This window comes from Mustela erminea, chromosome 3 (genome assembly GCF_009829155.1).
Source record: "Mustela erminea isolate mMusErm1 chromosome 3, mMusErm1.Pri, whole genome shotgun sequence".
NCBI classification, from domain to species: domain Eukaryota; kingdom Metazoa; phylum Chordata; class Mammalia; order Carnivora; family Mustelidae; genus Mustela; species Mustela erminea.
This window is the reverse complement of record NC_045616.1, coordinates 67,844,026-67,988,204: the sequence shown is the minus strand read 5'-3', so window position 1 is coordinate 67,988,204 and position 144,179 is coordinate 67,844,026.

The following is a 144,179-nucleotide window of genomic DNA, read 5'->3' as shown; positions in this document are numbered from 1 at the left end:
CTCAGACTGACTTCTATTTATGAACTAAATTATATGAACTGGCTTTCACTTTCATTATCTGTTTTACTGTTTTCTATACAGCTGAAAGTTTAATCTTCCCTAGTTGACATAATCCTTCTCTCCTCGGCCTATACAATTAAATGGAAGTGATTTTTTTCTGGGAACTTCTCTGATGAACCAATCTATGATCTCAAGATGATATCAGTGTGGAATGAAAACTTTTCTGTTATTACTACAGTGAGTTGGATATGACAATGTAAATGCAAAATTTTTTTTTTAAAAAAAGGTGATAGGGATATACGTAAGTACTTAAGTGTTTTTCACTAGAATAGATCTCAAGCAAGAAGGATTGTTGATTTGAAGAACTGGTGCCCTACGACTAACGTTATGGCAAGTTACAATCTGAAGAGACACTCAAACCTTAGGATGTAAGACGTATGGTAGAAGATTCATCATATGGCAGCCATAAACACGGAATTTAAGCTAATATAATTGCACAGAGCTATAGGCCCTAAGACGTTCCCCAGCACAATAGCTGAACGAAGTATCTCCTCTTTTGTTTCAGAAAGATGAGCTGAGAGTAAGCTTGAAGGATAAAAGTGGTCTGATAAACATGGTGAGCTTATAAATGTCAAACATGAGGGAAAATATTAAATAGTAAAGAGGGAAAAAAGTGAAAAGGTAGAATTCCCACTTTCACCCTCCTCTCCCTCTCTTTCTGTCATTTCCCATGCCCCCACCCCCAGGCCTCAATCCTACTTCCCAATGGTAAGTGGTTTTAGGAATTACTTGGATACCATTCCAGAAATTTCTATTTATATATTTATATGTTTATTATATGTTCTCAAGCCCCTCCACTGCCTTCTTAAGATAAACTTAAAAAAAAAACTTTTAGATTTATAGAAATTTTATTTATATATATATATTATAATATATATATTACAGAGAATTTCCATCCAAGTCCCCCATTGTTAATATTTTCCATAGTCATAATATATTTGTCAAAATTAACAAATTAACACTGATATACTCCTATTATCATTAACTGAACTATAGACCATATTCAGATTTCACTAGTTTTTTCATAAATGTCCCTTTTAATTCTTTATATCATATGGACTCATATATTTATTTCATACTTTATAATGCAATATTACACTGTTCTTTTTAACACACACGAAATCATTTTATGTGAAAAGTTCTGAAATTTTCAGATTCACCTAATCCACACTATTTTTTCAATATCAGCCTAAATAGATCTATTTCCTTTTAACTACTCTGTAATATAATATTGTAAAAATAATTCATAATTTACTTATTCAGTCCTATTTTCTGAGATATTTAAGTCATTTTCATCTTTATTCTTATTCAAACAATGTCCAATGAAATTCCTGTGTATGTCTTTAAGTATGGAAAGCTTATAACAATAAAATAAATTCCTAATGATGAAACTGTTGAGTCAAAAGTCATGTGCAATTTCCAATGTGACAGACATCATCTAATTGTTTTCCAAGAGAATTGCACCAATTAATACTGGTGATGGGTTTTTAATAGGTCACTCTAGCAGAGGACCTACTTTCTTTTTGTAATTGTGACCCAGAGTCTCCTTTCCTAAATACAATAGGATGTTATCTTTATATTTTGTGTGTAGACACACTAACCTATAGATGTGGGACTTAAGTTTTAGTCTTAGGTTGATGTGTTCTGAGAAATTGACAGAAGCCACAGAAATAACAGGAGAAACAACTTGAGGCTTGCTGTGACATGGAAGAAGAAAATAAAAACCAAGAGAAAAATGATCAGAAAGAGGAAAAAAAAAAGTGGGGACCCAAGTAGACTATAAATTCAACACCAGGACCTGACAAATTTGAGAAGCAGACCAAAGTGTGTTCTTAAGAAAGAGGCTGTTTTAAGAGCTCTTGACCAAAGATTCTAAGAAAATGGAATAACCACCTCAGGATATAAAACTAACCCTTGCAGTCATTCTTAACTATTTACCCAAAGAGGTCTAGCATACCAGCACTTGCTTGTTTTGTCAGGGACTAGCAACTGAAAGAGGTGATGATAAAAAGGAGAACATTAAAATCCAAAGCATGGCTTATTTTACACAAGAGATAGTTGAGCTCTATAAAGAAGTATTTTACTTTGTGTTGTTCCCCTCTGATGGGTCTATCCTTGGGACTTCTTTCACCACAAATCCTTCGGCAAACAGGATGCCAGGCTCCTGTGGCAGATGTTGTTCTGAGAAAGGCTTGAAGAGACCTCTACATCACACATGAGAGAGTAATGCCTTCTTTTTATTTCTTGGATGGTGCTGGTAAAGTGGGACTATAGACTTCTTCCCAAGACTCTGCCTAAAGGTTTTCCTATAATTTTTACTACAAGTAGAGCCTCCCAGAAAACCCAACCCCCATAGCACAATAAATATTAACACATTTCTAACAGAGAAGGTTGTCTATTTCCTATTCACCAATCTACTGACTGATTTGGGGTTAGCTAACATTGAGTCACTAAGAAGTCTATTAAATTTATAGCACTTGTCTTTTTAATAATGATACAGAATCCCCACACCTCTCAAATAGACATCAAGTTTAGGGGCCATTCATTTTTGTTATCCCCTCTCTCTGGGAAAAACCAAGAACACCCTGTTTCTGTATTGAAGTCAATTAGCTGAATCACTGCTGCTATTTAACATCTTACTTATTAGAAAATGTTCGTTCTTTGTCATTGTGCCTGAAGCCAATGTTACAAAGGAAACAATTATTTTAAAAATAGAAGACATAAATTAAATAATACTAACTAACAAATTTAAAATTGAAACAATCCCCTACATGTTCTTCTTGGACAGTGCTTCCTCTTCCCAAGAGATGAGTAGGTAAATAACATCCTATTTTCTCTGTTGCACAACATGAATCATGGGGGTAAGACAGAATACAATAGCATTCTTGCACCGGATAGCTTGGTCTCTCCAGTGTGTAGCTAATATATAGTGAGTTTGAAACCCATGGATTTTGCAGGCTGATTCTCTGTGACCTCAGGAGTCTCAGTGACACTTCCAAAGGCTACACTAACTCCTTTTTAAAATGAACAAGGGAGGGACTGTTAAGCATGCACATTAGGAACTTAGCTATTTCCATTATCCTATTTTAAGAAAAGCACTAGACAGATGGCCCAGGTACCAGCTTTTATTGACCCCTAATTTCAGAAACTCATTTGCAATGAGCTTTCCATACCTATTTGGATGGGAAATGTACTATCGCTTCTCTTCTCCACGAGGCTATCAAGAAACACACTTCAAAAAATTCCCAAGGGACATATAATCATTCTTTCAAAATAGCAATTTGGCTGTAGCAGCCTTCTTCACATTCAGCTAAGCAGGTCTGTGAATGGTAATGGAGATACCTAATGCCTTTTGGGCTTTCTGGGGCTAGGGGAAACTCACCACTATATGTTATTAGTAAGAAACAGCAAAAAAAAAAAAAAAAGACAACTGTAATGGACACCAAACTGAAAATACACTAACAAACTAGTATCAATAACATTTGCTGAGTCCCTTTGTGGGAAGGAGATGATTTTCTTTTTCTTTTTTTTTATTTTTTTATTTATTTATATATTTCTTTATTTGAGAGGAAAGGGGCAGAGAGGGAAGGAAAGGAAGAGAATCTCAAGCAGAGACCCCACTAAGCATGGAGCATGACATGGGGCTTGATCCCAGGACGCTGAGATCATGACTTGAACCAAAACCAAGAGCTGGACTCTTAACCTACTGAGCCACCCAGGTGCCCCAAAGGAGATGATTTTCTAATGTTAAGGCTTCCTAAGTCATAAGTGAGCAGAACTTTACAGGGGCCTATGGAAGGAGAAGGGAAGATCCATAAGAAAATCACAGATGCTGTTTTATTTCCATAATTTTTTTTTTTTTAGAATTTATTTATTTGACAGTGAGAAAAGGAGAGAAAGCACAAGTGGGGGGGAGAAGCAGAGGGAAAGGGAGAAGCAGGCTCCCTGCTCGGGAGCCTGATGCAGGACTCGATCCCAGGATCCTGAGATCACGACCTGAGCCGAAGGCAGAGGCTTAACCCACTGAGCCCCCAGGCGCCCTGATTTTTTTTTTTTTTTTTTTTTTTACCGGCCCACTTGTTTTTCTCAGTTAACATGTCTGGTATCTCCACTCCCCCCACAACAACAAAAGCAGCAACAAGATTCTCAATTATTAGTCGTGAGGTTACTTACAGTGGAGTAGGAGTTCTGTACCTGCTAAGTTGTGGCCAACAATGACTGTGTGAGAAATGTTCCAAAAGCCCACAGCCCAGATCTCCTCCAGCTGGGTGTCTGTCAGATGAGAGAAAGCAGACCAAGGCCAGTGGGGGCCATCTGGTCGAGGAAAGGGAGGCTTTCCTCTTGCCAAAATCTGCCTGCACCTCATCTCCCATGGCCCCCTCACAGGCCCTTCCAGTGAATTCTCCCGGAAAGCCCATCCATCGCTGCCTCTAGACCCTGGCTCTCCTGCCTGAGTGTGTCTCCTTACTCCAGCCTAGTCTAATTTGAACTCATTCTTCAAGGACCACTTCTTCCTGGTTTATAGGACTTTTCCTCTCATCTCAGCCTGCTGTGAGCTCCTCCTTCTCTGAAATTTATAGCTCTTATAATAATTAATAATAATAACAATAACAACAACAATAATACAGTAGTTTCCACTTAGTCACGATTTTGTTTTCCACAGTTTCAGTTACCTGCGATCCACCATGGTCCAGAAGAAAATGATGCTCTTCCTTACATATCATCAGAAGGTCAGCGGTAGCCTAATGCTATGTCAGCATGCTTACATCATTCACCTCACAGCACAGTAAGACATTGAGAGAGAGATCACATTCACATAACTTTTATGACAGTGTATTTTTATAATTGTTCTATTCTGTTATTAATTATTGTTGTCAGTCTCTTACTGTGCCTATTCATGAATTAAACTTTATCATAGGTATGTATATATAAGAAAAACAATCACACATACAGGCTTTGGTACTATCCACTGAGATTCTGGGACCATAACCCCACAGGTAAGGGGAGACTTCTGTAACAGTGGTCTTTACATAGGTATGTAGATATGTATTGAGTATTCACTACATATCAGGGCCTGTGATAAGCAGTTCATACATATTATTTAATTTTTGCAGCTATCCTCCTCTGTTTTACATTTGAGGACACTGTGGTATAGAGCCTAGTAAGTGGCAGGGATGAGAGTTTAACACACTTCTGTCATCAGTAATGTCCATCTTCTTCCCCATGTTCCATACTCTTTTCTCATGGCTACTGTACAATATACTTGCATTGAACGCTTTCTCTATCATTTTTTATCTTATTCTATGAGCTTATGCCTCATCTACATGATGGTATTTACTCCTTTGGTGAGTAGGGATTGTGTGTTACACGTGTGTATACTCACCATTTTGTCTGGCATGGAGCAAGACACTTAATAGGTGCCCAATATTTGTGAATGGATATAGAACAAGTGGATGTGCATATTTGTTCAAAGTTCTCAAAGGGCTTTATGGGAATGATCTTGCTAGACTGCAGGGCATGAAGGAAGGAGGGCAGGTGGTGACGATGTGTGAAAAGAGCTCCCAGACAATCAATCATCACGCTTGGGTTCACATGGTTCTCTCAACCCCTTAGTAGTAAGTGAGGCCATGTGAAACTTGGCACAGAAGCATCAGCCAGAGAAATCCCCAGCATGTACCCTCTCGGCCACAAAAGCAGTGTGGCTATGGCAGTCATTGCTCCTAACGTTTCTCTGAGGGGCTCAGGTCACCTCAGCCAATCAGCTCCAGGACAGAACTGAAGCATTTCTCCAGACTCCCATGTAAAGTTTTAAGTGGCTTAGTTAGATCATTGGGAAACAGTGCCAGAGGAAAGTCTTTCTGATTGACCTGCCATAAGGAGGCCACTGCATTATAAACCTTCAAAGACTCAGCCATAAAATAATTTCAAATGCAATGTCAAGAGAAGAATTTTAACATGTAATAAATAAAATCAAGGAATGCATAAATTAAAGGGCGGGTCAACAAATGTGAATGGCATACACGTTCATCAGCAGGGTTATTTGACCTTGCTGTGCCTCAGTCTCCCCACCTCCTTCATTCACCAGTTACCTTTGAGAGGTCACCTGAGATTCACTGATGGCCTGAGCTTCCTTTCCCAAGTGTCAGGTAAACATACCATATGTTCCTAAAAACCTCCCTGCACACATACCTCCATTACACATGTGTCTCATTCAGATGTTTCCAGGAGGACCACTAGCCACATTTTAAAGCAAAAAGAATGGGAAGAGAGAATTATTTTCTGAGTTACAAGAAGCAAAGCCAGAAACACTATAGGTTCTTGATACACAATCTGCTGTTCATTCATTGAGCCATGCTGCTTTCCTTTATGAGTACTTGGAAGAAAAAGGTTCCACCTTGTTTCTCATCAAGGACACCAATACCTTTGTAATGACTTATAAAGTGACTGGAGAAAATCCTTTACAATCACAAATTACCACAATTTTCATGTCAGTTATAAACTAATAATATACTAAATGCATTTTTTAAGTGGACAAAATGTAAGCAAAGAAGAATACAAGACTCACTGAACAGAGAAAAAGCCATAGGCCACACCAAATTTTCACCCCAGCCCTCTTGGCCAAAACTTCCTTACTTTTTAAATTCTCATATCTCCACTTTCCATGGGTCTCCTTTTCCCTATATGCTACCATCTGCACACTGGCTCTAGCCTTTACAGGCTACCTCTAGAAGCCAATACTTTCATCCCCTCTCCTTTCTCTGCTTCATTCTCTAACATTCCAGTTTGAGGAATGTTAGAAACAAGAAACAAGGAAACAGGAAATAAGACAACCAAGCCTTGAAAATCAGGAAGAAAGTTTCAGGGCTCAAGGGAACCTGGGCTGCCCTCTGGAGGAAAACATGTGGGCTTTTATCCTTTGCTAGTTGCTACGCCCCCAGCTGAGTCACAGACCGGTGAGGCTGTCCGATTCCTCTCTTTAAGACTAAAGAAGTTTTGCTCTGTCCGGAAGGCAACATCATTGAGGTTTCTGTCTGGGCTTTGAAAGAAGGGGACCCTCCTGATACCATACACTACTTCTTTCTTATTCTGTGGAAAATACACTCATGACACAATTAAAGCACAATACTCAAAACAGGGCATGAAGAGAGTCACCTTCCAGAGTGGCATCTCCACTGAGATCCTTCATTGTGCCAGACTGTGGCCTTGCCAAGAAGCAGTGACCGAGTTAGTCCTACATCTAGAAATAATAGGGGGTGGGGACAGGAATCCAAGCTTGGCAAAGTCGTAATCTAATATTTTGGGTTTTGATCATAAGCAAGATGAAGTCCCATAGAGACCATACTGGGTGTCATCTTCCTCAAGGAAACAACTAGAAAGGAAAGCTACCAAGCTATATCCTAAAAGGCTTTGGTCCTTTGGGACTAAATTAGAGTCATCAAAATCTCATTTTTCTGGAAATGAATCATTTATTATAATTATTACTCTAGGACTCTCTGTTGCATCTGTTGCTCCAACCTCACCCATGAGTTACACCCTCCAGGAAGCCTTCCATAAAGCCTCCCTACCTTGGGTTAGATGCTGCTCCTCTGCCCCCCAACACCCTGTCTTAGTACTGACTTACTTATTGTATACCCTGTGTTAAAATTGCATGCTTCACCTCATCTGGAGGTTCAGCTCCATGAAAACAAGGCTTATATCTTTGGCTCCTAACTTTAGTACCTAGAATTGTACACTGGGCATGATTCAGGTTTACTATATGTTTAAATGAATAAATAACTGAATGAAAGAATTTTTGCATTTTCTGTAATATAATCTCTTCTTCCACCAAAGAGCTGATCTTAGTGCATTCCCATAATGCTGCAGATGGTAGGGGCTGGTAACGTCACTCTAAGACAAGACAAAAGCACAGAGGTTGTACTAAGCAGAGTCCAAAGAGGCTATTGTCTACAGAGAGTGACAGAGGTTCCTCCTGCCCTTCCCTGAGAATGATTAAAGTAGGCTGCAACCATACTGGTATTTTCTCAGCTTCCATTGGGCTAGACTGACCCTGGACAGGTATATGACATATGACCTTGGAACCATGTCCTCCTTTTGTTACTGGGGTGCAAAAGAAACAGGGTTGTTCTGTGTGGTAGCCTGGTCTGCAAAGCCTGGAAGGATGAGATTGATGTTCTAGCCTCTAGGCTCCAAGGACAACATGAGCTGGTCTTGAGCACAGGGTGAGTGAGACCTCAGTAATGTGGCAATCCACCCAGGAATTCAAGGTCTACACTGTGAAGTTACCATATACCTTTCCTTAATTCAATCTTCAGTAAGGAAAAATAAACAAATAAAGGCTGACATTTTCCATTGAGAGCTCTGAGTAAAACCGGAAATACTTTGTGTCACTGTGTGGGGGGTAGGGGTAAGATGAGCTGCTGAACTGTAATGGGTCCTTAAATAGGCCGCACAGCCAAAGGAAAAACCGTTTAGAAGGTGTATTTTTATTAGTCCTTCTTTTAAAGACCTGCAAGATTTTAAAAGAACTACATGAATTCTGTTTTTAACCTGCATAAAAGCTGCAGTTAATTTTTATGAGAGATTTCAAATCCCTGAAAAACAGGTTTTGTAAAATCTCCCAGACTTGAACTGCAAAGTTAGGGAGACCTCAGAAGAAAAATCAAGATTTGGATTTCTTTTGTACCTTTTTCCTGAAAAACTGGGTCACTTTTTTGGTAAGTAATATTTAAAGGACAGCAAATCATGCTTAACAACTGAATTCCAATCCTCTCATGGAAAATGCCAACCATGAATGCCTTTCGACTGACCTTTGATGAGTAAGTGTAAACCATCAAGCTAGTTACTTTCAGATTAAGAGTTTTCTTAGTTTCTGATATGTGATGTTGAAAGAATACTGCATAAAAAACACCATAAATTCATGTCCTCCTCCCTCATTCCTAAAAGGCTTCACCCAATTGAGATTTTCTGTTTATACTCCTCACATTGGCAGACGGCATGAGATGGTCAACGGGAGTCTCTTGTCAGGCATCTGCCTGACTCCAGGCTTGATCTGTGTCTATACATTAAGGTCAAGTAAAACACACACATTAAAAAAAGCTTTTTTTTCTAATTTAGCCACTTTAGCGATTTGTCTCCTTAGAGTCAATTAGTTATTTAACCAATGCTAATTTCCCTGCAATGATCTCTGGTTCGATCGAAATTACTGGGGAAATCAAATGATACTCCCAACAGGATAGGGTATATAAACACATTATAAAAGGATAAGCATGGGAACTAAAGGCAGATTTTTTCTTTCTCTCACCATTTCCTTAGTGTGAACCCCAAAGAGTGGCAGGCCAAAATGTGGAGTCCTGGCTCCTTCTGAAGAGCCATTTCAGCGTATGTAATATCTCTGCATGTCCTTCACACCACCAGAAGAAACAGTGGCTTGGGAGGCCAGGACCAGCAGACTGCTATGTGGAAGAGGTGAACGCAGACTCAGAGCTAGGACACTGTGACTATGCCACAGCACTAGACCTCAGCAGCAGGTTGTCAGGAAATGAAATGCCCAGGACTTGGGTCCAGTCAGTTGAGGCTCAGAGTTCCCTCCATCACCTCCAGATTCTTCTATCCTCCATCTACTTCTTCCTACTTTTGCCCACCTTCTCTACCCTGGAAGACCAAGCCTCAAAACAAGCTGTATCTGGAAACTGTTTAGCTTGTGGCCAGGTTATGAAATATTTTAAACACTCTAACCCTGCAACAACAGTGATCAGTGGTTTTATTTTATGTCCACATTGAAGTGTGAGGACCAAATATAAATACATTTTTAATCACAACATTATTCCCAGAATGGCAGGAGAATATATTTTAGGATTTGGGAAGAAGGGGTCGTTGTGAAATGTCTCAGAGGAATCAAGGTTGGGAGCAGGAAATTAAGGTTGATCCAAAAAAAGGACAGTGCTAGGTTCTGCTAGACTGACCATGTACACTGTGGAAGGGCACATCTGGGTGACTGGACAGCTTACTCCATAGCAGAGTTTTGAAAGGAGAGCCGAAGGAGAGGGAATTAAGCCATTATGGGAAGTACAAAACCATTCCTCCTTCCAGCTTGACTGAAGGCGTGACCATGCAGAACTTGCCATACATTACATAGTCTCCTTTTCCAACATTTACAAAATCCATTTACACATTTTCTCAGCTGTTTCCCTTGACAACAACTGATTCTATTAGAATCCTGGAATCCTAAAATGTCTGATACAATCCATTACCAATGCTTTTCATTTGACAGATGGCAGACCCAAGGTCCAGAGAAAGTGACTTCTCCCAGATTATTACAGTTTTCTGTTCCTCTAAGAGTATAACAGCACAAAAAGCAATAATCTATGTGACTTAGGGCAGGGAGGCCAGAGTAATGTAGTGTGTCTGGATCCTGACCAACTGTGTGATCTGAAGCAATGTCACTCATTTCCTTGAACCTCAATTTCCTAATTTCTAATGACTGGGATAATAATAGCACCTACCTCAGAGGGTGATTACAAGAATTAAATGAGAAACTGAATTAAAAGCATTAAGTACAGTGCCTGGTACCTAGGAGGTATCAACAAAGTACCAATAGTTATTACTGTAGTTATTACCTCTGCTAATACCATAACTTATGGAATCATGAAGTGAGAAGTCAACATAAATAATAATAATAATATTACAACAATAATAAAACTAGAATTTGAGTATGAGTCTGGGAACTTTACTAATTGCTTTAAGTATAGTATCTAATTCCAATCCTCCCAATTCTATAGATAAGGTAACTGCTTATAGAGGAGCTTAAAAATTGGCTCAAAAGCTGGTGATGAATTTCCTAGGATATGAACCTGGCTATCTCAGACCCCAGAATGCACATGCTTGTTCTGAAGCACGACATTAATCATCTATAGATTAAGGAGAAATAAAGAAAAGGAAAATGTTTAATTTTACGGGTGATGTCCTTTACTCTTTTCCCAACTAAGGAAGGTGAAAGGCTACATTTTAGGGCAAAATGGGTGTATCAATCATTTCACTTAACCGTGTCAGACTTTTATAATAAATGTTTTGGCTAAGTGTAAGGTCACTCAATGTCAGTTCAATATCCTTTAACAGGGAGCTAAAAGTCAATCCTGCCATCTTGAGATTTATCTCTGATGTACACTAAAATTGCTTGGTTTTCTATTGATTGAGCATTTGAGATCCAAAAGCTTGAGAATTGGCTGCTATTTATTTGATGTGTCCCTATATCCAATAAACTTGGAGCAGTGTTATCAGCTGTTTTAATGTGTCTTGAAGCCTCCCAAATATGTCCTTCTTAATCGTGTGGAAAATGTCATTTGTTTGGGGAAAAAATGGTAATAAACTGAGGGCTACTCTTTTCCCACATGTGGATAGTCAGAGATTTTATTTCTGCAAGCTATTAACCAGGTAAATTTTACTTGCCCCATCCTTACAGATGATGTGGGAGATGGGGTATGGGTGAGGCATGCTTCTTAGAGGTGCTGCTCAAAGTCCTCTCAAAAGGAGGACTTCAGTCAAAAGGCCCACATGTTACAAAATATTGGAAGGAGGGTGCCTTAAATTGTGAAATCTGTGAGGGATCTCATTTTTCTGGAACTCCCTGACATCTGAGCCCTCATGCTGCTGGAAGGGTTCCAAGAGCACCATAAAATTAGGGCTGGCCCTGTCTGAACTGATTCCAGATCATTTCAAAGGGACTCAAGGCTGGGAAATAAATATTGAACCTAGTTAAATGTTGCCTGAGATTATGCTTGGCACTGGACGTCCAGTCACTGATTTACTCTTTGGTTACATGGGTTATTTTGAGCTCCAATGGATATGCCAGGGGAGATTCATTCAATGGCAGCAATTATTTGCAAGCACAGTTGCATTTCTGACACATTTAGCAGAATATAATGTAAAGATTTATGGGATGGTATTGGGAGGGTTCAGAAGACATAAAAGTCTGTGGTTTCGTGCTACTTTGCATTCAGCTTTCCTACTCCTTCTGTCCCATTACTTACCTTCCCTGAATAAACTTTCCTCCTTTCTTTTCTTTTATTCATTTGTTAATTCATTCTTTCTTTCTGCCTTTCTCTCTCTCTCTTTCTTCCTTTCCTTCTTTAGATATTAACTTATACATTATGAACAGTAAGAAGTCAGAATCAAAGAAGTCAAAAGAAGAGTTGTAATAATCTGTGTAGCTCACCCTGCCCCTTTAAACTGCCAAAAAAATGTGGGGGTACCTATTTTGAAAAGAAATGTTTTAAATGGCCAGTTACATGTTTAATAAATAGACTTTGAAGGAAAGGTACAGCCACACACCTGCTGAGTTGACCTGTGGCATTTTCAGACTGGGACTGATGTCAGCTTTGCTACATCATGACCACAAATGGAAGTCAAATGCAGTCCCAGCCCTCTGCCCTTCCTTCCTTTAGCAAGAGGAGGACACCCTTGCTAGAGCTGAGTTTGATCTTGTTATGTGATCTGAGGCTCTGGCTGCTAGGTCCAGCCCCAGGCCAGGTAGGCACTGGAGAAGCATTCTGCTAAGAGCAGCCTTTGGGGTCAGACAGACCCACGTGGGACTCCCGACTTGCACTACATTAACTGTTGACTTGGGACAGTTGACCAAAAACTCTCTAGGCTCAGTTTCCTTATCTCTAAAATGAGGATGCTAAGAGTTCCTGCTTCACAGCGCTATTGTGAAGATCTGATGGGTTAATGCATGTAAAGTGCTTAGTTCAGCACCTGGCATGCAGTAGACAGTAAGTGATAGAAATTATAATAATTCTCTAAATGTCAAACCACCTCTCTTTCTAAAAGGCCTGCGAATTCTCAGCACAGATGTGACCACAGCCCTCAGCCCCTACAGACTTTGGCCAACTGATGAGGCAGCTCAAAGGCCTGGCAGGGGTGGGATGTGGCGAGCAGAGAAAGGGGTCCACCGTGGCAGTCAGGCAGGAATACACACCTATTCCTTGGACTACACAGGATATTCTCTGGCTATGGTCAGTTTCTACATCAGCCACAACAAGGTGCAGGACCCTTCCCAGAACAATTTAAAGCACAGGTCTTTTCAACATGCTTATCTTTTGAAAAAATTAGACACAAGACAACAGAGTATAGATTAAATCCCGTTAGAGAAAAATCAATAAGGAGTATCTGTTCAACAAAGCTCCAGACTTAGACTGTCTTCTTTCAAGAACTATTTGATTCAACTCAAGTGCAGGAGCCACCCTTTGCCTGTGTGTACGATTTTCTAGCTCCCAATGCGCTTCCCCATACCTTTCCTTAACTTGAGCCTTCCCAAAGGTAGAGATTGTTATCTCCACAGTAAGAAGCTGACTCTCCGAGTTGTAAGTCAATTCACTCCGCTAATACTTGGTTGAGCTCTTTCTTGATCCCAGATCCTCCGACCCCAGTGTCCCTAGCACTACAACCCACTCAGTTTGTTCTCTGGACCTAACCCCTACCCACACTCGCCACCTAGCGCTTTTTAGAAATATGCCCAACGCCTAGGCTCTGAGGAAGGACACAAGTTGAATGGGCTATGAGAAGTCTCTGGTTTTAAAATCTAGTTGTGGGGGCGCCTGGGTGGCTCAGTGGGTTAAGCCGCTGCCTTTGGCTCAGGTCATGATCTCAGGGTCCTGGGATCGAGTCCCGCATCGGGCTCTCTGCTCAGCAGGGAGCCTGCTTCCCTCTCTCTCTCTCTGCCTGCCTCTCCATCTACTTGTGATTTCTCTCTGTCAAATAAATAAATAAAATCTTAAAAAAAAAAATTCTTTAAAAATAAATAAATAAATAAATAAAATCTAGTTGTGAATCTGTGCCAGATGTGAAAGGACTTTGTGGAAAGAAACAGGCCGAGAATTCCTGGAGGGCCCTTCACTGGTGAGCGTTAGGAAATGACTGCAGATGAGGGGTGATTTACTTTGTAAGCAAGGTAAATATACATACTGTGGCAATTTTAATGATAGCATGTCCCACAGACCTCAGAAATAAAACAGTAGTCTCACCAAAGGTATAAATGAATGGGAATTTTACAGAGGTAGATGAACTCCTCTTCTACCACCCACAATAAATTATTTCTACCCTTCCACATACAATACTTGCTGAATCCCTTTGTCTTGCTGCCCCTGTGCTTAGTGGGGAAGAGAGATTTGAGCTGGTCCAAAGAGCAGTACTACAAAGAGAGATAAAATGGATCCAGTGATGTTTGTTCCCTCTCTCCTTTCCCACCACCTGGAAAATGAAGACTAACGGAGATTAATGACTCTTGGTAACCATGTATGGACTATTTATCAGAGAAAGTATGATTTAAACCAGAGTTATGAAACGGTCCCACAGAGCCCTGTCCCAACTAGACCTGAATCTGTGGAGGCAGATGGTGGACATCAGGGTGAGCCAGAGCCTCCACACAGAGTTTCCAGAGAAGCCCAGCTCCTTGACTCTGTCACTGTAGGGAGCACAGGGAGACTATCTTTTTTAGGGCATGTTCCAAAGTGGTTTTCTTTCCTCATTTTTAGCCCAGAATAAAAGAGGTTCTTTCACAAGCAGAAAGTACATCCTGCCCTGCACATAGTGGGAAAATGCTCAATACAACTCCCTCCCTGAGCTAATATAACTGCTGGAGCTCTTTGTAAGCAACCATTGGACTACAGCTGAGGCCACCTAGAGCATGCCCAATGAATGCACAAGATCCCAGGATTTGATTCCATTAATGTCTATAGACAAATCAGCTGGGCAATGGCTGACAGTGTTTAACTTGCCATGGTGGGTCAGATTAGGAAGCTGCTACAAGTCCAAAGGCCACCCTGGGAGAGTTCCTGGCTTCTGCAACAGTAAGCTTCCCATGGCTGCTCTGGAGTTGACCCCACCAGCACAGATGGAGGACTCTGCTGGCAGGCCATGGGTTTTTCCAGATGGGGTATGGCCTCCTGCTATGAACATGACACACATGTCTCCTATAACCACAGACAACTAAGGTGCCATGGTCTAGACACAGGGCTGGATGACCACCATCTGAACCTCTTTCCCAGGAGTCTTAGTAGGCTTCTTCCCCACAGGTGTTCCTCCTCTTTCCAGTGTAGTGTGATGGTGAATGACAGGAGTTAAAGTTGGGCTGCTGAGGTTTGAATCTCAACTCGGTCCATGTGAGGTTGCTGTGGGGTTAAATGGCACAATTGGTGTAATGGCTTAGAACAGCACTTGAGTTGGATAACGTGGAGTCCTCTCATATTTGATTTCTGCCTTTTCAGGCACTGGGCCTACCCTCTCCCGCTCTCCCAGAAGCTCCAACCTGCCTGCCTTGCTGGGGTGGTGCTCCTGCTCTGGGCTGCTCTGCCCTTCACCCTTGTGAAACCTGCCTTCAGCTGCCATGTGGAAAATGGTTCACCATCCACAAATCCACCCCAGGATTTAAAGCACTGTCCAACAGGAGCATTTTTATTCCATAGGATGGCAAAACTTTAGCTACAAGGAACAAATACAAATTCCTAGGAAGGAATCTCAGATATTCTTGGTCTGTAGGTGAAAAGGATTTTATAATGTGCAGAAGGGTAGTAGAGAATAGAAAAAGAAGTAGACCAGGGCCTCATAACGTAACACTGATTTTAGGATAAGAAGAGCACATGTGACACGTTTTGTAGGTCAAGTCAGGAAGTGTGTGAGAGATGATACCCCAAAGTTCTTTCCAGAAAAAAAAAAAAAAAAACAGGGCTAACAGGGACCCAGTATTCACAGATGGGGACTAAGATATGGAGATCCTGCTGGCAGGACTCACTACCCCAGGGTTACCTGGCCACCAGCCTAGCCCACAAGTCTATGGGTTCTGGAGTCTTTGTTGAAGGATGATGAAGCTAAGCTTTCACTTCTGGGTGCTTTTCATGTATCCCAGGGCACAAGCAACGTAGAGACACTTTGATAGGTCTGTTCTCTGCAATTTCCTGGGGCCAGCACAGCCACATCAATCATCTCTCTCTCCTCCTTCACCTCCCCTCCATCTCCTCACACATTCATACATACTCCCACCCTTACCAGACTTGAGAAAAAGGAACTAGACAAAACACAAACTCTAGAGACCACAAGTGGCCAGGTGATGCTGGCCAGGAGCAAGCGATCATATGTGCCCACAGATATAGGCAAGATGCATCACCAAAGGCCGAGGGCTTGTGCTCTCTGCCATCTTTCAGGGGGACAGTGACAATCCCCTTCCTTTCCACCTCATACTCAGGTCACCCTAAGCCCGTCACTGGCCATATAGTGATGAAAAGGACTAGTCCAAAGGGACTAAAGTAGAATGAGGGAATCCAGACACTCCCGGCCCCCACCAGATGGAACGTTATCCTCTTGCAATCTTAATGGCCTCCCTGCGGCAAGGGGAGCCGCTGCCCCTGCTCTTCAACTAAGTAGCCCAACCAGGGCTCCAGCTTCTGGAAGGGAGAACTTAGTCTGTTCCAACTTCATACAGCAAAAGCCCAGCCCATTTCTGTGTAGCTTTGGGCATTTAACAAATGCTTCTAATGATGATGATGCAACCCTCTCCGCCTAGATCCGTCAGGGTCCCTAAGGCATGAAATGGTCCCCTGAGAAACATATATTATCTGTAGCTTTCCCTTTTGCTTAATTATATTGTACTAATGTTCTTTTCCACAGGATTTCTCCTCCCCCAACTCCTCCACCCCGAACCCAGCTTCACTGTGGGTTGGATTTACATAAAAGACCAGCACATTATAATTGTGATGATTGATCACCTAAGTTTCCTTGGGTTCAGATTGTTTCCTAATGTGGGTCATTTTTCATCATAAAGAGTCGGCTGATAATGATGTCATTTCCATTGCTTGAATTTCGAGGCAGTGGCCACATATCAGAGTTTAAATGACTGTCTATAGGGCAGCAAAATCGTGTCGTTATCAGTTTAAAGCAGTCGCTGAGTTACTCCTGGGGACAAAACAAGAATTGAGGCTTCCTAAAACTCATCAAATAAGAGCAGAATGCCAGGAATACAAATCTGTATCAGGAGCTGTGGGGGAGGGGAGGCAGTGAAGCAAATATGTTTTGTGTGAAGCTGTGTGGTGAGCATCAGATAAAAACAACAAAGTCACACTCGACAAAAAATAAGCCACATTGCTAATCATTGGAGATCTTAAATGTGCTCTCCCACAATCATTAAACTGTGATTCCAAGGCAAGATTAACAAGTCAGAATTGAAATCCCTCATGGTGGTGGTGGTGGGGGGGCTTTGGAATAAAACCAATGTACCAGATAATCCCATCAATGCACCCCACTAAGTGAGTGGGACTGGAACAGAGCTGGAATATGACCTCCGTTTTTGTGTGTCAAATATGGATGTAAAATGAAATGATGTTATATGTGTGTTTAAAACCAAGAGCAGGGGGCGCCTGGGTGGCTCAGTGGTTAAGCCTCTGCCCTTAGCTCAGGTCATGACCTCAGGGTCCTGGGATCAAGCCTGGCATCGGCATCGCTCTCTGCTCAGCGAGGAGCCTGCTTCCCTTCCTCTCTCTCTACCTGCCTCTCTGCCTAACTGTGATCTCTGTCAAATAAATAAAATCTTTAAAAATAAATAAATAAGGGACACCTGGGTGGCTCAGTTGGTTAAGCGGCTGCCTTCGGCTCAGGTCATGATCCCAGCGTTCTGGGATCGAGTCCCACATCGGGCTCCTTGCTCGGCAGGGAGCCTGCTTCTCCCTCTGCCTCTGCCTGCCATTCTGTCTGCCTGTGCTCGCTCGCTCTCCCTCCCTCTCTCTCTGACAAATAAATAAATAAAATCTTTAAAAAATATATAAATAATAAATAAATAAATAAATAAATATAAATAAATAAATAAAACCAAGAGTGGCACCATTAAAATCCAACAGCTTGCACATGCTAAATCAATGCTGCCCCCAGATGTTCTGTTTTCTGCCATTTGTTTCTAACCACTCTCCTGTGCACCTCTGCCTTCTGGATCCCCTCCAGGATGTCTTGAAGATGCGGAAAGTTGTCAGCTCAACCCCAGTCCTACTTTCCATGGCCTTTCTTATTCAATCCAACATGTTTTTCTCTCCTCCACAACTCTTTATTTTGAAACATTTCTAACTGAAGAAAAATTATAAATAAAATGAACACTGCTTCACCTAGATTCACCACTTTGTTTCCATTGTCTCAAATTTGCTTTACCTCTCTGTAACATACTGACACATATTATCATTTCACCATTTGAGAACGAGGTGCTTTACCTATGCAACTTCATGACACTGCCATCCCCGTACCCGCCAGGGTGTATCTCAAAAGTACTAAAAGATTCCCTTGGAGGGGAGGAGTCAAGATGGCGGAGAAGTAGCAGGCTGAGACTGCTTCAGCTAGCCGGAGATCAGCTAGATAGCTTATCTAAAGATTGCAAACACCTGAAAATCCATCGGCAGATCGAAGAGAAGAAGAACAGCAATTCTGGAAACAGAAAAACAACCATTTTCTGAAAGGTAGGACCGGCGGAAAAGTGAATCCAAAGCGACGGGAAGATAGACCCCGGGGGGAGGGGCCGGCTCCCGGCAAGCGGCGGAGCAACGGAGCACAAAATCAGGACTTTTAAAAGTCTGTTCCGCTGAGGGACATCGCTCCAGAGGCTAAACCGGGGCGAAGCCCACGCGGGTTCAGCGTGGCCTCAGGTCCCGCAGGGTCACAGAAGGAGCAGGGGTGTCTGAGTGTCGCAGACCTTGTGGGTATTGGAACGGGAAAGCCGGCTACAGAGACAGAGCCGACAGTAAGCTCACAGCTCGGTGTTACCTTGAACTGGTCGCAGGCACGGAGAGCTCGGAGCGCGGCCGGAGGTCAGGCGGACGGGAGTAACTGGGCGCTGTTCTCTGAGGGCGCACTGAGGAGTGCGGCCCTGGGCTTTCGGCTCCTCCGGGCCGGAGACCAGGAGGCCGCCATTTGTATTCCCGTCCTCCAGAACTCTACGGAAAGCGCTCAGGGAACAAAAGCTCCTGAAAGCAAACCCGAGCGGATTACTCACCCCGGCCCCGGGTAAGGGCGGTGTAATTCCGCCTGGGGCAAAGACACTTGAGAATCACTACAACAGGCCCCTCCCCCAGAAGATCAACAAGAAATCCAGCCGAGACCAAGTTCACCTACCAAGGAGTGCGGTTTCAATACCAAGGAGAGCAGCAGAATTCCAGAGGAGGAGAAAGCCAAGCACGGAACTCATGGCTTTTTCCCTGTGATTTTTTTTTAGTCTTGCAGTTAATTTAATTTTTTTCTTTTTCATTTTTTTTTTTTTCTCGCCTTCGGGTAAAATTTCTTTTTTTTTAACTGTTACCTTTTTCTTTTTTAACGCTTTTTTACTAGTTTATCTAATATATATATTTTTTCTTTTTTACATTTTTCTTAGGTGTTTTCCCTTTGTTTTTTAAATTCTTTCCTTTTTTCTTTTTTTTTTTTTTTCTTTCTTCCTTTTTGAACCTCTTTTTATCCCCTTTCTCCCCCCTCACGATTTTGGATCTCTTCTAATTTGGTTAAAGCATTTTTTCCTGGGGTTGTTGCCACCCTTTTAGTATTTTACTTGCCCCTTCATATACTCTTATCTGGACAAAATGACAAGACGGAAAAATTCAACACAAAAAAAAGAACAAGAGGCAGTACCGAAGGCTAGGGACCTAATCAATACAGACATTGGTAATATGTCAGATCTAGAGTTCAGAATGACAATTCTCAAGGTTCTAGCCGGGCTCGAAAAAGGCATGGAAGATATTAGAGAAACCCTATCGAGAGATATAAAAGCCCTTTCTGGAGAAATAAAAGAACTAAAATCTAACCAAGTTGAAATAAAAAAAGCTATTAATGAAGTGCAGTCAAAAATGGAGGCTCTCACTGCTAGGATAAATGAGGCAGAAGAAAGAATTAGTGATATAGAAGACCAAATGACAGAGAATAAAGAAGCTGAGCAAAAGAGGGACAAACAGCTACTGGAACACGAGGGGAGAATTCGAGAGATAAGTGACACCATAAGATGAAACAACATTAGAATAATTGGGATTCCAGAAGAAGGAGAAAGAGAGAGGGGAGCAGAAGCTATACTGGAGAGAATTATTGGGGAGAATTTCCCCAATATGGCAAAGGGAACGAGCATCAAAATTCAGGAGGTTCAGAGAACGCCCCTCAAAATCAATAGGAATAGGCCCACACCCCGTCACCTAATAGTAAAATTTACAAGTCTCAGTGACAAAGAGAAAATCCTGAAAGCAGCCCGGGAAAAGAAGTCTGTAACATACAATGGTAAAAATATTAGATTGGCAGCTGACTTATCGACAGAGACCTGGCAGGCCAGAAAGAGCTGGCATGATATTTTCAGAGCACTAAACGAGAAAAACATGCAGCCAAGAATACTATATCCAGCTAGGCTATCATTGAAAATAGAAGGAGAGATTAAAAGCTTCCAGGACAAACAAAAACTGAAAGAATTTGCAAATACCAAACCAGCTCTACAGGAAATATTGAAAGGGGTCCTCTAAGCAAAGAGAGAGCCTACAAGTGGTAGATCAGAAAGGAACAGAGACCATATACAGTAACAGTCACCTTACAGGCAATACAATGGCACTAAATTCATATCTCTCAATAGTTACCCTGAATGTTAATGGGCTAAATGCCCCTGTCAAAAGACACAAGGTATCAGAATGGATAAAAAAACAAAACCCATCTATATGTTGCCTCCAAGAAACTCATTTTAAGCCCGAAGACACCTCCAGATTTAAAGTGAGGGGGTGGAAAAGAATTTACCATGCTAATGGACATCAGAAGAAAGCAGGAGTGGCAATCCTTATATCAGATCAATTAGATTTTAAGCCAAAGACTATAATAAGAGATGAGGAAGGACACTATATCATACTCAAAGGGTCTGTCCAACAAGAAGATTTAACAATTTTAAATATCTATGCCCCCAACGTGGGAGCAGCCAACTATATAAACCAATTAATAACAAAATCAAAGAAACACATCAACAATAATACAATAATAGTAGGGGACTTTAACACTCCCCTCACTGAAATGGACAGATCATCCAAGCAAAAGATCAGCAAGGAAATAAAGGCCTTAAACAACACACTGGACCAGATGGACATCACAGATATATTCAGAACATTTCATCCCAAAGCAACAGAATACACATTCTTCTCTAGTGCACATGGAACATTCTCCAGAATAGATCACATCCTCGGTCCTAAATCAGGACTCAACCGGTATCAAAAGATTGGGATCATTCCCTGCATATTTTCAGACCACAATGCTCTAAAGCTAGAACTCAACCACAAAAGGAAGTTTGGAAAGAACCCAAATACATGGAGACTAAACAGCATCCTTCTAAAGAATGAATGGGTCAACCGGGAAATTAAAGAAGAATTGAAAAAAATCATGGAAACAAATGATAATGAAAATACAACGGTTCAAAATCTGTGGGACACAACAAAGGCAGTCCTGAGAGGAAAATATATAGCGGTACAAGCCTTTCTCAAGAAACAAGAAAGGTCTCAGGTACACAACCTAACCCTACACCTAAAGGAGCTGGAGAAAGAACAAGAAAGAAACCCTAAGCCCAGCAGGAGAAGAGAAATCATAAATATCAGAGCAGAAATCAATGAAATAGAAACCAAAAAAACAATAGAACAAATCAACGAAACTAGGAGCTGGTTCTTTGAAAGAATTAATAAAATTGATAAACCCCTGGCCCGACTTATCAAAAAGAAAAGAGAAAGGACCCAAATAAATAAAATCATGAATGAAAGAGGAGAGATCACAACTAACACCAAAGAAATACAAACTATTATAAGAACATACTATGAGCAACTCTACGCCAATAAATTTGACAATCTGGAAGAAATGGATGCATTCCTTGAAACATATAAACTACCACAACTGAACCAGGAAGAAATAGAAAGCCTGAACAGACCCATAACCAGTAAGGAGATTGAAACAGTCATTAAAAATCTCCAAACAAACAAAAGCCCAGGGCCAGACGGCTTCCCGGGGGAATTCTACCAAACATTTAAAGAAGAACTAATTCCTATTCTCCTGAAACTGTTCCAAAAAATAGAAATGGAAGGAAAACTTCCAAACTCATTTTATGAGGCCAGCATCACCTTGATCCTAAAACCAGACAAGGATCCCACCAAAAAAGAGAGCTATAGACCGATATCCTTGATGAACACAGATGCGAAAATACTCAACAAAATACTAGCCAATAGGATTCAACAGTACATTAAAAAGATTATTCACCATGACCAAGTGGGATTTATTCCAGGGCTGCAAGGTTGGTTCAACATCCGCAAATCAGTCAATGTGATACAACACATCAATAAAAGAAAGAACAAGAACCATATGATACTCTCAATAGATGCTGAAAAAGCATTTGACAAAGTACAGCATCCCTTCCTGATCAAAACTCTTCAAAGTGTAGGGATAGAGGGCACATACCTCAATATCATCAAAGCCATCTATGAAAAACCCACCGCAAATATCATTCTCAATGGAGAAAAACTGAAAGCTTTTCCGCTAAGGTCAGGAACACGGCAGGGATGTCCATTATCACCACTGCTATTCAACATAGTACTAGAGGTCCTAGCCTCAGCAATCAGACAACAAAAGGAAATTAAAGGCATCCAAATCGGCAAAGAAGAAGTCAAATTATCACTCTTCGCAGATGATATGATACTATATGTGGAAAACCCAAAAGATTCCACTCCAAAACTGCTAGAACTTATACAGGAATTCAGTAAAGTGTCAGGATATAAAATCAATGCACAGAAATCAGTTGCATTTCTCTACACCAACAGCAAGACAGAAGAAAGAGAAATTAAGGAGTCAATCCCATTTACAATTGCACCCAAAACCATAAGATACCTCGGAATAAACCTAACCAAAGAGACACAGAATCTATACTCAGAAAACTATAAAGTACTCATGAAAGAAATTGAGGAAGACACAAAGAAATGGAAAAATGTTCCATGCTCCTGGATTGGAAGAATAAATATTGTGAAAATGTCTATGCTACCTAAAGCAATCTACACATTTAATGCAATTCCTATCAAAGTACCATCCATCTTTTTCAAAGAAATGGAACAAATAATGCTAAAATTTATATGGAACCAGAAAAGACCTCGAATAGCCAAAGGGATATTGAAAAAGAAAGCCAACGTTGGTGGCATCACAATTCCGGACTTCAAGCTCTATTACAAAGCTGTCGTCATCAAGACAGCATGGTACTGGCACAAAAACAGACACATAGATCAATGGAACAGAATAGAGAGCCCAGAAATAGACCCTCAACTCTATGGTCAACTAATCTTCGACAAAGCAGGAAAGAATGTCCAATGGCAAAAAGACAGCCTCTTCAATAAATGGTGCTGGGAAAATTGGACAGCCACATGCAGAAAAATGAAATTGGACCATTTCCTTACACCACACACAAAAATAGACTCAAAATGGATGAAGGACCTCAATGTGCGAAAGGAATCCATCAAAATCCTTGAGGAGAACACAGGCAGCAACCTCTTTGACCTCAACCGCAGCAACATCTTCCTAGGAACAACGCAAAAGGCAAGGGAAGCAAGGGCAAAAATGAACTATTGGGATTTCATCAAGATCAAAAGCTTTTGCACAGCAAAGGAAACAGTTAACAAAATCAAAAGACAACTGACAGAATGGGAGAAGATATTTGCAAACGACATATCAGATAAAGGTCTAGTGTCCAGAATCTATAAAGAACTTAGCAAACTCAACACCCAAAGAACAAATAATCCAATCAAGAAATGGGCAGAGGACATGAACAGACATTTCTGCAAAGAAGACATCCAGATGGCCAACAGACACATGAAAAAGTGCTCCATATCACTCGGCATTAGGGAAATACAAATCAAAACCACAATGAGATATCACCTCACACCAGTCAGAATGGCTAAAATAAACAAGTCAGGAAATGACAGATGCTGGCGAGGATGCGGAGAAAGGGGAACCCTCCTACACTGTTGGTGGGAATGCAAGCTGGTGCAGCCACTCTGGAAAACAGCATGGAGGTTCCTCAAAATGTTGAAAATAGAACTGCCCTATGACCCAGCAATTGCACTATTGGGTATTTACCCTAAGGATACAAACGTAGTGATCCAAAGGGGCACATGCACCCGAATGTTTATAGCAGCAATGTCCACAATAGCCAAACTATGGAAAGAACTTAGATGTCCATCAACAGATGAATGGATCAAGAAGATGTGGTATATATACACAATGGAATACTATGCAGCCATCAAAAGAAATGAAATCTTGCCATTTGCGACAACATGGATGGAACTAGAGCGTATCATGCTTAGCGAAATAAGTCAAGCAGAGAAAGACAACTATCATATGATCTCCTTGATATGAGGAAGTGGTGATGCAACATGGGGGCTTAAGTGGGTAGGAGAAGAATAAAGGAAACAAGATGGGATTGGGAGAGAGACAAACCATAAGTGACTTTTAATCTCACAAAACAAACTCAGGGTTGCTGGGGGGAGGGGGTTTGGGAGAAGGGGGTGGGATTATGGACATTGGGGAGGGTATGTGCTTTGGTGAGTGCTGTGAAGTGTGTAAACCTGGTGATTCACAGACCTGTACCCCTGGGGATAGAGTATTATGCCTCCATCAGAAAGGATGAATACCCAACTTTTGTAGCAACATGGACGGGACTGGAAGAGATTATGCTGAGTGAAATAAGTCAAGCAGAGAGAGTCAATTATCATATGGTTTCACTTATTTGTGGAGCATAACAAATAGCATGGAGGACATGGGGACTTAGAGTGGAGAAGGGAGTTGGGGGAAATTGGAAGGGGAGGTGAACCATGAGAGACTATGGACTCTGAAAAACAATCTGAGGGTTTTGAAGGGACGGGGGGTGGGAGGTTGGGGTACCAGGTGGTGGGTATTATAGAGGGCACGGATTGCATGGAGCTCGGGGTGTGGTGCAAAAATAATGAATACTGTTATGCTGGAAATAAAAAAAAAAAAAAAAAAAAAAAAAAAAGATTCCCTTGGGGCACCTGGGTGCCTCAGTTGATTAAGCATCTGCCTTCAGCTCAGGTCATGATTCCAGGGTCTGGGAATCGAGTCCCACATCAGGCTCCTTGCTCGGCCGGGAACCTGCTTCTCCCTCTCCCTCAGCCTGCTTGCAGCTCCCTCTGCTTGTGCTCTCTCTCGCTTACTATCTCTCTCAGTCAAATAAATAAATAAATAAAATCTTTAAAAAAAAAAAAAAAAAGATTCTTTTCATTTCCACAGTACAGTTACCTTATTCAACATTGAAGGGCTCCTGGGTGGCTCAGTTTGTTAAGCATCTGACTTTAGCTCAGGTCATGATTCCAGGGTCTGGGAATCAAACCCAGCATTGGGCTCCCTGCTCAGCAGGGAGTCTGCTTGTCTCTCTCCCTCTATCCATCCCCACCTCTCCAACCCCGGGCTTGTGTTCTCTCTCTCTCAAATAAACAAAATCTTAAAAAAAATAAAGAAAAGAAATTTAACATTGATACAGTGCTATTATCTAGTACATAGTCCTTCACTTAGCTCTCCAATTGTCCCTATAAAGTCTTATGTAGCTGATTTAAATGGGTATGTATGTATATATATAAACACTTGTTATATTTAATATAATCTAAATTATATAAAGATTTAATATAATCTAAATTATATATATATCTGTATATATATAGAGAGAAAGAGAATATGAAATACAGAAATTGATAGCTGTATCTCCAGGATTTAATCAAGGCTCTCACACTGCATTTAGTTGACCTGTCTCTTTACTTTGGTCTCCTTTTTGCTTTGTTTTGGTTTTGCTTTGTTTTGTTTTGATTTTGTGGAACTGATTGGATCTTCACAGTATCAGTATCGACTCATTTTTTTTTTAAATGTATTTGTTGATATAATGAAGAGATGTCAAGAGAACACTGGATCTAGCTTGAAGGAATTCCCACTAGGAAAACAGACATATGGCTAATGAGAGAAATGGCTATGGGGAGAAAAAGAATACATCCTGATATGAAAAAAATAAAAGTGACAAGAAGGAGATAGGGAAGCTCTTACAGAAGAATAAGTGAGGAAGGAAATTATCAAAGTACCATTTTATAACCATCATGGTAATAATTCAGACAAGAACCATCACGTCCAGTCCATATATTTTTTTTTCAGTCCATATTTAAATCTCCTTTCTCCCACACTGAGAACCCAAGTTCCCAGCAAACCTGTACTTTTACTGTTTGTTCAGTCCTGCAATACAACATTTTCAATACTGCTACATCATTGCCATTACCAACAGCTTAGGTAAAGTTCAAGATTTCTTTGCAATTTTTGTTCTTAGAAAATGTCATGCTGGGAATACACAGAATACTATGCTTAGAAGTGACGAATATTTTTTTCTAAAGTGTGATTTTCATCCACTTGATATAAAGGTACAGTCTTCTTTTTCTGGTTGAATTCAGTATCTATCTTTTTTCCATCTTTTATTTTTATTTAATTTAATTTTTTAGACATGTAAACCTTTCACGGCTTACAAGTCAAAACCAAATCAAGAGGTATACTCGAGAAAAGTCCTACTACCCCTTGCATTCTGTTCCATTCACCCCATAGATAACTAATTTCATTAGTTTCTGGCTTATTTTTCTTGTGTTTTTTTCTTTTGGTAAAAATAAGCAGGTTCAACAAAGGTGTAAAAGATTTTATGTATTTATTTGACAGAGCCAGAGAGCACAAGTGGGGGAGCAGCAGAGGGAGAGGGAGAAGAAGTTTCCCTGCTGAGCAGGGAGCGGGATGCAGGACCCCATCACAGGACCCTGAGATCATGACCTCAGCTGAAGGCAGATGCTTAACTGACTGAGCCACCCAGGTGCCCCTCATCAAAGGAGTTTAAAGCCATTAACAGGAGCCCTGGGTAGCTCAGTTGCTTGAGCAACTGACTCTTAATTTCCACTCAAGTCGTGATCTCAGGGTTGTGGGATGGAGCCCCTGGTTGGATCAAGCCCTCATTGGATCTGAGACCCCTTCAGAACAAGCCCCCACCACTTGCATGCTCTCTCTCAAGTAAATAAATAAATGAAATCCTTAAATTTTAAAAAATGCCATTAACATTTGCATTCCTTTCATAATAATTGTTCTCAAATTTTCAAAGTCTACATGAGAAAATTCCAAAAACGTGTATCTATTCCAAGAACATTCTTTCCTTTTTCCTACTTGGAATTAGAGGAAGTATCTTTCTTTCCTTTATAAAAGATATCATAAAAGGCGAACAGTAGGGAATAGAGAGAATGAGGGAAGCCAAATCCAGCCATGTGATTTAGGGGGCTAAGCACCATCAAATTCCTCAAAATATGTATTTTTTCCTCTGAACAGCAAGTCAGAGAGCAAGTACTTGCCCCACTATGGAGTCTCTTGTCACTGGTATGATCAAAATAGCCTACCAAGCTACAGTACTTCGTAGGCTAAAAACAAATCTGACCTATTCCTCTCCAGCTGAAAACCCTCCCATGCCTCCCCACTGCCTTCAAAATAATCCCCAAACTTACGCAGTCTTCAGTAGGCTGCCCTTTCTGCACATTGCAGGCTCACATAAGTTCACATGCACACACACACACTAGTGATTTTCAACAGCTTGGTTCTTTTCTCGCCTTGTTATTTGCTTTGCTCACACCGATCCTGCTCCTTGTAATGATCCTCCCCACGTAAGCCAGGATGTCAGGTGGTTGGGTTTCACCTTGATCAGCTCCATGAAGCGAGTCTGTTCTATGAGCCCTGAGGAGGCCTCTGATACTCATGGCTTTCCATGTCTGAAAGTTGGGAACAACTACTCGCCTAACACAAAAAAGAGGTGTGATGGGAAATGGGATTTGCCAGTTTAATCTTCAAGGAGGACAGATAGGCTCATTGAGATGACAATAGAGCACTTAGCCCCAGCTTACAGGTTCTGCACCTTGATGCATCTCTGAACCCTCCTGATGGTAAGGTCCACTGTTCCCCACCAAGTGCCTTTCCTGCCTGAGGCCTCTCAAGGTCCCAATCCTGCAAACTCATGGCTCCAATCTGCCTCAACCTTACTTTGCTTTTTTGTATTCCCATCTAGACTAGCAAATTAACAGTCTCTTGAGGGGTTTCTTCATCTGAATGCTCTTCGTGCACTCCTATTTCTTAGATCCTACATCAGACCCTACATGGCACTATAATAAGCCCATAAATCCTGATATTTAATCCTGGTCTGGTTCTTTCTATGGCCTTCCACTCCACCCTTCCATTTGAACAGATACTAATAGAATAATGATTTTCATACTTCACTGTGAAAAGGAATCCCTTGAGGAATTTCTGACTCAGTACACCATGGATGGGTCCCTGGAATTTGTGTCTCCAGCCTATACCTGGAAAGGTGGTCCTAAGACCACTTTAAGAAACACAATAAGTGTTGCTTTCTGTCACCATGCACCCAAACTGGGCCCTCTGAGTGCTAGAGATATTCTTTCTCCTAATTGCTCAAAATGACCATTCCCCAGACATCAGGAGTGTAATCTAGGCAATCATTCGCCCCAGAAATACTGCCATCAGCTGGTCCTGGTAGGAACTACAGCTCCAAGACACAGTTCTTTACCCCAATTATATTCTTACCTTCAAATAAATTTCTTTGAACTATAAATAATAATATTTTCCACTCAAGTAATGGATATCATTCTTTTTATTTTGATTGGAATAGAATAATAATGCTTAACTGTGTATTTCGTTTGAAAGATATTTAGATGATATATATATTTAGAATTCAACACCCAACTTGCAGGAAACAATTCTACTAACATCCAGCTAATCATATATTTCCTTCCTCAAAAACATAATAGGGACGCCTGGGTGGCTCAATTAGTTGGACGACTGCCTTCGGCTCAGGTCATGATCCTGGAGTCCCGGGATCGAGTCCCGCATCGGACTCCCAGCTCCATGGGGAGTCTGCTTCTCTCTCTGACCTTCTCCTCGTTCATGCTCTCTCTCACTGTCTCTCTCTCAAGTAAATAAATAAAATCTTTATAAAAAAAACATAATAAAATCAAATTGGGCTTGACATCTATGGAGCTGTTGCAAATTAGAATTTCTACCACCTGACAGATGAGTGGCAAATAGGAGGGGTGGAAAGTCTGGGAGCCATTTATAAGCGAGTATGAAGGAGGCAACAAAGCCAAGTCCAGACAAAACATAGGATGGCTGAAGATCGGGGGCTGTTTTCCTTCGGTCTTCCAGGCATGAGCATCCTTATCCTTTCTTCTGAGAGCATCAGAGGCTATTTTGGCCAAAAATGCATGTGGTTTTACATGTAAAGATTTTTTTTTTTAAGATTTGTATTTATTTATTTGACAGAGATCACAAGTAGGCAGAGAGGCAAGCAGAGAGAGAGGAGGAGGCAGGCTCCCCATTGAGCAGAGAACCTGATGCGGGGCTCGATCCCAGAACCCTGGGATCATGACCTGAGCCCAAGGCAGAGGCTTTAACCCACTGAGCCACCCAGGCGCCCCTACATGTAAAGATTTAAGTCTCCAAAAAATCAGAAGAGATTCTCAAGAGGTAGATAAGGAATCCCAGACTATAGTATGAATTGGGAAAGAGGAAATGGAGTACATAGCATAGACAAGCAAATGAAGCCTTAGCACCACAGGACCACAGCAAGACCCTGACATGGCACTTCTCACAAGATCAGTAGTAAGTGTAGTGGTTAAGTGTGAGGCTCTGAGGTCTTTCCACCGGAGTTGTACTCTCACTTTGCCACCTACCAGTTGTGATCTTTGGTGAGTTACTTAGTCTCTCCAATCCACTTGAGGAAGGATCCTTTTAACTCATATAATTGTGATGATTGACTAAGGACTTGTTTTCTGCAAGATGGGTGATGGAAAGAGAACTCTTTGTATACTATCCAAAGACCTTCAAGTAAATACGACTATTATTTTTATTGTGGTAAAATATACATACTATAAAATCTACCATTTTAACCATTTCTAAGAATAACTCAGTGGTATTAAGTACATTCTCAACATTGTGCAACTATCACCAGCACCCATCTTCAGAACTTTGTCATCATCCCAAACTGGAACTCTTATTTTTTTTTTTATCCATTATCTGGTTTTGGTCCTGTTCATGAATATCTTGGCATGGTATCTAACACATGTTAACTGTAGGAATAACATCAGGGATCAAGGGGCTCCATTTCAGCTCTTGAATTTCATTTTTGAGCAGTTCTATTTGGAGGGATTAATATTTCATTGCTTGCTTTTTTTCTGTCTCAGAACTCTTCCAAAGAACAAGGAGAAATTTTGCTTTAAAAAAATAGAATAAAACTCATTCTACCTTGAATTTTTATAAATTTAAAATATATAATGGAATCTCTGCAATTTCATTTTTCCTGTATCTTAAAATATTTGTAGTTCATCACCTTAGGCATAATCGAAGATTACTCACCAATTATTCTCAACTGCTTTAAAAGTGCTAAAATTATGTGAAATAAAAAAAAAAACAATGGAATTGCCTAAAAGGTGATACAGTAATGATACCATCATGTTTACATCACCCCTCAGTCTTCCTGAGTTACAGTAGTAACTCAAGTATTGCAGTGTCTTTCAAGGATTAAGAAAAACAAGAGATACCCCCTTTGTAGTTATTTTTTTAATTTTTTATTTTTTTATAAACATATATTTTTATCCCCAGGGGTACAGGTCTGTGAATCACCAGGTTTACACACTTCACAGCACTCACCAAAGCACATACCCTCCCCAATGTCCATAATTCCACCCCTTTCTCCCAATCCCCCTCCCCCCAGCAACCCTCAGTTTGTTTTGTGAGTCACGTATGGTTTGTCTCCCTCCCAATTCCATCTTGTTTCATTGATTCTTCTTCTACCCACCTAAGCCCCCATGTTGCATCACCACTCCCTCATATCAGGGAGATCATATGATAGTTGTCTTTCTCTGCTTGACTTATTTCGCTAAGCATGATACGCTCTAGTTCCATCCATGTTGTCACAAATGGCAAGATTTCATTTCTTTTGATGGCTGCATAGTATTCCATTGTGTATATATACCACATCTTCTTGATCCATTCATCTGTTGATGGACATCTAGGTTCTTTCCATAGTTTGGCTATTGTGGACATTGCTGCTATAAACATTTGGGTGCACGTGCCCCTTTGGATCACTACGTTTGTATCTTTAGGGTAAATACCCAGTAGTGCAATTGCTGGGTCATAGGGCAGTTCTATTTTCAACATTTTGAGGAACCTCCATGCTGTTTTCCAGAGTGGCTGCACCAGCTTGCATTTCCACTAACAGTGTAGGAGGGTTCCCCTTTCTCCGCATCCTCTCCAGCATCTGTCATTTCCTGTCTTGTTGATTTTAGCCATTCTGACTGGTGTGAGGTGATATCTCATTGTGGTTTTGATTTGTATTTCCCTGATGCCGACTGATATGGCGCACTTTTTCACGTGTCTGTTGGCCATCTGGATGTCTTCTTTGCAGAAATGTCTGTTCATGTCCTCTGCCCATTTCTTGATTGGATTATTTGTTCTTTGGGTGTTGAGTTTGCTAAGTTCTTTATAGATTCTGGACACTAGTCCTTTCTCTGATATGTCGTTTGCAAATATCTTCTCCCATTCTGTCAGTTGTCTTTTGATTTTGTTAACTGTTATCTTTGCTGTGCAAAAGCTTTTGATCTTGATGAAATCCCAGTAGTTCATTTTTGCCCTTGCTTCCCTTGCCTTTGGCGTTGTTCCTAGGAAGATGTTGCTGCGGCTGAGGTCGAAGAGGTTGCTGCCTGTGTTCTCCTCAAGGATTTTGATGGATTCCTTTCGCACATTGAGGTCCTTCATCCATTTTCTTTCTTTTTTTTTTTTTTTAAAGATTTTATTGATTTATTTGACAGAGAGAGATCACAAGTAGGCAGAGAGGCAGGCAGAGAGAGAGAGAGAGGAGGAAGCAGGCTCCCCGCCGAGCAGCGAGCCTGATGCGGGACTCGATCCCGGGACCCCGAGATCACGAACCGAGCCAAAGGCAGCGGCTCAACCCACTGAGCCACCCAGGTGCCCCAGGTCCTTCATCCATTTTGAGTCTATTTTCGTGTGTGGTGTAAGGAAATGGTCCAATTTCATTTTTCTGCATGTGGCTGTCCAATTTTCCCAGCACCATTTATTGAAGAGGCTGTCTTTTTGCCATTGGACATTCTTTCCTGCTTTGTCGAAGATTAGTTGACCATAGAGTTGAGGGTCTATTTCTGGGCTCTCTATTCTGTTCCATTGATCTATGTGTCTGTTTTTGTGCCAGTACCATGCTGTCTTGATGATGACAGCTTTGTAATAGAGCTTGAAGTCCGGAATTGTGATGCCACCAACTCTGGCTTTCTTTTTCAATATCCCTTTGGCTATTCGAGGTCTTTTCTGGTTCCATATAAATTTTAGAATTATTTGTTCCATTTCTTTGAAAAAGATGGATGGTACTTTGATAGGAATTGCATTAAATGTGTAGATTGCTTTAGGTAGCATAGACATTTTCACAATATTTATTCTTCCAATCCAGGAGCATGGAACATTTTTTCATTTCTTTGTGTCTTCCTCAATTTCTTTCATGAGTACTTTATAGTTTTCTGAGTATAGATTCTGTGCCTCTTTGGTTAGGTTTATTCCTAGGTATCTTATGGTTTTGGGTGCAATTGTAAATGGGATTGACTCCTTAATTTCTCTTTCTTCTGTCTTGTTGTTGGTGTAGAGAAATGCAACTGATTTCTGTGCATTGATTTTATATCCTGACACTTTACTGAATTCCTGTACAAGTTCTAGCAGTTTTGGAGTGGAATCTTTTGGGTTTTCCACATATAGTATCATATCATCTGCGAAGAGTGATAATTTGACTTCTTCTTTGCCGATTTGGATGCCTTTAATTTCCTTTTGTTGTCTGATTGCTGAGGCTAGGACCTCTAGTACTATGTTGAATAGCAGTGGTGATAATGGACATCCCTGCCGTGTTCCTGACCTTAGCGGAAAAGCTTTCAGTTTTTCTCCATTGAGAATGATATTTGCGGTGGGTTTTTCATAGATGGCTTTGATGATATTGAGGTATGTGCCCTCTATCCCTACACTTTGAAGAGTTTTGATCAGGAAGGGATGCTGTACTTTGTCAAATGCTTTTTCAGCATCTATTGAGAGTATCATATGGTTCTTGTTCTTTCTTTTATTGATGTGTTGTATCACATTGACTGATTTGCGGATGTTGAACCAAACTTGCAGCCCTGGAATAAATCCCACTTGGTCGTGGTGAATAATCCTTTTAATGTACTGTTGAATCCTATTGGCCAGTATTTTGTTGAGAATTTTCGCATCTGTGTTCATCAAGGATATTGGTCTATAGCTCTCTTTTTTGATGGGATCCTTGTCTGGTTTTAGGATCAAGGTGATGCTGGCCTCATAAAATGAGTTTGGAAGTTTTCCTTCCATTTCTATTTTTTGGAACAGTTTCAGGAGAATAGGAATTAGTTCTTCTTTAAATGTTTGGTAGAATTCCCCCGGGAAGCCGTCTGGCCCTGGGCTTTTGTTTGTTTGGAGATTTTTAATGACTGTTTCAATCTCCTTACTGGTTATGGGTCTGTTCAGGCTTTCTATTTCTTCCTGGTTCAGTTGTGGTAGTTTATATGTTTCTAGGAACGCATCCATTTCTTCCAGATTGTCAAATTTGTTGGCGTAGAGTTGCTCATAGTATGTTCTTATAATAGTTTGTATTTCTTTGGTGTTAGTTGTGATCTCTCCTCTTTCATTCATGATTTTATTTATTTGGGTCCTTTCTCTTTTCTTTTTGATAAGTCGGGCCAGGGGTTTATCAATTTTATTAATTCTTTCAAAGAACCAGCTCCTAGTTTCGTTGATTTGTTCTATTGTTTTTTTGGTTTCTATTTCATTGATTTCTGCTCTGATCTTTATGATTTCTCTTCTCCTGCTGGGCTTAGGGTTTCTTTCTTGTTCTTTCTCCAGCTCCTTTAGGTGTAGGGTTAGGTTGTGTACCTGAGACCTTTCTTGTTTCTTGAGAAAGGCTTGTACCGCTATATATTTTCCTCTCAGGACTGCCTTTGTTGTGTCCCACAGATTTTGAACCATTGTATTTTCGTTATCATTTGTTTCCATGATTTTTTTCAATTCTTCTTTAATTTCCCGGTTGACCCATTCATTCTTTAGAAGGATGCTGTTTAGTCTCCATGTATTTGGGTTCTTTCCAAACTTCCTTTTGTGGTTGAGTTCTAGCTTCAGAGCATTGTGGTCTGAAAATATGCAGGGAATGATCCCAATCTTTTGATACCAGTTGAGTCCTGATTTAGGACCGAGGATGTGATCTATTCTGGAGAATGTTCCATGTGCACTAGAGAAGAATGTGTATTCTGTTGCTTTGGGATGAAATGTTCTGAATATATCTGTGATGTCCATGTGGTCCAGTGTGTCGTTTAAGGCCTTTATTTCCTTGCTGATCTTTTGCTTGGATGATCTGTCCATTTCAGTGAGGGGAGTGTTAAAGTCCCCTACTATTATTGTATTATTGTTGATGTGTTTCTTTGATTTTGTTATTAATTGGTTTATATAGTTGGCTGCTCCCATGTTGGGGGCATAGACATTTAAAATTGTTAGATCTTCTTGTTGGACAGACCCTTTGAGTATGATATAGTGTCCTTCCTCATCTCTTATTATAGTCTTTGGCTTAAAATCTAATTGATCTGATATAAGGATTGCCACTCCTGCTTTCTTCTGATGTCCATTAGCATGGTAAATTCTTTTCCACCCCCTCACTTTAAATCTGGAGGTGTCTTCGGGCTTAAAATGAGTTTCTTGGAGGCAACATATAGATGGGTTTTGTTTTTTTATCCATTCTGATACCCTGTGTCTTTTGACAGGGGCATTTAGCCCATTAACATTCAGGGTAACTATTGAGAGATATGAATTTAGTGCCATTGTATTGCCTGTAAGGTGACTGTTACTGTATATGGTCTCTGTTCCTTTCTGATCTACCACTTGTAGGCTCTCTCTTTGCTTAGAGGACCCCTTTCAATATTTCCTGTAGAGCTGGTTTGGTGTTTGCAAATTCTTTCAGTTTTTGTTTGTCCTGGAAGCTTTTAATCTCTCCTTCTATTTTCAATGATAGCCTAGCTAGATATAGTATTCTTGGCTGCATGTTTTTCTCGTTTAGTGCTCTGAAAATATCATGCCAGCTCTTTCTGGCCTGCCAGGTCTCTGTCGATAAGTCAGCTGCCAATCTAATATTTTTACCATTGTATGTTACAGACTTCTTTTCCCGGGCTGCTTTCAGGATTTTCTCTTTGTCACTGAGACTTGTAAATTTTACTATTAGGTGACGGGGTGTGGGCCTATTCTTATTGATTTTGAGGGGCGTTCTCTGAACCTCCTGAATTTTGATGCTCGTTCCCTTTGCCATATTGGGGAAATTCTCCCCAATAATTCTCTCCAGTATACCTTCTGCTCCCCTCTCTCTTTCTCCTTCTTCTGGAATCCCAATTATTCTAATGTTGTTTCGTCTTATGGTGTCACTTATCTCTCAAATTCTCCCCTCATGTTCCAGTAGCTGTTTGTCCCTCTTTTGCTCAGCTTCTTTATTCTCTGTCATTTGGTCTTCTATATCACTAATTCTTTCTTCTGCCTCATTTATCCTAGCAGTGAGAGCCTCCATTTTTTATTGCACCTCATTGATAGCTTTTTTGATTTCAACTTGGTTAGATTTTATTTCTTTTATTTCTCCAGAAAGGGCTTTTATATCTCCCGAGAGGGTTTCTCTAATATCTTCCATGCCTTTTTTGAGCCCAGCTAGAACCTTGAGAATTGTCATTCTGAACTCTAGATCTGACATATTACCAATGTCTGTATTGATTAGGTCCCTAGCCTTTGGTACTGCCTCTTGTTCTTTTTTTTGTGGTGAATTTTTCCGTCTTGTCATTTTGTCCAGATAAGAGTATATGAAGTAGCAAGTAAAATACTAAAAGGGTGGCAACAACTCCAGGAAAATATGCTTTAACCAAATCAGAAGAGATCCCAAATCGTGAGGGGGGAGAAAGGGGATAAAAAGAGATTCAAAAAGGAAGAAAGAAAAGAAAAGAATTTAAAAAAAAAGAAAATGAATAAAGAAAAATATAAAAAAAATATATATATATATATATATATATATATATTAGATAAACTAGTTAAAAAACGTTAAAAAAGAAAAGGGTAAAAGTTAAAAAAAAATTTTACCAGAAGGTGAGAAAAAAGACAAAAAATGAAAAAGAAAAAAATTAAATTAACTGCAAGACTAAAAAAAATCACAGGGAGAAAGCCATGAGTTCCGTGCTTTGCTTTCTCCTCCTCTGGAATTCTGCTGCTCTCCTTGGTATTGAAACTGCACTCCTTGGTAGGTGAACTTGGCTTTGGCTGGATTTCTTGTTGATCTTCTGGGGGAGGGGCCTGGTGTAGTGATTCTCAAGTGTCTTTGCCCCAGGCGGAATTGCACGGCCCTTACCAGGGGCCGGGCTGAGTAATCCGCTCGGCTTTGCTTTCAGGAGCTTTTGTTCCCTGAGCGCTTTCCATAGAGTTCCGGAGGTCGGGAATACAAATGGCGGCCTCCTGGTCTCCGGCCCGGAGGAGCCGAGAGCTTGGGGCCCCACTCCTCAGCGCGCCCTCAGAGAACAGAGCCCAGTTACTCCCGTCTGCCTGACTTCCAGCCACGCTCCAAGCTCACCGAGCCTGCGACCGGTTCAAGGTAACACCGAGCTGTGAGCTTACTGTCCGCTCTGTCTCTGTAGCCAGCTTTCCTGTTCCAATACCCACAAGCTCCGTGACACTCAGACACCCCCGTTCCTTCTGTGACCCTGCGGGACCTGAGGCCACGCTGACCCCGCGTGGGCTTCGCCCCGGTTTAGCCTCTGGAGCGATGTCCCTCAGCGGAACAGACTTTTAGAAGTCCTGATTTTGTGCTCCGTTGCTCCGCCGCTTGCCGGCCCCTCCCCCCAGGGTCTATCTTCCCGTCGCTTTGGATTCACGTCTCCGTCAGTCCTACCTTTCAGAAAGTGGTTGTTTTTCTGTTTCCAGAATTGCTGTTCTTCTTCTCTTTGATCTGCCGATGGATTTACAGGTGTTTGCAATCTTTAGATAAGCTATTTAGGTGATCTCCTGCTAGCTGAAGTAGTCTCAGCCTGCTACTTCTTCACCATCTTGACTCCTCCCCCTGTAGTTTTTTTTTAATTTTAGATTTATTTATTTATTTAATTGAGAGAGAGAGAGCACGAGAGCAGGGGGAGGGGCAAAGGGAGAAGGAGAGAAATTCTCAAGCAGACTCCTCACTGAGCATGGTGCCTGACACAGGGCTCAATCCCAGGACCCCAAGATCATGACCTGAGCGGAAATGAAGAGTCAGATGCTCAACCTACTAAGCGACCCAGGCACACTGCCCCTTTGTAGTTTCTTTAACCCTTCAGTGAACACCAATGAGAATTCATAATTGTTATTTTCTACTCACAATAGTAGAAATAAGGAAGCTGACAGAGGGCAATGTTTCACAATTACTAAACAAATCAGAAGCTTAATGCAAAGAGATTTCACGTAACTAAAATCTCAGATTCTGAGCCTTCAGATGATTTCCTAGATTAATTTCCTCGAACTCGAGAATCAATGAGTAGATACTTATTTCCAAGGACAAAAAGGAGATATGGTGATCTCAATGAGTTAGTTCCTCAACAAGAATTTTATCATGCAGTATTTTATGATCAGAACCTAGACCATCTTATTTTGCTAAAAAGATGTGTGACAATGTTGTTTTTAATCTTTTATAATGATTGTACACCAAAGTATGTTTAGTAGGGGTCAAAGGCAGAAAAGACAGGTATATATAAAAAGGTGGATGAAAGAAAATACATAATGTAAAAAACCAAAATTCTATTGAGTGGTCATTCTAACTGATGTTTATAAATCTGAAAGGTTTTGCAATTATGGAGCAATGATGGCTGTCCTCTCAAACAAAATGATGAGCCATTAAAGTTTTCAAAAGTACTATATTTTAGGGCACCTGGGTGGCTCAGTCAGTTGACCGTCTGACTCTTGATTTTGGCTCAGGTCATGATCTCCAGGTCGTGTCATCAAGCCCCACTGTGGAGTCTGCTTGTCTCTTTCTCCCTCTCCCTCTGCCCCTTCCAGCTTTCATGCTCTTTCTCTAAAATAAATAAATAAATCTTTTTTTTTTTAAAGGTACTATATTTTGATGATGTGACTTCAAGAAGATAAAATCAGAAGTCATGATAAGCTAACACTTTTAGAGGTGTATGTGAAATCCGGAATCCATATTCACAAGATGGATATGTTCCAGAATCAAACATGACAGTTGATGACCAGTTAGTGACTTTCAGAGGAACTTGCCCATTTTAGTTATACATACCTTATAAAGCAGTAAAACATAGAATTAAAAAATGGGATTTTCTATGTTTAAATTTTTGTTAAAATTGCTAATAAAGTTTTATTATAATATTTCTGATTTTATTTCTACAAATTACTCATGAAAATGATTTAAAATATAAAAACATTTTTAAAAAGGGTTCATTGGACTCAAATGGCAAATGTTAAGAACTATTTCTAGCATACTAAGAATTAAGCACATAAAACAGTTTTGTTATCACTATCATCATCAGGGTGCACAGAGTGCCATCCAGTCCTGGATTTATTCTCAAAAAGAAACCACGTCCTATGTTCCATGGTACAATACAAGAACTCATGAGCACAGCAGGTCTGGTGTCTTGTCACCACATCCAGAATAGGAGGGTTCCTGGCATGCCTTCCCACTATGGCATGCAAAGGCTGATCTGTAAGCCAATGTGGCCATTCACAAGGTGCGCCTTCATCCTAGAGTGTGTGAGACACAACACAAACCTTCCCAAGACACAGCACTTCATTGGTGACAACCCACTTCACTGATTCACATGGCACTGAGCAGCTGCAAACGACTTAGTAATACACCTTCCAGTACTTTTAAGAGTCCAGTCTTTTAAAAGAAGAAAAATGAACACAAACTTGTACCCTGAATTCCTTCTGATAAAAGGTTGTGACTTTGAATGACAAAGAAGGCTATGGGAAGTAACCATCATACAAAAGGACTCCAAGTGGGTGCAAAAAGGAAAATAGACACAGAGAAACCTTTCTAGTAACTCTGAAAAGAGAAACATAAAGTGGGTAAAGAAAACTCAGAGCTTCAGATGTCTATCTATCTATCTTTGATTTTTTTTTAAATTAGCATATGTGACCTCTTGGTTTGGTCCAATCTAAAGTAGAACTTTCTAGTCACAAGAGGGATCCTTCAGTGAAAAGGAAAATGACCACAAGACTGTGGTTGGTCCCCATGTTTAAGTGGCAACCAAGAACCACCTGAAATGTCAGCTGCAGGAGACTGCAGGAAGGGAGAAGCATGAGGGTAAGGTGTTGATGTCATGGGCTCACTTCCTGTGGGATCCTATTTGATTGGCTGTGTCCTTCAACTAAAGGTCAGTGCTGCTGTCCAGGCATCCCTAAACACGAAAGTCTGTCCTTCTGGATTCTGGAAACTCAACCGTCCAGGCCCAGAGGTGGTAACAGCTCCTTGGTTACCAGCCTGAGGATAACACACTGTCTCTCATGGATCCCTATGCCTGCTCTCACTTTGGAAATAGTGTATTTATTACCCTCTTCTAATTATCTTAATCTGAGTGGGCATCTGTGCTTTGCTGGGACCCTGACTCTACCTTAAGGGCTGCTGAGAGGATTAAATGTGCCTGGCACTTAGTAAACAATTATTATATAGGTATTTGTACCCTTCTCTCTCTTTTCTCACCCTTCTATTCAGCCATGGTGAAGCCGTCTAGCCAGTTCCTCTACTGATTCTTCAGCAGAAGAATCAGCAAACTTTCTCTACGGAGGTCTATAGAGTCAATATTTTGAGCTTCGTGGGCTATACAGCCTCTGTCACCACTGCTCAACTCTGCCATTATAGAAAAAAGTAGCCAGAGGCAATCCATAAAAGAATAAGCATGGCTATATTCCAATTCCATTTTATTTATGAACACTGATATTTGAATTTCATATCATTTTCATGGCTGATGAAATATTATTCTTTTTTTATTATTTTCCAAACATATGAAAATATAAAACCATTCTTTGCTCATAAGTCATACAAAAACAGGCAGTAGGCAGAATTTGGACTATTGGCCATAGTTTGCCAAACCCCTATTTTAATAGAGATTTAACATTTCTGCTATAGCAGGGAGCTTTTACGTTCCAAATTATTATTCTCTTTTTTTAATATTTTCCTTTTCTCATTATTTAATAAGACTACAAATTCATTCTTTGAAGCCAAAGTTTGCTTGGTCTTTCCCATCATTTTTGCCAAGGGGCTTCCAAAATCCTGTCATGTAGCACACTTCAACCACTCCCTTCCAAAGCACCTTCCAGGAGCCATGTGCTTGAAGCTATTCCCACACTGGAAAGCCATTCCAGCACTGTCTCATCTAGGAAAAGGCACACCCAGAACTAGTCTAGTGCCATTCACTCCATAAAGATAATATGAATTCTGATGTATTTGTGTGAAGCCTGTATAGTGGCAACATTGAGAAGATAAAGTTTGCCTTTGCAGATTTCCACCTGATTATGCCCATTGTGGACTGGTCCACATCTAAGACATCTACTGATATCTGATGATTTACCAGTCTGATGATCACCCTCTCCCCCCTCCCATTCTCTGAAGGCCAATCTGCTCAATCAGTACACAAGTGCTGGTAGATGCTAAGATGTGTGAACTTCTGTAACAGACAGACAATTGTGAATACAGACAAAGCCATTCTTGAATTTTAACAAGATTTTACAAAATAATGCCTTACCTAACACAGTGCTTTTCAACTCTGACTACACACGACGATCACTTGGAAAGCATTCTAAAATGCTGATGCGCAGGACCTCCCCTACAATAACTAAAATTTCACCTGCAATGGGTTTTTTTTTTGTAATTTTTTATTCATTTTATTTTTATTTTTTATTATGTTTAGTTAGCCAGCATATAGTAGATGATTAGTTACCAGCAGTTTTAAAAAGTTTCCCAGGGGGCGCCTGGGTGGCTCAGTGGGTTAAGCCGCTGCCTTCGGCTCAGGTCATGATCTCAGGGTCCTGGGATCGAGTCCTGCATCGGGCTCTCTGCTCAGCAGGGAGCCTGCTTCCTCCTCTCTCTCTCTCTCTGCCTGCCTCTATGCCTACTTGTGATCTCTCTCTGTCAAATAAATAAATAAAATCTTAAAAAAAAAAAAAAGTTTCCCAGGTAATCCTGGTGCAAGGTGAGGCTTGAGAATCACGAACTTAGAGGAATGGCCAAGGGAGAAATTTTCAGACAGCTGAAGGAGATCAGGATGTGCCCATTCCCATCATGAACACATTCATTCATTCATTCATTCATTCATTGCTCTCCCACACAAAACCTCTGAAAAGAAGGCATTTGGGAGGCTGAGATGGAAATGAAAATTACTGTGCACCTAGTTTGTGTTCTGCTTTTATGAGCTACTTGTCATTCACTTATCCATTTATCCAACAATATTAAGCTACTTTGTGCCAGGCACTCTGCTAAACACTGCAGATACAAAGATGAATAAGATAGCCACAGTGTCTGTCCTCACAGAACTTACATTCTCACATTGAGAAAGGTTAGGGAGAATTGAACAACTAATTACAGAATTATCAGGTGCCTTGTTAGCACAGTAGGTAGCGTGTCAGTCTCATAATTATAGAATTATCATGTAAGAACAATCATGGTAAGCCTTATGAAGTTCAGGGACACCTTCCAGGGGATCTCAGGGAAGGCGTCCTTGAGAAAATGATGCTCTGGCTAACCTTTGAAGCATGAATAAGACCTAATTAGAAAGAAAGTAGGGATGGCAAAGGGAACCACGTGTGCAAAGGCCCTGAGGTGAGTGGGTAGGAACTTAGAGTTTTTGAAAAAGTGCAAGAAGGTCCTTTGGATGAAATAAATTCAGAGAACAAGGGAAGAAGGGTAAGGTACATGAAGGCCAAGACAGGCAAGGCCCTGAAGGCCTTATTCAGACCCTATATATTACCTTGTTTGTACTTTATTAGTATCTGCACTTTATAGACTCAGAGCACTAGTAACATGCTCAGGGTCCCATCACTGGAAAGTTTAAGCATCCCAGCACTCAAACCCACTTCTCTCTACTGGCAAAGCCTGCATCATTTCTACCATCCCATGTATCTCCCTCTTCAGCTCCATCCACCTTCCAAGGTGAGATGACTCACTTAAAACAGAAATCATATATCAGGTTTGTGTTTCTATATATATTTCAAAAATATTAATGTTAGGGAAAATGACCATTATTCATGAAGGAAAAGATTAGGCTATACCCCTTAGTCAGTCCTTTGCAGAATTCAAAAGCTTCTATCACTGGACAATATAGGCTAATCAGATAAAGTCATTTATTGATTCATTCATCAGTATTTAGTGAGCACTTAATGTCCCAAGTGCTAAATACATAGATGAAAATACATTATATTGACACTAGTGGAGCTTACAGCCTTTTCTAAAAGAGAGTAAAGAAGCAACGTACTTTGCCAAATTTGTATCAGAAATTCTTAAAGGTTAACAGAAAATAAGAGAAGAGAGAGGTAATATTTTATAATTAGTATGTATTTCTACAGGATTATCTCTTTCTGCCCTACTCACTCACCCCAGTGTTTTTCAAACATGACCACTCAAAAATATCAAGGCCAATAAAAATTGCTAGTATTTGGTAGCTAAGGAAGACCACACTGCAAATAAAATTTCAGCAATGGGCAAAGACATTCTGGAGCATTATCAATGAGGGAAAATGGTATAAATCTTCAAAAAAAAATTTCCTGATCCACTTCCAAAATCAGCAATGTACATGAGATTGATCCAATCCTCTTCCAGATGGTTTAAGGAAATCTGAGCTGAGTCCTAGAAGTAGTGGTTAGTATAAGAGATATGAAATGAACAAATAAAAACTTCATTAAAATCCTAAAATAAAGCTGAAAAATCTATAGCAGATGGTATGGATCATAGATAGTTAAATGTTTGACAAAGACAGCAATGATTTTTTTTTTTTTATCAGTAACAGAGATTTGGGAGAGAGATGTGAAGATTGAATTATAGGAAATATGGTATTGATTTTTGAAAATGGAAGTAAGATTGATTCTGGCCAGTTTCTCAGGTAAACTTCTTCGATCCCTATTAAAATATTCAATTTGACTCTAGCCACCAAGGAGGCACCTCAGCATTCTTTCCTAAGACCCAAGGGGAGGTGGTAGAGAAAGAAGAGTCCATCTTCCCATTCTTCTCCAGCAATTCCCAAGATCCAACCAACAATGTGATCAGGGCAGTATCACCCCACGACCCTAGAGGACCAGCACACCTGCCCCCATGAAATTTCCCACCAACTCAAGGCTCAAACACACAGTTAGGTGAGGTGGCTGAGTGGGGAGACTCTGCTAAATCCCATCCATCATCTTCCTGAACCAGAAAAGCACATGGCAGTGGTGTATGTGTATACCACCTGTACAAATACATCACCAGTAACCCCCCTTCCTCTCTTAGGAGTGATTTCACCTGCCCTACCATCTAGCTAGAGCTTGACAAAAGAGATAAAAAATTCAGGCCCATCATAGCAAATCAAAGACTTCTCCCACTACATCCCCAAACAAAGATCCAGAAGAATAGCTTCTTGATCCTCTTTGGAGATCATAAAGGCAGAGCTGAGCATGATGACAGCCTTCTCTTCATCCCTTTCAGGAACACCTCAGAAGCCATCATTCCTTACATTTCTTGTAGCCACCCTCCCTCAAATAAAATGTTAAAACAGTAATGGACCATAATGCTTGCAAGGAAAGCAAATCTTTACCTATACAACAATTGTGCCAATGTTGTCCCCAGTACATTTATGTTCACTAATATATATTTATTCTTGGTTTCTCACCTTCCAAAATTATGACCCTTAAATTTGAGCAGCCAATTGTCCCATTTCCCTAGGTATGAGCATATGTAGCTGTCAGTTCGTCATATCCACTGTGATGAAGGTCCTCTGTAGGTTGTCCCTGCCTCTGATGTGTAAATCTGTGTTCTAGACTTATTACTCAAAGTGTGGTTCTTGGACTAGCAACATCAACAGAACCCCAGGCCTCCCACCTGGCCTACTGAGTCAACTCTATCCCCATATGATTCTTATGCACATGAAAGCTTAAAAACCCCCACTAAGAAATACAGAATTCTTGGGGCACCTGGGTGGCTCAGTGGGTTAAGTCTCTGCCTTCGGCTCAGGTCCTGATCTCAGGGTCCTGGGATCAAGCCCCGCATAAGGTTCTCTGCTCAGCAGGAAGCCTGCTTCCCCTTCTCTCTCTGCCTGCCTCTCTGCGTACTTGTGATCTCTCTCTCTCTGTCAAATAAATAAATAAAATCTTTTTTAAAAAAAGAAAGAAAGAAAGAAACACGGAATTCTCTGTCTATATTGTCTAAATTCTCTGTCTAAATTTCCTGAACACAGGTTGGTAGTGATCATTGTTAACTATGTCACTGGAATGGGATTCTACAGAAAGAAAGAGGAAATACCCAAGGAATTATTGTATTTACTATTTACAACTTGACTCCAGAATTTCTGTCCCTTACATGAAGCACTTAGAGACTCAAGACATTACATTATTTAAGTGGTATAAATGTGGTGAAAGTCCAAAGAAAGGAGACTTTGATTTTTGGACAGGGGAAACACCACGGAGAAAGTAAGACTTGGACTGAGGATGAGTGGTAAGATCTTGCTAAAACATGACTACGAGGGAAATCTTCTAAATGCAAAACAAATGTACTGAATTGCCAGGTAGCACTCAGCAACCATGTGAACGTCAAATCACTTATTTTCTCTGAGCATTAATCAAATCAGGAAGACGGTGTGGCCTAGTGGAAACAAAACTTGGCGTCAGATGGACCCAAATCCAGTTCTAGCCAGACTATGTCACCGTGGAGCGGTTACTTTCCCTTGCTGAGCCTCACTAAACCACCTGAAACAGGGAGTCATCCCTAAGAATTACATAATAAGAGAAGGTATACCAACTTCGCAGGTTAGTGTCTGTCACCTAATAGGCAGTCAACCAATTTTGCTTTACCATTTCGCCTTCCTTCCCTCCAGCAAAGAACTGGGCCAGGACAAAAGTGAGCTAAATCTGGGTCTGAGCTAGCAGAAACAGTCCAGATTCGCAAAGTCCTGACGAGTCCAGGCTTGGTGTGGCAGGAATTAAGAATCGTCATGCAAAGGCAGAAACGGTATTTTAGGAGGACCAGGCTGATGGACGAGAGAGGCAGGTCACAGTGAGTGATGAAGTGGCAAGCTCACTGTCATACACATACCAGCTTTCACAGCACATCTGACCACGTCCACATTGGTCGTTTGACTCTGCTCTCAGATCCACTTCTGTACTTCCCCTTGCTCTAACCTGTGTATTTGGGGGCTGGCCAATGGGTGGCTGAAAGGAAGAAGGAAGCTAAGAGATTTATCCTTTCCTCTCACCTTTCCTCTCACTTAGGCAATGCTATTTCTCCTGAGAGCCACCAGCTCCAACAGACCATCCTGCCCTCTGTGCTCCCAGCTCTGCCCAGCAGCTCAAGTTCTGGGCTCTGGAAACACCTCTTCCTTCTGCCGTCCACCCAGCTCAGAGTGAGAGCAGTCTCCTGCCATGGCCAATCTCTGGGTTGCTGTACCCCCTCCTCTTTGGCGTCTCTGTTTTACAAACACCTAAATGACAAGACCAGTTCCCTGTACTATATTCTCTCTATGAGGAAGACCAAAAGTGTTTCCCAACTAGAACTTAACTGACATAGCATCTGAATCAAAATATATCTCAGATTTTTCCACATCTTTACGTGGATTTCTACACCTTGGAAAATATACAAATAAAAGCTATATAAGGATTGATCTCCCAAGTGAGAGTAGGAGAGAAATCAGGGTCAGAATTCTCCAACCAAAAACTATCCCAGATCCATTAATACAGGATAATTACTAATCTGTGAATGTAGTGGTATCTATGAGTATGTCATATTTAATTTAGCATTTGTATGGATGATCTGGAAAGGTGAATAACAAATACAAAAATTAATTCCACAGATATAATTGGGAAGTGTTGCAAATACCCAAAAGGATGGTGAAATGATCCAAAAAAAAAAAAAAAAAAACAAAAAAAACCTGGCAGTTACAGAAATACGGGCGGGATATGGTGGTAAAACTCATAAAAATGCATAGCTGGATCAAAATAACAAAATGAGACACTGCCTGGAAAATGTACATGTATAGGTAAGAGAAAGTAATCAAAAACACAACTATTCCATGGGTAGGAAAGAAAATAAGAAATGAATAAAGCTTAAGAAGACGGAGAGACGTGACAGTACAAACTTGTATGTAATTTTGAAATAGGATGGAGGAAAAGAGCCTAGTTATTTTGAGCTTTAGCTATAGACACCCTATAGTTTTTTTTAAATCAACCAAAAAATGATGTTCTCTCCAACTTGCAAGTATTTTCCCCAACTTACACGACATTGATTAGGCCACACTTGCTATGTCTTACCGAATTCTGCATATCTCATTAACAAAAATGAGAAAAAATTAAGAACTACAAGAACTCTGGGAAATAAAAGCCAAATGATAATGAGATGGAGGATATGAATGATAAAGGAAGTAAAAAAGAGACAGATTGGCTGAACAATCATATTTCTAGCACAGACCCATAGAAAATCAGGCGTATTGTGTGGGACAAACAAATTCCAATTAGAGAATAGATTTCAACGTTGACCTAATTATCTAAGGTCCAGCTCTCATTTTTAGGTGATGAATCCAGACAAGCAAAATAAATTCTTAGAGACAAAACGACTCTTTCTAATATGGAAAATTACTTCCTTTTTCTCTATGAAACCCCAGATGGTCAGGAAAGAAAAGCCTATTGGACTAATCTTTACTCCATTTGAACCTTAAAACACCATTTCTCTAAGGACAAAACTGACTTCAAGGTGTCCACACAGTATGTTACTATGTGGTCAGGAAGGGTTTTCTTTCAGGAAAACAGGAGTTCAACCCGAAAAGCGGTCAGCACAATGTCGCAGCCACAAGTAAAAATCACTTGCTCCCGAGTCAACTATTAGGTGAAAGAAGAGTAAAGGATTTAAGCAAAACACTCACGGCTCCGTGTTCAGCTGAGCTGTTCTAACCTAAGTATTCATGAGAAACCATTTTAGCATTTACAGGGTGGTGGGAGAGAAGCCACTACAGTACCCGTAATATAGTATGGGTCTGTCACATGATCTAATTACAGAAATGAAAGCAACCCAGGAATTATGTGGTCTATTCAAGCCTGCGGGGAGTATGAACAAAGAATATAATTAAACATCAAGCCTGTTGATTAAACAATTACTATTTAAAGCAGATATAGATTTAAAATTAATTTGCTTCTGCATTCTGAGGATTTGGGGACTGAGATAAACAGTGTTTGAAGTTTAATTATCCGTGTGCAAGATGAAGGGGCTCATTTCGCTTGGGTTCGCGAGGCAGAGCGTGTGGGATGGTGAAAAGGCCAGGATCCGACTCAGCAGCAAGGGTCGGCACTGCCAAAATGTGTGATGCAAGAGAGTAGGGAGGCTCACTCAGCCTAAGCCCCATAGAACAGGGTAATACTGCAAGTGAGATTGGGCAACTGCAAATTAATATTTAAATGAACACAAATTTGAAGTTTACCTGGAGGGGGAATCATACCATCTCCGAAAAGAACAGAAGAGGGCTGGCCAACGAGTTCCAGGCGCCACGGCTGTGAGCCATGGGGAGTGGAGACCTTCACGCATGTTTGAGCAAATAGGACATCTACCTGCCAGCTACTCTGAATGGAGCGATTCTTATCACAGGCCACATGCACAATGTCCCAGGGCAGAATGGCAGGGCTGAGGGGTGGACAGGGTGAAAGGGTGAATTGTCATGAAAGACAATCAACAGCAACTAGGAAATTCAAAGTTAAAAAATGACTGTTGAGACGCACAGAACTGTGTCTGCATTCACACACCGTGAGCAAAAGGCATGGGGACAGCATTTCCAGACCTCAGACCCAGCTCACTGGCTATCATGCAGGGAGGTGTGTGCAGTGACCCGGCTGGGCTCTGTGGCCCCAAGGCAGGACAGTGCTGCACAGTGTGGTGCTGAAGAGAATGGGTTTCAAGTGGGATAAACTGAGTGTAAGGTCAGCTCTGCCACTTTTCCTTTCATGACCTTCACCAAGCATTCGGCTCCCTGAGTTCCATTTCATCATGAAAGGCTTTCATTCTTTCCTCATTGGGTGGCTGGAAATATTAAACATGGCAGTGAGGACACACCTGAGTGTCCCTGCCCCCTTAGAGTGCCCCTTCACAGCACCTCCCTCTCATGGCCTTCTGGGTGATGATGAATCTCTTCTGGTGGCCTGCCAGGTGGCAATGTCATGTTCCCCACCATGGACACCACCACCACCTTCTCCCCACTCTGGCCCCCTGGGCCTTTTTTTCACCCTCTGCTCTCTGTCCTTTGCTGTACCTCTGCCTTGAAGCATTTGCCTTTCCCTCTTCACTGAATCCATGCATTCCATAGTTCTCCCCTCATCTGACCATGGGTGGGGGTTAGAAGCTCAGGCTCTGAAGCCAATGAGTCAGGCTCAAAACCCAAACTCCACCCCTTACCATCTGTGCCAACTTGGCCCACTAGTTTCTTCCTGCGAGACGAGTGTGAGTACCAGTGACTCGAACCTACTCTGTTATAAGAGCCACATGAGTTCATCAGCACAAAGCCTGGTGTACAGGGACCCCTGGAAAATTGCTCTCATCAAGTCCCCCAAGGCCTCGCCTTCCATACCACTTGTCACAGTTGCAATCACACATTCATGTGATGACTACAGGGTGCCCCTCTCTGCTCTAGAACGGAAGCTCCATGGGGGCAGGACTTTGCCAGTGTTTAGTGCACATCAGCAGAATAAATTCCCAGTGGAATAAACACTCACATATTTGCTGAGGAATAAATGAAGGAAATGCTGAGCACAGCACCTGGCCCAGTGTTGGGCCTCAATAAATACTAGCTTTTAAATAATAATGCCAACTGAGAATGCCAATTGATAAGTGAAAAAATTAATATTCACTTTGCCCAGTGGTTCTCACCTGGGAGTCTTTGTGCCCCCCCAGGGATGGATGGCAAATTCTGGACAGGGCAGGGGGTGGTGGAGAGCACTGTTGGCATCCAGTAGGTAGAGGCCAGGGAGGTTACTGAACATCATACAATGCATAAGACTGCCCTCCCAAAACACAGAATTGTTCAGCACAAAGTGTCCATGCTACCAAGGTTGAGAAACCCCACACTTCATCTTCCGTCATTTTTCCCTGATTGTTGAATTCACCAGCTGAGTTAAAGCAGGCAAATCCAGCTTAAGGAAATCCTTCTTGTCTTTTGTCCTGTCCGTTCCTGTAGAGATGAGGCATCCTTGCCCCTTATTCTGTTCCCCAAACCCTGTTGGTCTAGCTGGACAGTCTCATTCCTCCTCATCCTCATGCCGGGGTGAGACTGAAGTGAGAGAATGTGGGTGAGGCTGAAGAAAAGTACATAATGCAAGGCATCTCCCATCTTGTTCAGTCTCCTGTGTCATACATGATTCCTATGTTCTGCAGAACTTTCACAGAAGCCAAATGTGAGCACCACTACTCAGCTTTCAGGAAAGAGCTCTGCTTCGAATACCAGGCTTCAAAAAGCTCACGTAATGAAAAAATAGGCCGGGGGCCAACTGTCTAAGACAGAGATGGCTCTGAGAAGCAAGAGAATCTGCTCCAACAATAAACATTGTGCTCAAATATTATTAGAGGTAAAGTCACAGGGAAGAATTAGAAGATCTGAGAACAAAAGTGAGATAACAAAACAAAGTTTTTCTAAATTGACAACATAGATAATGTCAAATGCACCAGTATACACATGTAATGCTATAGGTTAATATAAATTTTAAAACTTAATAATCGGTTGCATAAAATGACATGCTCACAGTGGTCAGAAGTATGTCAAGGGGAAATTAAAAGTGCTGGCAAAGATATGGAAACATTGAACCCCTTGCACACTCTTGGCTGGAAGGCAAAATGTTTCAATCACTGTACAGAACGGTTTGGCCGTTCCTCAAAAAGCTAAACATAAACTCACCCTATAACCTAGCGATTATGTTGATACCAGAATAACCTAGATATACACCCAAAAGAATTAAAAACAGACAAATAAGAACATGCACATATGTATCCACAAAAGCCAAAATGTCGAAATAGCCCAAATGCTCATCAACAGATGAACAGATTAAGTGGTTGTGGTATAACCATACAAAGGAATATTATTCAGCCATAAAGAGGAAAAGGTACTCACACACACTACAACATGAATGGACCTCTAAAAACGGTATGCTAAGTGAAAGAAGGTCACATAACATAATTCCATTTATATAAAATATTCAGAATAGATAGGTCCATACAGACGAAATGTAGACAAGTTGTTGCCAGGGTCTATGGGAAAGGCAACATGCAGAGAAATGCAGAGAAATACAGAAAAACTGTTGAATGGGTAAGAAATTTTACCCATTAATACAGATTATCATCTCATTTAAATTAAGATGGAAATGTTTTGAAATTAGATAGACGTCCAACACTGTAAGTGTACCAAATGTTACTGAACTGTTCACTTTAAAACACTTGATGTTATGTTATATAAACTTCATCTTACTAAATTACTTTTTGAAGCATGCCAAAATGGCACAAAATTAACAAAGACCAAAAGAGAAAATACCTCAAAACGGAAATGGATGCAGTAGCCTGGGGGTTTATAAGCGATTCATTTTTGCAATCTTTTTAAACCATACACAGCAGTTATAAAGACTTTGGAAAACATACAAAAGCACTAAAAAGAACACTAAAAGAAAGCACTATCAGTAATATTTCTAGTCTTTCCAAATATTTATTAATGCCAGTGTTGAACTACCTTTGCAATTAAAGGAGGAAAAAAGGGAGGAAGGAAGGAAGGAAGGAAGGCAGGCTGGCCAAGACCCTGTGCGTTAAGATAACCCCACACACACAGCTGAACACTTATTTCTGCCAAAGCTTTTATTGTAAGCTTGTTTTGCTCTATGGGCAGGGGGAAGCTAGTAGACAAAGTGTTACCAAGGAAGCAGGTTAAGTCCGTGACTTTTCGGCTGAGGCCTCTCTACTATCCTTCCATCCATCCCAGACAAGTGTGCCTGGCTCTCACCAGACTGGTAAATACTCATCTCCATGGGACAGAATTTGAGAAGACCTTTTTCTGCATGTCTGTGCCATTCAGGCTCCATGTAAGAGACTAGACTGTCTATTCCTCTAACCTGCATAGCTTCTACCCTGCCCACAACAAGAGGTCTGCATTAATTATTATACAATTAAGCTCTGGGAGTAGAGAGATAGGATTAACACCTTTGACTTTGCTAGAAAACCATGATTTCCAATATATGTATAAGTGATGATGTCTTATCTCCCATTCTTCTAAACTTTATAAAACAGGAACATGAATAAAATGAAAAGAAACAAAAAACAGGAGCAGATATTTGGGGCTTGGCTCAATGTTACCCGGGAATCAGCCACTCTCAAGAGCCCATGTTATAACTAGCACTGGGGTGATAACATCTCTAAAAAAAAAAAAAAAAGATTCACAAGAACAATCCTAATTTGTAGATCCAGACGTCTGGTTTTGAATATTCACTCTTACTTTAATCCATCAGTGGCCTCTCTCTCAATCTAATTTTATCACCAAAACTTCAGTTTTGCTATCTCTCCTCTTCTTTCAACAGCTGCTCCTCCTGTTCTCACAGCAAGACTGCCTTCAGCAAGTCACCTCCTCCTGATTAAAAAGACCAGATAATAAAGATGTGTAAATATCCTAAAGAAATTTCTGCCCTAGAGAAACTGGGAAGATCCAAAAGAGCATCCCCCCAAAAATGGTAAAGGAAATAAAAATAGGTAACTGTCAGAATCATCAATGTTGAGAACAAAGGAACGTGGATTCTCCCAGTATGAAATTGCCTCCCTGGCACAGGAAGTCTACCCCAGGGATGATTGATGGGACTGATCCCTCTCCATTTCCAACTCCATGCAAGGAACTTAGCATTAACAGTTTCCCCCAAACAGCTGCTTGAGGAAACATGACCACAAGCAGTCAGTCAGACAGGAGAAGCCTCACCAGCTGGCCCTGCCTCTGCTTCTTGCTGCTCATGATGTACAGACACAGAACCCACAGCGGGGTCTCACAAAGTAATACAGTCAAGAAAATGAGAGGACAGACAACAGTTTTGTGAATTTCTCGATGCTTTCTCACTCTGTCTTGTCATGACATACAGATATGAGATCTCAATAGAAACCTAAAAAAAAAAAGAAGTGAATTGTGCTCATCTTCTACCAAGCAAAACACCTGAGGTTTTTTTCACACTTGACAGTTTATGTCTTAATCCAATACCTGCCCTGGTCAAGATTTCTAGCCTCGTTGCTGAGAATGAGGCCTGATTTTATTCTGGACTTTAGGGAATGGACTATGGAGTCCAAGCGAAGACTGCAGAGATGAAATCTCAGGTCTTCAAAAAGGTCCATTTCCACATAAAGCAAAGCAACGGCCAGATGTGAAGCTCTCAAACCCCCAGGCTCTGAAAAACCAGAAAAGTCAAGATGCCCTCATGAGCAATTTCATGTCATTGAATTTTCTCCTGGGACACTCTGTCCTGCCTGTAAATATTACCGAATCTAATTCTAGGTGGCTTCTGGAACAAGGCAAGTGGTCAGGATTTATTCAGGCCAACATCTGGAAACAGGCACACTCCACAGAGTTTTAACTCTGTCTCGCCCCCCTTCTCTAACAGCCTAAAAACCTGCGTAGCACAATAAGATGCCTTAAGACAGCATCACAGAAATGGACAATGACTGGCAGCAATCCCCTCCCAAACTTGCCAGACTTGAGTAATTTTTTTTTTTTTTTTTTTTTTTTTAGGGTGGAAAGCATCTAATGGCCATGAATACTTCATTTAGGGCTCTTTTTTCCTAATGCATCACAAGAAGTTCACTCTTCAGCACTGGACTCTGCCAAGGATCCCATCTTAACCTTTCAACCCACTTCTAGAGGAATTTTGTCCAAATCTTTCATTAAGCCTTCCTCCATGTGCTCCATGTTTGCAGAGCACTTGGCAATAACTTCACACACTTCTCCCAGATCACCACCTAGAGAGAGGAGATTGTGCTCTCACTATCAACCCTTACTTTGTAGAGGGAGACCCTCGAGACTCTAGGGGGGTTTACAGGTAGGTGCCAAGACTGTTTTGGAGTCCTAAATCAAGTATAAGGCTCGACTTCCAGACCTCCACCCCAGGGCCCATCCAACACAGACAGAGAAGGGGCAGCTGACACCCCTGAGGAGGGGACCAGTGACTCAGATATCTCCCCTCTTGGTTGGTGTTAGTTCTTGAGTTTCCCCTTAGAGTTACTCCTTCGATGGCCTTCTTATATAGCTAAAGACTGATAGTGCAGTGTTTTAAGGTGTCCTGGTCAGGAAGAAGTGACATACACATTGGCTAATATCATGATAAATATGCATGTATCTGGACAACCCAGTATCACCCACAAAGAGAACAAGACCCAGGTTGGGTAATATTGGAGAAACAGACTAAAAAGGAAAGGAGAGAGGGTAGTTTAGGGCCAGAAAACATGAAATAATAAATAATAGCAACTTCAGCAGCTATGGCCAAGCATTTTGAGAGTGGAAATAGTCACCATTCAAACGGCCCTCAAAGGTAGCTATGTAAGATACCTGGGAGTCAAGCTGTAGAAACCATCTGGGTTTGAGAATTTCACAGTGCCCTCTGAGATAGCCAGTAAAGCTGTAAAGTGTCTCAATCTCAAGAACAGTGATGAGGTAGGAGGAAAGAGATAAGGGCACTAGACACTTAGCTGGCTTGAAATGGAGTCAGAGGAGCAGAGAATATGAAAACCAGACTTGGTCAAACTGACAAATATGCCAGGGGCCAACACTGCCTTTACCCCAAGCACTGCACTCAGGGAGGAGACATCCATCAGTGGAAGGGTCCTGTGACTGCTTGGAGGGTAATGTCTTTGATACCCTGCTCTTGTTGGTGCTGCTCCTAAGGGAACAATAAGCTCCCAAAGAGTTGTGAAGATTGGGTTGAATGTTAGCAGCAGAAAAAAATCAGGGGAAAGATGTAGGAAAGGGCCAGAAGTTTTCCAGGTGGGGAGGAATGGAATGGGTTAGATTTCCCATTGGGTGATCATGCATGGGCCCATCTCCTAAGGAGGTTGGTGTGCCTGCACAGCTCATGCTGTGGCCATGCCTCTGTACGTGCCTCTCCAAGCCCATCTGGGATCTCTGATCTTCCAGGGAAAGAGCATGGGAGAAAAAGTTGGTGACTGGAGATGGCCTTATCCTGTTCTCCATGTGAGAAGTGAGTTCATCAATACCATATCACCTCTTCCCATTTCTCATTTTCTCTCCCCACACCTCTTCTAAACTCCTTCTAGGACTGCCAAGGTGATACAGTTAAGAGATACAGCTTACTTCCCTGATAAAACAAAACTATCAAGTGGTATACTGATAAATCTTACAAAAAAAAAAAATCTAAATATTCCAAGCTGTCAGGGGGATACCCTCTATATACAAATACTCATCATATTCCAGCTTCACAACTGGCCATGGTTTCAGCTTTACTTCCTGGGGTACCAAACCTTCATGCTGTGTCTGGCCGCTTCAACTTCTTTCAGGATCCACCCTCAAGGGAAACAGTCTAAAGCGCTTAACCTTTCTGACAACTTTTCCTGATCATCTTTCTTAGCATCAAAACTTAACTGTCCTGTGCTCCATTCCCTGAGGGCTTTGCTCAGGGATCTCTATTCTGATCAACTAATCCATGCCAAGAGGAAATAGTTGCCTTGCAGTGGGTTGAGATAATCCAGTGAGAGAAACCAATATGTACAGGTTAAGCATGAACACTATGATCAAAAAAATATATATATATAATCAATGCATTCGTCCTCACAGGGAACAAACCAACATTTTTTTGTAGGGACTGTGAGAACATTCGTCTAAATGAGTGGTTCTGTTCGGGGGAACTTCAGGCCACAAGGCAGGTTGGCAGGGGAGAGGGGAAGAGAGTGAGACAGCAGCTTTTGGCTCTCCTCCCACTCATATTTCACAACGCAGCTGCCCACCCTGAGTTTGCTGCCCATCCTATGTCCAATCCATGTTTTGCTTCATTCATTTGCATCTGGAAAATAACTTAGTTTGCTCTGTAGTTAATAAACTGAGGGACTCAAGAGCAATAATGTACAGTTAGTTCCCAAGTACAGAAAATAGCATGCCTAGGGCCAAATATCTATTAAAATCTTCTGTAGTTGGCAAAGAACCATTATTTAGGGACTCATTCCCCCAGACAGGGGCAGGATCGCTTTCATTCTGGGGAGTCGTCTCTGTCACCTTGCTGCTCTGTGACATGGGACAAGTTTTTCAGCCTCTCTGAGCCTCAGGCACCCACTGTACAAAATGAGGATAAATACACCCATCTGATCAGCTTGTGAGATGGGATTTAATAGTTATATAATATCTGAAAATCATATAACTCAAGGCTTATTTTATAGTAGACAAGTGAAAATAACAACTTCAGCAGCTATGGCCAAGCATTTTGAGAGTGGAAATAGTCACCCTTCAAACGGCCCTCAAAGGTAGCTGTGTAATATACCTGGGAGTCAAGCTGTAGAAACCATTTGGGTTTGAGAATTTCACAGTGCCCTTTGAGATAGCCGGTAAACCCGTAAAGTATCTCAATCTCAAGGACAGGAATTTCTGCCCCAGAGATAGATATTACCTGTTTCTGGCGGCTCCAGAGACAGAATGCAGGGCCTGTCCACCCCTGCAAGACTTCTCCCTCCTACCAAGCCAAGGGCATACCCATTCCCTGCCCTTTTCCTGACCTTACCCTTTTCCACCCACCACTCCCCCCAACCATACCCCTCCCGGCTCTGAGAGCCTGCAAGAGCCTGCCTAATCTCAACTCAGGGAGTGCTCTTCACTTTTAAAATGACTTGCCCAGCTTAATCAGTAACCACGAGCCCTCCAGTGCCAGCTAGTCTCCTGCCCTGACATGAGCTTCTGCTCCTGCCAGCCAGCAGATGTGACTTTTTCAGGAGGATTCAATTCCCAGCCTTCACCCTGCTGCCGATGACAGCCTCCCTCTCTGAAGGTTACCTGTCACCGGCATTCTTGCTGGTGAATGCAAAGCAAAGTGGGTGCCTGCCCTGACCTTGAAGAAGGACGTCGTCCTGTATAGGATTCCTAAAAAAGAACATTTGACGTTTGTCATCTGACTTGTGTCAGGACTGAAAAGAGGAAGCCCCACAAGGCAGGGTAACCCTCTCAGGTACAGGGATGTGGCTTGTGAATGGCACTTGTCAACTAAACCTTGCAATGATATTCAGCAGGCATGATGTGGAGAAAATGTTAATGAAATCCTGCCTAACTGCAGGAACACATTTGAATAGAATCAAAGTCATATGTGGGATTCTTTTCTCATATACTAAGTCTTCTCTGCATATGTTAACCTTTCACCAGCTTTGAAAAAGCAGAAAACTAAAATGATTCATTCATTCAATCATTCCTTGTTTTGTTTGTTTGTTTGATAAACTGGACATGGTGCATTCAATCATTCTTCAAACATTTATTGAGTACTCTGCACCTAGCACCAGGATAAAAACTGAATGAGGCATAGATTATTTTAAGCAAATACTCTATTATTTAACATTTTATATGTAAACCTAACTTCTCAGTTTGTTAAAAATCTAACTTCTCAGTTTATTAAAAACAAAGCAGAGACTATAAGCATTTCTGGACATTAGCTTCATTTGGAAACAGACAAAGAGAAAGGAAGGGCTCTTAGAAAGAGCAAATACAAACTGAGTATTAAATTAGCATGGGCATGCTGCAGACTTGTGAATATTTTTCAAAAGAGGAAAAGCATGTTGGGTTATGGGAAAGAGAAGAGCTGCAGCCAGAATGGGTAGGATGATCTTGGGCAGTCTTTCAGCAGGAGAGTGCCCGGACTTGCCACTGTTTGTGAAATAGTCTTTCAAGCAAAAAGGGCCTGCAGTGGCCAGTCCTCCTTGTCCATTCTCTGCCCCACTGCCTGACACCATAGATAGTGAACTCTGGCTGAGCCATGCTCCATCGATAGCAGAGTGAGGCACCATTTAGCGGAAGCTTCCTGATGCAGAGCTTTTAGAAAATTCAAGGACTCACTCTGTCATCATATCAGGAGTGCATGTTTCCATTACTGAGTCAAAAGAACTAAACTGGAGCTGGACCAGAAACAAACAGTGAGTCAAACGAAAGACTGTAACTGCAGAGCAAACCCCCTGCTGCTAAGATAGCTTGGACATGGTGTGGAGTAACCTCCACAAAAGTTAGGGCTCATTCATTCATGCAACAAACATTTCTGGAACATCTCCCATGCGTTGAGAACTGTCCTCGGTGCTAGGGACAGAGCAGTGAACCAAAGTCCTATCCTCATAAAGTTTATATTGCAATGGAGAAAGACAATACATGAACAGTATAATTTAAATTAGAATGGGGGAGCACCTGGGTGGCTCAGTGGGTTAAAGCCTCTGCCTTCGGCTCAGGTCATGATCCCAGGGTCCTGGGATCAAGCCCTGCATCGGGCTCTCTGCTCAGCAAGGACCCTGCTTCCCTTCCTCTCTCTCTGCCTGCCTCTCTGCCTACTTGTGATCTCTGTCTGTCAAATAAATAAATAAAATCTTTAAAAAGAAAATCTTTTAAAAAATAAAAATAAAAATAAATAAATTAGAATTGGGATGAATAAAAAAAATTCAAAGATGAGCTACAGAGTAAACTATAGTAGGCATTTGTATTGGTCTAGACTTTACTGCAAACAACACAATCCATTCCAACTACTTTAAACAGAAAAGGATTGTATATAAGGAACTCTGTAACTTATAAAATTGTTAAAAGGACTGGAAGAGCAGGCTCTAGACTGACCTCTCAAGAACAATGCCCAACCTCTGCACAATCCATTAGAAGAAGCTGGTGTATTAAGAAGGTGTTCTGCCCCTGCTGACTGTAGAACCATCCCAGCCCCCAAAGCAATTAAAGTAGCTGTTGCTGCTGCGCCAGAGCCACTGAATCAGGCTCTGAATCAGGAAGCTGCCTTCTGCTGCTTTGTGTTGTAGCCATGGCTTGAACTGCTTTCTACAAAATCACAGCACTCCAGCCACCATCCATGCCAGGAAAATGATGCTCAATGCCATCAAGATGGAGAACTTGCGAGCCACAGAAAGGATGCCCTGCATTTTGTTCATGAAAATTGTATCATTTCTAGGATCCAAGCTTCAAGAAAGCCTAGGAAATGTAAATTTTAGTCTTGTGTTCTCAGGATAGAGAAAGAGAGTTTGAATGGATGTTAAGCTACCCATTCAATTTAGTAACTTTCACACCAGATTCGAGGGTAATCAAGGAATACCTCTGGGGGAGGTGACGTTTAAGCTAAGATCATGTAAGAAGTGAAGGAGAAACTCTCCAAACATAGAAAAGAAATGAAGGTAACAACTGCAGGCACAGCTTTGGAAGGCAATAGAGAACTTGGAGGAGATGGCAGAAGCTAGATCAACAAGCGCTTAGGAGATGGTAGTTAGGAGTTGGATTTTATTCAGAGTACTGGGAAACCAGAGACAGTTTTATGAAGGGGACTGGCATACTCTGATTTGCATTTTTAAAAGAAAATTCTGGTCTCAAGCTGAAAAAGACATCATAGACAAGCAAGGGTTGAGCGAAGTTGAGCCAAGGAGAAGACTGAAAATCCTTGAGGATTTGAGGTGGCAGTGGCGTGGGCTAGGATTCTGACTTCAGAGATGAAGTTGACATACTTTATGTGCGTTCTGTAAGGAAACCCACAGAATTTCAGAATGAATTAGATGTGAGGAAATTTTTAAAAAAGAGAAATATTAAGGTTTGCTCCTGTGTATCTAATCTAAACAAAGGGTGAATGATGTTCCTTTTTCTAGATTGAAGAATAATGGGGAGAAAATGTCTACAAGTCACCAAAACAACTCACCAAGTCCTTGATGTTAAAAAGAGAAAAAAAAAATCAGTCATATAGACAAGTTGGAAGTAGACACAACCAGAAGACCTCATATTTTGCTGTTTCAACTGGCCATTAATTTCATTCTTCAGAGTATTCAGAGTATTTTTAAAGTTCTAGAGTAGCAGGTATCCAGTTCCACAGACAAAAGATTGTGACATAGGTGGAATCACACTTAGACTGGGATAAAGGTTTACACACTAAAAACCATGTGGGGCAGTGTAGAACAGTTTGGAGAGTTTCTGTCTAATCCCTACAGGAAAGAAAAGTCATAAGATGTAGAGTCATTTGAAGGTGAAAGGCTGAGCTCTAAAAAACACATGACTGTAGGACTGTAGTAAGTCAAAGTCCCATGTTACCATTTTGGCAGAGCAAAATAATTCTCAGGCCACCAACTCCCATGTCCCTCTACTCCTCAGCTCTCTCTGTTCACTTCCACCATCAAAACACTTTCTAAAATGAGAATAGGATGCTTTTGGGGTTTTATGAACTAATAGCTGAATGATAAAATAATGCCTAAAGCAAAATTATAGATTATTCTGTCTTTAAAAATACAAATACTATTATCACTCAGTCTAGAAGTTACCCAGAAGAACAAACCCAGAAAAACCACTGCTCTAGACTATGTGATAATCGCTTCAACAAATAAACAAAAAAGTAAGAATTTAAAAGTCTAAGCAAGAGACAGAAAAAGAGGTCATGCCTGTGCCCTGCCTCTGTTAAGCAATCAGAGCTGTTAGAATAGCCCTGTTGCTGGGGCAGAAGCAAATAATCCTCTGCTCTCCCTAAGCATTAAATCTTCCACATGTCTTTAGCATTCTCCGTGGGCATACTGGTGCCAAAGCACAGAAAGATTTAATTTCATGTTGCTAGGTTTTTGCTTTTCTGTGGTTAATAAAGAGGCAGGTGCAGTTAACTGGGCTGTTAGAAAGAAGTGGGGGGGGGGAGAGTAAAAATTGCTTATTTGACCAACTTCAAAATTTGCTAAACCACAAGATAAGATAACTCATAACTTGTTCCAAACACCCATATCTCATTCACTTTCAAGGGAAGTGCTCCTGAAGGTATTTCACATTTATAAATGCAATTATTTTAAAAGCCAATCTAGAACACTCTGAGCTTTGAAAATAAAAATTTTTAAGCCCTTCACCTACCCCTTCAAAAATAAAAGATTTAAATATGTAATATAGTAAGCCCAAGAGGAAAGGTGCTAACAACTATCAAACTGATGAGTTGTGGGTGATAGAGATATATACCCAGGGCTCTCAAGAATTAAAGGGTAAGTCAATTTAATCTATCACCTGATAAAGAGAAATTGGTCTGTATAAAAAGAAATATTAATTCTTTTAAAGGATTGTATTTAATAAAATAATTGGTTAATAACTAAATGATTGACTGAATTTTGTCAGTTTCCTTGTTTTGGAACCATCAATTTGGGCTCAGTTTTCATCTTCAATATTTGGCTGGGTTGAGATTTTTATTGAGTGCTTACACCAAAGGGTAGGGAGGAAGAAGCAGAAGGGGCATGAGCTACAGTTTGTCATTTTTGTCACCTAATAGAAAAATGGATTCATGTATAACTTTTCTTTAGAATCTCTTGGTTCTGAGCAGATGGCAGATATTTAATACATGTCTCTTGAATATGTAAATGAATCATGGTACCCATCTGGTACAGGCAAATTCTACACTGGGGATTGTGGTTGCCTCTGTAATATACATTGCACTTTTCTCTTATTGAGAAAAAGCAGTGGTGTCTGAGGGACTGACCTCATTTAAAGTGCTGGACCTGGTTGATTATGTGTAATCTCAACCCATTTTGCTGAGATTGTCTAAGAAATGGTGATGTAGACTTTGATTCTGGCCAGTGAAAAAGAAAAGAGGTTTCTGGGAATGCTTTTCTTGGTTCTAAAGAGAGAGCAACTAAGAAGCCAGTTTTCTCTTCCTCACTGTAAGGGAATAAGGAGGTCTGTAGCCCCAAGTTGCAGCCATTTTGTGGCACCAAAAAGAAAAAAAAAAAAAATCAACAACCTGAGAATGAAGCCAAAGCTTATAACATCAGAATGAAGAGACAGAGAGAATCTGGCCCTTCGATAATATTTTGTGACTCACTGAATCAAACATAAAGACCACTCTACTTCAGAACTGAGTACTGTAAGACTAAACATCCCTGTTGTTTAAGCCAGTTTGAATTTAGTATTCTATTTCTTGCAAATGAATTTGAATGATATGAAGGCAGATACCATTTGCAAAAGAGGTTTTGTTTTTTAGTATCTAATTATTTCAAATGTCCAGTTTACCTCTCTTTGAAATAGGTATCATTAATTAACTTTATGTTACTTAAATGTCCTTAGCAGTCCCTTCTCACCAAAAGCTGATTTTAAGAATTTAAAATCTAAACATGCAATAGGAAATCAAGGCTGGGAGCATATAGCTCCCCCCAAAATTACGCTTTTATTTTTATAAGTGCTTTACAGCAAATCTTTAAGTGCAGTGTTTGGTTCTTATAGTTTGGTTAGATTAAGGTGAGTATTTTTCTTTTATGCTTTTCTTAATCTTGGGAATCTCTAATCCTAATCCATACAGAAATAATTTAAGCCAGGTTGTAAAATGGTGAGGAAAACCCCACCAAACATGTGGGATGTTAATTAACACGTTTTCCATACATCCAATGAAACACTCATTCTCTAACTGAGTAGTTTGGTATGAAACCTGACTGTTCATTGCAGGATAGCGCAGCCACTAAGAGTATGGACTCAGATCATGACTCTGCCATTTATTGGGTCTATGCTTTGGGGTGAAATATTTAACCTCTGTAAACCTCCATTTATCCTTATGTAAGTGAAGATAACAGTTGTATTTATCTCACACTATTATTATGTGAATTATATAAGATAATACAAGTGAAACACTAGGCATGGTGCCTAGCATGCCCAAATACTATTAATGTTCACTTTATGGTACAAGTGATCAATGGATTTCACCTGGATGAAAGATGCTGGCATTTTAAAATTACAGCTTAATAAACCAAATTATTACCTAATTATTACCTAATTATTACCTAATTAAGGAGTTTAGGAGAGAGCTGTTTGGGGACAACAGGCATAGTGGGATATTCTCCCTCTTAATATTTATTTCCTAGCAGAGGAGCAAGATGGTAGAGGAATAGGAGACCGAAATATTATTAGGTCTGAAGAGTTCAGCTGGATAGTAATAAAACCATTCCAAATACCTATAAACTCACCAGGAGATAGAAGAGAAGAGCAGCAATTCTAGGAACAGAAAACTGACCACTTTCCGGAAGGTAGGATGTGTGGAGAAGTGAATCCAAAGCAAGGGGAAGATAGACTGCGGGGGGAGGGGTTGGCTCCTGGCAAGTGGGGGAGCTGTGAAGCACAATTTTGTGAAGCACAAAATCAGAACTTTTAGAAGTCTGCTCCACTGAGGGACATCGCTCCAGAGGCTAAGTGGGGGATGGATCCCTCGTAGGGACAGTGTGGTCTCAGGACCTGCAAGGTCACAGGAAGACCAGGGCTGTCTGAGTGTGGCAGATGCCCCCAGGTATCAGAGCAAGGAAGCAAGCTACAGAGATGGAGCCAAGGAGGGGATTTCAGCTCAGGGTTACCTTAAATCATGATCTGGAGAACAGTCGGGCTGCTGCTCTTCGAGCAGAGACCCAACAAGTGGCAGATCTGGAGAGACCCCCTCCTCCCTCCTCCAGGAGGAGTGGCGCAGGAGTGCATGGCAGGAATCTGCTGGGTTTGGAGACACCAAATGGGGCCATGTGCCAGAGATAGAAACTCAGTCACAGGCCGGGTGAGCTCAGTGTGGGGCTGGAGACCAGGGATACAGGAGTGATTGACCACTTTTCTCTGAGGGTGCACTGAGGAGTGGGGCCCTGAGCTCTTGGCCCCTCCAGGCCAGAGATTAGAAGGCCACCATTTTCATTTCCGTCCTCCAAAGCTGTATGGAAAGCGTTCAGGGAACAAAACCTCCCAGGAGCACCGAATAGATTACTTAGCCCAGCCCCTGGCAAGGGCGGTGCAATTCTACCCCGGGGCACAGACAGTTGAGAATCACTGCAACAGGCCCCTCCCCAGATGATCAGCAAAAACACCCAGTCAAGACCAAGTTGGCTGATCAATGAGAACTTCAGAACTCCAGAGTTAGGGGAAAGCAACATATAAAATTCATGGCTTTTTACTCATTATCCTTTGCTCTTTCAAAGTAAAATTTCTTTAATTTTATTTTTTTGTATTCTATTTTTTCTAATTTTTCCTCATTCCTATTTTAATGTTTTTTACTATTTTATCTTACCAATACCTTTTAAAAAATCTTTTTAAATTTTCATTGATATAGTCATATTTTATCCCTTCATTGCATTTAACCTAAGTTTTTGTATACATATAGGGATTTTTTTTCCTTTAAAATTTTGGGATACAATTTCTTCTAATGGATCAAAATATATCCTAAATCTAGCACAGGGCTTTGCTCTAGTCTCCAGCCTGATCACATTCTTTCATCCTTTTATTTCTTTTTTCAACCAACTTCTTATCAGTTCCTTTTTTAGAATCTTTTTTTAAATTTTTATCCTTACAGTCATATTCCATCCCTTCATTGTGTTTATCCTTATTTTTGTATATATATTATTTTTTCTCCCTTTAAAATTTTGGGAGATTCTTTCTTCTAACAGACCAAAATACACCCCAAATGAAGTGTGTGGCTCTGTTCTATTCACCAGTCTAATATATATATTTTTTCTTTTTTTTCCCCCTTTCTTCTACCCCCCACCCAGTTTTGGGTATCTTCTGATTTGGTTAGTGTATATTTTTCTGGGGATGTTGCTACCCTTTTAGTATTTTGTTCTTTCATTCACCTATTCTTAACTGGATAAAATGACAAGGCAGAAAAACTCACCACAAAAAATAGAACAAGAGGCAGTACCAATGGTTAGGGACTTAATCAGTACAGACATTAGTAATACGTCAGAACTAGAGTTCAGAATGATGATTATCAAGGTTCTAGCTGGGCTCAAAAAAAAAAAATCATGGAAGATATTAAAGAATCCTTTTCTGGAGAAATAAAATCACTTTCTGGAGGAATTAAAGACCTAAAATCTAATCAAGTTTGAATTTTTAAAAAAGCTATTAATGAGGCATAATAAAAAATGGAGCCTCTAACTGCTAGGATAAATGAGGCAGAAGGGAGAATTAGTGATACAGAAGACCAAATGACAGAGAATAAAGAAGCTGAGAAAAGAGAGAAAAACAACTACTGGACCACAAGGGGCGAAATCGAGAGATAAGTGATACCATAAGATGAAACAATATTAGAATAACTGGGATTCCAGAAGAAGAAGAAAGAGAGGAGGGAAGAAGGTATATTGGATCAAATTATAGCAAAGAATCTACCTAATATGGTAAAGGGAACAAGCATCAAAATCCAGGAGGCACAGAGAACCCCCCTCAAAATCAATAAAAATAGGTCCACACCCCATCATGTAATACTAAAAATTAAAAGTCTCAGTGACAAAGAGGAAATCCTAAAAGCAGCTCAGGACAAGAGGTCTATAACATACAATGTTAGAAATATTAGATTGGCAGCAGACCTATCTACAGATACCTGGCAGGGAAGAAAGGAAGGCCAGAAAGGACTGACATGATATATTCAGAGAACTAAATGAGAAAAATATGCAGCCAAGAATACTATATCCGGCTAAGCTGTCATTGAAATTAGAAGGAGAGACAAAAAGCTTCCAGGACAAACAAAAACTAAAAGAATTGGCAGATGCCAAACCATCCCTACAGGAAATATTGAAAGGGGTCCTCTAAGCAAACAGAGAGCCTAAAAGTAACATACCAGAAAGGAACAGAGACAATACGCAATAACAGTCACCTTACAGGCAATACAATGGCGCTAAATTAATAACTTTCAATAGTTACCCTGAATTTGTAAATGGGCTACATGCCCCAATCAAAAGACACAGAGTATCAGAATGGATAAAAAAATAAGATATGCTGTCTACAAGAAACTCATTTAGATCCAAAGTAACCTCCAGATTTAAAGTGAGGGGATGGAAAACAATTTACCATGCTAATGGATATCAAAACAAAACTAGAGTGGCAATCCTTATAGCAGATAAATTAGATTTTAAGCCAAAGACTATATAAGAGATGAGGAAGGACACTATATCATACTTAAAGGGTCTTTCCAGAGGAGGAGACAAGATGGTGGGGAAGTAGGAGGAGGTGCCATTTTAACCTGTACCCTAAAGTGAGCTGATTACCTACCAAAGAACTCTGACCACCCATGAAATCAGCCTGAGATTAAAATTATACACTTCTGGATCTCTATGGGGGCAGAAGACGGCAGTGGGCAGGAGCGTTCCAGGGTGCACCTTGCTGCACACCACTGTCATTACATTCAGCTACACATCCATTCAGTCAATTCTCACCAAAATGACTAGGAGAAGGAATGCCCAACAGAAGAAAAATTCAGAGACTGGGCCTTCTGCATCAGAGCTATTGGATATGGACATAGACAATATGTCAGAAAGGGAATTCAGGCTAACAATTATCCAGGCAATAGCTAGGTTGGAGAAAGCCATGGAATACAAAATGGAATTGATTAGGGCAGAAGTGAAAGCCACCAGAGATGATGTTCACAATGTTCTCTCAATGAATTCCAATCTAATCTAAATTCTCTAAAGGTTAGGGTAACTGAGGCAGAAGACAGAATTAGTGATCTGGAGGACAAACAGAAAAAAGAATCAGGAGGAACCCTGGAACAAACAATTTAGAAGCCACAAAAACAACTTAGACACCATGAAACGTTCCAACATCTGAATTATTGGAATCCCTGAGGGGGAGGAGAAAGAAAGAAGACTAGAAGATATAGTTGAACAAATTCTCCATGAAAATTTTCCCAATCTCACAAATGGAACCAGTGTTCATGTACTAGAGGCAGAAAAGTCTCCCCCCAAGATCATAGAATCTAGAAAGACCTCAAGACAGATAGTGAAGGATGATAGTGAAAATGATGAATCATAATTATAGACAGGAGCTCTTGAAAGCAGCTAGGGCAAAGAAATTCCTTAAGTACAGAGGAAAGCCCATCAGAATAACATCAAACCTGTCCACAGAAACCTGGCAAGCCAGAAAGGTCTGGCAAGATGTATTCAGGGCACTAAATGAGAAGAACATGCAGCCAAGGATACTTTATCCAGCAAGAGTGACATTCAAAATGGATGGAGAGATAAAAAGCTTCCAAGACTGGCAAGGTTTAAAAGACTATGCAACCACCAAGCCAACACTGCAGGAAATATTAAGGGGGTTCTATAAAAGAGGAAAAATCCTAAGAATATCATTGAACAGAAATATATGGAGACAATCTATAGAAACAAAGACTTCACAGGTAACACGATGTCAATAAAAACGTATCTCTCAATAATCATTCTCAACGTGAATGGCCTAAATGTGCCCATAAAATGACAGGGTTGCAGAATGGATAAAACGACAGGACCCATCCATACGTTGTCTACAAGAGACCCATTTTGAACCTAAGGATACACTCAGTCAGAAAGTGAAGGGATGGAGAAGCATATTTCATGCCAATGGGCCTCAAAAGAAGGCTGGGGTAGCGATTCTCATATCAGATAAATTAAATTTTAAACTAAAGACTTTAGTCAGAGATACAGAAGGACACTAAATAATTTGTAAAGTGACTATCTACAAGAAGATCTAACAATTGTAAATATTTATGCCCCCAATATGGGAGCAGCCACTTATATAAGAAGACTGTTAATCAAGATAAAGAGTCATATTTATATGAATACATTAATGGTAGGAGATCTTAACATGCAACTCTCAGTAATAGACAGATCATCCAAGCAGAAAATCAATAAAGAAACAAAAGCATTGAATGACACATTGGACCAGATGGACCTCATAGATATATACAGAACATCCCAGCCTAAAACAACAGAATACTCATTCTTCTCAAGTGCACATGGAACCTTCTCCAGAATAGACCACATACTAGGTCACAAATCAGGGCTCAACTGATACCAAAAGATTATTCCCTGCCTATTCTCAGATCACAGTGCTTTGAAACTGGAGCTCACCCACAAGGAAAAGTTCGGAAGGAGCTCAAACACCTGGAAGCTAAAGACCACCTTACTTTAGAATGCTTGGATCAATGAGGAAATCAAAGAAGAACTTAAACAATTCATGGAAACCGATAAGAATGAAGACACTTAAACCTATGGAATACAGCAAAGGCAGTCCTAAGGGGGAAATACATAGCCATCCAAGCCTCCCTCAAAAAAAATGAAAAATCCAGAATACACCAACTGTCTCTACAACTTAAAGAACTGGAGAATCAATAACAAATTAAGCCAACTCCACACACAAGAAGGGAAATAAGATTAGAGCAGAGATCAATGAGATAGATACTAGAGATACAGTAGAACACATCAATGAATCTAGAAGCTGGTTTTTTGAAAGAATCAATAAGATCAATAAACCATTGGCCAAACTAATCCAAAAGAAAAGAGAGAAGGCCCAAATTAATAAAATTATGAACGAAAGGGAGAGATCACAACTAACACCAAGAAAATAGAAACAACCATCAGAAATTACTATCAATAGTTATATGCCAGTAAGTTAAGCAACCTAAATGAAAGGGATGCATTCCTGGAAAACTATAAACTTCCAAAATTGAACCAGGAAGAAATTGACAACCTGAATAGACCAATATCTAGCAATGAGATTGAAGCAGTGATCAAAAATCTCCCAAAAAACAAAAGCCCAGGACCTGATGGATTCCCTGGGGAATTCTGCCAAACTTTCAAAGAAGATATAACACCTATTCTCCTGAAGCTGTTTCAAAAAATTGAAGCAGAAGGAAAACTCCCAGACTCTTTCTATGAAGCCAGCATTACCCTGATCTCCAAATCAGGCAAAGACCCCATCAAAAAGGAGCATTTCAGACCAATGTCTCTAATGAATATGGATGCTAAGACTCTCAACAAGATCCTAGAAAATAGGATCCAACAGTACATTAAAAGGATTTTCCACCAGCGCACTTGGGTGGCTCAGTGGGTTAAGCCTCTGCCTTCAGCTCAGGTCATAATCTCAGGGTCCTGGGTTCTAGCCCCACATCAGTCTCTCTGCTCAGTGGGGAGCCTGCTTCCCCCTCTCTCTGCCTGCCCCTCTGTCTACTTATGATCTCTCTGTCAAATAGATAAATCAGTAAATTTAAAAAAAAAAAAAAAAAAGATTTTCCACCATGACCAGGTGGGATTCATCCCTGGGTTGCAAGGATGGTTCAACATTCGCAAATCAATCAATGTGATAGAATAAATCAATAAGAGAAGAGAGAAGAACCACATGGTCCTCTCAATGGATGCAGAAAAAGCATTTGACAAAATCCAGCATCCGTTCCTGATTAAATCGCTTCAAAGTATAGGGATAGAGGGAACATTCCTGAACTTCATAAAATCTATCCATAAAAAATCCACAGCAAATATCATCCTCAATGGGAAAAAGCTCACAGCCTTCCCACTGAGATCAGGAACACAACAAGGATGCCCACTCTCACCACTCTTGTTCAACATAGTATTAGAAGTCCTACAGCAATCAGACAATAAAGAGAAATAAAAGGTATCCAAACTGGGAATGAAGAAGTCAAACTCTCTCTCTTCGCAGATGACATGATTCTTTATATGGAAAACCCAAAAGACTCCACCCCCAAACTACTAGAACTCATACAGCAATTCAGTAATGTGGCAGGATACAAAGTCAATGTACAGAAATCAGTGGCTTTCTTAAACACTAACAATGAAAACACAGAAAGGTAAATTAGAGAATCGATTCCATTTACTATAGCACCAAAAACCATAAGATACCTGGGAATAAACCTAACTAAAGAGGTAAAGGATCTGTACTCGAGGAACTACGGAACACTCCTGAAAGATATCAAAGAAGACACAAAAAGATGGAAGACCATTCCATGCTCTTGGATTAGAAGAATAAACATTGTTAAATTGTCTATACTGCATAGAGTAATCTATACTTTTAATGCCATTCCGATCAAAATTCCACCGGTATTTTTCAAAGAGCTGGAGCAAATAATCCTAAAATTTGTATGGAATCAGAAGAAACCCCAAATTGCTAAGGAAATGTTGAAAAACAAAAACAAAACTGGTGGCATCATGTTGCCTGATTTCAAGCTTTACTACAAAGCTGTGATCACCAAGACAGCATGGTACTGGCATAAAAACAGACACATAGACCAGTGGAACAGAGTAGAGAGCCCAGATATGGGCCCTCAACTCTATGGTCAAATAATCTTCGACAAAACAGGAAAAAATATACAGTGGAAAAAAGAGTCTCTTCAATAAATGGTGCTGGGAAAATTGGACAGCTATATGTAGAAGAATGAAACTCGACCATTCCATTACACCATACACAAAGATAAACTCAAAATGGATAAAAGACCTCAATGTGAGACAGGAATCCATCAGAATCCTAGAGGAGAACATAGGCAGTAACCTCTTCGATATCAGCCACAGCAACTTGTTTCAAGATATGTCTCCAAAGGCAAAGGAAACAAAAGTGAAGATGAACTTTTGGGACTTCATCAAGATCAAAAGCTTCTGCACAGCAAAGGAAACTTTCAACAAAACAAAGAGGCAACCCTGGAATGGGAGAAGATACAGACAAAAGTACAGACAAAAGGCTGATATCCAGGATCTATAAAGAACTTCTCAAACTCAACACACAGAAATCAGATAAATCACGTCAAAAAATGGGCAGAAGACATGAACAGACACTTCCCCAATGAAGACATACAAATCAGACACATGAAAAAATGTTCATCATCACTAGCCATCAGGGAGATTCAAATTAAAACCACATTGAGATACCACCTTACACCAGTTATAGTGTAAGTATAGCCAAAATTAACAAGACAGGAAACAACATGTGTTGGAGAGGATATGGAGAAAGGGGAACCCTCTTACACTGTTGGTGGGAATGCAAGTTGGTGCAGCCTATTTGGAGAACAGTGTGGAGATTCCTTAAGAAATTAAAAATAGAACTTCCCTATGACCCTGCAATTGCACTATTGGGTATTTACCCCAAAGATACAGATGTAGTGAAAAGAAGGGCCATTTGTACCCCAATGTTCATAGCAGCAATGGCATGGTCACCAAACTGTGGGAAGAACTAAGATGCCTTTCAACGGATGAATGGATAAGGAAGATGTGGTCCATATACACTATGGAGTATATTCTCCATCAGAAAGGATGAATACCCAACTTTTGTATCAACATGGACAGCACTGGAAGAGATTATACTGAGTGAAATAAGTCAAGCAGAGAGAGTCAATTATTATATGGTCTTACTTATTTGTGGAGCATAAGAAGTAACACAAAGGACATGGGGAGATGGAGAGGAGAAGAGAGTTGAGGGAAATTGGATGAACCATGAGAGACTACAGACTCTGAAAAACAATCTGAGGGCTTTGAAGGGGCGGGGGGTGGGAAGTTGGGCCAGCCTGGTGGTGGGTATTTTAAAGGGCACGTATTGCATGGAGCACTGGGTGTGGTACATAAACAATGAATTCTAGTACACTGAAAAGTAATTAAAAAAATAAAAAATTTTTAAAAATTTTTAAAAATTTTTAAAAATTTTAAAAAATTTTTAAAAAGGGTCTGTCCAACAACAAGATCTAACAATTGTAAATATCTATGCCCCTAACATGGGAGCAACCAATTATATAAACCAATTAATAACAAAATCAAAGAAACATATCAACAATAATATAATAATAATAGGGGACTTTAAAACCTCCCTTACTGAAATGGACAGATCATCTAAGCAAAAGATCAACAAGGAAATAAAGGCTTTAAATGACACACTGGACATGATGGACATCACAGATATATTCAGAACATTCTATCCCAAAAACAACAGAATACACATTCTTCTCTAGTGCACATAGAACATTCTCCAGAATCGATCACACCGTGGGTCACAAATCAGGTCTCAACCAGTACCCAAAGATTAGAATCATTCCCTGCATATTTTCAGGCCACAATGCTCTGAAGGAAGAACTCAATCACAAGAGGAAATTTGGAAAGAACCCAAATACATGGAGGCTAAAGAGCATCCTACTAAAGAATGAATGGGTCAACCAGGAAATTAAAGAAGAATTGAAAACAAATCATGGAAACAAATGAAAATGAAAACACAACTGTTCAAAATCTTTAGGACACAGCAAAGGCAGTCCTGAGAGGAAAGTATGTAGCAACACAAGGCTTTCTCAAGAAACAAGAAAGGTCTCAAATACACAACCTAACACTACTATTATGAGCAACTATACATCAAGCAAATTTGACAGTCTGGAAGAAATGGATGTGTTCCTAGAGACATTGAAACCACCAAAACTGAACCAGGAATAAATGGAAAACCTGAACAGACCCATAACCCGTAAGGGGATTGAAGAAGTCATAAAAATCTCCCAACAAGGGGCTCCTGGGTGGCTCAGTGGGTTAAGCCTCTGCCTTCAGCTCAGGTCATGATCTCAGGGTCCTGGGATCAAATACAGCATCAGGCTCTCTGCTCAGTGGGGAGCCTGCTTCCTCCTCCCTCTCTCTCTCTCTCTCTCTGCTTGCCTCTCTGCCTACTTCTGATCTCTCTCTGTCAAATAAATAAATAAAATCTTAAAAAAAAAATCTCCCAACAAACAAGAGCCCAGGGCCAGACGGCTTCCCAGGGGAATTCTACCAAACATAATAATTCCTATTCTCCTGAAACTGTTCCAGAAAATAGAAGTGGAAGAAAAACTTCCAAACTCATTTTATGAGGCCAGCATTACCTTGATCCCAAAACCAAAGGTCCCATCAAAAAGTAGAATTATAGACCAATATCCTTGATGAACACGGATGCAAAAATTCTCACCAAAATACTAGCCAGTAGGATCCAACAGTACATTAAAAGGATTATTCACCACAACCAAGTGGGGTTTAGTCCTGGGCTGCAAGGTTGGTTCAACATCCGCAAATCAATCAATGTGATTGTCAAATCAATCAATGTGATACAATACATCAATAAAAGAAAGAGCAAGAACCATATGATCTTCTCAATAGATGCTGAAAAGCATTTGACAAAGTACAGCATCCTTTATTGATATTTGTAAATCTGTAAAACTCTTCAAAGTGTAGGGATAGAGAGTACATCCCTCAATATCATCAGAGCCATCTATGAAAAACACACAGCGAGTATCATTCTCAATGGGGAAAAACTGAGAGCTTTTCCCCTAAGGTCAGGAACATGGCAGGGATGTCCAGTATCACCACTGCTATTCAACATACTACTAGAAGTCCTAGCCTCAGCAATCAGACAACAAAAAGAAATTAAAGGCATCCAAATCGGCAAAGAAGAAGTCAAACTACTTACTCTTTGCAGATGATATGACACTTTATGTGGAAAATCCAAAGGACTCCACTCCAAATCTGCTAGAACTTGTATAGGAATTCAGTAAAGTGTCAGAATATAAAATCAATGCACAGAAATCAGTTTCATTTCTATACACCAACAAGAAGACAGAAGAAAGAGAAATTAAGGAGTCAATCCCATTTACAATTGCACCCAAAACCATAAGATACCTAGGAATAAACCTAACGAAAGAGGCAAAGAATCTCTTCTCAGAAAACTCTAAAGTACTCATGAATGAAATTGAGGAAGACACAAAGAAATGGAAAAATGTTCCATGATCCTGGATTGGAAGAAAAATATTGTGAAAATGTCTACACTACCTAAAGCAATCTGCATTTAACGCAATCCCTATCAAAATCCCATCCATTTTTTTTCAAGGAAATGGAACAAGTAATCCTAAAATTTATATAGAACCAGAAAAGACCTCAAATAGCCAGAGGAATGCTGAAAAAGGTGGCATCACAATTCTAGACTTCAAGCTCTATTACAAAGCTGTCATCATCAGACAGTATGGTATTGGCACAAAAACAAGATCAATGGAACAGAAAAGAAAGCCCAGAAATAGACCCTCAACTCTATGGTCAACTAATCTTTGACAAAGCAGGAAAGAATGTCCAATGGAAAAAAGACAGTCACTTCAACAAATGGTGTTGCGAAAATTGAACAGCCACATGCATAAAAATGAAACTGGACCATTTCCTTACACCACACACGAAAATAGACTCAAAATGGAGGAGGTACCTCAATGTGAGACAGGAATCCATAAAATCCTTGAGGAGAACACAGGCAGCAACCTCTTTGACCTCAACCGCAGCAACTTCCTCCTAGGAACATCGCCAATGCAAGGGAAGCAAGGACAAAAATGAACTACTGGGACTTCATCAAGATCAAAAGCTTCTGCACAGCAAAGGAAATAGTTAACAAAACCAAAAGACAACGGACAGAATGGGACAGATATTTGCAAATGACCTATCTGATAAAGAGCTAATATCCAAAACCTATAAAGAACTTATCAAACTCTGGGCATTCGTATCTTTTATTAGTGTGACATTTTTGTGATAGTCTGGGATGTACACGCAACATTCTGTTTTGATAATTGCACATGTGCCACCCTGTGCTGCTCTCAGGACATCTAAGGCCATCCTATTTTCTGGACTGCCTTGCATATCTGCAAGACTTTGGTATTAAGTAGGGAGATGTTATTTAGTGAATCATTGAGTGCCTTTGTAGTGTATTTATTAAGGGCTTCTACATGCCACATGACATCCTCAAGTCCCCCAGATGGAACGAAAATGGATGCTAAGTGATCATACCATTTAAAAACAGATCGTGTCCGTCTTTGCTTTAAATTGAGGAGATTAGCTGGAGTGGTGATGGTTTTAGTAATGTGCCCATTGGATACAGGCATCCTAAGGTACAGTGACCTATCCAGTCTGGAGGAAGGCAGGGCCACAGGTTAGTTCCACATATCCAGTGGGTACTGTTTGGAGCTGACCATCTAATGCCAGGTCACCTTGCCCAGTCAGTACAAACCAGTCAGTAGCCTGGAGTACTATTACTTGGGAACACATTTCTAGTGATAGCCATCCTAGATATCGTGTGTTATTTGTCCAAGTATCATACGTATTATTTCTTTGTTCCCAGCAGAAAACTGCCTTTTGACTGAGCTGTCCAATCGTAGGTGTGAGCCACAAATATGTATCCCAGATTTGATATATGCCATCCTCAGTATAGCAATAAGGAGGGTTTTGTAACTTAGGCCCATATTTGATTGGGGAGTTATGGCTTGACAGCAATCCCCTTTCCTTCCAAATAGCTCCATGGGCATGTAGTACCAGGAAGGCATATTTGGAGTCAGTGTTAATGCTTATTTTTAGGCTTTGGCAATTGCAAAGTGCTAATAAGCACTATGACATACCTAGCTTTTCTTATTTATTTTTTTAATGAAAACTACTGTCATCAGTAAACCAATCATTCATATTTTTAACAGGGGCATCTTAAATCTGGCCAACTAGAGTAAGCAAGATCAATAACCTCTGAACATTTTTGCTCTACAGAGAAAGCTTTGTTCAATGTTTCTCTACTTGGTGCTGAGACTCCATTGCTGCAATGACTTCACCACGACAGATGATCCTGACCACGCACAGAGACACTTCTTCAGGGTCAGCGCTGGATTCAGCTGCCTCTGCCTTTTATAACTCCCCAATATGTTCTTCAACTGATCAATGTTGACCCAAGTATGTAGGGACAGCTCTACGCCCCTATTCAGCAGGAAGAAGTTACAGAAGATGAGACCTTCCACCTTCAACCACCTTAAAGATTTAAGGGTCAAAATTGTTCAGGGGGGAATGATGAGGGAGCAGGAGGCTGGCTGAAGACAAAGCAAAAGCTGGCACCTTGCACCCCCTCTCCACCACTCCCCTTGGTAATGTGTGGGTAATGTGTGTGACATTCCTCAGGCACCCCTGACTGCCATCATCGAGAAACAAATAGTTAACTTTACAGAGATCACAATCTCCCAACTATCTTGATGTTAATGGCTTGCTAAAAGACAACCTTGGTCTTCCGCACCTTGTAGGCCCTCTTTAGCATATGAAAGCTCTGTTGAAACCTCCCTTCCCCTCACCTTCCCCCAACAGCAAGGTATAACCTGCCATCTCCCACAACCCTGGGCAGCACCTCTTCCTGCCCACATGTCCTGACCCCATGCTTTAATAAACCACCATTCTGCACCAAAAAAAAAAAAAAAAGAACTTATCAAACTCAACATCCAAAAGATAAACCAATCAAGAAATGGGCAGAGGACATAAACAGACATTTCTGCAAAGAAGACATCCAGATAGCCAACTGACACATGAAAAAGTGCTCCACATCACTCGGTATCAGGGAAATACAAATCAAAACCACAATAAGATACCACCTCACACCAGTCAGAATGGCTAAAACTAATAAGTCAGGGAACGACAGATGTTGCTGAAGATGCAGAGAAAGGGGAACCCTCCTACACTGTTGGAGGGAATGCAAGCTAATGCAACCACTCTGGAAAACAGCATGGAGTTTCCTCAAAAGTTAAAAATAGAGCTATCCCCGACCGAGCAATCACACTACTGAGTATTTACCCTAAAGATACAAATATAGTGATCCGAAGGGGCACGTGCACTCAAATGTTTATAGCAGCAATGTCCACAACAGCCAAACTATGGAAAGAACCTAGATGGCCATCAACAAATGAATGGATAAAGTAGATGTGGTATATATATATATACAATAGAATACTATGCAGCCATCCAAAAAAATAAAATCTTGCCATTTGCGACAATGTGTATGGAACTAGAGGGTATTACGCTTAGTGAAATAAGTCAGTCAGAGAAGGATAATTATCATATGATCTCCCTGATATGAGGAAGTATGGGGGTAGGAAAGAAATAAATGAAACAAGATGGGATCAGGAGGGAGACAAACCATAAGAGACTCAATCTCACAAAACAAACTGAGGGTTGCTGGGGGGAAGGAGGTAGGGACAGGGTGATTGGGTTATGGACACTGGGGAAGGTATGTGCTACGGTGAGTGCTGTGAAGTGTAAACCTGGAGATTCACAGAGCTGTACCCCTGGGCTAATAATACATTATATGTTAATTTTAAAAAGATTTAAAAAAAAAAAAAAAAAGAATAACTTAACAGGCCCATCCTCCTCACACCACTTTGGAACAACTCTGAAGGGCCATCCCAGTTCTAGAGTTTCCCTACCAAGGTCTCCACTGAGACCACATCCCACCCTATCTCCTCCTCTATTCAGTCTTTCTTCTTTCCTGTCCTGTCTATAGGTATCTACCTCAAAAGCATGCTTTCTTATTCATCTGTACCTCAGAGTCTGCTTCCTGAAGAACAGAACCTGAAACAGCCTATGAAAGCAGGTGTTAAGATGAGATTTTGCAGTTGGGTCATCTTCTGACTGACTGGTGATGAGGACCCATCACTGGCACAAGGTAGAGGTGAAATTGTTAAAACTTCCATCTGTGGTAAACTGAGAGGGTATTCTGGTAAAAGAGGGTATACAAGAAATGTGACTGATCAAGCATTTGAAAAACATGGGGGTAGGGGGCACCTAGGTAGTGCAGTTGGTTAAGCACCTGACTCTTGTTTTTGGATCAGGTTATGATCTCAGAGTTGCAAGATGGAGCCCTGCATCAGGCTCCATGTTCAGGGTAGAGTCTGTCTGAGGTTCTCTCTCCCTCTCCCACTCTCTCAGGCCCCCCTGCTCTCTCACTCTCTTTCTCCCTCTCTCTAAAATAAATAAACAAATCTTTAAAAGAAAAAAAGAAAAACATGGGGCAAATAATAACTATAGGGACAGTAGAACTAGGTGACTATAGCTAAAATTTAGAAGTCATTTAAAAATATATAGGAAGGGGCGTCTGGGTGGCTCAGTGGGTTAAGCCTCTGCCTTCGGCTCAGGTCATGATCTCAGGGTCCTGGGATTGAGTCCCACATCAGGCTCTCTGCCCAGTGGGGAGCCTGCTTCCTCCTCTTTCTCTCTCTCTGCCTGCCACTCCGCCTACTTGTAATCTCTGTCTGTCAAATAAATAAATGAATTCTTTTAAACATATATATATATATATATATATATATATATATATGAAAACTAATAGAAACTAATTATTAATTAAAAACTAAATGTAAAAGTCCAAGGATCTTGTGAAGTGACCCTCGTATCCTACAGTTTAAGGAAAGCGTAAACAAGGACTTAACCTTAAGAGGAGCAGAATTCCAAAGATGAAGCTCTCGGTTCTTACTGGTTGGTCAACTATGTAAGTTCAGATCCCTGCCAGGGAGAGAATGAATGAGCATTCATTCAAAAAATGAAACTGTTTAATTTTTATATTCCCCAGAACCATCAGAGCTTGCACAAGTGGCCTACCCCTCATTCCTGACACCTATTCTTTCCCTCTTACTTGCATCTCCAGAGATGCAGTGAAGAAGTATCTCAGACAACACATCTTCCTCTTGGGATCAGCCTCCACCACCTGTCCTGGTCACTAGGACAAAACTGAGGGTTAACTCAACCTGGATGGGCTGAACCTGATAAAGAAAGAAATAATTTGCTGAAAGGGAGCTGCAGGACCCAAAAAATCTGTCCCAGCAAGAGCCAGGGGACTGTGCACTAGACTGGATCTCAGGATACTGGTTCACCAGAGGCACAATATAAAGTAGAAGGGAAAGTATATTAATTTAGGGGCACTGTGGCAGGACATGGGATTTAACATGGGCCCTCATTACAGATGTTGGAAGATTATGCAAACACCTCCTAGGAAGGCTCCCAGATGCACAAAAAAGCTATGGCCTGGGGCCTCGCAAACTACAATTCCAGTGCCTTATTTTTGTACAACTTGAAAGCTAAAAATGTTTTTTTGTTTTGTTTTGTTTTTAAAGCACTATTAAAAATAAACAAAGATAGGCAAGCAAGGCTGTTTGTGGCTCACAAAGACTAAAATATTTACTCTATGGCCCTTTATAGAAAAGGTTTGTTTGACTCTACCCCACACTAAGTGAATGCATAAATGCCTGAATTACCAAAACAGAAAGTTGAAGAAATAGTAAAAAGACCTAGATAATCAGGCATAGAAGAGTGGACTTACGATGTAAGAATGAAAAATCCACAAGATGAAAATTCTCCATACGAGGGCCAAAGGAATAAAAAAAAAAAAAAAAAAAAAAGCACTAATGAGAAGACCACTAGCCTCCTGAAGTTCAGTGGTAGCTACCTTTACAGGCCAGGAATGACAGTAGCAGAGACCATTACAAAACTGGCTTCACTGACAGCAGTGGGGGACATAGGACCCCAAAATTATAGAGGCCAGGTGGCAGTACTTAACAGTTAGAAGCCAAGATGATGGAATTATCATAATGAATAGCAGGTTCTTAAATGGTGGGAGGGTGTTAATGCCATATATCAGGAGAAGCTAAGGTTGCTGTTACATAATGTCAGCAGGGAAGACTATGTTTGGAATTTCAGTAATGTGCCTGGTGCCTCTAGGTAATATCTTGCCCAATTTTTTTTTAAAGATTTTATTTATTTGACAGACAGAGATCACAAGTAGGCAGAGAGGCAAGCAGAGAGAGAGAGGAAGAGATGCAGGCTCCCTGCTGAGCAGAGAGCCTGATGCGGGGCTCGATCCCAGGACCCTGAGACCATGACCTGAGCCTAAGGCAAAGGCTTAACCCACTGAGCCACCCTGGTGCCCTATCTTGCCCAATTTTGATAGTAATTGGACAGTTGCAGCAATCCTGGCCGAAAAAATGACCAAAGTATCAGACCTGTCAGAAATGAGGATCTGGGTCACCCAACAGGTTTGCCAGTGAGACTAGCAATGGTGCTATGTAAGAGGAAAGGATGTCTAGAATGCATAGGAAAGCAGTAATTGATGAGTGTCAGTGGTGGCCCCAAGACCAACTGCTCCAATGGGAGCCATATTCTATCCTACTCATCTTTGTCCTATAAGTTCCCCCTCAAGGGAAAGACTCCCATTGAGATCCTGAAGTAATGGCTCCCAAAACTTAAATAAATAAGGTAGATCCCTGTGCCTCCCAGGTTCCCATTTAGGACTAAAGAACTTATCCTCTTGGTGCAAGAAGTAATGCCAGCAGTTAGACCTCATCCACAAGCCCTCTTAAAAGAGAGTCTTGGCCAAAAGAACTGCCAAACCCAGAGCCACATCACTTCCCAGGGGATTGTACATGGGGTTAACTGGTCAACATGGAAATATAAAGGCCTGACCTCTTCACCCTAACCTGGAATAATTCTAAAGGGACTCAGCAGCTTCAGATTGTCCCAGGGGGTTGTCTGGGGCCTTCTTTAGGACTGCATCACAGTTCAACTTCTCCCTTCATACAATCCTGCTTCTCACCCATCTCTTCCACAGGTGTGGATATCAAGAACATAACCCAAAAAACTATATGTTGATTTCCAGAGTCAGCTTCCCTGGTGCCCAACCTACAAGAATCTTTTCTCCAACAACTTTATTATTTAAATTATTTGGCAATTTCTCTTAGATATATACGTTGTCTAAACACACACACACCACACACACACACCACACACACACACACACCACACACACACACACACACACACACTGTTTTCTTCTTTTCTAGTGCTTATATTTTTTCATTTCTTTGTTTTGTCTAACATCACTGACTAGAACCTGTAGTACACTGATAAACAGATGCTATAATGACAAGCATTCTTGTCTTAGTCCTCTTTGAAAAGAATACCGTAAAGGATAATGTTTGCTCTAAAATGTTGGTAGATTTTAAAAATTAAATAATAAAATAAAACAAATAAAATAAAATGTTGGTATATCATGTTTTATCAAATATTCCCCACCCTTTCCATTTTACTAAGAATTTATAATGAAAATATATTGAATTTTTAAGTGTTTTTCCTGCTTCAATTTAAATGATTATATATTTCTTCTTCAGTCAATATGCTAAATTACATTACAAACAGTTCTATTGTTAAATCATCTTGACGTCACCTATAAAGCCCTACCAGGCTTACACACAAACACATACATGTGTGCCCATGCATACAAGTACACATATATAAAACTCATAAAGATACGGCTGGATTCTGACCTGCTTATAATTCATTTACAATTTTTGACCCTATGTTTATTTGTGAATATTTGTCTGCAAATTTTTTTTCATATTGACTTCTTCTGTTTTTAATATCAAGTTTATCAGATTTTCTATCAGTTATACCAGTCTCATAAAAGAGCACTCTTTTTATTATCTGAAACACTTAAGACTGAATGTTTGCTAGTACTTGCCTGTAAATTAAGAATTTGAAATGAGTGTGAGTATGTGTGTGTATGTGTACATGTGTATATACATGCACAAGTGTAGATTTTTACAAAAGACTGTTTTTTTTTTAATGATTATAGCTACTTATCTGTTTCTTCTTGAGTCAGTTGGTAAACTTACATTTTTCTGTACTTGCTGCAACTGGATATACAAACTCACTAGTGAGATAAAACAGACGAACACACAGTTTCTGTTTAGGTTTGTTGGCATTTGGCTAAACATAGTATCCTCTTTATATTTTTAATATCTACTATATCTCTACCAATGTTTCCTTATTCATTCTTTAAAAGATTTTGTATTTTCTGTCTTTCCTGCCTAGGTTATGAACAAATTGAGAAATCAAAGAAGTAAGTACGTTTGTTACTTATAATGCCTGAGCTGGAGATTGTAGCTTAATATGTGAGGCAGAATTGGACTGATACGCTGACTTAGGAAGGAGAATTCCCCCCAAAAGCCTGCTGGTTGAGATCTATGGCACAGAGGAACATGAAAGAGCAGAGGAAAACATAACCTGACTCCAGACAGGTTTGCTCTGAAAGAAGAGCAGAGCTGATATGAGTAATCTCAGTATTCCTCTCAAATTTACTGATTAAGTAAAACACCCTACCTTCCCAGAAGCAGAATGCATAAAGGAACACAAGTCAGCTTTTGAATTTTGTTGAAACTTCCTAGTTTTTAGCTTTTTATTGCTTTGTACTTCTAACCTCATATTTTCTTTCCTTTTAATTCTTTTGCGTTACTCTGTTCTTTTACTAAATTCTTAAGTCTCAGCTTTCTTCATTTCTTTTCTTTTTAAAGATAGATAGATAGATTGATTGATTGATTGATTTTAGAGGGAGAGCTCAGAGTTGGGGGCAGAGAGTTTCAAGGGCTCAGCAGGGAGCCCAACATGTGGCTCAATCTCAGGACCCTGAGATCAGGACCTGAGTCGAAACCAAGAGTCAGACACTTAACAGACTGTGCCACCCAGGAACCCCCTGGTTTTCTTCACTTCTAATGAAAGCAGTTAAGGTTGTAAATTATGCACTAAATAACATCATCACACTATTTTTAGTTATGATATTTTCATTCCTGTTTAATTATATTTCCATATATTCATTATTTGACCCATGATTTACTTAGAAATACTTTTAATTTCCAGAAATATTGTGTTTTAAAAAGAATTTTCACTTACTGTTTTCTCATTTAATCCCACTGTAGTTAAAGAACTTAGTGTGTATGTGGGGTTTTTTGGTATTTACTATTTTTACTAAGACTTTCTCTGTAATGACAGAGAAAGTTGTTTGTTTGTTTGTTTGTTTGTTTGTTTTTTAAATGGCCCATGAGTCCTTGAAAGAACTTGAATCTTCCTGGCATAGTGTGTGTTTCTTTTATCCTTATTTAAGACTCATCTTTATCTTTATTAGTTAAATACCACTTGTATATTTATTTATATATTTTTTATATAATTTTAGTTATATCAGATTTATAAGCTATATTAACTTTCCCTTGGTTAAAATTTGTCTGATATATCTGTTGGCATGATTTTTTAACTCTGGGTGTCTTTATGTTTTAAATATGTCTCTGGTTTTTGTTTTGTTTTTATTTTTAATCCAGCATGATAATCTTGATTATTTTAACAGAAGAGTTTAGTCCATTTATATTTGTTTTAATTAATGACATATTTGAATTTATTACTACCATCTTATGTTATGTTTCCTAATTAGCCTAAGGAATATATATCTCCTATTTTGGCTTCTACTGGACTTGAATGAATTTTCTTTATTCCTTGTGATTCTCTTCTGGTTTAGAAGTTACATATTTAATTTCTGGTTTTTAGTGGTTCCCCTTAAGTTTCAATATGTGTACTTATTTTAATTAAGTCTAAATTTAATCAATAGTTCTATCTTCCTCCAAAACAAGTATTTATAACAATTTAAATCCAATCAGTGTCTTTCTATCATATTTATTTATTTATTTATTTATTTATTTATTTTCAGCGTGACAGTATTCATTGTTTTTGCACCACACCCACTGCTCCATGCAATCTGTGCCCTCTCTAATACTCACCACCTTGTTCCCCCAACCTCCCACCACCCGCCCCTCCAAAACCTTCAGATTGTTTTTCAGAGTCCATAGTCTCTCGTAAAGCTTTTAATTTTCCCTTGTTTTTTTACCTCTAAATCCGCCATTGTTGACATTGTTATTTTATAGTAAATACTAATTTAAATTTGTTCCATGTGTTCATCATTCCTTCTTCCAACTCAGTCCTGATTTCTGAATTAATATGTCAATGAAAAATTCTATGGTAAGCTAAATTACCATTCAAGAGTGTAATACAAATTTTATCTTGGCACTTTGAAAATATTATTTTTCTTTTTGCTATTGAATAGCCTGTTGTAGTCCTTATAAATAATATACTATTTATTCTTTATTGTTTCTAAGATTCCTTCTTTCTTTGTCTTTTGAGTTCTGAGATTTTATTTCAGTAAGTCTAGTGTTTTTTGCACTTAACCTGCTTGGGATTTGTTGTGCTTCCCAAATATGAGGCTTTAGGTTTACTTTTAACTCTGGAAAACTCTTAATCATTACCTCTTCAAGTATTCCTTTTATTCTTTCTATGATTAACTATGATTAACATATAGAAACCTTTAATTCTATTTTTACATGTTTTTTCAACTGACTTATATATTTCCTGCTAATTTATCTCTCAATGTTAGTTTTTGGATAATTTTATGAGATCTACTTTCAGTTTACTAATGCCCACTACAATGGCATTCAGTATCATTCCCTTCCAGAAGTTTTTAGTAAGTTCTTTCAAAATATGCCTTTCCTTTTTTTACAATGACTTCTTATAACTGTTTGTTCTTTTCTTGTATTTTCAATTCCCTACTTTAATAATTTGATCTTTAATCACTAAAAACATCATGGTCATAGTTTTTACTCAAAACTCTACTATTTTAAATTACTGGAAACCGTATAATTCTAATGTGCTTTTTTTATGTCTATTAATTTGCACTCATGGTAGATTGCTTTCTTGTGTATTTTGCAACTATGTGTCAAGAGCTCATGTTCAGCAGGTATTTATATGTAGGAATCCTGAGAGATCCAGATTAAGGGGTCATCCCATCATACCAGTTTTATGTTTGCTTCTGCCAGGACACTCAGAAAATAGCTCTTTTTATAAAAATTTCTTAGCTTGGGGTTTTCCAAATAATGTAGACAAAATAAAATTCAATGGCAAACAGGCACAGGTCCATGGAAGACTTTTTTTTCTTTTCTTTTAAGCAGCATCTTGCTAATGCTCAAGACACTGTAGAAAACAAGTGTATTATAAGAACCTTGTTCCATTTTTACCGATGGTATATAAAATGTCCTCTTTCTCACCCCTTTCTCAATCCTCCCATGCACCCAAAATGATTCCCTAAGTAGTGTTTCTCTCTCACTCTCTCCCGTCTCTCTCTCTCAACCCTCAGAATACTTTCCTCAAAGAAGAACTAATTGACTAAAGCAGAGTTTCCAAAAAGAGCAGGCCCACAGTCCACTTTAGAAGCAAAAGCTTCATCTGCCTCAAGGTAAACATCTACTAGCATGTTTAATGAAGAAAGTCAACAGGAAAAGAAAAAACAGAAAGGGAAAATAGGGGCAAGGAGAGAATTTGTATTTGTTGGCCACCAACATTACAACAACCCATAAAAACATTTTTTGTGGCAGATGTTCTGCTCGATTTGCAGACAAAGGCCAAGGCTATTTAGTTGGAAGAGAGGGCTAACCCATATCTCCCTGACCCCTTTCCTCAGAAGGAAAGTCCATGAGTCAGAAAAGTGGAGCCCATAGTAAATATCAGAAATAGAACCTCAAGTAAAGGAAAGCTTGGAGCAGGAAAAAGTCCTGTTTCTACGTGTATCATGGATGGTGCTCTTTCTGTCAACCCTGCTTTAGCCTGTTAGTTCTCTTTGGACATACTGCTCCTTTCAGGTTTTCATTTCTTAATCTTCTCTAATCTTCCCTTCCTTCCCCTAAGTTTCCATAGAAATCTTGCTGATTCTCCAGGCTGGAAGACTAAGAACACAAATGGGAGGGAGGAACAAATGGAGGAAAGGCTTTTCCAAACTTTCCAATGTCAAAATATGTGGGGCATTCCCCCTTGGACACAGCCCCACTTCCCTGAAGCCCAGATATACCTGTGACATAAAGTTGCAAAGTAATGTGATTTTAGAATTCAGGCCTTCTGATGCTCCAGGACATTTTAAAAAATCATACAGTCATCAAAAAGCTGCACTCCCAGCTGTGTGGAAAGTGACTCTGCAGCTCTCACTTAATTCTGGTTGCATTACCTCATTCTATACATCATTCATGACAAGAAACCACGGGGCTCCCTTGGCTAAATCCTCTCGTCCTTGACCCAGCTCGAATTCCTTTGGCCATTTGCTTCATAAATGGGGTAAATCCTGTAGCTAAAAGAGGCTGTGCAGAAGTTTTGATCAGTTGGCTCTTTCCTCGTTGTCACAACAAGCAAAAGAGGCCAAGGCAATTAGCAGCCTGACCTACTACCATTTTCTTGTCCTTCCCATGTGATCCACGTTGCCCCATTACTCTGGCAACCAGGATGGAAAGGACGAGAAAGGGAAGATTTTCAAAAACTGTCTTTAGGGGGTATTGCTCAGTGGTAGAGCATTTGACTGCAAAAACTGTCTTTGGGTGAGATATTTATGTCTTCCCACCTGGCACTTTTCCTTGAACTCAAAGGGAGCACCAAGATAGCCAGCAGCGTGTCTCCTCTACCCCACATAAATGAATACATTTACACCTTCCTCAGCTGTTCATGTTGGGAAGGAGCTAGGAGTCTCCATGCACTTCAAGGGCCCACCCAGGTCTCCTGTATGTCAAGACCAAAACTCAGGAGCACACGGCCTCAGGCCCAAAAGTGAGGTGGCACTGAGCCATGCCCCAGATGAACAGTTTTGTGCTGATTTTGTCTTATTTGTCAACCCAGCTCTTCCCCCCAGTCTTCATTATTGGGGTTTCATAATTCTCCTAGGAGGAAATAACATGGAAGCAAAAATTCATTCCGGATCTGCTGAAGAAGTAGCAGTGTTTGGGGCTGGAGTCTGCAGGTATTTAGGTATTTAGAACAGGACCAGGAATGTCTGTCTGTCCCAGGATTCAAACACAATTAGATAAAGGAGTCTTTTGGGCCAAGGTTTAGACTCATTCTAATCTTCTGTACCCCTTATCCCTACAATAAAACATATTTAGAATGGAGGGGCTACAAGATGCTGAATCATCAGAGCAAGATTAGATCATTTCCATGTACTGTGCACAGACATGAAAGCAAATGTAAACATCTTAAAAAGGATTTCAACATCAAGGATTAAAGCAAAAAGGGTTTTATGTTTGACTAAGAGTTAAGCATAAATTCTATTCCCCCAGAATTCCATTAATAAAGGTTTTACTTCTGAAGTGTTTGGGGGCACTGTACTGTCTTTGCCTGAGACCTTGGACCACAGTAGGATAAATAAGCAAGACACAAAAGCACCAAAATTGACTGGAATTTCTCTCAAAATATGCAATGCACTTTGAAAACCAAAGGAAGAGACTAGCTAAAAGATACACATTGCTCTGTTTTAAAAGACTATTTTTATATTTGCTTAAGGAAAAGGAAGCCAGAAAAGAAGCTCATTCAACAAGACCATCCTTTGAGTCCCTTTATCCAAGAATCTGGTCATTAGAATCACTTTCCATCTACGCATGGGTCCTCTTGATTGAACTCCTTAATCTTGTATTATGTAGACCTTAAAACCAATTGCTAGAAGAATGTATCAAAGAAAGTTTCAAAGTCAGCTTAAGGTTAATTTCACTCAAGAAATTCCTGGCTTTTCTTCTTTTGGTGCCTCTCTGTCCCCTCTGCTTAATTGCTTCTGTCTTCCTCTGGCCTAACCCCAGCTTGATCTTTCTTACCAAGGTCTGCTCTAGGACTGGCAGAGCAGACAGAAAAGCTCTTTAAGAATATAGAGTTTACTATTAATAGCAGTGACCCTGGCCATTGAAAGCCAACACAGTCAAGTAAGGAAATCTGTCAGCCTGGATTAGCTTTCCAGCACCTGGGAGGTAGGACTTATTTACAAATAAAAATAGACAGCAAAAATATCTGGCCCCTCATAGGCCCCTGATGTCTGAGAAGGCTTACATGGATCCAAGTCCAGAGGCTTTTCCCAGCTGTCCTCTAAACCTAGCAGCAAACTTTTGTTTCTGAAATTGGAATTAAGAAAAGGTAGGCTTATTTCCATCTGAATCAAAAACCCTGCTTGTACAGACACTGTACCTTCTTGCATGAATTTCTAAACAGAACCAGATCTCCAATCCTGTAACAGGAACCAGATATGTCACAGTGTCCTCTGGGATTCACATATTAAAGTTATTGGTGGGTTCTTTGCCAGAGCATGGCCCTTGCCCTCTACTTCACTCTGGGCCTCCCTGCATGCACCATGGAAGGACCATGTTTCCTCCATTTAAGATCTAACTATTCTACATCTCAATCTTGGTAGAATCCTTTTCCTATTGCAGACAGACTGTAAGAATCAAATCAAAATCTACTGCTAGGAGCCTGCATTTTATAGGAGCATTTTGAGATTAATTTGCTAAGTGTCTGGGTTCTAGAAGCTGCATGAGGACACCTGCTGCCAAGTTTGGAGGTCAGGTGACCATTAGGTCACTTTGCGCTATAACAGTCTCTAGTCCAGAGAAGTTTTTAGTATCATTGTACTGAAAATCTACTGTCATATATCTCAAGTAATGGTGAACACACACACACACACACACACACACACACACACACACACATACTTGATTTCCTTGGGAAATGGTGGTCTTGTTGTGCAAGCTAATACAATTGCCATACAATTCTTGTGCTATTTAGCCTTTAAATGCTCACCTTTTATCTTCTAATTATACCATCTCCTTTACAAAGAGTTCTTTCCTTCTAGGGTGTCAGGAATTAGTAGACTATTACCATCCCCCTACTAGCTGCCCACATTTAGTCTCTTTAATCTTTCCTCTGATCAGATTCCCTGAGCCCTCCTCACCTCCAGCTTCTCCTTCTCCTTGCCGTTTTCCAAATTCCCTAAGGTTTTATGCTCCTAAACTGAGCTTTACAAAATCAGAGTGATATTCCAGATGCTTGCTCAGTAAGGAGCCGAGAGACCAGCTGTCACCTCTGGTCTCTGTGACTCTGTGACTCAGGGTATGTGTCCCAGAACATGCCTGGTCTTTCATGCTGCCTCCTCTCATTGCATTCTGGCTGCTCGGTGGCTGTCCACTATCAGCCCCACTCCCCTTTGGCATTACTGCTTTCCAGGTTTCTGGCCACTGGTCAGCACCCTCAGGGGGGAAAAAAAAATCTTTACTATCATCTTAGTTTGGAAATAGCCCCGACATTCCGTGAACATTTCTACCAAAGGAGCTCTATAAAGCCTTCCACTCTGGGAAGAGAACACTAGCAGGAAAATGGCTTATGACTTCAGGCTCTTAATTTCAAACAATATTTGGGAAAAGGACTATAACCTTCCAGGCAGGACCTGCCTCAGAAAGGCTTTGATGACTTAGGAAGAGCAAGTATGAACCACACCTGAAACTATAGAGAGGAAATGTTTCCCTACTAAAGTCACCTCCCCTGAGGTTACATGGAGCTGCCATAGGCTTCTCCCGGGCGCCTTGTTGCCTGGGAACCCTGCTTTCTTTTCTCCACCTCCCCCGCAATCTGTCCTACTCTCCTTTCGGGGGAGCTCAGCCATGGCAGGTGGCAGGAAGGGTGTCCATGGGGACTGAGGGGCCCCACCCTCCTCCAGGAAGGTACAGGGCCCACGCTGTGCCCTGGAGAAGTCCGGGAGGCACTCATTTCAGGAACCCCCAGGCCCACAGCCCTAATCCCTACAGCTGCAGGGGGAAGAATGTTCCTATTTTAAGAGGTCCTGAGCAGTGATATGCTCACCCAGTCTGAGTCACTACTCCTCTCGAAGGTCTGTGAAAGAAATAAATTTCTCAGCCTTAACTTTGCATGCTTTATTTTCTTCAGCCTCCATCATCATCTGGTTTACCACAAAGTGTTTAAAAGGAACTAGCAAAGCAGCGGTAACCAAGGAAGCAATGGTGTCTGGAATTATAACAGAGGCAAAGCTAAGAGTTAGACAAAATCTAAAAATAAGTCACTAACCATATCCTACTTCCTTTAACATACACATTCAGGTACCTAGAAAAGAAAGCCACCCACAGTTCAAAAGAATCAATAAAGAACACTGTGATTAACCACACCTCACCCTGGCATGAAAAAAACCCTTCCTACCCCCCTTAGGGAAGAGTTTTTTAAGCGGTGGGGCTATATGGTGGTAAGATAATTCATCACTATTCTAGGTGAGACTCTAGAACCACTGGGGGCCTCCACATTAGCCATCTCAGTAATTAGAAAAGAATGTCACATCACATTCATCGTCTTTGGTAGCCCTCATGCAAACCACTGCAGGTGAGCCTGAGTTTCTCCACTGAGTTTGCCTGCAAATCATAGATTCCTTCCTCATCAGCAAGTTACTGTTCAATCAACTCTGTCTTTTAATATTGACATAAATTATACTAACCACTTATATTTATTGTACCTGTACATAGTAACTCATTATTAACTCACTTGATCCCTACAGCAACCCTATGAAGCACCCCTTTTTGTACAGGAGAAAACAGAGGCGTAGAGAGATTAAGTTCAAATTCAGATCCTCCTAGCTACTCACTTTAAGAATTTAATCCCATTTCTATACAATTGTTTACAAGTCAAAATTTGAATGGTAAAGGGTTTCAACCTTTATCTTAATGGCAAGTTCTCATTCACCCAGCTAGTCTGGCTGTTTGTCACACATTTTAAATGACATCAATTCAAACAGTTTGTACTCTTTTCTCAGACTTCCATATTGCGTATTACATTTGGGTGTGGCTCAGCAGCCCACGTAACTGGGGCAAGAAATCCCACATTTCCAAACTACCCTTTGTTTTCCTTTGAGAAAAACAGTGGCCAGATCTAGGGTAGAATGATCCTGACCTCAAATTATAAGCTCCCAATTCTTCAGGACTACGTTGGTATCTGTGTTTCTTTGTTTAGAGCTACCATAACAAAGAGCGACAGACCAAGTGGTTGAAACAGAGGACTTTTCTTTTCTCACTATTCTGCAGGCTCTAAGTCTGATATCAAAGTGTAAGCAGGGTTGGTTTCTCCTGAGGTCTTTCTCCTTGGCTTACAGATGGCCATCTTCTCCCTAGGTCTTCATGTCATCTTCTCTCTGTACCTGTCTGTGTCCACATTTCCTTATCTCATAAGGACACCGGTTGTCTTGGATTAGGGACCACCCATATGACCTATTTTACCATAATTACCTCTTTAAAAGACCCTATCCCTAAATACAGCCACATTCAGAGGTACTGGCCCTAAGAACTTGGATGTATGAATTTGGCACAGGGGGGGTGGGGAGGAGACACAATTCAGCCCATAGCAGTACCCTAACAATTTCCTGGTACAAAGGCATCTATGCTGTTTAATATAAATGTCTGCAACCTTGACAACCAGGAATTAAACCACTGCTTCCTCTAAATAATTCTGTGTTACTTCCTTATGATACAGACAAGTTACTCTGTGACCAAACATTCTTAGTCAGTGCTACCAACAGTATCAACTGTATTAATAGTTTTCATCTTAGACATCATGGGTCTCATTTGTAAAAAAAAAAAAAAATTATAGAAAATGTTCTTACCAATTATGAATTACCAACTGCCAATTAGTAAAAACAAATTCTAGATTTTTAAAAATGTACTGAAACCAATAAAGTTCTCTTGAACGATTATGGTAGTAACATCTGGCACTTAAAATTCTATAACCTGCAGTCAACATTCAGCCCAGCATGTTATCCAGGGCCCTCACATATGTCATAATTCCTGGTCACTTCATGTGAAGATTCAAAATGATCTGACAAGAGACAATTCAGATGTGTATACTTACATCAGTATAAAAGCTGTCATTATAGGTTGCCTACTGGTTTCACATATTGTGCTAGGTGTGTTATGTGCATTAAATCATCTATCCCCTCAAAATCTCTGCACAAGAGAGATCATTCCTCTGCTTTATCAGTGTGTAACCAGAACATTAGAGAGATTAAGTAAATTGCCCAAGGTCACATTGCTCATAGATAGTTAAGACTCGGGTGGGAACCTAGTCCTTCTTAGCCTTTATTTGTTTATTTATTTATTTATTTATTGGGGGGGGGGTCACTACATGCTGCTTATTTGACTTCTGAAAACATGTAACACTGTTCTCTCAGTAGCTCAGGACTTTTCCCAGTGGCCATAAAAATATCCAATCTTCGTTCCATCAACTGTTAAGTTTTGGTAAATAAAATAACAACAGCATTTTTGTTTCTATGCTTTAGCTGCAAAATAAATCACAAGAGTATTCATCATCAGAAATAAAATCTACATCTGCGTTTGGGTGGTGATGAATACAAAAGTTATATAAAACAACTATGGATATATTTTTCAAAGAAAAAGTTAATTGTATTCAATAAACCTAGTTAATAATGACAAACTGCCTTCTAACATCTCTGGGACTGCAGTCTTGGGTTTCTACAAAACATTTATTTCGTTGTTTAATTTTCTCTGTTTTGTGTCCTGGCTTCCCAGTCAAGATTATATATAGCTGTGTTAAAGGCAGAAACGCTTTCTTAGCTTTCTTTGTACTATCTTGGTGTGGTAAGGACAGTGCCTTGCACAGAGAAGCTGCTCATTAACTTTTAATGAGAAGCCCATTGAAGGACTTGGTGATAAACACTGCAATCGTGCACTAGGGTGCCTAAGAAATCCCTAAAACTGGCCATGTTGAGATAGCTTTCTTAGCTCTGTGACATCACATGTGCCCTCTATAGACTTTGGATCTATAAATGCCTAATGGGTGGCTGATGAAGCTGGCAAGGGATGTTTTGGTAATAATTGCACAATTCTATTTGTTTACATAAATCAGGTGTAAGAAATCTTAACAGGTTCCATTTGCAGCCCCAAAGGCAGCCCTATTTAGTGCAGGATTCTCATCAATGGCCTGAGAGAAGCCAGTTGAAGGCTTGGGTCAGTCCAAGGCTACCAGCATAACCAGGAGTGCCTTCCTCCTTCCTCCTGCTGCTCGATTATCTTCTTTCTTATCAGGACCCCATTCTTTTGGCTGGGAGGTTACTGAAGTTATACCAACAGACAAAAGCAGGGTGGTTATATCTAGAGCTTAACCAGAGACATGATACTTCTTAAAGACTTTTTTTTAAATGTATTTGACAGAGAGAAAGAGATGACAAGATTACAGAGAGGCAGGCAGAGGGGGAGAGCGAAGCAGGCTCCCTGCTGAGCAGAGAGACGGATGCAGGGCTGATCCCAGGACCCTGAGATCATTACCTGAGCCCAAGGCAGATGCTTAACCCACTGAGCCACCCAGGCACCCTGTGACATGATATTTCTTTATCTAGAAGTTAAAATTAACAATAACTCAAAGGAACATATAAGCACACTCAGTACTTAAAACTGAGACACAGAGTCCCTTGGCAAATACGATAGAAACCCTGATGCCAGAGACAGGGAGGTCTTTCTTAAAGGAAAGCAGTGTCTTCAAGAGACAGAACCAAAAGTGAGAACATGATTGGACAGATACTAGTAGATCTGATCCCTCAGGGAAGGCATCATTCAGGGACACCACCAAGAGAAACAAACCTTTCTGCCATGCATCTCTTTTCAGTTCAGGACATCCATCAGAAGGCCTGCTCTAGGCCCTTATAGCTGTCCCACAGTGACTCTAGGTGACTCTACTTTGGCTCTCTATACCTCAGAGAACTAAGAAAACAACAAAATTGTATGGAGAAAAGATTTTGAAATGGTTAAGAGATGAGATGAGCTTATGGATTTACTGATCCTTTAAGAGATACTTTGATGTGGAGTCTGAGGCAGTCTAGAAACCAAACAAGCTCTAGTATCTTCCTCTGAGAAGTTCAATTGCTTGGGCAATCTTTTTTCTTTTTTATTTTTTTTAAGACTTTTATTTATTTGTCAGAGAGAGCAGAGAGAGCACAAGCATGGGGAACAATAGGCATAGGGAGAAGCAGGCTTCCTGCTAAGCAAGGAGCTTGATGTGGGACTTAATCCCAGGAAACTGGGATCATGATCTGAGCCAAACCTAATCAACTGAGTCACCCAGGCAACCTATTGGGCAATCTTGAAACTGGGATGAAGCTCTTAACCTAGGGCCTAGGACGTCTTTAAGTGCTTCACACCCTAAGTAGGTTATAAATGCACTTGCACCTAGAAGCAGAAGTAAAAAGGGAGAGCAATGAACGTCGACTCCTCAATGAAAAGGTCTTTCTGCTAAAACTCCTCTAAGTCTGAGTTATCTTTTCTCAGAAGACACGGGTTTGCAGAAGATACTGTTTCAGATTAGGGAGGAAGGCCATGAGTTTGGAAAAGCCAAATAAGCATACATAAGAACAAGAAGGTGAAATGTGAGGCAGAAAGTATGATCAAAGTTAGAGCCAGGGATGCCTATACATGCAGTGTCCTAGCACAGACCAGTATATAGCTCAGTCCAGAGCACTCCTCCAAAACAGCAATTCTAGAAAGTGAAAAAGGACACTGGGGCTCCAGGAGAAGTGAGTCATACCAAAGCCATCACTACACAGCTAACCCACCCCTTTCATCAAGGCAGAAATTACTCCATATTAGCCATAGCTCCCATGATCTCATTAGTAGAGATATTGAAAATCTGCTGTTCCCCTAGGAGGGAAAATTGAAACTGTGCCACAAATTATTTCACCCAGAACATTTCAATCTGATTGGATGGATGCGGATGGGGGAAAAAAAATCTACCTCCCCGTGGTAATTTCCTTAAACCTGTTGTTGGGAGGGTACTTCTGTCATGGAAACTGCAATCTGTCCCCCAAACCTAGATAACCTGCACATTTGGAGAATGGGTAAGATGCTTTCATTGCAAGTAAATAGCTTGGTCATTAGGCAATTTGTGGGTTTACACAAACTAAAAGTTCAGGGGTGGATCTGGTTTTGTGCACAGATGATTCAAGACTCAAATACTATAATCAGGACACGATTTTTTTTTTTTTTTCCCTTTCAGTTAGTGCTATCTTCCCCAGTCTCCAGTCCCACACAAAGGCATTGGCAGCATACACCTCTCACCTACTCAGGTACCCGGGAGTAAGAGTCTTGATTCTAGTAAAAGTCTTAGAGAATATGATCAGGTCACATGTTCACCTCCAAAGCTAGACTTATCAGAGATGGAATCAGATACACCAAAGCCACAGAAACTGAGTTTTAGAAAAAGAGGAATTCTATCTTAAGGAGAAAGAGTGAATACCAAGTGACAAAAGCAACAAATGCCCACTACAGTTAGATAGTGGCCTTGAAACTGATTTATAGAAACTTTTTGACTTAGCTTGGGTTCCCCCCTAGAAACGGAACCATGAGACAGAGGCTCGCCTGTGGGTCATTAATTTATAGAGATAAATCCAGGACATTTGACAGCTAGTAAGAGTGAAACAGGGGAACCTGGGTGGCTCAATCAGTTAAGCATCTGCCTTCAGTTCAGGTCATGATCCTGAGTCCCAGGATAGAGCCCCACATAGGGCTCCCTGCTCAGAGGGAGTCTGCTTCTCCCTCTCCTTTTGTCCTTCCCCTTGCTCCTTCTCTTTCTCTCTCACTCATTCTCTCTCAAATAAATAAAATCTTTTTTAAAAAATGTAAAATGGGAAAGGAGAAAAAATTAATGCAAAATACACTGCAGAGATATATAGGAGAAGGAATCCAGGAAGGGGACATTTATTGACCAGCTGCCATCTTCTGTTGGTTAAGAACTGCCAGAGGTGTTAATTCTGAGTCCATGTGCAAGAATGGCCTAGTAGGTTCCTGTAGCTGTCTTGCACTGCCAAGTTGGAAAATCCTGGAGATGCGAAGAGGGAGATGGGTGGCATAGCTGGTTTCCATGGTAATGACGAGGGAAAATGGTAGGAGGTGGGACACAACAGCTGGCCAACGTACCTTCCCTCTTAAGATACTTAAATTGTTTTTGCTTTGTTTTGTTTATTATTACAGGTTAATTTTCCACTAAGAATAAACTCTAAAGAGAAAAGCCACCAGGCGGGGCACAGAATTCTGTGAGGAACTATAGGGAAAGACTTACTTCCCCACCAGCAATGTCATTTAGAGCAAGTCAATTGATCTCTTTGATTATCATCAATAAAACATACATGTCAATAAGACCCATCCTATATGATTTGAGGGACTATTACTAATATGTTACATCATACTGTCATTTTATTAAAATGTTATCTTCATATCCACTATTAATAATAAAGACAGATCCATTTTAAATGTTCATTTCAAAAATGAACGTTTTTAATGTTCATACAAACTAAATGGACTTTTATAAGGAACGCTTCTAACCACTTCCACTTCCCCTCACCTGATGAAGTTTGTAATTCATGATGTTTAAAAAGAACATTCAATTAACTGCAGAATTGAATGGTATGGCAGGCACACCAACAGAAAAGTTACAAAATATCTTTGAAACTGTTGCAGGATATGCCATCAAGATTCTACCCCAAATTTTAATTTCTTATAAATGTATTGCCATCATCTTTTTTTTTTAAGATTTTATTTATTTATTTGACAGACAGAGATTACAAGTAGGCAGAGAAGCAGTCAGAGAGGAGGAAGCAGGCTCTCTGCTGAGCATAGAGCCCGATGTGGGGCTCGATCCCAGGACCCTAGGATCATGACCTGAGCCGAAAGCAGAGGCTTTAACCCACTGAGCCACCCAGGCACCCCTGCCATCATCTTTTAAAACCCATTTAACGGGGGCGCCTGGGTGGCTCAGTTGGTTGAGCAATCAACTCTTGATATCAGCTCAGGTCATGATCTCAGGGTTGTGAGACTGAACTCCACATCGATTAAGATTCTCTCTCTCCCTTCCCTCTGCCCTTCCTTACTGCCCCCCTCTCTCTCAAAAAACAAACAAACACACACACACCACCCAACAATCTAAAACAAGGGCAGGGTTATTTTATATTCAGCCATGTGGTAATGCAGTTTCCAGAATTTAGAAAAAAGAATATACAATACATTTGTTATCACTGACAGCAGCCCATATGCCTAAGCATTTGCTTTCCACAGTTTCTGAGAAACATGCTGCGGGGGGGGGCAGGGGTAATGTTGAACCCAAACATGATCCCAGATCCCTTGTGGGACACTGTAGCCAGCACATTGATGTGCCATGCAGTCCCCTTGGTCCCTCAGGATGTCATGCTGCCCCCAGGACAATATCTCAGACCCACGTGGCTCTGTCTCTCATGTTCCTTGGCAGAAGCCCTCTCTCAGACTGTATGCATCAGTGAATAAGTCTCACTACCCTCTTACTTTGGAAGATCCTAGCTTCTCAGAGACTAAACACAGGAAGCCACCTCTCCTTTCTCTCTTTAATTTCCTCCTTCAACACAATTTAATCCCAAAGCAATTCAATATTTTCCAGAGCACCAAACCACCCCTGGGAATGAGCAGGCAGAGATGGGCCACACCCCCCTACAGACTCCTGTGAGAGAAGCCTTAGCCACCAAGCTCACCTCTAGTTCCCAAACTGCCTCAGCCACTACATCCACTTACATCACTCGGCACAACCAGAGCCAACTGCCCAAAACAACTCAAGGGCAAGTCAAGGTGAATTTCAGGGATGTCATACAGACTATATTTTAACTCAGTCCATCTGCATGGACTCTCCAAATAGGACAAAAATCCACCCCCTTGTCTGTGCATCATATACTGATAGGTAAATAGACTAACTTCCATGTAAATGGGGAAGAAACCAACAGCCAGGCCATTTCTGTAACAATTTCTCAGCTCAAATTTTAGAAAAAGGAAAGTCAGGCAAAAGCATAATCAGGATGAGCAGATAAGGAATAAACGACATCTCATGGGAAGGTGATCCTTGGACAAGTCATGCACCTGAGGATAGGTGGGGACAGGGTGGACTGGAGAGGAACACAGGGCCCTGTAAGGAGAGAAGCAGCTACCTAGCTTCTGCCATATATGGACACAGGGTAAGCTGGCTTAGTGCTGCCAGGTTTGTCTATATGATTTCAAGCACAGTTAATCTAAGTCCCACAGTTCAAATTCTTGAGAGAGGACACACCATTGAGGAACTCAGCCTACAGAATGATTCTTCCAGGATCAGATGCCTCCTCCTCATCCAATCAGTTTTGGCTGGGAGAACTGAGGAGGGCCAGTCACACAGTCTACTGTCTACACTGGAGACTTGGAGAGGCTGAGTTGATTTATGAGACGGGGGCAATGGGAGAAACTAGCACAACAAAACCTGCCTTTACAGACTTAGAGAACAATCTGTAGACTAAAGACAGTCATACAATGATTTTCTACTGGGGAGGAGGATCTTCCCCACCACGCCTCCATGTCATATTCACTGTTCTGATCCTGTGCTGCTTGTTTAAGCCAAGGTGGGGACAGAGTGTCAATAATGCTTCACCCTCACTTCTCTACACTGTCTTAAGGAAGAATGCCACCGAAATATATTCAGCAGTGTGTGCACAAGTGTGAGGGAACAAGAGCCATGTTCCCAAGAGCAATGAAGCTCTCAGCCATGAATACCTAACCTACTGCAACGTCATGGTAGACTCCTAGCTTGGGAAACTGAGCGCAAGGCCTAGGGCCAGGTACATTTTGATCAAGAGAAAAAGAGAGAAGCCTTTGGTGGTGTGTTTCCAGAGATAGTATAATCAGGATATCACTTCATAGACCAGGAAACTAGAGCCCAGTGGGATTTAGAGTCTAGATAGAACATGGGCAGGGCTCTTCAAATGTTTGTAGCAGCCTCTGGGTTTGAGGTAGAAAGAGCCAGAGAGAGTATGACTCTTAACCAAAAAAGCTACATGCTCCTGTCACAGACTTCCAAACTGAAGACATTTTTCACTTGTCAAAGTGGGCAGTAAGTGCCTTGAAATACAATGATTGAAGGGCAAATGCTCCTTGACTTGACAGAGCCTGTTTCTAATTACAACATTAGCACAGACACACTTTAATTAAAAATCACAAAAATGACTTTAGCTGTGCTGTGAGGCCTATATTAAAATCCTGGCTGAGGAGCTACTTTCTAACTAGGCTCCTATTTTCAGATGCCTGCCCTTTGTTACAGAATTTCCTTTAGCCTGAAATGGCTTAAGTTTATTCTCCAACACTAATGACTCTCTGGCAATACCTGAAAAAGAGTAAGCCAAAAGTACATCGCTCAAACCTGAAAAGATAATGCAATTCTACCCCTAGTCCAACCAGTTGTGGAACCATGCAGGAACTGGGGGAGGAGGCACTGTAATGGTCTAAAGGACCATCTGGCCCAACCTCTCATTTTACACACAAAGGAAGGAAGCCCAGAGAAGACAAGTGGTCACACAGGGCCACTGCCTAGTAGTGAGAAAGGTGGGATATACCAGTGCCACTAGATAATCACTACTCAGGAAAATGAGCTTCTCCGTCAACTGAAAGAGAGGTAAGATTTTGAAAATTACAAATATCATCCTCTGTTACTTATTACTTCCCATATTGTGCTCCTAAAAACGCCAGTCTTCTAGACAGTTGGTTTAATAAATAGAGAAAGGGGGCGACTGGAGTAGAGAGGGAGAAAGAGAGAGACAGAGACAGGGAGAGCGAGAAAGGAGGTTCATCCAGGACACATAAGCATCAGAAATACTACATTCCGTGCACCCGAATGTTTATAGCAGCAATGTCCACAATAGCCAAACTATGGAAAGAACCTAGATGTCCATCAACAGATGAATGGATCAAGAAGACGTGGTATATATACACAATGGAATACTATGCAGCCATCAAAAGAAATGAAATCTTGCCATTTGCGGCAACATGGATGGAACTAGAGTGTATCATGCTTAGCGAAATAAGTCAAGCAGAGAAAGACAACTATCATATGATCTCCCTGATATGAGGAAGTGGTGATGCAACATGGGGGCTTAAGTGGGAAGGAGAAGAATCAATGAAACAAGATGGGATTGGGAGGGAGACAAACCATAAGTGACTCTTAATCTCACAAAACAAACTGAGGGTTGCTGGGGGGAGGGGGGTTGGGAGAAAGGGGTGGAATTATGGACATTGGGGAGGGTATGTGCTTTGGTGAGTGCTGTGAAGTGTGTAAACCTGGTGATTCACAGACCTGTACCCCTGGGGATAAAAATATATGTTTATAAAAAATAAAAAATTAAAAAAAAAAAACCATCCATCTCAAATGCACTTCCTTCAAAAACCTGTCTTTTAAAATTATCAAATCCATGTACAAATAAAAATCAAAGAATTAGAATGAAAAAAAAAAAGAAAGAAAGACTACATTCCATATTCCCTTCTTGGAGAGTCACATCACACATGAGGGACTCTGAGAAAGAGGATCAGCAGTAAAGAAATCTGTTTAACTCAAAACTCTTTTCAAGTCACATGTATTAACATCCTATGGACTTGGTGTTCTAGGAAACATACATTGGGATGTGCTGGCTTAGTGAGAAAAGAAATGAATTTCAAAATAATTGGGCTGGAAAATAAAGAAATTGAAACACTTTGGCTCGTGTCAAACAAGAGTTCAGAAATGACACCATTTCGCCTTCATTTTCTTCCTCTGGGTCTTTTATACTTGGAACCTGGAAAGAAATGGAGGATAAGGGTGTCCTTGAGTTCCTTGAGTAACAAAGAGAATAAGTCTTTTTCTTTAATCTGTCATTAAAGGTTGGTGTAAAGGAATAAAAACACAGGCCCTGCCTTGCCACTCTTCTCCATGGGTATTTAAATTCCTACCAGAAATATAATGCTTAGAATAGTGTTCCCGCATATTTATAACTTCTTTACAATGAACTACCATGATTTTCTTTTCCCTCGAAGCTGGTAAAGTTACATCCTTACCTCAGAAACTGTGAGGAAATCAAATTTGGCCTTTAAATAAACTAATCTGAAAGATTTAAAAAAATATTAGAAACTTTTAAAAAAGGAATAGGGGACTTGAATATCCCAAAGTGTGAAAATGCCACATTTTTATACTCAAATGATTCAAAATAGATGAACAGAATGCTTCCAAATTTTCTAAAAATATCTACCTTCAGGCAATTAAAAAAATCAATCTAAAGGGTCATTTATTTCAAGAACCTAGAAGCCCAATTTAGCTCTCCAGTGAGCCCCCACAGCTGACTGGATCTGGGAGACCAGGTCTGAGAAAGGTCATTCACACTCCTCCCTAACTCCTTAATGATATGTTTAGCCAGGCTAATTTTAGACCTGTCGGAAGCTTTTGATTCAGTTAACCATAAGGTGTTGGTGACAAGACTGCGGTCAATGGGAAGCGTGGGCTGAGCTCCTTTTGAAGTCAGTTTGAGTTCATTCCTGGAAGGAGGGTGTCAATAAGTAGTCATGGCTGTTCATGATCCACATATATCTCCCAGGAGGTCTCTTCTCTCACCCCTATTTACCCAACATGGGCAGGAGACCTTGGGAACCATCAGTGGAGGCAACAACATCTTGATGATCCCCGTCTCATTATTGTCCTTTGTATTGATCCATTCAAACTGTTCTAACTTTTGGCTTAGCCCATAGTTATCTTGGTTTGGGCAGGAAATGGCTGGCTTCAAATCAACCTGGATAAGCTGAGGTTGTGATCTTCAGTCAAAGGAAATGCTTTAAGGATGTCAGAGGTGGATCTTGCATCATAGCTATTCATGGGTAGAGGCTCACTGACAGGTCTTTTAACAGGTGCTTGAACACGAACCAGAAAAGTATCCTTTTCTCTTGGATTCAGAGAAATGTATGTCTATGACAGATTCCAGAAGAAGCATTACATTTCGCTAACCCTATGGTTAATATAAGTTTCACCACAATAATATCCACTCTTTTATCTACTTCATTACAGGAGCATTTCATCACCCTAATATTCATTAGAATTTCTTCAGCCCTATGAGTTTTTGTACCAATCAACTCAAATCTTTTCCACCTTCTTAAGGTTTAATATGAATGGATTTTCTTTGGTGCAGTGTCTGCTTCTGATCTGTATATGCTCTATAAAGCTATCTGTAGCAAAGAAAATGTCAATATTCCACTCAAGAACTCAACAGCCTGACCAACAGGGAAAATGTCTTTAGTACTGCCTCTTACTAGATTTCAACAAATTCTTATGCTATATGGAAACTCAGGGATAATCTGTTATCACCCTTTCATTTTATAGAATGGGAAAGCAAGACTTAAATTTTCTCAATGGACATAGTAATTCAGCAGAACCAGAAAATTTCTATGGAGCAAGTAATCTAATATTTTCTTTCTAAACTTTATCAATCACCTCTGGCCCTTACTGTGAGTTTAAAAAGTCTGGATAACCAGAAGAAGACAAGGAGGGTAGAAAAGAGACAAGCAAAGGGTGAAAAAAAATCAGATGAGAAAAACAGGTAAATTAGTCAGTATCTTCCTGTCATCTCCTTGTCATCACTCTTTCCTTCCCAACTATTTTTTATATTCTCTTTGGCCTCCTTGGATAAACCAGGTATCAGCAAGTCTTACTGGAATTCTGTGGTTCCACATATCCAAGGGACAAAAAGTAGCAGAGAAACAAGGATATCTAAGTGAGTGCCATTTTTCTAGCTTTGGGACTGCATATGCCTCAATGATTAATATTGCAACTGGGGATTCTAAATTCTCATCCCATTCATTTGACTACATCCACTGAACATCTGCCATGTGCTAAGAACTCTGCTGCACATTCTAAGGGATATGAATATGAAGAAAACATAGTCTTGCCTCTAGAAATGTACAATTTAATAAGACAGGGAAGACAAATATTCCTCTTGACTGCAAAATTCTAAGACTGTGACATTTCACACTAACAATTATAATACAAGGAAAAAACAGATAGGTGCCCTGAGAGATTTGACCTGAATATTATGGGATTCCAGAAAAGATGTATATCATCCCCAAGTGAGAGGAGCCAGAAATCTTCATCAAAGAAGTAGTATCTTGAGCTGGAGATTGAAGGACCCAAAAGATTTAAACAGTAAGAAGACACTGAAGAGTGGGCTTCCTGGAAAAGAAAGGAAATGGCACAAAGCCACAAGAACAAAATATCTGTTTGGGAAATAGCAAGTGGACTGGTTTGGCTAAAGCATAGGATAGATAAATGAAGAGAGATACACAACTAGAAAATCTTGTTGGAAGCCAAACTGCAGAGTATCTGAAAGAATGACCTAGAAACCTTAGTCTAAATTCTCTTGGTGATGGACAGACATGGAACATTTTTTAGAGGGCTGGGCTGTAGGCAAATTAATTTGCTAGAGCGATCTGGTGTGGAAGATGGTAGAGGAAGGGATCACCTTCCTGCAATGACCTAAATGAGACGAAAAGAGAGCACGGTGAGAATGGAAAAGAAACAGATTCACAAGATATTAAGGATGCGGAAAGGGCAGGAATAAATTGGTGTGAAGGCTGAAGAGCATTTCCTAGGATACCTGCAATGAAAACAAAATTCTGCCATATGAAATGGAAACTTGAAAGCATGATATTTTAAACCTACCACTGAGATGGTCTCATTATTGCCCAATGTTTGTTGATTGAATTTTTCTTGAGGGTTAAGGATATTTGTGAGATTTTTGTTAATAGTATTCTTCCTTCTATGTCTTTTTTATAGCCTAGAAAGACCCAAGTAAGCAAACAGACATGAGATAGCACATATCTCAGACTAAAGAAGAGCATCATTTTTGTCCTGTGGGATATCTCACCCTGAAGACAGGAACCATCTCTGCCTAAACCCGATGTCATCTGAGCATTAGTGCTGCAGAGCAGTGAAGCCAGTGGACTATAGAGTCCTAATGATGGGAGGGATGCCAGTGCCAGCTGGGCCAAATGTTACCTGTGAACCTGGTGAGTTAAAGAAACCTTCCGAGCCTCAGTTTCCCCCTCTGTAAAACAGATGTAATAATACCAGTACCTAACCTATGGTGGATTCTGGTAAGAATTTAATGAGATAATTAATGCAAGGAGTTTAGGACAGCTCCTGCTGTGCACTAAAGAACACTGGATAAAAATGATGATTAGTAGGATTCCTATCTGACCCGTGATCAGTCTGCAAATGACCACCGGGGGCCAGGCTGCTCCCTGTCTTTTCAGCAGGGAAGAACACACTTGAAAGATTTGCTAGCACTTCACAGAAAAGTCTAGAAAGTAATGCCCATTTCAGTTTGCATGTCACAGGAGCAATTTTTCTTTAGCCAAATGTCATGTTTTCTGTTTTATTTCTCTCATTTTCTTATACCAGAAAAATTTCATCTGCTCCCGATGTTCATTCCCTATTTAAAGACAGCATTCCATTTATGAAGCCAACACTTCTCTGCCAATGCTGTCACTACCCAGGTCTGTGGTGCTGAAGGCCCAATCTGCAGCAAGAAGTGACACAAAAGCACTGCTGTTCCATCCAGAGGGAGCTGGGTGATGCAGGGCGGGTTACAGGATCAAGCCCCCACTGAGGAATAAGCAATGGAAAACAGAGAAGGCAAACAAAATAGAAATGTGTTCCTCATGCAAACACTCAGAGCAATTAAAAATAAAAGGAAGAAAAGAATGAGCGAAAACAGAAAATTGCAGTGGCGATGGGGTGGAACGCTTTTTAAATCAAAGATCATGCTTTCCTTTCCTGGTTCTCTGAGACTCTGGATCATCACCTAGATGAATCTGTAACTGTTTTCATCATTTATAGGAAGCACAACCAAGAGCTGGACTCTGGTTGCTGGGCAGGCTACACCCCAGAAGGCCAGGATGCATCATTAATTAAGGTGAGGCTGCAAAGATTGGTTATCTGGGGGCTTGAGGCACCCCCATACGTGTACTTCTCCAAGCCACAGCAGGTTGCACCTGCTAAAGTTTTCAAGGTGAATCTGACTTTGCTCAAGTCTCCTCACCCCCAGCTTCCTGCTAGGCATTTCTAGCCTAGTTACCCCCACATTCCAGGGAAGGCACGATCTCCTTCAAATACCACGCCCGCTTATCAAACATTATCTGCTGAAACAAATTTAGCATTAGGCATTACATCACCACCTTGCTGCAGATTACAGACCCAGACAACTATCTCCCACATGGGCCAAGGTGATCTGGGCAGCCTGGGGCACCAGTCTGTCCACATCAGAAGGGAGCAGAGCTTCTTGCTGAGCAGATGCTCTTGAGCCCAGCAGATCTAGGAACTCTATTTTATTTCTTATTTCTTCTTGTTCTTGTGCTTCTTCTTCTTCTTTTTTTTTTTTTTTTTTTTTTTTTTTTTTTTTTTGCCTTTAAACATGCAGATCGTAATATCAGACCTAGAAGTTTTCCGTGCTGCACAATTTATGCTAGCTCATTACCTCCTGCTACACTCCAAGGCTTTGTAACGGAAATTGGCTCTGATTTCTGAGATGGGCATTACATCATAGTCTTCTTTTAGCACATTATGTCATCCCTGCTGAGACGCATTATCTAGGGTTGGCTCAGCAGTAGTGATTTTTTGTGGGCCGACTGCAGTGTTCCCAAAGAACTGCTGGGAACCACAGATTGAAATCTGAAACATTTATCTTCTAAAAAGCTGAAAAAGGGGAAAGATGTTCACATCAGACCCCCTTTATTTTCTTTAACCCTCTCCTCTCCCAGCTCCTTTTAGACCACACTGCAGCAAATGCCAATGACCAGGTGTGGAACCTGTGCACGGACAATCACCCTGAGATAACCACTGCTAAGGGGGCCTGAAATATTGATCCCCATCAAACCAGACATACCTGACACTTGTTGTGATTCTATCTTAAGGCATTTTACAAATGCTTGGAAAAAATCACCTTGCACACTCAAATTGACAACAGAAAGCACTTTGCCTAATTCCTGGGTTAAGAAAAGAATTTCTTCACATGCTCTGTTTATAAATATATATGGATGAAAACTACATGCACATACATGCTTATCCTCCTGACCATGCTGTAGCCACAAAAGGAAACTTCTAGAAGGTTTGTATTAGAAATAATTTTTATGCAGGGAACTGAGCTGATATTATCTCTTCTCACTTCAACCATGAAATTAGAAGCCCATTTTGTATCTCTCCATCCTAGGCAGGATTAGAAACCATTGCACAGAGGGAATAGACAGGTGCTTTCAGGATAAAGCAAAGATATTCCCAAACCCCAGAGAATCCCAGTACCTCTGTTGTCACAAAAGCATAATTATGGGGAAAAAAAAAAAAAAAGACTCTAAATACTGAAAGGAAATGGAATAGATTCAACCATGACTAAATTACAATTTTCTCCTTATACAGCAACTAATGAGATTCGCTGGATGGGGAGTAAGTGCTGGGGGAAGGGTTAAAAGAGAGGTTATGATATCCCCTTCCCCCACCCACCGCTGCTGCCTTTCTTTCCACTGATTTTTTAATAGTAAATATGTTTATGCTCCCAGTTGCTTTTTGTGGCTCTCAAATGGTAGCCACGTCCAAACAATTACATAATTAAAATAGAGGCAAGTAAAGCTATCATTTGGCCCAGCCCAAAAGCCTTGTTCCTACTCCTACCTTCAAAGATTTGTCCTGTTCTTTTCTAGTGCCTTCTCCCCACTGCCAATGGATCATAAAGCAAGATGGTAGCCTTTATCCTTTATTCAGCCCAGAGCAAGGCCCTGTGCACTCTGAACATTCGAAAAGGGATTGGGACACCTGGCTCCACGCTTGTGGTGGAGAAACTTCCTGGGTGACGATCAACTAAAATCTCCATCTTTAGCACCTCTTCTTCTTTCATATTTTAAGTACATTGCTATTTGCTTCTTTTCTCCTAGAGGGGACAGTATGAGGATTGATGATAGGATCCCACAAAGGGCTCCAAGGCTTTCAGATGGATGGTACTCTATAAAATAGTGTTATTTAACAGCTAAGGACATTTACAAGAATCCTCTTACCCTTCTCCTTTCTTTCCTTTGTCCTTTTATTTCCACCCCACACCCCCCCCTAGGAATTTTATGATCTGAAGGCCAAAATGCTTTAAATCTTAATAATTACATGTGCCACTTGGAATACTGAAAGGAAACTATATATACTCTTTACCTGACTCATTCCAAGCTTTTATTGCAGCCAAAGTAACTGCTGCACCATTTAAAAATTCCACTGAAAAAGCAAGTAGCCTTCAACACATTAAGCTGATTTCATGTAAGTTGTAAAATATTAAAAAACCAGAACTTCTATCCAATAATGAAATTACTTTGCTCAGCCACCTTACTTTTCCCTTCACAGGAGACAAGGATGTGGATTCTTAAGTCCTAAAGGATATATACCAGCCTCTAGATATTGGTTGGCTAAACCAGCTCTGAAGACACAGTGGAGGAGGATGCTAAGTGTTACTTCTCTATCCCTCCATTGCCCTGTATGTCCCAGACAGCTGTGATCAATTCGCCAAAAAAAAAAAAAAGACTTTTAGGATGCCTAGAAGTCCTCAGTCCACTCCCTGACCAGGCCAACGACAGAACAGAGCCATTGTGCTCTTGGTCTTATAACAGGACAGCCACTGGCAATGAAAATCTATGAGAGGAGTTCTTCTACCCTCTTACAGGGAAGAGGAAACCTAGCCCTGAATCAAGGTAGTTTCGAAGAGTTAAGTATGTATTGGGGGAGATCAGACTGCACAGTGAGAAATCAACCATTCCCTAATGGATCTCCCAAAATAAAGACGAAGGGCACGGGCGGTCAAGGCAGAATGGGAGATCATGCACTGAACTCACTGGCTCCTGACATGAGGGTAAACCCAGGCTTAGAATGAGGAGGAATTCTGAGCCCAGCTTCAGCTGCCTTTGCCAGCTGCCTTGGCACCAGTCACTATACTTAGGAGGTTAGCAGAAGGGGAACAAAACGTTATGAACCTTTCAGGCTCTTCTGGACAGAGGGCACGTGGAGAATTGGCACAGCTTCCCTTTTCCCCACCTGCCCAGAATCACTATCAAGATCACCTAATAAATGGAAAAATTGACATTTGTCGGTGAAAGTTCTGATCCTGTTGTCTACCAGGAATTCCAGGATACTGGCTGTCCTAACCAGTCATTCTCTGGGTATCACCGCAGAGCTCCACTGCCAGTCCCCTGGGGGCTTGTGGCATTTTTCTAAGCTGCAAGCCTTCCCCAATTCTCAGAGTCAGCCCTCAACAATGCATCTTTAGATTCATCTTCCCAGGAACAGCAACAAAAATCTTCTACAAAGGTGAGCATGTATGAATATACAGACTACAAAAACATCAAGGATTAAAATTCAGACCCATTAAGGTTATAAAGATATACTTTATCCAGCTTTGCGCAAACCAACAAACAAACAATCATACTAGTTCCCTAACATTGCAATTCCAGACCATTTCTGGTCAGGATCCTTCTTAACTCCCAAAAATTTGTATTCTCTTCACCTCTATTCCCAGTCCAGGCTAAGAACCCTGCCTTTCCCTTGAGCCTTTTCCTTCTCAGGTGGCAGGGTTCTACTCCATAATTCCTTCAAGATCTGAGAGCTGTCTTGTGCTTACTCCTTAACAAAAACACTAGATTTTATTAAACCTGAACAATAGAACTAGAAAGCTTCATTCCTTCATTCATTCAGCAAAGAGCAACAGAGCAGTAGCACTTATTGTGCAAAGTGGTGTAGGGATGGGACCACAGACAAGCTATATTAACAAATATGTGACTGCTTTTCACCAAATTCCTCCTCTTATTCCTGGCTACACAGCCAGAGATATTCCCAACCTCCTCTGCTGTTGAGTGAGGCCATGTGCCTGAGTCCTAGTCAACAAAACGTGGATGGAAATGATGTGCACCACTTCCAATGATGCACCTGTGAGATCCTGCATGCCCTTCCCTCCATCTGGCTGGTTAAAATGGCAAGACTGCCAAACCCCAGAAGTCCCTGAATGCCCACTTAAAGGAAAGCTGCTCTTGTGGACTATTCATGTTCAGGTCTGGTACAAGAGCAGGAAATAAACTTCTGTGTGTATCCATCACATGAACAGGTCTATTTGTAACAGCAGTCAGGTTGCTTTAATTAATATAAACGTTGAAATGACTTATTGAAATAGATAGTCACAGTGTATACTAGAGTAATGCAAAAAACTTATTAGAGCATGACATTACTTTTTAAAAGAATATGCATATAAATGTACATAGACACACACAGAGAAAGTTCTAGAAGTATGTATAGCAAGGTATAGGTGTTTACTCTGGACAGTGGTAGTACAGGTATGGGTTATCTACATTGCCTGGTGTGAAGTGATATGATTTTATAATTTAAAGATAAAAGCTTGGTTAGCATTTAAAAAGAAAGTATGTGTGGAGATGTAAATACAAAGGCCTAGCATCCCAAAGTGGTTAAAGGCTTCCTGAGGGAAATTAGGAAAGGTTTCTCAAACTAAGCATCTATTAATGACCCCTCCAACACTGAAAATCTATAAATTAGCTACAGCCTGAGAAATAGAATAGTTAAATTATACAACACACCTGGTTCCCAGCCTTTACATATTAAAGTCTTGTCAATGGAGATCAATTCACCTAAGAGGATGGAAGAGATAAATCTCTTCCTTTACAAAGTGCAAAGAAACCACTCTGAGTGGTTGTCTGGGGTGCAGGGTAAGAGATGAGGAGAAAGGGAAGTACTGAAAGGGTTAGAGAAGAAAAAAAGTAGCATACTGACCTTATACCATTATGTGCCTTTTGAATATTTTGCTATACACATGTATTACTGACTCCAAAAAACTTTTTTAAATCTTTATGAATGTTGTGTTATATGCATTTATTGCCCATTTTTAAAAATACTAAGTTGTATGACCTTCTATAAATATGAAGTCAGAATTCCCCCTTTGAACTGGTTAAGAACAAAGAAAGATGCTAAACAAATAAATCAGGTTACAATTTCTCAGTAGAATCCCACAAAACCATAGAGTCAACTGGTCACTGCAGCAAAGGTTCCCCTTTTCATGTAGGCTCTTCCCACATGGAAGGCTCTTGCCATACACTGGAGGAAAGGGGTGGTAAGTGAAGGGCCACCTCTGCTTTCACACAGTCTTCAAAAGAGCCTGGAGAGGGGGGATAGGTAAAGCAGATAAAGAGGATTAAGAGTAGACCTGCCTTGAAAAGCACTGAGGAATGATGTATAAAATTATTAAATGACTATGTTGTACACCTGAGACTAATACACACTGTATGTTAATTACACTTGAATTTTAAAAAATAAAAATAAAAAATTTTAAGTGCCCACAGAAAGATTTGGGGGTACAAAAGAATCGGAAGCTTTGCAAAATATGGTGTGCCAAAGTCCCAACCCTTGTTCTGCTATGAAGACTTGGAGGGTGACCCAAGAGAGGAAGAAGAGGCCACTAACTCTCCAGATGGGTGAAGAATGTTGCAGGCTAAGATTCCTGCAACCAGACTCTGAAACAGGGATCTGTCAGCAGGTGGCTCACTGAATAGGGCTCTTCGAATGTCAGCAGGCAGGGAGGAAAGGAAGTAAAATTAGGCAAAATGAGGAGCTGAGCTGTGATGTGGTCACAACAAAGGTGTCGGTAGATCCCCATGGGGCTGGGATGCTCCTTCCCAGCTGTCTCAAGCTGAAGCTAAGTCTTTATGGGCCTTCAGGGTCTTATACAAGCAGCTCTCTTCAGCCACTTTTCTGGGAAGGACTCAGCTGTAAGATATCCACAGGTAATACACCCAACAGCTTGCTGGAGTTGGGGGGTCAGGGGAACAAGTGCCTAGGATCAGGGGACACTCTACAACATCCACTACAGTGTAATAGAAGGATGTCAACACTTCTATCAGTATATGTACAGCTGTCAAGTGATAACACCAAAAGCTCTCTGAAATCAGCTTCCTAAGTAAGCCCAGGGGTTCTAAAAGCCAAACTCCATGTGTCACCTCCCCCATGGGACCTGGGCTCCAGCCACATGTAGCTACTCACCAGCCCCAGAAATTGTCATCCTGTTTTGTGGCTCTAAGTCCTCGTACATACTGCTCCTTCTGCTCTCTCTCTCATCTTCCTAAAAAACCCCTAATTATTCCCTAATCCTCAGGGTCATTTCCCTGGCTCCTGTATTCCCAGCAACTCATACTCACTTCACTCCATGTTCCCACCATTTTGTATACACCTATGCCACCACCCACACCAGCCCCTGTAAGATAAAACAGTTCTACATGTCTGAATTTCCACTAAACTAGAGGCTTCTTGAAAATAGAGTCAGATCTTCTTCCAACCCCATATCTCTGATACATAGGAAATGTTCGCTTAAATCCTTGTTGAATGAATAGATAATTCAATGTGGAAGAAATGGTGTTGGCAGAACTAGCTCTGTCGAGGAAAAACAGATGAATTCTGATAATCCAGAAGGACAGGAGACAGGAATTATGGACATGGAGAGAGGCAAGGTGTTTGTGACCAGCCATGTGCCAGAAACATTTGGCCTTTATGTTATCTTTGTTTCTTGATATCGATTGTCCAACTTCTGTATAACAGAATGGAGAATACAGAATTGGGGACTCTTATGTTAACAGCAAAATTGCTATTAAGGTACAACAACTAGAAACTCTCATAAGATGACTTTAAGGAAGAAGTGCTGGGTCACAAAGATCCCTGGCTGAGGCTGTTCACTAAATGAGATGGTGGTTCTAAGCAAGCATTCCCCTCCCTGAATTTTCTCCTGGAGAATCTCTGCCAAGGACAAGAGGAGCAGCCACACATGAACAACGTAAGTTAATTTTTCTGCAAGGTGCTGATCAATGAAGATGTTCATGAGAGGATGGGCAATGGGACTGCATGAACCAAGAATCTTTAGACCAAAGAGAAACAAGGGCCCAGGTAACAGGAGGAAAGAGGGATTACTCTGCAGCCCCCTGACAAGATGAAAGTGGGATACAGGCTCTCACCTTTCTTTGCCTCTCATCTCGTACCTACCCCCATCCATATTTCTTTACTCCGGAGAAGCTGAACTATCACAGTGTACAATGACAAGTGACTGTATCTCAGTCATATCTTCAGCAAGTAATTTCTCCCAGAGAACCCTTATCTGATGCAAACATAATACATTGAGTAATGAAGAAAAATGATCTAAGGTCGTTGTAAATGGGCATCAGACCAAATTAGGCTTCAATCAAAATAAATTTTAGGTCCATCTTTCTTTATTCTTAAACCTTAATGCCTCATTATAGAACTAGAAACCTGTCATTTGGGGGAGAAAAAAAATACTCTTTCCTCAAGAAATGCCAAGGGGTCACAAATTTTAATCGGCTCCAGTTGGAGTGCGGGCTGGGGGCTGATTTAAGCTCAGAAAGTATACCTTCTTGCATTTCCTCCTGCTGACAAACTAAAGATCCTCCTTGACCAAGGTTTAGGTCCTGTTCCCACTATCCAAAGCAAGATTGCCCAGCCAAGCAACTGCTCCACCCACCAGAAAGGCTGCCTAGGATTCCATTTGAATGTAGGAGTTAATCTCTAAATATAATCTTAAAGCAGCCACCACCATCATCCTTCCACTTGTAGCCTCTCTCCTTTCAAAATAGTAAAATGGCATGGGTGAGTGTTCTGGCTTTTTCCCTGAGAGAGAACCCTGGGAAATGAGACAGAAGATAGCAAGCAACCTTCTGCTATCACTCCCCCAACCCTTCCCTGAGAGGACAGGTGGACACAGCAATCTTCCACCCAGAAAGTGCCACAAGCCCCAAGCCCTCAGGTCTCCAATGGGTCCCTCTCAAAGTCAGTTGTCCTACAGCATTGGTTAGCCTCAGGAAAATCTTTAGAGAAATGTGCCTTTTCCTCCATCCAGACCCAGAGTCCTGGCCATAAAATTCAGAATCACAACATATCCTATTACTAACTGTGATCATTCTTATCTCACCAGATGATGTTCCACTAACCAACCAATATCTGCCTATCATTAGTCTCTCTCAATAATCCTGAGATCTTTAACAGCAGTGCTATCTCCCCCCCACCCCATAGACCTTCAGCAGTGCCAGGCACATAGCAGATGCCCAGTACATGCTGAAGGGCTGGTGGGAAGGATAGATGGATGGGTAGATGGATGGATGGGAATTCCCTCAGCACTGCACTTGGTGGACAAAAGGACAGATGATAGGAAGTACAGCTTGAAGAGTTTGACTATAGCTGTGCCCTGCTACTCAAGGCATGATCCAGAAACCCATCCAGAGCTCTAGGAGCTCCAAGTCAAACCATGAAAGTCCCATGGCTCCTGCCCAAAACTAAATCCACTTGGCCTCTGCCCCGCGCCTCCCACCATAGTGGGTGCAGGAGGGAACTGTGTTACGATCACCTGTGGAACACAGTGACCCTCACTAACACAACCCAACGCAGGCTTCCCATTTCTGTGCATGCGGCTCCCCACTGTGATGAGAGGGGCATGGAGGTGTAGCCTCTCCAAGGCCCCCAACCTGGTCAGGAAAGTGGGGCAGGAGCCCCACTGTTTGCTCCTCCGCAGGGTTGCAGAGGGGGGCCTGGAGCCTGATGTAGCCTGTTCATCCCACTGGACAGCAATGCTTCCGTTCTTCCCTTGATGATGTCTAAAAGGCCATAAGCCTTTGAATGGTAGTTGGTTTTGTGGAAATGCTATTTCACTGGCTTTTCTTTATTTCCAACCAGGCAGAGCCTTGTTACCAAGTAGAGACAGCTGAGCTCTTCAGGCACTGGGAGTCTGGGCAGTTCTCTTTTGACCAGGAAGGGAAAGATACAAGCACCAGAATCACTAAGGGGCAGGGAATAAAACTAAGCATAGGAAAGTCAGTCTGGAGTAAGATTTTACTACCTCCTGACCAGAGTTCTGCCTTTGCCAGCTTCAGAGAAAACAAGAACCATCATTTTCCCTTCACCCGCCCTGAACCACCCTCATCAGTGAGCCCTCCAGGATATAGGCACACTACTGGCCCTGCCCATCTAGTTGAGGGCATATCCCCTCTGCTACCGTCTTCCATCCTGGCTTCTGCTTCACGAAATGGACAATACAGAACCAGTTAGAAATTAAAGAACCTGCCCTTTACAAAAGCTAACCCTGAGGCTTCCTGACAATACCAACTACCCATTTGGCTTTACTGACTAACTTCAAGTAAACCAAAGCTAGAGGTTGTGGCCCCCTTGTGTTTTAGTGTTCTAACTGAGGATGGCATATAGAATTTCTATCCTATTATAGAAATCTGTTTAACTACACTTACTAAGGTGATAATTTCATAATATATGCAAATATCAAATCATTATGTTATACCCCTGAAACTAATATAATGTCATATGTCAATTATACCTCAATTTAAAAAAAAAAAAAAATCTGGTTACACCATAGATGGAAACTGTTTCCACAACAGCTCAAGTAAAGGAGAGCAGGGAGTTAACTTTTTCTGAGCCAACCCTATGTATATCAACCATAAGGTACTTCATTTTACTTAATTGCACTTGATCTTGCCAACAACCCCATGCAGTAAGTATTACTATCTTCCATTTACAAGGAAAGCAAAGTACAAAGAAGTTGCTTGGCATGCTTGCAGCAAACACGTAGAAAATCCATGTCTGTTCTTCCCCAGCTAAGGTCATCAGCCCTGGGGGCACAGGAGAGTCAACAGGGAAACTTTGAAAGATGATGGAGGACCAAGTCCTATCCCCAGAGAGTCTGACTGGATTGGGTCCCAGATTTTTTGGGTAGAGGATCAGTGGTCTACATGGTGTTGAAATAGAGGGCATATGGATCTTGAAAAAAAGAAACGCCTTACAGTTTTCATCTTTAGCACAATGCTAGGAAGTCACCTGCCATGTGACTCCAGCTTAGCCATGTAAGCAATTCCAGTAAGTCTCAGCTAGGGTGGAAAAATCAAGCTGACAGCCGAACACTTTTGTAGTTCATAAATGCTTTTAGCCTATCTACAAAGTCCTACCAAGTCTCCTAGGTAACTGGGACGATTTTTATTAAATTGGGAAATATTGAACAAGGTGGCTGACAACACTTGCATTGAGACGTTCATACCCTGTAACTGGTAACTAATTTGCGGTGGGATTGGACATACGTTAAGCTCCGTGATTTAGTGTGCTCTCCCAGTCACAGAAGTAGGAGGAGGGGAAGACAACGCTGAGCTGTCTTGCAGGAAAAAGTGGGAGACATGAATAAATTATTCCATGTTTATGAAGTGCTTTGGGCTCCTTGAGTAATCACAGAGTGTCAGGGTCTGGTGTTATTAGTTTTTGCACAAGTCCCAAGATTAATTGCTCCTCTCTCCCTCACTCCCCAACCCGAGTTATGCTCTGTGCCCATTCAAGCTTATGTCCATGCGCCCCTCGCAGATCACAAAGCCAGAGTAGAACTCTCTCTGTGGAGAAGCAAGAAGGCATGCGTCCTATCAGCAACTTTGTTCCTCATAACAGATACCTTTGAGCTGGAATTCATCTGCTGCTAGTTCCTTGGCATTTGTTCAGCACGGGCCAAGGAGCCAGAGCAACAAATGGTGCTATAGTCAGTACAATCTGTTCTTGTTGGGCAGACTCCTTTTATGAAACACAGATAATATTCAAATAATTGGACAACTGAGATCCCAAGTTAACAGGTGGGAGGAGCCCCCACTTAATAACTGCAACCTTTGCCTGCATCCCCAATAATTGATTTCAGCACAAAACCAGTGACTTTCCATAAGTAAATTTTTCATGCCACTTCTTGAGCAAAGAACATAATAATAATAATCTTCTCACAACCAAGTGAGACACAATAATCAGCTTCTCACAACCAAGATAGCCTGACCTTATAGCAGGATGCTGTTTGGCTAGAGAAGCCATTATTGAATGTGTTTGCCTTCAATAATATGTAATTTTTAAATTCAAAATCAGATGACATATGTATTTTTCCTTGTTTCCATTATAGAGCCTAAGAATGTTACAGTGAGAGGGAGCAGCTTAGAGATCTAGTCCATGCCCCTCACTTTAAAGGGCACTAAGATCCAAAACCACGAAGTGAGCAGCCTGAGGTCAGCCAGAATACCCAGCATTCTATGTGTGGCCCTCCTCTTCCCTTTATCCCATGTTTTTTCCCTTGAGAAAACTCACCCAGTCTTACAAATTTAAATGCCAATGCATGTTACCAACTCTCAGCCCAGACCTCTCCACCACACTGTTGCTTTTCTACCATAAACCTCCCCCCATCCTATCCTTGCCCAACACTTTCTCCATCTCAGTGTATTGCACCAGCACCCCAGAGTTGCTCGGGTCCAAAACCTCACCATGATCATTTAGTGCTCTACTTCTCATATACCCCATATCTAAGTCAGCATTCACCATAAATAGAGGTACTAGCTCAATCTCTAAAAATAAAGCCCCAATTCAACTCTTTTATCTTTTCCATAACGTCCACTACTATGGTCCTAGTTGACACTATAGTCAACTCCTGCCTATTTTATTTAATTGCTCTCCCTCCCTGTACTCCTTGCCTTTTCAGTAGATACACTACACAGTAATCAGAATCATCTTTCTAATGCATAAATATATCATCTCATATCCCTTTCCACTTAAAATGAAGCCTAAACTCCATCCCATACTTTCATGCAGTCTAACCCTCCTGACCTGTTCCCCCTCTGCTCCCCCCATTCCTTTTACTCTCAGTCCAGTCAGACTGGCCATCTTTGCTCCCTGAAAAGATTGTTCACATTTCTAGCTCTGGCTCTGCTCTGTAATTCCTTCTGCTGAGATTGCTCTCCCCGCAGATCTTTACATGGCTACCACTCATCTCATCCCTGGCTAGAGCCACCCCACAGTCACCCTCCCTGACATTCCCCAGTTTTTCACAGCACTTATCTGGAGCTGAAACTATTTCACTCTGGTCTGCGTGCTTACTGCCTATCACCCCTACAGAATGGAAACATCTAGAGAGCAGATTTTCTTGGTCACTCCTTTATCCCCTTCTCCTGAAAAATGCCAGGCTCAGAACAGGCACTCAATAAATACACACGCTGACTGATGCTAAAAAGCAGCACTAGAGCCATTAGCAGAATCTACCCTTTTCCCATTCCAGTGGTGCTTCGTTCCTGCCCTTTGGTTTATCACAAACAGCAATCAACTCAGGCCAGTTTGAGTAAGGGAATCTTTGGGGGACACATATGGAGTGACAAAGTACAATGTCTCTGAAATCCAAAAACATAAGCCATGGTAGGCCCTGAGACTCACAGAGACCAAAGCTGAAGTCGGGCTCTGGATCTAATGTGGCCCTGAAAAAGTCCCTTCAGGGGGTCCTCTTTTTGGTTTACCATTAACACTATTAAAACACACTCTAGATATCTGCTTCTTCCTCTCCTATTCCAAATGACACTTACACTTATTCCTTTGTCATATGTCTAGTGAGGGTCAACATGTGCTAAGCCATGCTAACTCTGCTTGTTTATCATTTCTGCTTCTCCTTTATTTCTTCTGTATTCACATAGCTTTGGTTTTGCATGCTCCCATCAGTCTTTCTCATGACTTTTTGGCTTCAGTTCCTTCTATTACCTAAACAATTCTTCCTAAGTTTTGGTATTCCCAAGACAAAATCTAACTGGACCAGTCCATCCTTTAGAACTGAGTCAGACATTATAGACTACTAAACAGTTCACAAATTGGCAGCTTTTGGATCAGGAGTCTGACTCTGATCCAACCAGCTGTGCTTATAATGTGTCGCTCAGCAAAGGCTGTGGGTGTGGCAGCTTCCATGGAAAGAAGAGATGGCAGTGAAGATGTGATCATAGCTTTAGGATAAACTTGAATCTAGTGAGGGTCCATTTAGGCCATTAGAAGAGACACATCTGGGCATTTCAGTTAGGATATTACCACATGATGTTTGCCTAAGTTAATGGGCAGTTGGATGTCATCAAAGGTTTCAGAGCAGAAAAGTGATGTGATGAGAGCTTTGCTTTGGTAAAATTAATTTTTTAGATGTGTGTGGGATAGATCGTAAAAGGACAAAACAGATATGAGAAGACAACTGAGGGCCAGCTGCAATACACTGAATCACTAAGTCATGAAAATGTGAATCAGTGCATGAACAGGGCAGAAGGATGGTAGTACAGCAGGGGAGATTCTAACTGGCAGGAATTGGAATGTATGTGGCAACACTCCTACAAGACGTGAGTGTTTGGGGCCCTACTATGTGTCAAGCATTGTGCTAAAGGTGTCCTAGCCTTTATCACATTTAAGCCTTGAAAAAACCTATAATGCGATATATACAATTCTGTATACTTTCCATAGATGAGGAATTTTCAGGCCAAAGAACCATGCAACTTTCTCAAGATTATATGACCAGAAAGTAGCCAAGGAAAGGAACCATGTGGAAAGAAGGAAGAATCCTCAGGGCAACTGGAAGTAGCCAATAGCATAACCACAAAATGGCCTGAGACTAGAGAATGGGGTTGGGCCAAGAAAAGAAGGTCACATGGGAGAAGGTGGCAGGAAAGCTTGCATTTCCAACTGGGCTAAAGGATAGGATGGCAACATGGCTTGGAGGATGAAGTCAGGGTTTTACTCTTGGCCTTGAAGCCTGACCCTGGCTTCATCAAAAGCCTCCTCCTCTCTGAGATTCAACATCTTCTCCTATAAAATAGGATAATATCACAACCTCTTAGATCTGGGTAGGGATTAGTGATAATATATGCAAAGTAGCCTATACAAAACATGGTCTCAATAAAAGGTATGGTTGATGGAGTTAAAATCCTATTATTATTACTGATACATTAGTCAAGGGCAACATGTAAATATCAGAGGAGATTAACTAGTCAGAATTTTGTCTCCATATTTTGGAATAAGTATCACATGTTGATATGGACCACTAGGCCCTGCCTACTCATTTCTTAGAAGGTTGTATATACAGCTGGTTTGTAAGACAGGTCTAATTTCCAACACCACATACTCTCATCATTTGAGTTAAACAGTCTGAATAGGCAGGGGGAAGTCAACTCTGTCTTCTGTGCACTGCACACCTAGAGCTACAAGTCTAGACCTAGAAGTGCTGCCAGCAAAGTAAAGCACGTTCTAGAGGGGAATACAGTTGGCAAAAAGGAAATCTCATGAGTAGCAGGTGATAAAAACTCCAGTAAGTTAGTGAGAACATTTCGAAGCCCAGAATCCAGGCTTTAAATATTAATTTACCTTCAGTAAGAAAGCGCTAGTTTTTACCCATTAGCTGAAAAGCACTTCAGGTCCTACTTGTTATTTTTAAGCAATAATGTTTTTTTAAAGAGCCCAGTTCTTCTCCCCACAAGGGAGAAGACAGGCTTAAGCAAACCCCAGTAATCTTTTCCTCTTCCGAGTATAGTAGCAGAGAAGCAATTATTCCACTGTGCCTTCTGCAGGCCACCAAGCTGAAGCTCTCTTAGGAATGGGATCATCCCTGGTTCAAGATCAAACTCTTTCCACAATGCCAGACAGAAAAGTCTCATTAGCCAAATCACTTGGCAGAGTTTCAAGAAACAACAATTTATTGCTGACTCCTTTTTATACTGAAACCATACAAAATATAAAAGCTACCTAGCTCCCAAGTTGCCAAAAACCTATGTTCTATTGCCATCTGATACCATCCTACTCTACATGCACAATGCTAGAAAGGAGGGAAAAAATTGGTGCCCCAATCCTGGATCTTTTCTTAGAACCCATCTGACCAAAAATGATTACCTTTTAAACTAGATGCTAGTTTCATTCTAATCAAGGCATGCGAAGAGAATCAGGCAGAAAGTCTTCTTGGAAAAGGAGTCTGAAGGCAGAAGTTGGCGGAATTCCAACAAACACAGGCTTTAAAAAAAAATCTAACATGAATCTGTTCACTAGCCAGAAAGAAAATATATTATATATTTAAGGCAGAGCAGCAATGTTGCATAACTTGGGTGGTAGGATGTGATTCACTTCATAGTCTGTGAGAATGGTGCCCCCTGGAGTTGTGCAGTGCACAACTGGTGAAACCAAACTTAGACAAAGTTGATTCAGGGTATCTAAGTCAGAAAAGTGTCCATATTAAGCATTTAACAGCTTTAGGCTATGGAAACACTTAAGTTGTTGTGGATTACTCTGTATAAAATTTTAATGCACACAGTAAACCCAAACTTCCCACAGAATCATACCCTTAATTATAGCCGGGGTAGAAAGTGAGGGGGACATTAGAGGTCAAACAGACCATCCCTTCATTTTGCAGATGAGAAAACCAAAGGCCAGAGACATAATGTGTCTTGCCCAACATTAACAAGTCTATGCTAAAAAGGTGAAACAGATTTCTCTGCTTCCCACAGATGCCCAAAAGAGCCCACCCAGACCCCAAATTGAGCCTTCTTCATCATTATCATCATTAAACATTTACTGAGAACCTTCTAAATGCTAAAGCTTGAGAACACAAGAAGAGTATTTCCCAAGGTCACAGACTAGGAGGCAACAATAGAGCAGAGTTCCATATCAATCACATAGAACTTTGGTCCAGGAAATGAGGATTTGGCTAGAAACATTTCCAAGGACAAAGGTAGCACACTCTTTGTCGAGCCACAAATGGTTATGATGGTTATGGTCTACTGAACAAATCCTTATTTAGACTTTTTTTTTTTTTAATGTGTTATGTCCCCGTTGGAGTTGAATGACTTCTTTGAAGTTGTTTTGGTTAAATATTTATTCATTAATATATTTAAAAGCCATATTATTTACACAATAGATTTGGAACCATTTCGGACTTCTTTTTTTTTAATTTCTCTTCAGTGTAACAGTATTCATTGTTTTTGCACCACACCCAGTGCTCCATGCAATACGTGCCCTCCCTAAGACCCACCACCTGGTTCCCCCAACCTCCCACCCCCCGCCCTTTTCAAGACCCTCAGGTTGTTTTTCAGAGTCCATAGTCTCTCATGGTTCACCTCCCTTCCAATTTCCCTCAACTCCCTTCTCCTCTCCATCTCCCCATTTTGGACTATTGAACAATTATTATCTATTTAAAATCAGGCTATCCAGAGCAAGAAAACCAACGGCCATTTGCAGGGAAAATGTAAAATTTACAGGTTACTGAGGTTGGCGTTTAATTGAAATTTTATTTTTAACACAGTCATTCTGCTCTCTTTAATGGGAATTATATGTGTGTTTGAACGTGTGTAGTGGGAGGAGAGAAGCCCTTTTAACCAAAAACCAATATGACGGAACTGCTTTATGGACAGAGCTCCCTACCAAATTTCTTATTGAAATCAAAGACACCTTTGAGTTAGTTATACAAGAGCAGACAGAAAGCACCTGCAGTCACGTCTGTTTCTCATTTTGTACTCATGTAACTCAGATGCCCTGTGGATTAAGTGAAACCTGCTCCTGAGCTGAAATCATGTATACCACGTGTCAGCTCAGTTTGAATTTGGAAACAGGAGCTCAGAAGGTGCCACTCAAACATGTGGCTCTGGTTTTCCCCGAATATAACATGAACAAGAAAGTCATGTTATGGGGGCCTGAATCCTCAGCTTTACTATAAGTTAACAGATATGGTAGGACCATGTTTCCATTTAATTGTATTCTACCTGTCCACATCTCATATCAGCTCCCATTGACACTTTCTCAAGGAAAGGTCATGGCATGGAACAAGAAGTGCTATAAACATACACACTGACAGTTCATCATCTGTTCATGAATTTACAACCACGTCCTGACACAGAAAAAGGAAGCCAACCAGAATGAGTGATCCAACATCCCCAGGTAGCCAGCCACAGGTCAGTTCTCTTTGTGGATATTCTTTGTGGCTTACATAAATGTAAAAAGGATTCCACTGCTCTAGAGAAATTACCTTAAGGTAAAAGTAGTACTCAGTTCTTTAAGATCTCCAACCAAATTCTTTCATTTTAACCCAAAGAGGCCTCTTTTAAATATTTTTTTTTTTTATTAATTTGACAGAGAGAAATCACAAGTAGATGGAGAGGCAGGCAGAGAGAGAGAGAGGGAAGCAGGCTCTCTGCTCAGCAGAGAGCCCGATGCGGGACTCGATCCCAGGACTCTGAGATCATGACCTGAGCCGAAGGCAGCGGCTCAACCCACTGAGCCACCCAGGCGCCCAAAATATTAGCACTAACAAGAAATTCTGGATCTTGTTTCTTCTTTTTTTTTTTTCTGATTTATGCTTCTTTTTTTTTTTATTAACATATAATGTATTATTTGCTTCAGGGGTACAGGTCTGTGATTCATCAGTCTTACACAATTCACAGCATTCACCATAACACATACCCTCCCCAAAGTCCAACAAACAGCCACCCCATCCCTCCCAGTCCTCTCCCCTCCAGCAACCCTCCATTTGCTTCCTGAAGTTAAGAGTCTCTTATGGTATGTTTCCCTCTCTGGTTTCATCTTGTTTCATTTTTCCCTCCTTTCCCCTATGATCCTCTGTCTTGTTTCTCAAATTCCTCATATCAGTGATGGATCTTGTTTCTGTGATCACATTTTAGAACATTAGCTCTATTTCTGGCTCCCCATTCGTCTCATTGATTCAACAAATACTTAGTGGGTACCTACAATGTGTTCTCAAGCATCAGTGAAGTCCATAAAACAGCAAGGACTTTGCTCTCATGGAGTTTCCTTTCTAACCAGGGAAGGAGAGGAATTGGCTTTGAACTAGTTTAATGAAGGCATGTTCCAGTTAAAGTCAAATCTCCATGTGGCACTCCAGATTTATACAGTATAAATTGGGATGTGATAATTTGCTTCAAAAAAAGATTCAATATTTTACTAAAAAAAAAAATCACAGAAGGATTCCCTTTAAATCTAAAACTCCCATAGCACCTCCCACCAAGTCATTTTATTTATTCTGAATTTTTGAGGACTTCATTGTTAGTGTGTTCCTTCACTGTTCTGGAGTACATCTATCCCCCTAACCACCACTTTCACTGCATAAAGGAAGTGGCCTAAGAAAGCACCATTTATTATGGAAAAAACTGCTCAGTAGAGGCTATGGGCAGGCCTAGAGAGAGAAAGTCTTAGGGATTCCAGCACTGGTGGCTTCCCCAGAGCATCTCTGCACCCTTTTTGTCTAAAAACTAAGTGAAGGGGAAGGAAAGTCTGGAGTCAAGGGAAATCTTCTTTTCTATTACTGTAGATTTTTCTTATTGATGTGAATGAGGGTAAAAAGAACAAGCCCAACTAACAGTTTTAAAAATGAACCTGGTGAGGTGAAGATGTCATTTTTCTCTCCTGACACTTTCAACTACTTACTTAATTATCTGTCATAAGAATCTCTCCTTGCGAGCACCAGCAATTTGGCCCATTAGCAATTAGTGAGAACAGTTACTCTACTGAACTTTTGTGTGAGAAAACAAATAGAGAGCTGCCACACACAAACACACAGAAGACATAGGAAAGAAGCTGAGAAGATCATTCTCAATATTACAACTGGCCTCCTTATTCTACCCACATTGGGGTTTTATTGATCAGTGACCACATTTCTCCTCAGGACCATTATACTGCCAGGAAGCTTCCTGGTCCAGCTGCAAAATGGTTAGTTGGCATTTAAAAAAAAAAAAAATTTAAACACCATCCCTACCTTACTCTGTTCAGAAAAGTTAATGCCATATCATGAATTTCAGCTCCACAGATTGGAAGGTTATCCTGTTTAAATAGGAGAAGCAAAAATGTCAAGCCAGCTTTGGCTGTTTCCACAAGCCTTTCATCTGCCCAAGAAGGATTCATACTCAAAATCTTCATAGTAACTAGATAAGTTTAGCAAATACATGTACAAAAGGGTATTCAGAAGTTAAATGAGCCATTCTTCAATTGAAGAGTTTTGCTTTAGAATAAAGAATTATGCTCAGTGCATTTGGTGTTGCTTAAATTAGCCCTGGAGAAGAATTCTTCTTGAGGAAGAGAGAAATACATGTACAAAAAAATGAGACCAAGGTGGGAAGAAATTGAGTGTTTTTTCTGTCCCAGTGTTAAATCAGTCCAAACAGACCATAGCCAAAGCCAAATCACCACACACACATCATAACCCTAGCTCTTCCTGGTCCCTCCTGGCTGTAAGTGTCTGGGTTTTCACTGTGCCTGAGGCCAGGTCCAACACCCACACCCAAATAAAGACTTTCTGATTCCTCTAGGAGAGCCTGTAGTTACTGCCATCTGACACACTGGAGAATTGCACTTGACTTCAGAGAAGGGCTAGGTTTTCTTGCTGCCAAGTAGTATGCAACTACCTTGGCAGAATGTGAGGCACAGCATCAATGTTTGGGTCAGGCAGAGAAATGCAATTCAGCTTTATCCATAACAAGACACACCTCCTGACAGGAAGCACTGAACAAAATGTGTGCCTGGGGGTCCACGCTTCACTTAAGTTTCTCATTACAAGTTACCTGTCCATGTCTATCTTTTAGTCATGCCACCATCTTCCTCAATTCATGTATTTAAGTGAAAAGAACTGAAGAAATATTTTCATGGAGAAAAATTTCCTCAGACATATACAGGCTAATGACAACTCCCAATACGAAACTCAAGCCTTAAACTCTTGGTACTCTGACAGCAGACCACATGGGAACTGACCAAAAAATCTTTGAAAAACCACTCACAAAAGTCATAGATGACTTAAAGTCCATACATTAAAATGCAATCCATCCTCAGGATTTAGTCACACAACAGGAAGTTAAACCAATGGATTTTAGAATGACACCTTGGTTATTTAGAGCTGCCTACCAAATGCTGGGTATGACACCCAGCACTAAAATGCAAAATGCTGTATTCTAAGTAACCACTTGGGTCTTAGGGTAAGGTAGTATCTCAAAATAGATAATAAGGGAAAAGACAGTCATTTGACTTCAACTTGATATTGTAATTCCTAATGAGATCTATGAAACGATTGGTGGGGAGGACCCTCATTTACGTAAGAATTATTAGGAACACATAAAGAGCAAGTACAAAAGAAAAGAAGATTGAGGTTTAGAACAGAACATACAGATGTGTGCTTCAGAAATGTGGCTTATTTGTAGTTTCTTCTGTGTGGAGTAGTAGAAGTAGACAATTACATAACTTCCTAGAGACTTTCTGAAAATCATTTTTAAGATTGTGGGCTTAATGCCCCTATTCATTGTTCCATGTTCACTCTTGTTTTTCTATTGTTTTTCATTGCCTAGAACAAGATGTCAGCATCAATTAACTCCTTCTGAAATCCAAACGTTATAGAAGAATTAGGGATGGATGAGCTGGTCCTATAATAAATAGCAGTTTTTGTTACTTTATAAACTGTCCCAAAGTAGTAGTGTAACTAAAAGTATAGCACAAATCCTCTAGAACACTGTTCCAAACATAACTAGATGTTTCAGGATTGAGATTCAGACTTACATATACTTGAGAGTGAAGTTCTACCATCTAATTGATTCTCATTACTAGAAAACTTTGAAAGTCCAACAGTTCTACTGTCCATATTGACACCAATCCAAATCTCCAGTATTTTCTAACTCTAAAATTCCACAATTCTACAATTCTGATCATCCTTTTTTCTCTCTCTCTATCCTTCTAAGGTGGACTTACCTTGGGGGAGGGGGAGGCTTCATTTATCACACCCATCCCTAATTCCTTTTCTTTAGTCCTTGTATCTCCATTAGAAATAAGGATCAACACATTCTTGTTTATGGCAACTCCATTTTCACAGTGGACATTATTTTTCAAGGATTGTGAAGCACCTGCCATCAGTAGAGATCACAAACTCGGTAAGAAACTACAGCTTCAAAAGCAGGTCAATCAGAAGGGGGCTCCTGGCTAAACCTAAAGGAAGAGCTAAGGAAACAACTTTCTGCCCTCTCTACAAATGTCCTGATGTTATTTAAAGATTATTAATGCCTACTTCACAATTTCTTTGGTGTTAATGTCAATAATTTTAGACCTACTTCACACATTTGCTATAGTGTTGCTTAAAGATCTTGGCAGATTATAAAGATAGCAGTAATTCTTGCTTGATAACTTTGCTCCTTTTGTCCTAGAATGCTGAGTATGATGTGATTTTTTTCATGAATAATTCTGAAAAATTCACCCCTGCTGACATTCCACACAAAGAGCTAAAAGGCTCAAATAGTTTTAGATTCAGTTTAGCCAAATCACAATCAGACTTGGTACTCTAGGAGACCAAACAACAGACAGGCAGACTGACCATTATTTATAAACATCTTTCTTTGTCATACTTCATTAACACCTGGAGAGTTTTCATTTCTTCCTCTCAATCCTGCAAACATTTGGAGAATTTAATTTATGCATAGAATTACACTGAGCAATCCAAGTCTCAAGGGTAATATGTGTTAGCTTATGTTTGTTGGTATCTATGAAGGATATGACCACTCTCAGACTGACAGCAGCCTTAGAAGCACAATGTTTAGGTGGGCTGTGCCTGGCATGGGGTTTTCCAATCCCCATCCTGGGTAAGACTCCCACCTTTGAGTTGCACACTCTTGTTAAGGAAGATCCCACATGTCATTACTTTTTACATCAGTTCACTCATTTGGCCAATGACAATGAAAATATCAACTGTTGTTTCTTTTACAACTATGGTGATTTATTTATATAACAATCATTACCCTGTACCAGGTCCTGAGCCAGGTACTGGGGTAAGATGAGTAAAGTTCAGTTCTTGCTTTCAAAAAGCTAGCAACTCCCTGTACCCAAGTAAATATAAGGTAGTGAGTAGGAATAAGGTAGAAGAGGGAGGATGACAGTGCCTAGTATAGACTAAAAATGTAATTAGGCAGCCTTGAGATTTTCATGGCACCATAATGCAAATGCAAACTACCAGAATTTGACAATGTCCAGTCATACCTTTTAGACAAAAGGAAGAACATCTAGTTGAATAGGGATGAAATGCAGTATTGCTCACTGATTTATAAATATGAAAATGAGAGTCACAACAGTGAAAAGTATAAATTCTTTTATACAGATTACAAAGCAAATATTTTCCCCTAAAATATCCAAGTTAGTGGGCTGAAATCTAAAGGGGAAAAGTGCTTTCATACACAGAGTTATCAAATTTCCTGCCCACCACTTCTATCAAAGTTTTTTAAGCTTAAGTACCCTCATCCTCCAATTTCACCAACGTCTAGGATGTCACTAAGATAGCTCAACACTAATAATGCATATGAAACCACACAGTTCAACTTGGTAGGCACTGATAGTATGAATACTAAGTCCCAACATCCTTAGCTAAGTTTAATAGTTTCCATTTTAAATGGCATTCCGAATTAGAAGGATTTTATTAATTTATATAAAGTTTTAGGGGTTTTTCCCCCTTACTGGAAAAGCAACTGAGAATATTTTTTAAAAGTCTTCTATCTTTACACTACATAAAAAAGACCATTAAATGAAGGAGCAATATTACTTGTCTTGACATGTCTATCAATATTTAATTATCCTAAAACCAAAAAACTTAAAGGAAATAAATTCAATAAACTCTCAAATGAAAATAATATATTGCCAAAGAATACGATTTAGGATTTTTCCATCCTACTCGATACAAGTTAAAAATATCTTGACTAAATACCTACTATGTGTAGGGCACATAATTACTGGAGAAAGAAGTCATTCTACCCTTACAAAATAACACTATAATAACCATTTAACCAATGGAACTTTCAAGCAGAGTACTATTTATGCTTTGAATGAATGAGTCTGAATATCACCATAAGAATAAAACAAACAAGCAAAAAATCTGATTTAGCTTTTTTCCAAAGGAGCAGAGACTTGTATCAAATACTAGGTACAAAGTCAAAACGTAAATTCCAGGAACTACATTTTCTACATAAAATGTCAGCCTGTGTATGGAAAGATGCATTCACACTGGAACTTCTACTTCAATGACACTGATCATCTTTTGAAAAGTTCTTGGAGAGACTATGACAACTGGATGGTTTAGTCGGTTGAGCATCTGCCTTTGGCTCAAGTCATAATCTCAGCATCCAGGTTCCCTGCTTAGGGGGGAGCCTCCTGCTTCTCCTTCTCCCTCTGCCACTCCTCACTGCCCCCTCCACCACGTGCCATGTGCTCTCTCTCTCTCTCACAAATAAATAAAATCTTAATAAAAGAATTTTTTAAAACTTTCATATTCATATTTTCAACTGTGACAATAGAAGAAGTCAAAAAGAAAAACAATAGCAGCATAAGTGATATACTCCATATATAGAAAATACAACCCATTCTCAAGAGAAAAGACAATCCCAAGAAACTAACCATGAACGGCCCAGATATGTTAAAGGATCTACTTGACAGATGCTCATTGACAGAAAGAAAAGTGTGTTTTTAATAGATGAAAAGATAGACAGGTCAACAGATAACCAGAAACTATTTTTTTTTTAAATATCCAGATAAAAATTCTACAACTGAAAAATAAAATATCTGGGAAAAAAAATTTCACTGGGTAACAAAAAAAAAAAATGTTTTTTCTCACTGGTTAAAACAATTTTTTTTTAATTTTTGCTAGAAGTTTCTTTTTATTTTTTTTATTTTTTATTTCTTTTCAGTGTAACAGTATTCATTCTTTTTGCACCGCATCCAGTGTTCCATGCAATCCGTGCCCTCTACAATACCCACCACCTCATTCCCCCAACCTCCCACCCCCCGCCCCTTCAAAACCCTCAGATTGTTTTTCAGTGTCCATAGTCTCTCATGGTTCACCTCCCCTTCCAATGTCCCTCAACTCCCTTCTCCTCTCCATCTCCCCATGTCCCCCACGTTATTTGTTATGCTCCACAAATAAGTGAAACCATATGATAATTGACACTCTCTGCTTGACTTATTTCACTCAGCATAATCTCTTCCAGTCCTGTCCATGTTACTACAAAAGCTGGGTATTCATCCTTTCTGATGGAGGCATAATACTCCATAGTGTATATGGACCACATCTTCCTTATCCATTCATCTGATGAAGGGCATCTTGGTTCTTTCCACAGTTTGGTGACTGTGGCCATTGCTGCTATAAACATTGGGGTACAGATGGCTCTTCTTTTCACTACATCTGTATCTTTGGGGTAAATACCCAGTAGTGCAATGGCAGGGTCATAGGGAAGCTCTATTTTTAATTTCTTGAGGAATCTCCATACTGTTTTCCAAAGTGGCTGCACCAACTTGCATTCCCACCAACGGTGTAAGAGGGTTCCCCTTTCTCCACATCCTCTCCAACACACGTTGTTTCCTGTCTTGTTAATTTTGGCCATTCTAACTAGTGTAAGGTGGTATCTCAATGTGGTTTTAATTTGAATCTCCCTGATGGCTAGTGATAATGAACATTTTTTCATGTGTCTGATAGCCATTTGTATGTCTTCATTGGAGAAGTATCTGTTCATATCTTCTGCCCATTTTTTGACATGATTATCTGTTTTGTGTGTGTTGAGTTTGAGGAGTTCTTTATAGATCCTGGATATCAGCCTTTTGTCTGTGCTATCATTTGCAAATAGCTTCTCCCATTCCAGGGTTGCCTCTTTGTTTTATTGAATGTTTCCTTTGCTGTGCAGAAGCTTTTGATCTTGATGAAGTCCCAAAAGTTCATTTTCACTTTTGTTTCCTTTGCCTTTGGAGACATATCTTGAAACAAGTTGCTGTGGCTGATATCGAAGAGGTTACTGCCTATGTTCTCCTCTAGGATTCTGATGGATTCCTGTCTCACATTGAGGTCTTTTATCCATTTTGAGTTTATCTTTGTGTATGGTGTAAGAGAATGGTCGAGTTTCATTCTTCTACATATAGCTGTCCAGTTTTCCCAGCACCATTTATTGAAGAGACTGTCTTTTTTCCACAGGATATTTTTTTCCTGTTTTGTCGAAGATTATTTGACCATAGAGTTGAGGGTCCATATCTAGGCTCTCTACTCTGTTCCACTGGTCTATGTGTCTCTTTTTATGCCAGTACCATGATGTCTTAGTGATCACAGCTTTGTAGTAAAGCTTGAAATCCGGTAACATGATGTCCCCAGTTTTATTTTTGTTTTTTAACATTTCCTTAGCAATTTGGGGTTTCTTCTGATTCCATACAAATTTTAGGATTATTTGCTCCAGCTCTTCGAAAAATACCAGTGGAATTTTGATAGGAATGGCATTAAAAGTATAGATTACTCTGGGCAGTATAGACATTTTAACAATGTTTATTCTTCCAATCCAAGAGCATGCTATGGTCTTCCATCTTTTTGTGTCTTCTTCCATTTCTTTCATGAGTGTTCTGTAGTTCCTCGAGTACAGATCCTTTACCTCTTTAGTTAGGTTTATTCCCAGGTATCTTATGGTTCTTGGTGCTATAGTAAATGGAATCGATTCTCTAATTTACCTTTCTGTGTTTTCATTGTTAGTGTATAAGAAAGCCACTGATTTCTGTACATTGACTTTGTATCCTGCCACATTACTGAATTGCTATATGAGTTCTAGTAGTTTGGGCGTGGAGTCTTTTAGGTTTTCCATATAAAGTATCATGTCATCTGCAAAGAGAGAGAGTTTGACTTCTTCATTGCCAATTTGGATACCTTTTATTTCTCCTTGTTGTCTGATTGCTCTTCCTAGGACTTCTAATACTATGTTGAACAAGAGTGGTGAGAGTGGGCATCCTTGTCCTGTTCCTGATCTCAATGGGAAGGCTGTGAGCTTTTTCCCATTGAGGATATTTGCTGTGGGTCTTTCTTTCTTTCTTTCTTTTTTTTTAAAGATTTTATTTATTTATTTGACAGAGAGAGATCACGAATAGGTAGAGAACCAGGCAGAGAGCCCGATGCGGGACTCGATCCCAGGACCCCGAGATCATGACCTGAGCCGAAGGCAGTGGCTTAACCCACTGAACCACCCAGGCGCCCTGCTGTGGGTCTTTCATAGATAGATTTTATAAGTTCAGGAATGTTCCCTCTATCCTATACTTTGTAGCATTTTAATCAGGAACGGATGCTGGATTTTGTCAAATGCTTTTTCTGCATTTGAGAGGACCATGTGGTTCTTCTCTCTTCTCTTATTAATTTGTTCTATCACATTGATTGATTTGCAAATGTTGAACCATCCTTGTAGCCCAGGGATGAATCCCACCTGGTTATGGTGGATAATCTTTTTAATGTGCTGTTGGATCCTGTTTGCTAGGATCTTGTTGAGAATCTTAGCATCCATATTCATCAGTGATATTGGTCTGAAACTCTCCTTTTTGGTAGGGTCTTTGCCTGGTTTGGGGATCATGGCAATGCTGGCTTCATAGAAAGAGTCTGGAAGTTTTCCTTCTGCTTCAATTTTTTGAAACAGCTTCAGGAGAATAGGTGTTATTTCTTCTTTGAAAGTTTGGTAGAATTCCCCAGGGAATCCATTAGGTCCTGGGCTCTTGTAAAACAAATTTTTGTGCAATTTTCCTGGGTTAAAAAAAAAAAATTACCTTGATAACAGGATGGAGGTGACAGAGAGGAAAGAATCAGTGAAGTTTGAAATAGATTAACAATTTCTATAATGTAAAAGCAAAGAAAGAAGATTGGGGGAAAAGTGAATGAAGATTTCTGGGAAAATATTAAAATAATAGTTACCACACCTATAGGCCACTGGAGTTCTAGAGGACAGGAAAGAGAGAATGAATAAAAAATATACGTGAGGGGCACCTGGGTGGCTCAGTGGATTAAAGCCTCTGCCTTTGGCTCAGGTCATGATCCCAGCATCCTGGGATTGAGCCCCGCATCAGGCTCTCTGCTCCATGGGGAGCCTGCTTCCTCCTCTCTCTCTGCCTGCCTCTCCACCTACTTGTGATCTCTCTCTATCAAATAAATAAATAAATAATCTTTTAAAAAAATATATACATGAAAAAATTAAGAGCCAACAATTCTACAAATTCAGTGAAAGACATAAATTTACAAGTTCAAGAAGCTTAATGAACCCCAAGCAGAATGAATACAAATATAAAACCATAACTGAACACATAGCAAACTGCTAAAAACACAAAGATAAAGATAAAAAAAAAATGTAGAAAAAGCATTACATATAGGGAAAGAATGATTCAAATGATAGTTAACTTCTCAACCCAAATGAACCAGAAAACAGAAGAACAATATGTTTAAAGTTCTGGGAAAAAAATTGTAAGCCCAGAATTTTAGATTCAGTGAAAATATCCTTCAAAAATGAAAGTAAAATGAAGACATTGTCAGACAGAGAATTCACCACAGTAGCCCTGTATGATAAGAAATGTTACATACAGAGTTGTATAATTTCCTGCCCACTACTTCATTTAAAGTTCTTTTAAGCTTAAATACCCTCATCCTCCAATTTTGCCAATGTCCAAGATGTCACTAAGATAACTCAATACTAATAATGCATCCAAAACCACAAAATTCTTCAGAAAGTTCTTCAGACTGATGGAAAATTGGATCTTCAGATGGGAAATGGCTTTAAAGCCACTAAAAATGACTTGAAATTTTTCATGATGAAATGATGGACAAAAAAATTAATTTAAAAGTATAAGCCACTGAAACCTTATGAATCCCAATATCTTTCTCTAAAAGAAAGAATAATAATGGTATGAGGAATATTTGTGAATGCACTTTGTGAGAAAGGTAATTAATATTAAAAATATATGGCATGCCTATAAACACACCCAGAATCAGAAGAATGTCACAAGATTTCAGTGCTGAGCTTGACATTTATGCAACAAGCATTTATTAGATGTCTGTTATTTATAATATAACATGTTACATACTTCATATTTTCTACTTGGAAAAAAAAGTAAATAGTATTAATTTCCAAACTAATTTGATAAAATTTATTGGTAAGTCACAATGTTAGGAGATTTAGGAACAAAATGTAAAATAACCAATAACTGAATATAATTGATCTATAGTTGATCTACATCTTTATTCTGAAAGTCATCTCCAGCAAGCCCATTTGTAGAAAGTGAATCCATGTTTGTATATTACCTGTCTTAGGTATTTTACTCCATTTTTCTTTACAAAACATAAAAACGATGTTAAGTCACCAGATTACATGTTTGCCAGCCCTGGTTTCCCTTTAGCTGCTCAGAGTATATATGTGTCAGTGTAGCTTGCATGACACCGAGAGTAAAGATAAGAAAAGCAGTGTTTTATCTCTGACACCTAAAAATTTGCATCGACTGCAGACACATGGAAAATTAATGGCTACCCAGCTCCCTCTCTTTGTGATATTACAAACAAATAAAATAGAATATGTATTTTATAGATAGATAGATATAGATATAGATATATAGTATATTTTCTTTTTAAAAGATGCTAAGCAGGGGCACGTGGGTGGCTCAGTGGGTTGAGCCTCTGCCTTCGGCTCGGGTCATGATCTCAGGGTCCTGGGATCGAGCCCTGAGTGGGGCTCTCTGCTTGCAGGGAGCCTGCTTCCTCCTCTCTCTCTGCCTGCTTCTCTGCCTACTTGTGATCTCTGTGTCAACTAAATAAATAAAATCTTTAAAAAAAAAAAGAAAAGAAAAAATTTAAAAAAAAAAAAAAAAGATGCTAAGCATAAAGCCCTAATTATTTTTCAAAATGTTGGTTCTGGGAGAGATTCGAACTTTATATTCCTTAAGGAGTTTTTAAAATCCCTAACTTTTCCCATTTTCTTTTTCCTTCCCATTCTGGGTCATAAGCTTTTTCTACTCTTGCTCAACTTGGGAATTACAAATACTGCATTCGGAGGTTTCTCTATCACACATCATTGAAATGTCAGTAAAAGAAAAATCATGAAAGAATATCTTATAAAGAATTTTACCCTCAAATTTTCTGCTTCCTTCTATTTGTTTTCCATTCCTATCTCTGTACCTTCTTCCAAGTCACTTTCTTAGGTGGAAAATGTTTCTACCTCACATTTGCAGGCACATCTTCCTGTCCTAGGTGAAAGAGGAATTAGGGACCAATGTAGTGTATATCGAGATCTGGTAAACCAGCCATTATCTCTCTACTTGACTTTCTGCTTTGTAGAATCAGATGCTATTTTCCTTTGTAGTTTGTAGTTCATGTGTTAAAGAAGAACAAAAAGGAGAAGTCAATGTAACACAGGTGCCCATGTCATGACTAGATTGTCGGTCTGGCTTGTTCATTTCCTTGGCAAACAGAAAAAGGATATTTATGGGCCATGTATGTGGTCTTTGAGTGTACTGATGTTGCAAAGCAGTGACTAGAATCCATTTAAGACAGGCTATCTGTCTTAGGACTTTATTTTGGCTCTAAGTCCAGTGAAAATCTGACTTACCCAAATCTTTTATACCTTTTATGTAAATGAGTTGCTGATGGTACTATTCCATCAATGCACTCCACCTCCCCAAGAAACTCCTTTTGAATTTCTTCACTTTAGAAAATTAAACCTCTTAATAATATAGCTCCTTTTTACATCGTAAAGAGCCAGAAAAGCTGACTGGTCATCATCCAAGAGAAATAGGCAGAGGTAGTCCACCCTGCTTGTTGGTACACTCAACTAAAGGTATATTAGTAGCAGTAATTGCCCAACGATTGGAACTGAAAGGATGGATTGCAGTGGGGAGGCTGCTTAACAAACATTGCAATTAACACCACCTACATGTTTGAGAGTGAACTAGGTAATAAACAAAAGATTAAATTAATATGCATGTTCAGTCTCCAAAGGTAGCCAGATGGCTGGCTACAACATCAGATGTTTCTACTCTGCCTTTGCAGAGAGAATCAGTCCTTTGTGCAGTGACTGGTACAGCTGACATTTTTTGTGAGCACAGGCATCTATGGGGGTTGACAAGAACCATGAAACAGCCTGGGTGGGATGCACTGAGGACTTTGAACTCAAAGCATGGCAGGTGTCCCCAGAGGCCAGGAGGTACAAGGAACAGCAGACATTAAGTGAATAAAGAGTGAATTTCACGAGCATAACGCTGACCACGTTGCTGTATGCTCACACTGCCCAGGGAAGAAAGGATGAAGAGAAGGCTAAAAAGGTCTGTTTTCTCTGTCTCAGGAGCTCCCAGTGCCCAGGGTTTCCCATTCTGCGTGGTCAGGCTATGACTGGAGCCGCGTACGTAAAGCCCTTTTGTTTCCACTTTGCTGAAAACAAAGGGGCCCTTATTTTTCTCTCAAGTAAGCAGCCACATCCGCAGCTTTTGTCATATTCCAAAACCAAAAGACAGCCATCCACACTGAGCCCCAGGCACAGAGGAAAATCTCATTGCTGAAGACTGGGCCCTTTGGACACACCTTCCACCAAAAAAGCTTTTCCAATGCCTGGCTCACTTTTTCCTTCTGTGTATTTTGTCCTTCCTTCTGTCCATCTAACTGCTCCATTTGTGTTTTACTAAGATTTTTCCAACTAACAAATAGCTAAGTAGCCCCAAATGAAAAGGTCAAGGACTAGGCCCTTGGTCCAGGATCACAAGCAGCATCTCTCCTATTCTCTACCTCCTCCTCCAAGTTTGGAAGACAAAGAGCACACTGTGCCATTGACCGCATGGGCTACTCAGAACTCTGTTCTACACCTTGTCCTTGATGCCCTTCTGCAAAATGGGAAGAACACTCTCCTCATTCTGCAAATATAAGCAAGAGGTCTTCTTAGGCAACAGAGGGCAAAACATATCGGTGGCCAAAAAAACTGCAACATTGTGGGTGTTCTTGGTTTACTCAGTAAGCATGGTCCTTGAATAAGGTGTTGAATAAATCTTGATCTTGTAAATCAAATACTATCTTAAAGCCCTAGAGGAACTCACTCCTTAGAACAACACTGTGATATATTACTTTGCTGAACCCCACTTTCTATAGAATTTCTTAACTGGAGACCATGATTCCTTAGACATCTACGGATAGAATTTACAGAATGCATGAACTTGTATGGGGAAAATATTCATCTTTATTTTCAATAATCACTCGAACTTTGTACTTTCTTCCACTACGATTGTAGTCATCACACCATCGGCATTTAGCAGAAGCACCAGTAATTTTGTCAACAATTGAGATTTCAGATATTCTCGTATCACATTACAGTTGTTGCAGATAATTCAAAATATCACTTAAGCTCATCAACTTGGAATTACAGTCATCATCAGATTGCTGCTAGAGCTTGTTATTTATTATATTGTTAATAAAATGTATATGGTACTAGACCACAAATGTATTTACTTTATTGATGACTGTATTACAATTGCTTTCCTTTGCGGTCTTATTATTGTAATTTATACATATAAAATATTATACTAAGGAGGCCATAGGCTTCACAAGACTGTCAAACCAATTGGCAGCACAAAAAACAGTAAAGAATTCCTGCTACAAACCAAATGGACCTGTCTTTCTTCCCTCAAACACATTCTACACTTTGGGCCAAAATACCTTCTTTCCTCCTTTCATTACCACAAATCAAAACCTTGTCTCCCTGTCATGTGTAGACATAGGCCACCTCCTTCATGAAGAAACTCCTGATCCCCTTCCTCTGGTCGGGATGGTATTTTAAACCTCTCTTTTCACATTATCACATTCTACCTTGTAACTAGTTATAGATAGTCTTTGACTCATTTAAAATCACCTCAAAGGCAAGTACCTACAGCATCAAGTGGCCTCTTGACAGCTCTGCCTATTCTAGGCTGCCCCACCTCTACATTGTCCCCATTTCTCTACATATACAAACCTAAGAACTGCTGTTCATGTCAGTCCTCTTTTATTCTGAAGAATAAAACCAATTCCTCTGTGTGGCATTCAAGGCCCTTTTAGAACCCATTACCTCCTTCAGTATCACTCTTCATCTCTTTAATCTATGAGCCCTGTGTCTCCTCAATTCCCAAACTCCCACACAGTTTCACAACTCCATGCTTTCACTTCTGGCAATGCCCCCTCCTGGAATGTTCTATGTCCTTTTGGATAGAAAGGAGAAAATGACACCCTCACCATTTCCAAAATAACACTTATCTTCAATGGAGACCTACCCAGATTCACACAGACAGGCAGGAGAAACAGACTGGTGGCAACAATGGCACTCCACTACCTGAGTTTTATCACTGAAAATTTTCAACACAAAATCCCATTCCAAAATGCCATATTTGTTTTAACACTTTATGACAGTGTTCTGATGTTTCAGAGCCAGGATGAAACAATGCATTCCCCCTCAACTGTCACCACCTGAAATTCAAGGCCATTGCCAAACCCTCTCACCGTATTGCTCTGGCCTCCTGCCCGATGACCTAGTCCCCAAAGTTGACCTAACTCCAAATTCTTTCCACCAATACCTTGTAATTTCCTTGGCAAACAAATGTTCTCATCACCATGGAATCACATTATGGAATGTTAACCCTAAGTCCCCATAACCATCTCCAGCAGATATTATGAAAACAAATAGTAATGTAAGCTTTTTCCCACACTGATCCTTCCTGCCTTCAGTGAAACACACTCTGCCTTGGAAACTCCTGGAGGTTAGCTTTGTCACCTCTACTTTTCCTTGACGTCATCTCCCATTCACCTCCAAGGGCTCTCCAATGATATCCAGTGAGGATGAATGTACTACAACTTGTGCCGTCTTTTAGAACTTTAGGTCACCCAATCTCTGATCTAACAGTTCCTAAACCTTCTGGACTCCATCATTCCCTCTCGCTCTGCACATCAGCAACCATTCCCATGGTTCACATAGGATCTTATCGCCATGGCCTAAGTGATTAAACCTGATGCACCATTCTCTAAACACTGCCATCTATCCTACCAGTATTAATAGTCATTCCATCTAAACATTCTCCTCTAGCTCATAAAATCCTCCTTTCTCTTTATATATCCAACTTCTTTGAATCTGGAAAACAAACAAAAAATAAAACACTTATTTAAGATTCATCCTTCCCTACGATCATAATTTTGGCTCCATCCAACCCTCTAAATACCACATAAATCATAAGATACTTAAAAGAAATAGTGCCTTATTTAACTGGCATCCTCCTGAACCTAATACAATTCCTGGTATGCACTGGGTACTTAATTAATGCACAATTCCATCTAGACCCATAGGGTTTTTTTCTATTGTGTCTATGTTCACAAATCTATATATTCAGTTCACAATTCTTATTTTGTAAAGGTCTTATTTATTCATTTAGTAGAAAGAGAGAGCATGAAAGAAGAGGGGTCAACGGGGGAAGCAGGCTCCCTGCTGAGCAGAGAGCCCAATGCGGGACTCAATCTCAGGACCCCAGGACCATAACCTGAACCAAAGGCAGTTGCCCAACCAACTGAGCCACCCAGGCGCCCCTCAGTTCACAATTCTTAACTGAGAATGTCCAAATGTCCATTAGATATTTCTATATGGTTATCTGACCTCAGTATGACCAAAATAGAATCTGATACTCACCACTCTCACTCCAACTAAATATGTTGTTCATCCTAGCCTAATAAATAGCCATCACCACATGCAGTGCTGGTGCTTACAACCTGAAAGTACTAATTCTGGCCTTTCCTCTTTTTACTCTATCAACTGGATAAGTCATGTGTATTTTTTCCCCTCCCCTTTGACCTCCACTGATATTGCCCTTAGTTCAAGCCATCCTCATCTTTTGCCTGGACTTTTGCTATAGTCTCCTATCTTGTCTTTCCTCTAGTTTCTTACTTAAATAACTATAATAGTTCCCCTAGTTTCTGGATAAATTGCAAACTCTTTATCATATCAAATGATATCAATTATCAAGCCCATCCATCCTTTCTCAGCCTCTACCCAGACTTAATCTAGAACACTTAGTGCCTGACCAAAGTAGCTGCTTAATACACTGATGAACAAATATCATTGATCACTCTCTCCATACAGAAAGTCTACACTATAACTCATCCCAAACTATGTGCAGTTCCTCACACATACCACACCAGAAAAGGGATGGCATTCTCTTCTGCCTGGAATGGTTTTCAGTTATCCTCCTATCTACTTGAAAACTCCCACTCAGTCTTCTGGACCCAAATCAAAGACCCAAACCTGAATGCAAATCAAAGACTTCTGTGAAGCCTTGACGGATTGCATCCCAGGAGAGCTAAGTGTCCCTGGTACACACTATAGAATCTCCACTTTGGGGCCTAACTTACTTCATGGCAGTTTTTGTTTACAAATATCATTCCTTTATTAGATTGCACATTCCATGCTGGCAGGGACAAGAGCAGATCTCTCTAGGTATCTCAGTGCCTAGGAATGAGACTGCTACAAAGCAATTGCTAGAAAATATGGATTAAACAGATCTCTCAGAGCCCAGGGCAGATGCCAGCCCTCCAATGAAGCTGCCTCAACAGAAGGTGTTGCTCCTCCCGCTGTCATAATACTTACCACACTCTGAGGACTCACTCCCCACATTTGCAGAGTCCAGGGTAAGAGAAACAGATGATTAAGTAAAGTAGGCTCATCTTATTTTATCTACTTTGACAAATTACCTTCATGGTGAGCTGGAAGACCAGGTTGAAATTTAAAATTCCCAAACTCCTCCAAGTTCCAGTTCAGAACAAGGTGGGTGGGAAAAGTCAACCTCTGGCCTGTGGCCCACTCCCCTTCTTTTCTTAAACCACAATGCACCTTACACACATGATTACAAGCACCCCAACCTGCACTTCAGAGGTCTGTCCACATCACTAAAAAGCTGCCCTTTGACACTGCCCCTACTTCTCTTGCCCAGGGATGCTCACATGAGTAGCATAGGTAGACCCAGGGTAGGAGCCTGCACAGGTCCTGGAAGATGACTTGAGCCATCTGGGAAGTGAAGTCCAGGGTCCCAAGTACCCAGGGTCTAGAACAAGGTGGTGTGGATACTTGGGTGGACACCTCCCCATAACCCTCTGACTCCTCTCTCCACAGAGGTGGCTAATGTGAGATCTTTGAAAGGCAGGGCCCAGGGCCCTGGGTTCAAGGGACTGAAGTAGTTAGAGTGGAGTCACTACACCCATGCCTGTCCTCTCATGGATTGCAAACCCACCGAGGCTTAGTTTTCAATTCTGCTTCCCAGAAAAGGAGAGAGAGGGCAATCTTATCCAGCTTCCAACCCCACAAAGGATCAACTTCACCCCTCAGAGCTTGCGTACAAGAGAAGCTGAATAAACAGTTGTTTCATAAATGAATTAACAAAGACTCCTTTTATACTTAGAACAATTAACAATTCTAGCATTGGGGGTATTTTTTGCTAACTCTTCCATTGTTTCTTATCCTTATAGTCCCTCAAGCCTGATCTCCCCTAAAAGATCTTAAGTTCCTAACAGGTTTTCTATCTCACATAAAGATCCCAGTGTCCTAAACATAATCTACACTCAATAAATATTGGTTGGACTTTTTTTACAAGTCATCCTCATTAGCATATTGAGGTTTTTATTTTTTCCAGGCATCTCAGTAGTGGCATTGTGAGTTGTTACCCAAACGGTAACAGTGACTATCATAACAGAAAACTCCTCAGAGTAATTTTAACCTGTTGCTGGTAGTAATTTATTCTTAATTTTTTAAAAACCATTTTAGCTATAACTATTTTACTAGTAAAATACAATAGTTGTTGTTAATAGTGTTTGGGCAAATGAAAAATAACAATTAAACCTGTGCTGATAAACCAGTCAGAGGAAAGAATAAGAGACAAGAATGACAGGTTTAAAAGACAGTAACTGAGAGATTGAATTTGTTTGAAGTTGTTGGGGGGAAAATTTGGTTGAAGGAAGAAATAATGATAAACCCCAGGTTTGACTTCTCAACTCCAGATGAGATTCAGCAGCCTCATCAAAATTGAGGCAGTCCTGGGATGCCTGAGTGGTACAGTCAGTTTAAGTGTCTGCCTTCAGCTCAGGTCATAATCCCAGGGTCCTGGGATCAAGCCTCACATGGAGCTCCCGGCTCCATCCAGAGCTTGCTTCTCCCTCTCCCTCTGCCCACCTCTCTGCCTACTTGTGCTCTAACCCTCTGTCAAATAAATAAATAAAATCTTTTAAAAAAATTGAAGCAGCCTTTGATTTTAAAAAGAGACTACTAAGATCATTATAAGAAAGTAGAGAGACCTATGCAAGCTTCTTTAACACGATGCCAAAGCTCGCACACATGCGCGTGCGCGCCGCGTGCACACACACACACACACACACACACACAATTAAGACCTTGAGAGCATTTGTTCCATTACCATTTTCTTGCTGGTGTCCTTGAACATCTATAAATCAGAGCAATCTGATTTATAAATCAGATTATAAATGAGTCCTGTCCAGTGCCAAGAGATTCCAGGAGAATCTAGACAGAAGGTTCTACAAGAACCTTCTGTCCATTAAAGGATGTTTATAAAGGGAACTATCTTTTATACTAGCTTTATTGAGATATAACTCACATACAATCCAATTCAACCATTTAAAGTGTGCAATTCAATAGGTTTTAGTATATTCACAGGGTTGTGCAACCACCACCACAATGTAATTTTAGAACACTTCTGTCCCTGCAAAAGGAAACTCTAGTCATTTGTAGTCATTCCCAGATCCCTTGTTCCCTGGGGCATAGGTAACCATCAGTCTACTTTCTTTCTTTATGGATTTGCCCATTCTGGACATTTCAGATATATAGAATCATATATGTGGTCTCTTGCATCTTTGTGTCTGACCTCCTTCACTTAGAATAATATTCCCAAGGTTAAACCATGTTATACCCTGTTTTAATACTGTAGTCCTTTTTAGCGCCTAGTAACATTCCTTTGTATGGATAGTCCACATGCAAACTAACTTTCAGCTATACAATAAAAAAAAGTCATGGGGATGTAAGATACAGTGCAGGGAATGTAGTCAGTATTTTTGTAATAACTTTGCATGGTGACAGAGGGTAACTAGACTTACCATGGGCATCATTTTGTAATACATATAAATATCAAGTCACTACAATTATACGTGAAACTAATAGGATACTATATATTAATTATACCTCAGTAAGAAATTAACATTTTTTAACATTTAATTTCATTTTATATTTTTCATGTTCCAAGATTCATTGTTTATGCACCACACCCAGTGTTCCATGCAATACATGTCCTCCTTAATATCCACCACCAGGCTCACCCATCGCCCCATCTCCCTCCCCTCTAAAACCCTCAGTTTGTTTCTCAGAATCCAGTTTCTCATCTTTCGTCTCCCCCTCCAATTTACCATAATTCACTTTTCTTTTCCTTCTCCTAATGTCCTCCATTTTATTCCCTATGCTCCACAAGTAAGTGAAACCATATAATTGACTTTCTCTGCTTAACTTATTTCATTCACCATAATCTCCTCCAGTCCTATCCATTATGATACAAAAGCTGGGTATTCATCCTTTCTGATGGCTGAGTAACATTCCATTGTACGTATGGACCACATCTTCTTTAGCCATTTATCTGTTAAAGGGCATCTAGGCTCGCTCCACAGTTTGGCGATTCTGTGGACATTGCTGCTATGAACATTGAGGTACATATGGCCCTTCTTTTCACTACATCTGTATCTTTGGGGTAAATACCCAGCAGTGCAATTGAAGGGTCACAAGGTAGCTCTATTTTTAATTTTTTGAGGATAGAGGGAACATTTCATAACTTCATAAAATCTATCTATGAAAAACCCACAGTAAATATCATTCTCAATGGGAAAAAACTGACATCTTTCCCATTGAGATCAGGAACATGACAAGGATGCCCACTCTCACCACTGTTGATCGACATAGTACTAGAAGTCCTAGCAACAGCAATCAGACAACACAAAGAAATAAAATGTATTCAAATTGGCAAAGAAGAAAAAGTCTCTCTCTTCACAGATGACATGATACTTTATATGGAAAACCCAAAAGACTCCACCCCCAAACTACTAGAACTCATACAGCAATTCAGTAATGTGGCAGGATACAAAGTCAATGTACAGAAATTAGTGGCTTTCTTATACACTAACAATGAGAACACAGAAAGGTAAATTAGAGAATCGATTCCATTTACTATAGCACCTAGAACCATAAGATACCTGGGAATAAACCTAACCAAAGAGGTAAAGGATCTCTACTCGAAGAACTGCAAAACACTCATGAAAGAAATTGAAGAAGACACAAAAAAGATGGAAAAGCATTCCATGCTCATGGATCAGAAGAATAAACATTGTTAAAATGTCTATACTGCCCAGAGCAATCTATACTTTCAATGCCATCCCGATCAAAATTCCACTGGCATTCTTCAAAGTGCTGGAACAAACAATCCTAAAATTTGTATGAAACCAGAAAAGACCCCGAATCACTAAGGAAATGTTCAAAAAGAAAAAGAAAGCTGGGGGCATCATGTTGCCTGATTTCAAGCTTTACTACAAAACTGTGATCACTAAGACAGCATGGAACTGGCACAAAAACAGACACATAGACCAATGGGACAGAGTAGACAGTCCAGTATGGACCCTCAACTCCATGGTCAAATAAGCTTCAACAAGGCAGGAAAAAATACCCAGTGAAAAAAAGCAGTCTCTTCAATAAATGGTGCTGGGAAAATTGGACAGTTATATATAGAAGAATAAAACTCGACCATTTTCTCACACCATACACAAACGTAAACTCAAAATGGAGGAAAGACCTCAACATGAGGCAGGAATCTATCAAAATCCTAGAAGAGAACATAGGCAGTAACTTCTTCAACACTGGCCACAGCAACTTCTTTCGAGACACGTCCAAAGGCAAAGGAAACAAAACCAAAAATGAACTTTTGGGACTTCATCAAGATCAAAAGCTTCTGCACAGCACAGGAAACAGTCAGCAAAACAAAGAGGCAACCCATGGAATGGGAGAAGATATTTGCAAATGACACTACAGAAAATGGGCTGAAAACCAAGATCTATAAAGAACTCCTCAAACTCAACACCCAAAAAACAGATGATCATGTCAAAAAATGGGCAGAAGACATAAACAGACACTTTTCCAAAGAAGACATACAAATGGCTAACGTCACATGAAAAAATGTTCATCATCACTAGCCATCAGGGAAATTCAAATTAAAATCATATTGATTACCACCTTATACCAGTTAGAATGGTCAAAATCAACAGGACAGGAAAGAAATTAACATTTTTAAATTAAAATTGTATTTTTCTTATTTTCTTTAAAATTTTTAATAATAAAATTTTTATTTAAAAATAAAATTTCATTTATTTAAAATAATTTTTAAAAATTTTAAAGAAAAAAAATTTCATGTCTATTGGTGCTTTTACTTAAACTGTCTTCAGAAGATCTCTAGTTTGGGGCATCTTGGTGGTTCAGTGGGTTAAAGCCTCTGCCCTCAGCTCAGGTCATGATCCCAGGGTCCTAGGATCAAGCCCCCCGTCAGGCTCTCTTCTTGGCAGGGAGCCTGCTTCCCTTCTTCTCTCTCTGCCTGCCTCTCTGCCTACTTGTGATCCCTGTCTGTCAAATAAATAAATAAAATCTTTTTTAAAAAGATAAAGAAAAAGAAATTCTCCAGTTTCTAGACACGTGGAGATATGATAGACTATGTTCTGCCACTCAGTGAAGTTGGAGAAGGTACTTCTCTAGCCTTCAATTTCCTCACCTATAAGGTAGAAACTGTATCAGTACCTACCTATAAAGTTAGTAGGATTCTTAGGATCTGTCAATCTAGTATAGTGATTTCCCATAGGAAGAAATCATTAAATATTATGTTTCATCTTAAACTTGATTGATTTATAATTACAAAATTATACACTTATTGTACTAGTAAAAAATACAGACATGAGTTTTTAAGCTCATAATCTTCCTCTCAGCTCTATATTCACTCCCAGATGTTGCCAATGTAAAGTGTGGTGTGCCTCTTTTCACACCATTCTCTGCTCTTATGCAAATTTATAAAACAAAAATGCACATTTAAAGACATTTTCCTTTTTTTCCTTTCACTCTAATATATATCACACACATGATGCTGAAATATACCTTAAAAAAAAAAAACAAAAAAAAAAACTAAAAAAACTGGCCATCCTTTTTGGTCAATATATATCTAACTTTCAATTTTAATAGCCATACCATATTCCACGGTATAAGCACAGCCTAATAGATTCATCATTCCCATTACTGATGTACATACAGAGTATTTTTCAGTTGCCATTGTACAAATGCTGCCATAAAATTGCTATTAATGAAGTAATAAGTAGTAGTCATAACCATGATTTTGTTATTACCATTATATCCATATCTTTATCCTCCCAAGTCCAACTTAGGCCCATCCCCTACCTCATTGATGCCAAGGAACAGAACTTTTATAGACCAACAATGGAGAAGCAGATTATCATAATAAAGGATTTTAAGCAGAGGAAATTTGAGGGAAAATAAACTAACTCAAATGGACAAGTCCAGGGACCCAGCCCCTCAGGGAAGACACGACAGAGCATTCTGGAGAGGAGAGAAAGGGCATTTGAGGAGAAAAAAGAGAGAGAAAATGATCAGACCAGAAGAGCCAGAGACAGTAAGTTTCCTAAAAAAAGCTCTGCTCTTAGCCAGACATGCTTGGCAGTGGGTGAATT